The sequence below is a fragment of the Micromys minutus genome, assembly GCF_963924665.1.
Source record: "Micromys minutus genome assembly, chromosome: 6".
NCBI lineage: Eukaryota > Metazoa > Chordata > Mammalia > Rodentia > Muridae > Micromys > Micromys minutus.
In genome coordinates this window covers 34061727-34186693 of record NC_137975.1, presented here as the reverse complement: position 1 = coordinate 34186693, position 124967 = coordinate 34061727, and the positions used below count along the sequence as shown (strand labels likewise).

The 124967-nt window shown below is 36.4% G+C and overlaps 2 protein-coding genes across 2 annotated transcripts; one reads left to right on the top strand and one right to left on the bottom strand.

Annotated features, from left to right (window-relative positions):
• The first annotated feature begins 25841 nt into the window (after positions 1–25841).
• CDC73 (cell division cycle 73) lies at positions 25842–112085 on the top strand. The gene is made up of 17 exons (XM_080918467.1): positions 25842–26115; positions 28773–28878; positions 31162–31231; positions 36294–36356; positions 36439–36491; positions 41362–41450; positions 46979–47195; positions 52956–53054; positions 54335–54413; positions 56616–56680; positions 88838–88895; positions 97742–97777; positions 98051–98138; positions 102342–102503; positions 104376–104476; positions 109589–109730; positions 110508–112085. Exons 1-17 carry the CDS (start codon positions 25985–25987, stop codon positions 110542–110544), a joined length of 1596 nt encoding a protein of 531 aa, XP_080774593.1. The 5' UTR covers positions 25842–25984; the 3' UTR covers positions 110545–112085.
• B3GALT2 (beta-1,3-galactosyltransferase 2) lies at positions 76677–77945 on the bottom strand (the record flags this gene model as incomplete). The annotated part of the gene is made up of 1 exon (XM_080918329.1): positions 76677–77945. One exon carries the CDS (start codon positions 77943–77945, stop codon positions 76677–76679), a length of 1269 nt encoding a protein of 422 aa, XP_080774455.1.
• Positions 112086–124967: the final 12882 nt, after the last annotated feature.

Below are 124967 nucleotides of genomic sequence, written 5' to 3'. Positions count from 1 at the left end.
TCAGAGCCCTTCTGTTTAGCAGCACTGCCTTTTTGAGAAGTTGCTTTGGACCAACAGTGATGATGTCAACAACATAAGGATTTGGTGACCAGGAGGTGGTGGTGCATGGCTTTCATCCCAGACTGGAGAGAGAAAGGCCATCCTATCTCCAAGTGTAAGGCCAGCCTGATCTACAGAGCTAGTTCCAGGGCTAAACAGACAATCCCTGTCTAGGAGGGAAAGGAGGGCAAACACGGACAAAGCACTGTAAGACAAAGAACTTTAGATGGTGCCCACGTGGGGGAATTGTCTTGATTAGGTTCACTGGGGTAGAATATTCACCCTCTCTGGGTGGCAACAATCTCTACACTAGAGTGATAGATCTTACAAAAAAAAAAAAAAAGTAAGCTGAGCACAGCTTTCATTCCCTCTCTGCCTCCTGACTTTGGATATGGTATGACCGACTACATCCTGGACGAACATTGAAATATTGATTCAGATCTGCAATGACTTGATCACGAGGTTCCATCCCATTCTGTTCACAGCCTAAACTAGTCCACTAGCAGTATGTACTTCTTGTGAACTTTCCTCCCAGAAGCCTGTGCTTCCCTCATCCCCCACCCTTTACAGGTAGCCAATATATAGGCTTAGTGCCGACAACTTATGGATACGGTCCCCAAATTTTCATCATAAAAGTGGTCTTGGCTGATAGATCTAAAGGACAAATGTTTGACTCTATATCTCTGATCTTACTACTGGGAGCTGCTGAGACATGTCCCAGGACCCTTTCTTTCATTGTCAACATCTGTATCAGCTCGATAAACACTTATTTCAGAGATCCCTAGGTCTCAGTGGTTTTGGGTACTAATCAGCAGGATTAATGTAAAATAATTTGACATGTCTTCAGTATTTCTTTCAAACTTGTCTTTAATTTTTTATTTTTATTTTATTAAGGCCATTTTATTTTGGGCATACATGTGTTGTGTATGTGTGTTTAAGTATGTGGGCATGTCTGTGCTTTTAGAGATGGGAGTTTGAGCTCATGTGTCTTCTTGAACTGCTCCCTACTTTAAGACAAGGTCTCTGGCTGAACCCGGAGCTGACAGGGTAGTCTGGCTGACCAGCTGACGCTTGAGAGTTTCTTGTCTCCACTTCCAGCCTGAAAGGATTACAAACCCATTTGGCTTTTATGTGAGTCCTGGTGCTTACATTACAAAACATTACTAACTGGGAATCTTTGAGTCACCTCCTCACCCTGTTGGAATAGGAGACCTGTCACTAGTGTCTGTATCTAAACCCCTCTGCCTGAATCCCTAAGGATGAGCTTCCAGGCTCTTCCCACACCCCAACACCTGGCAATCCAGGGGCTCGAAAATAATGTAGACTTGGCTGTCTTCGGTCTGGAGGACCTGCCCAAAGTGTTTATCTCCCCAACCCCCGTCCAAGGAGGCCTTCATTAAGAGACACAGAAGAATTGTGAAGCACCTGGTAGCAACTTGGCCCCCGATGGACAACTTCTATGTTGATACCTTCAAGGCTGTGTTGGAGGGGATTGGCTGAGTGGCCAGAAGGTTCAGCCTAGGAGGTGTAGACTCAAAAAGCTCAGTTTGTTGGATGTCAAACATGACTTCCTGGAAATATGGAACTTCTCAGCATTCCACAGCCCCAATCAGAGGAGGAAGGTTTCACAACTATGCTGAGCCTAAGTGTTAATGCTGACCACGGCTTCCTGTTAGGCATTCTCAATGGGCCCATGAGTACTTCATGGAGTGGGTCAGGCAGAGATTACATAAAATATTCTTCAGTTTTTATAAGTTGGTACCAAAAAGAAATAAAGTTGAGGCAGGACAAGCTGTTGGATCCCTTAAGATATAGGATCTGTGGTTAAGTTCAGGTAGTTTTAATCCACCTGGGCATGGGTGCTCTGAAAGAGTAGTCTGTGCTCTTAACTCTTGGTATCTCTCTAGACTCAAAATAATCATTATTTGACAAGGGCTTGCTTACAACTCACTATATATACCACCACCCTCAGCTTCTACTTTGGTAGTGTTGAAAGTAAAGCAGTTCACAGCCAAAACAAAAAGCAAACAAAAACAAAACAAAAAAAAAGCATTACTATGTCCCTAGACCTTGTTTTCTACCATCTAAAGCAGTCAAGAACCTAGGTGTGGTTGAACATGCCTTTAATCCCAACACTATGGAAAAATTGGCAGGTAGAGCCCTGTGAGTTCTAGGCTAGCCTGGTCTACATGGTTCCAGCACATGTGGGCTATGTAGAGAGACCTTGTTCCAAAACCAAAACAAAAATAGTTGTCAATTAGCCCACACATGTTTGATAATTTCAGTCCCAGACAACCTCTTCCATTATGATGGCAAATATACTACAAGCATCTGTAGGCTTAATATTCTCAGCCATCCTATGAAAAATAAATGTGCAGGTGTGTCTACTGGTGCTCACGTTACATAAAACCTGTTGAAATGTTGCATCTGAATCAGCAATTGCACCTCTGCATTCACTGACACCTCCCACTACAATCCAGCCACAGCATTTCTTTCTTCTTCCCATACACGCATGCTCACTGAGTTAGAAAACAGGCACCCGTTCCTTAGCTGATCTTATTTGTTCTTTATGAGGTTACTTTCTCTGTCTCATCACCGCTGGATTCTCTTCAACATATGGGCATCATTCTGATGTTGGCAGCTCACCCAAGGTCATTTCCTACATGGTTACCCACATCGCGCCTGCACAGATTTTGACACTGTGTCATGTCCTCTTACCCTGCTTGGACTTTGACACCTCTATCCAGGACATACCACTAGAGAAGTTTTCTCTTTAACTGGCTGGGACCCTGGACCATATCCTATATGGCAGGCTACCATGGTTTTTTTCCTAATCACTACTAGGGTGATCAAAAAAAAATTTTTTTTTTTGAGACTGAGGGAACTCTGTATACAAACTCAAGCAACCCCAAGCTCATTTTCTAGAACAAGTCATAAAATGCTAGAAAGTTCTATATTTACCATTAAAGTTTTATTAGGAAAGATACAACTATCTCAAGCCTCTGAGGTGCAAGAGTTTATCCACGAAGGAAACTTGTCATACAAAAGTGTTCAGCAAAGTTTGATAACATAGGCACAAATGATTTTATCAAGAGCCATTAGTGTTTAATGCCAATCTCTAGTATCACACACCCCTAGCAGAGTTGAAATGTCTGACTCACTAAATTGCTTTAAAGGAGGCCAGCTTCTTCCTAGAGGCTCACTAAGGGACATCTCTAAGGACCATTCTTGATCACATTGTTACCATAATTCAGCTGTAATGGAAAGAGGTTCATTAAAAATATCAGAAGTCCCCCTGCCACTCAAGAAATTCTGTGGGTGCTAGGACTCTGTGCCTGGATCAAAACTCAAGATAAAGGCCAAATTTATCCTAAGGTTTTAGAAATCCAGAAAGAAAAGTATATAGCCAGTAGAGTTTGAAGTCTGATTGTTAGAAGTTCTCATATTTGAGAAGGTATATATGCCAAGTCCTTACTTGTGGGGAGCCGAATGCGGACGCCATTACAAGATGGCGCTGGCTCCCTCACGGTTTGAGGTAAACAACTCCATATATAGTAATGCTCTTGCCAGCTAAGGCGCTCCACCCTGCTCATGCGCAGTACATAACCTATCTCCGGCCAATCCCGAGGCCTCTGGTGTCAGCAGACTGGTGACAACCAATCATGGCAAGCCCGTATGCGCTTCTCCCTATATAAGCGGACAGCTAGGGTAGTTCGGGGCCTCTCGCTTCCTGCTCTCCCCTTCAATCAAGAGACTCCTATAAAGCATGGTCGTCTTTCCTCACTGGTGGAGGAGCACACCGCAAGTCTTTTGGCTGCCCCTGGAGCAAGATGCAGAACTCTTGGCTTCCACAGCAGTATGTCTACCTGCATGCTGCCATGCTTCCTGCCATTATGATAATGTAGTAAACCTCTCTAGACTGTAAGCCAACTCCAATTAAACATTTTCACTTATGAGTTGCCTTCATCATGGTGCTTCTTTACAGCAGTAAAACCCAAACTAAGATACTCCCTCTCCCTCTCGTCATACATACCCTTTACTCTTGCAACCATCACCCAAAAAATATACCAAAGAAAAATCTCTTTGTGTAAGCTGTAGTGTGTCACAATGTCACGGTGTGTCCCTTTCGGATTTTTGTTTGCAAATGTTCATTGCAATACTCCTTGGTCTGGTATGAAGCCTCTGGTACTTTACCAATAATGAAACCTTATTATTGAAGCTCCTCTTGGATATCCTGTTGTTGCCCTGTATCATGAAGATCCTGTAGTTTTGGACCTGTCAGACTGGCCCCTTCATGCATTCTAGTAGTTCAAAAGTGGAGTAGACGTTGGGCTGGGTCATTTCAAAGCCCTGGATCTCAGCCTGAGAATTATCTGAGCTGATCTGCCCAATGGCTCTCCATTTCTCATACCCACAGGGCCTACTCAGCAGCAACCCATGTAACCATGGCCAGCTCTACTCCACTGCCCAGGAGAGATGCAGGGACCGCTCTCCTCAATGTTGCAGCCAGTGAGAGACATGGCTAGTTCTCCCACTATCATGACCCCAGGGCCAGTTCTCCTACCTGCCTGGGTGGTGAGGGGTGAGTGATGGGAGAAGGGCATCTCTCCTTTGCCTGTGCCACCTCCCAACAGACAAGAGATGGGCTATATCGAGATTGGAAAATGCAGATCCTGTATTTTTTTGTTGTGTTTCCGTTTCTTTTAGATTTATTTTATTTACTATGTATGTAGTGTTCTGTCTATATGTATGCCTACACATAGAAGAAGGCACCAGATCTTGTTATAGATAGTTATGAGCCTGCAGCATGTGGTTGCTTGAAACTGAGGACCTCAGGAAGAGCAGCCACAGCTCCTAGCCTCTGAACCATCTCTCAGCCCCTATAGGTCCTGCTCTAAGAACACCAACAGAGGATTGTAGAGAAAGTTCAGCAGAAAAGAGCATGTGTTGCTCTTGCTGAGTGTTAGGATTCTGTAACTGCCACCCCACAGTTACCTAGCAACAGCCAGGTATGCTCCACCCACAGTTACTAGGCACTATAAAAGGGGCTGCTTGCCCCCTACCACTCTTTTGCTCTTGCCTCTCTTGCTCTTATCCCTTTGTCCCTTCTCTCCCCATTCCCTCCCCCACCTCTCTCCACATGCTTATGGCCGGCGTCTTCTCCTCTACTACCTCTCTATCTCTCTCTCTCTCTCTCTCTCTCTCTCTCTCTCTCTCTCTCTCTCTCTCTCTCTCTCTGCCTGTACAAACCTCTTAACTCCCCTCCCCACGCCCTGAATAAACTCTATTCTATACTAGACTGTCAGGTGGCTGATCCCTCAGGGGGAAGGGATGCCCAAAATGGGCCTACCAGAAATACCCCTTTCCCCCCATACCTCACCACATCTTCATAAAGCATAACCCCCACACATTTGCTTTATCTTTTTTATAACACAGAGTGCCACGATTTACTTCCAGTACCCACATGGTGACTCAGAACTGTCCATAACTCCAGTTCCAGGAGACTGAAAGCCTTCTTCTAACTTATGTGGACACAACGGCACAAATGGGACATGCATACATCCACATAGGCAAAACATTCATTCCCATACAATAAATGAACATAGAACTAAAACAAAACAAATAAAATTGCTAGTAATTTAATATTATTTGATTACCACTGAAGAGGGACATTTCAGTGGTGTTTTGGTCTTATTCCACTCAACTGTCTATAAAACTTGATATAAACTAAGAGAGAAAAGTGCAGAAAAACTGTAGCTAAGCAAAAATCCCTAAAACTTACTCCTTCCTGCCCAATTTATACAAATAGTCATAGTTTTATTCTTCGGGGCATCCATCACTGACTGACTTGATATATTGGTAGACACATACATACACACACATTCACATATATATGTTTGTTGGCTCTCTTTCTTCCAAGAAGAACAAGAGCAACAAAGTACAGGGGACTTACTTATTACACAAAAATTTACCCAGAAAAATAGATTTATAATACATTCTGGTGGGATCTGGTGGGTGGTACGTGCCTTTTGGATATGAGTTTGAGGCCAACCTTGTCTACAACAGGAGCTGTAACACAGCTAAGCGCCATGTCAAGAAACCCTGCCTCAAAGAACAAGCAACCAAACAATACATTCTTCAGTCTCAACCTAAACTTAAAAGTAATTACAGCTGAAGTAAAAGCAAGCATAAATCTGTGTATTCAAAAACCAACGGCTATAACTGCAGGGTACAAAAATGTTTTCTAATTTTTATAAAAATCTGTGGTAGCGTTAAGATTACACTAGTTTACTCCAAGTGTAATCATTTCTACCATAGAAACATGGGAGAAGTGGGCTAGAGAGGTGTCTCAGCCGTTAAGAGCATTGACTGTTCTTCCAAGGAGTGGGTTTAGTTCCTAGCTCCCACATGGCAGCTCACAACTGTCACTCAAGTTCCAAGGAATCTGGCACACTCCCACCCACACACATGCGGGCAAAATACCAATGCATTGTAACCAAATATATGGGAGAGAAGCGAGCAGAGCAACAGGAAGATAACTAACTAAACCCTTATCCAGAGCCTCTGCCTCTAGAGTGGATGACTTCATTTCTCTGTTTTACAGCACTCAGATGGATCCCCCTGGCCTCCTTTAGTCCCTGCTATAACGTTAACCCCCCATCCCCCATGGCTAGATGATTCAGTGAGTAAAGGTATTTGTCACCAAGCCTGGCGGCCTGATTTCCATCCCCCAACATGCAAATGGTGGAAGGAGCTGCCTGCTGGTCTGCTCATGTGTGGCACATATACCAGATAATAAATGTAATAGTAATTAAAAAAAAAAAGCCTTTCCCCCATTTCATGCCGTTTAAATGCCGAGTACTTCCTGTTTATTCTAGGTTCCAGCACTAGCTATCAAGATTCCTATCTTCACAGTGAGTCATGGATTTTCCCTTTGTCTAAGTTAAAGTCTGGACATGAGGGCTATGACTTCTGCCACATCTGCCTCACTCCCTCCCCCTTCACCCTTGGATTCCTCCCATTGGTCCCAATGTATCCCAAGGACTCATCACCTTAAGCTAACTGTGTGTACTGTGTTTCCTTGCTTCTAGTTGAAGAAGGAAATATTTATGTCACAGATGCAACTAACAAAACCTACTTACTGCTCTGGTTGTGGTGGTCTAGTAGGGCTCTTTGCTTTGAAACTGTAGGGTTAAGTAAAAAGCAGAATGTTAAAGATTTACTCTATTGTGTTGGGTGCTTGTTTAAAGCCCTTGCCTCTTATCTTGGAAAAGGAAATGCTTGCTTGCAAGAAGCTGCCTCGAGAAATGAACGTCACAACTGTCTGGTTGAAGGTCACACTGCCTGTTCCAGATCCTGTTTGCTAAGAAAGGAATTTTTTTTATTACTAAGTGAGAAACATTTTTTCTGCAGTGTCCGTTCCTGTCAACGTGTTTCGTGAGGATGAAAATTCCCCTCAATGGACATGGGGCTCAGAGAATACACTCCGGGGGTTCACACTGTTACCTACAACATCTGCAAGACAAAATTGTAAGGGGCTGTATAAGCTATGGTCTAAGACCACAAGCAACAAAATGGAGTTCCTCCCTCTGTCCAGTTGCCTGCTTGACTCTTTGATGGTCAGAATTCTCATGACAAGGGCTCAGTTCCCAGCACTGGTGTAGGGTATACCATGGACTGTATCTCCAGCTCCAGGAGATCTGGGGCCTTCTTCTGGCCCTCTACACTCACTCACACACACTCTCGTGCACACACAGAATAATTTAACACCTCCATTTCATCCCCCTTTTTAATATTTTCACAGCTAAATCAAAGATCAAATCACAGAATAGGCCCTACAAGTTTGTTTCTCTTGTATTCTCTCTTAACAAAAGCAAATTCTTCCTGTGAAGACCCCTCTGTTTCCATCACATGGCTTATTGTTTACAGAAAACATCATTCAACAGCCTGCTTATGAACCAGTCTCAAACAGTCTTCTCTTAGAAACTGTAAATCATTCTCTAGTTCATGCACTACTTTCCCCGTGTTGCTGTACTTCTTGTGAGACAGACCACATTTATCAACAAGGCATGCTTCCCCATAACATAAAGTGGAAGATGGCTATCCTCAGATTCCCACTAAGGACACTCAACACACAGAATTCTTTAGAGTTGGTTCCAAGACTTACCACCCATTCGAAAGAATACACAGCTGTCACACAACTCCATACCACAGGGGGCAAGTAGCTATATCATAATTGCTTCTGTAGGCACTCTACCATGAGATGGATTATCTTAGTCATATGTCTGATCACCCAATAGGGGTCATGTGATCATTCTTTTCCAGCCTGGACTTGAGCACCTGAGATGTCAAAGTCTGCCCCCACAGTGACAAACTTCCCCTAACAAGGCCATGCCTAGCCCAACAAAACTGTACCCCCTAATACTGCCAATTATTCAAACATATAAGTCTATGGGTGCCATTCCTAGTCAGACCACAGTAACAATGCCCCAAAATAATAAATACTTTTGTCTGGAATTAAAGCTTTATATGACACAGCATTTGCTTGGCATGCATCAGCCCTGGGTCCAATTTCCCACTCTGCAAAATGAATAAACAAAAGCAATTTTAGCTTATATCAACTTCCCTTATATAGGATAATAACTAAATAGTTATTAGCTAGTGTGAAACCTTCATTCTACAGTACCCATCTGACAAGCAAGATGTGTCACTGGTACAATAATGGTATAAAGGTTATAGAGGCAACCAAGTATTTACAGATTAGATTTGAGGTTTGCTCCACTGGGAGGGAGGATTTCATACTTGGCATTGTAAATCCAGTCAAAATCCCACTGCCTGGGAGGTCATGTCCCTTAAGGAGGAACCTTATACTATTATTGGTCTTGCTAAACACATGCCATCAAATGCCTTCCAGACCTAGATTAGTATGCCCTCAGCCTTGGTCAGAAAAAACTTCTCTCTGAAGTAGTCATCAGTTAGTGGGGAGATGCACAACTAGCCAAACTAGTCAAAGTGCTAAGCGTAAGTGACATATTTAATGTTCAACACTAAATGGAGCATCTCTATAAACCCCTGACTCAAGACTCAGAAGAGTGGATGAAAAGAACAAAAAGAAGTCAGAGGGTGGGGAGGAATGCTGTGCTATGGTCTGAGCATGGAATATACTCCTGCATTTATAAACTCAGCTCAGCTATGGTTACCTACACTGTAACAAGTTACCTATTTTGTAGCTATGGTTACCTACACTGTAACACGTTACCTATGTTGTAGCTATGGTTACCTACATTGTATCAATAGTTATGTATACTGTAGCTATGGCTACCTACACTGTTGCAACAGTTACCTATAGTATGCTTATGGTTACTTTGCACAATATCAAGCCAGCAAGATAAATCAGTTTTCCAATAGGTAGTAGGAATTGCACACAGTGGGTTAGGAAAACAAAGGAGAGAACATGGAGGGTGGAGAAGATGTGTTGGGAGTGTCTGAGGAGAATGTGAAGGTATGTTCAAGATACATTGTTCACATGCATAAAATTATCAAGGAATAAATAAATTATATTGATTTAAGATACAATATATATGGTTTTTAAGAACATATTTGTAATCATAAAAGAGTCTGTGCTCAGAAGATAATTTCTCATCAGTGGAGGAACCTTTATAAGCAGTGAGGAAAATAGGCCCATGGTGAAACCTGCAACTTGCTCACAGATATTGTAGTAAGGCTGGGGTTAAAAGGAAGATTAGGACAAGCCAGGCATGACAGTTCATAGCTTTAAACCCAGTACTTGGGAGACAAAGGCAGGCAGATCTCTGTGAATTTGAGGCCAGTCAGATCTAGAGTGAGTTTTAGGCCAGCCAGAGTTAAATAGAGAAGAGAAAACAAAAAAACAAGGCAAAAGCAATCAATCAAACAAACAACAAAGAGTCGACACAGTGAAGTGAGAAAGATGAATAAGGTAAGGGCTTATAGTAGAGTATGAATAACCAAGGTAGACAGATATGAGGAAAGGCAGGACTCTGGGCCAGGGGCTACACAGTTCCTTTTTTCTTCACAGGACCTCCCAAGACCTTGAGGAACATATGTAAGTCACTGTTACCCTTTTATACCCTTCTAATTTGACTCTCCTGCGGGGATAAAGCATTCCGACCAAAAGGAACATGGAGGTAGAAAGGGTTTACTTCAAGATCACAGTCTTTGTGGGAAGCTGAAGCAGAAACCATGAAGGAAATGCTTCATGAGGCTCAACCTGGTTCAAACAGGTTATGCTTTTTTTTTTTTCTTTTTTAACGCAGCCCAGGATCACCTGTCCAAAGGATGGGCTTCCCCGGAGTAGGCAGAGCCCTTTTACATTACAATAATCCCACACAGAATTGTCAAAAATCAACCTGATCTAGCCAGTCGTCAGTTGTGTCCTCTCAGATGACTCTGTCTGTGTCGAGTTGACAATGAATGCTAATCAGGGCATGTGTGGTCTTGTTTCTGATGTAACTGGCCACAATAAACTAAACTGCTAATAAATAAATAAAGCTGCTAATCAGATGCTTCTCCCTAGGAGACCACCTAGACCATCCTAAAGACAAGGGGTTAAGTAAGAGGTAACAAAAAGAGGCTGCATGTACTCTTGGGCTGAGATGAAAGTTAACCCCCTGATATGATGAAGCTGCAAGCTGGTCATGTGAATGTGAGAACAAACTGAACGTCGTCATTCCTACCCAGAGAGATACGTGCAAGGTCAGAAGTAGCAACGTTAGCTGACAGGCAAGGTCAGTAACAAAATCCATGAGGAATGACAGAGGAGTGGACTGGATGAGCAGCTCGTGAACATCTTATGATCGTCTCCCTGGTTGGGCCAGGAAGTCACGCATAGGGGACATGTGGGCCCTCCCTTGCCTCAGCTTATGATAGCCTGGATGATTAACTGATGTCAACAAAGATTACTTTGACTTTCTTCCATCACCCTATAGAAACCCTAAACAAAGAAATCCAGCGTTTTCTTTCTTTCTTTCTTTCTTTCTTTCTTTCTTTCTTTCTTTCCTTCTTTCTTTCCTTCTTTCCTTCCTTCCTTCCTTCCTTCCTTCCTTCCTTCTTTCTCTTCTAGAAATCCCTCCCAACTCTCAGGAGTTTCTTCCACTTTTCCTACCTCTGTCACTTTTCTGTAATAATTCTCAACAGAGCCTGTTTCTTCTTTGCACACCCCTGTGTGAGTCCGAGTGTGTAATTCTCACTATCCTAAGACAGCAAACTTGAACTCGGAGCCACTGCCTCAGCTTGACCTTTTGAATGACTATGAGAGCCTGGCATATTAGATCCCTGGTTCAAACTCAACTGGAGCAAGGAAAAGCTGACCTCTCTCAAAACCTGCATCACCACTGTGAAATCAAATGAAGGCTATCTATTTAATACTATGGATAGCATGGAAATCAGCGACTGTGGCTTGTGTTTTGAAACAGACTTCAAGGCAGACAAGGAAAAAGGACAGCCTTTTCATGAAGAAGATAAAGAGAGGACCTGGGTATTTATGATTTTAAGTTGTATGCATGGAGGTGGAGGGCAGACTAACCACTGACTCACTGGAGGATCACGGTTGGGGACTGGAAATCCTCACCAAGTCCTTACCTTTCCCAGGTGTCTGTTTAAGTGGTTGTGGGATAGTGGCTCTGTAACCAAGTTCTAGAGTAATATATAGTCTGGGCATTAGTAGCTTGAATATTCTGTCCCTCGACACTAAATAATGACATTCCATATAGGTCAAAATTCAGCAAGTTTTATGTGCATAGTACCTCAAAGCACTGTGATGCAAATGGAAAACTTCGGGTGACATTCATAGGCTGCAAAGACCTCATAGTTTGGACTGATTTTGAGAACTTGAGAAGACAGACTCTAGTATATCTTCTTTTAATTATATTATTTTTTTAGTTAATTAATTTGGTATCTTTGCAACAGGGTGTCTCTGTGTGGCTCTGCATGTCCTCGAATTGTCTCTGTAAACCAGGCTGGCCTCAGACTCAGCAATCTGCCTGCTTCTGCCTCCTGGGCACGGTGTGCCACCGTGCCTGGTTAGAGGAAGTAACTTCCAGGCTGAATGTTAAGAAGACTGTTATCCAGATAAGGTAGGAACAGGGGGAAATGGGCAGAGAAGTGGGCTCCCAATCATTCATACAGAATAATTTTGATTTAATCTGAGTTGAAATAAAACCTACCCATATTCTTCCTTTTAATAAGCTAGTTTTCGAAAACAAACATAAATTGCCCATGCTTTCTTATTTAAAAAATCTACTTTGAAGAATAAATAAGCTAATAAACTGAGTTATGCTGTGTTCACTTTTTTCTCCTCTCTTAACTTGGGTAGATAATCTTTACTTGGTTAGTAACCTTTAAGACTTTAATTGATTTGCCTGAACTTCTTCAACAACTAGTCATTCCAGTAGAAATCAAGCTGCCTTCCTTGATCCATAGAAGTTTCTACTGCTAGGAAATGAACGCTGAGTTATACAACACTTCAGTTTAAAAAGAAAAACAGCAAAAGTTAAGTGAAACAAGCAAAACAACAGGCTAACACACACACACACACACACACACACACTGTTCTTTCTTTGAAGGACATTGACAAATAAAGTAGCAATTGTAATTTCTCAAAGACATGAAAAAATTTCAATTCCCCCTCTTAACCTGTTTTCTGTTGCTAAAACAAAATATCTGAGGCTGGAAAGTTCATAGTAAATACAAGTTTGTCTCACAAGGATGGTACTGGCCAACATCTGAAGAGGAGCTCCGTAAGTGTTTTCACATCCTCAAGCCTATCAAACATCCTGAGCATCCTTGGGCCAGGTCAAGTGTTGGTTTCTGTTCTTATATCATGATGCTGGGACAGCATGACCTACTCTGAAGATCTTACAAATCCCAAAACCGTTACCTCCAAATACCACAAATATACAAATATTCATTTGGAATAACAAAAAAACTTAGGATAGTGAAAACTATTCTCAACCTTGAAAGAACTTCTGGGGAAATCGCCACCCCTGACCTCAAGCTGTATTACAAATTTGTTTTTGATTAAAAAAAAAACAAAACAAAACCGCATGGTATTGGTACAGAGACAGACAGGTAGATCAAAGGAACAGAACTGAAGGCCCAGAAATGAACTCACACACCTATGGTCACTTTATCTTTAACAAAAGAGCTAAAAACATTCAATAGAAAAAGGACAACATCTTCAGCAAATGGTGCTGGTTCAACTGGCAGTCAGCATCCAGAAAAATGCAAATTGATCTGTTCTTATCTCCTTCTACAAAGCTCCAGTCCAAGTGAAACAAAGACCTCCACATAAAATCAGGTACACTGAAACTAATAGAAGAGAAAGTGGAGAAGAGCTTAGAACATATAGGGCTCAGGGAAAATTTTCCTGAACAGAATACCAATCAATGGCTGATGCTTTCAGATCAAGAATCGACAAATGGGACCTCATGAAATTGCAAAGCTTCTGTAAAACAAAGGACACTGTCAAAAGGACAAAATGACAACCAACAGTTTGGGAAAAGATCTTTACCAGTCCTACATCTGATAGAGGGCTAATATCCAGTTTATACAAAGAACTCAAGAAGTCAGACTCCAGAGAATCAAATAATCCTATTTAAAAATGGGGTACAGAGCTAAACAAGAAAATTCTCAACTGAGGAATATCAAATGGCTGAGAAACACCTAAAGAGATTTTCAACATTCTTAGTCATTAGGGAAATGGAAATCAAAACAACCCTGAGATTCCACTTCACATCTGTGAGAATGGCTAAGATCAAAATCTCAGATGACATCAGATTCTGGTGAGGATGTGGAGAAAGTGGAACACTTCTCCACTGTTGCTGGGGCTATAAGCTGGTAGAACCACTCTGGAAATCAGTCTGGCAGTTTCTCAGAAAATTGGACATAGTACTACCTGAAAACCCAGCTATACCACTCCTGGGCATATACCCCAAAGATGCTCCAACCTATAACAAGGACACATGCTCCACCATGTTTATAGCAGCCTTATTTGTAATAGCCAGAAGCTGGAAAGAACCCAGATATCCTTCAACAGAGGAATGAATACAGAAATTGTGGTACAATTATACAATGGAGTACTGCTCAGCTATTAAAAACAATGACTCCATGAAATTCTTAGGCAAATGAATGGGTCTAGAAGCAATCATCTTGAGTGAGGTAACCCAGTCACAAAAGAACACACATGGTATAAACTCACTGATAAGTGGATACTAGCCCAAAAAGCTCCAAATACCCAAGATACAATTCTCAGATCTTATGAAACTCAAAAAGTAGGAAGGCTAGAATGTGGATGCCTCAGCTTTTCCAAGAAGGGAGAACAAAACACTCACAGGAGGAAATACAGGGACAAATAGAGGAGCAGGGATTGAAGAAAAGACCATTTAGAGACTACCTCACCTGGGGATCCACCTCATATGCATCCACCAAACCCAAGCACTATTGCTAAAATACATGCACTTAAAATACATGCAGAACTATAGCATTTTTCATATTGCTTTCTTTCAAAGTATTTACATACAAAGTCTATAGTTACCTTCACTACAAATTTGTCCTAACATTCCAAACACAATCACAATTTCATCCTAATAAATGAGACTGGTGAAATTAACTTGGAGACGCTCATCTACGAAAGACTATACAATGGGTTGGAGAGGTGCTCATTTTGTGAAGTGTTTGCTTCCTGGTCTGGCCTTGCTTAGGTAGGGGTGGGATGACATAGTCCCGATTATGGAACAGGGCCAACAGGGCGTGGCCCTACATGAACGTGGATGACAGCTGTGGGCTTAAAGGCCTGTTTGTGTAATAATGTACATACTTTTAAGTTTTGCCTTCAAGGAATGTCCTCCCTGTTAGTGTTAAAGACTCCATGATAATCAGAGACAGCATGAATGTGTGGGGTGTGCATGAGTGGCTGATGTTTTAGCATAATGACACCCCAGCCAGTGTATAAGGCCAGGTGTGGAGAAGCATACCTGTAGTCACACTGGGAGAGCAGAGACAGGAAGCTCTGCAGAGCTCACTGTCAGCAGGTCTTGTTGAATCAGAGCTCCAGATTGAGTAAGAGACTCTCAGAAGCTAAGGTAAAAGGTAAAAGCGGAAGGCATCCCCACTTATCTCTGGCCTACACCCATACACACCCAGACCCACACTCACACTGATGAATGCTCACACACATGGATACACACCCAGACCCACACCCACACTGATGAATGCTCACACACATGGATACACACACAGGCACACTCATGGGTACATACAAGGCACACCTTCCAAAGGCATATAAAAAGCATACATTATGCACTGACAGAATACACTGCTCTCTTCATTTAGAGTGCAATCTCCCAACCTGCCCACGACTGCTCCTGTCCCTTCCTCTTTCCTTCCCTTCCCCCGTTCCGTCCCTACCTTTTCTGTGTTACAACATTGACGGGTGGGATTTTTAACTAAAGTAGAACATTTCTTGGGCAATTGAGTAGAACATTTCTTGGACACGTCAGGTGACTCAGCAGGTGAAGCCACTTGCTATGTAAACCTGACAAGCAGAGTTCAGCCTCTAGGACATGTCATGGGAGGACAGAAACCAACGCCTGAAAATGTTCTTCTGATTCGCACAAGTGCCATGACATACACATTCTCCCCCAACACACACATCATGCACATTTATAATACACACACTAGTAATAAATAGGAACCTTAAATTTTTTTTTTTCTATTTAAATTGACCCTATTTTGGGACTCCTCATAGGAGAACATAGGTTAAACTATGGAAAGAAAACATTTTTTGAAGAGAAAGGCACCTGCTTGTACTGAAAGAGAAAGAGAATTTTTATTTAATGATATAGGAGATGCTACATTTGAATGGTGTACATATAAAAAGCTTGTTTAGCAGACACTAGTGTTTTAGACTATTTTGTATTACTATAGCCTGTTTATATTAGGATCAGTTATGAAGAACATAAATTCATTTCTTTACAGTTTTGAAGGCTATGTACATTACCGAGGTGCTGGCATTTGACAATGACCTTGCTGTATCACCTGCTGCACAAGGCAAGAAACAAGAACGGACGTGTGGGACAATGGGGATGTGGACAAATGAGAATTAACTCCCAGCATATCGTCTTTTGGGAACAAACACATTTACATACTTTTTTTTTTTGAAACACAGACACAGGTTTTTATGTCTGTCTATGACTGTCCTAGAACTCACTTTGTAGACCAGGCTGGCTGGAAACTCATAGAGATCTCTCCCTGTCTCTGCCTTCCCAGTACTGGAATTTAAGACCTTTACCACCACCCAGCTCAAGTACTTTTTCCACTTAACTTCCCTAGTGCTCCTATGAAGCAAGAGTGTTCTTATCCTCATTTTATGTACAGAGAATAGGAAGTAGCAGAGGGCTAGGAGGCTTGTTGATTCATTTGCTAGACTACCTTTAATTGATGTGTTTCCCCGAGGCCATGGTTGCAATAGCCACACTGTTCTGGTTTTCCAAAAGAAACGTGTCTCTAAAGAATGATGAACAATTTGCCATTTGAGAAGAATGGAATTTCTGTGCTCTCTTCTGGCCTGTACTGGGACCAGGCACACATGCGTGCACAGACATATGTAAACACACACACTCGAACACACGCACACACCACTCTTTAAAAAGGATAATGAAACTGTTGAGTGTAAGTCCCTGTCATTCCAATGTTATCCACTCACCACTGTCTTACAAGGGTTAGACACGAGCGAAACACCTGTCCAGCTGTTTTCTGCCGAGGGTAAATTGAATAGGGATTCTGAGGTCCTCTACCTCCTCTCCTGTGAGCATCTGAACTGGCAAAAGCAGCCTGACCATGATGTTCTCCGATTAAATAATTTCACACCATCAACAGTCAGCTCAAAACCCACGTTAGTTTTATGGAACAAGGGAAAACAAGACAGTTCAAACACATCTAAATATGGCCACTGTAACTCCCCCTTCTTGTCTAATCACAGTTTTAGCCTCATGGATTTCGCTATCCATTCATACCTTCTAGATACAGAAAACGATAACTCTGTGGCCCAAATCTACCCTTACTTTTTTCTTTTTCGAAATTATGTTTGGTGTTGACAACTGAACCGTTATTATGTGCATATTCTAACACTTAGGTATGCTAGTCATAACCTCTTTTTTGTACATTATTTAGGAAAATAATAGCTTAACACTTGAAGATAATCTAAAAAACAAGCGAGATGTGAAAGAGCATAGGCAGTCCACAAATCTTCTTAAATGTTCTATTATTTCTTAACATAACCTCGCTGGGACCATACCACTAACAAAGGAATTTTTAGGGAACACACTCAGACCATATCTGAAATATAATCTTCCCCCAAATAATGTAGCATATGTCCCAAATTGTATTGATTCGTACATTGGTCAATAAAGACAGGGTCCCATGCTGGCCTCAAAGATGTCCTTAACCTTGTGATCTTCATACGTCTACTTCCTAGGTACTGGAGTTACATGTTGTATGCTACTGGTCTGGTCCCTGCTTATGTTGGACTGAGGATACAACCCAGGTTCACTCTAGGAGAGGACTCTACTTTCTGAGTTATATTCTTAGCTCATAAACCCAAACTAAGCAAGTCTAAGCTAACATCCTCTTATGGAAATGTTAATAGGTATATACAGTGTATGGTCTTCCTTTTGCCATAGGTCCATAGTAGGCTCATGGCCTGTGATAGATAGCACACAGTAACTGGACCCAGCATATTCTACTGATGCATCAAAAACAAGAGTCAAAATCCCATTTTGGCCAAATACCATTTGTGGCACGTTCTATATGGCCTGAAAGCTAAGAATGCCACCCCCCTCACCACCAGCAGCACATATATATTTTTAGGGTGTTGTTTCAAAACAAATGAAAAAAGGAAGAAAGGAAGGACGGAAAGAAGGAAAGAAAGAGTTAAGAGACCATCTGTAGACCACGAACCGTCTAACATTACAAGTTAAACATCTACAAAAAACATATTGCCACATCTTAGTTCAGAACTATGAGAGGTCTGCAAGTTTTCATTGTGTTTGCAAGCTGGCAAGTTAGTCCACTAGTTGCCCGGGTGATAACAAAACCAGCATTCCCAGATAAGAGATAAAGGCTGTCACAAGTGGAATCACTTTCCAGAGTGTCAGCAGTAATTCCTTCTAAAGAACAAACTCTCTTCTCAAGGTCTTGCTACTGCTTACCACTGACACACCATGGGCTGGATTTCAACATGCTTTTCAAGGGGAACAACTGTGTTTCTTTCTCACATCTAGCAAGGTTTCAGAGATAGATCTGACTGAGGCATCAGGGTAATGAAAAAGAGACAGACACAAACACACAGACAGGTAGAAAAGCTAGGAGGGGCCATCCAATATGGAAACAAAGCACCCAACTGCAGCATGTTTGTTATATTCGGTGGGACAGGGAAGCTGGTTATTGCACGAAGCTGAACAAGGAGACAGAGCTATCACATACCGACAAACAAGGAGGCGGGGTAATTACATACAGCTGAACCAGGAGGTACACTGTAGAGGAGCCGCCTTCAGGCCATAATCATAGTGTGGGGGAGGGGTGGAAGTGATGGTGGACAATTTCTGCATACACATCAACATCTGCTCCTGGACCAGAGGAAGGCTTTGCTATCCCTTTGAACCTCACCTGGGGAGGGGATGAGATGGGGTATGGTGTTACTATTTTCCTATAGGTCTGGGGCACAGGAGTCTTTGACAGGCCTGTGCCTCTGTCAACAGCATCCATTCACGTCGAGTGTCCCTTGCTATCACACAGACTCAAAACATAGAGTCATGTGGCTGGTTACAACAACTATTCTGATCAGTGGATGAGAAATATTGCAGCCTGGCCCCCTCATCACAATGGATAGGTTCATGGCCTATAATAGATTGCTTCTTCCTGTTGTATGTTCCTGATGGTCTTTGTAAGCCACTGGAGCTCGTGCAAGCACACACACACACACACACACACACACACACACACAGAGAGAGAGAGAGAGAGAGAGAGAGAGAGAGAGAGAGAGAGAGAGAGAGAGAGAGAGAGACGGAGACAGAGATAGAGAGACAGGGAAACAGAGAGAGAAAGAGAGAGAGAGAGAGAGAGAGAGAGAGAGAGAATCAAGCAGCTGATGTGGAAACTCTATTTCCTAGTTCAGCCATCTGAAATCTGTGCGTCCTCTTGACTGAGAGGCCTTCTAGCTCAAAGCAGAGAACATTTACATAGAATTAAGTTGCAAATTAAACTCCAGTATTCTGTCAAGGCTGTGCATAGAAAGGGTTCATTTTATATTCCTTGGAATAAGGTCTCTTAGGATCTTGCTGTTAGCTAATCGAATTTCCACTGTTTCTCTTCGAAACCGGTTAGCTTCCCAATGGTTTGTTTGCTTGTCCTGTTACCTATTACATGAAGGATGTGTAGGGAGAGGCCAGGCCGAGGTTTTTATCTTTGAGCTTGAACTAAGAGGGTCAGAAAGCCTTCTTAGGCCAATGTCATTGGATCAAATATGCCTTGAGTCTTTCTTAAGACTTATTCAAATGCATGCCTTTAATTCCAGTGCTCAGAGGCAGACAAACAAATCTCTGTGAGTTTGAGGCCAGCAGGGTCTACAGAGCTAGTTCTAGGACAATTCCAAGGTTACGCAAAGCTCTCACAGTGTCTCAAAAAGATGTTTTTTAAAAAAGAGTTACTTAAAGATGTTGTCACTAGTTTTGTCTTTTGTTTATGCTGTGTTTAATCTCATCTGTTCAGAACAGGGTTTGTCTGACTTGGGTTTGGTGACAGGTATACTTTCAAATATTTAAGGGATCTATGCTACACAAGGGCCATCTTTAGGAAATGTGTTCTCAAGTTAGTTTCAATTGAAAACTGCCTATTTGTCAAAACCCACTTTCCCCCAATTTTCACATTATAATGTTCATTCATCTGTTCTGCTGTCTGCGTAACAGTTTTACCAAGGCTCAGCATGAACTACAATAGTCATTTTCCTACTTTCAACAAGATTGTCCCTTCCAGAAATGCTTTAGAACAAAACAAGGGGCAACTCCTTTCATGTGGAGATTATACACTTTGGTCTAAAAGAAAGACCTAGAGAACACTAGGGTTGGAGGTGGAGCTAGGTGGTAACTTGCTGCTCTGGCAGGCATGGAGTCCAGGGTTCAGTCTTCAGGAGTAATCAAACTAGGTAAGCTGTCACATGCCTGAAGTCCCACTCAGCACTCAGGAAGTTGGGAAACTTGTGTGTGTGAGGTCATTCTCAGCTCCAGAGCTAGTTTATAGGCAACCCGAGTAATATTACAACCTTGCCTCAAAGCAGCAGCAACAAAAACAAATAGAAAAGCATCTTATTGAGGCATGAGACACCCTTCTTAATATACCTTAATTTTTGAAAGTTAATAAAATGCTGATTTCCCTCCATGGCATAGTTAGGCAAAGTTGGGAGAGCCCAAGAATATATTCTTTAAATTCGCTCTAATAAAATTCTATAGACAGCCTAGACTGCCTAGTAAGTTTCAGGACAGCCAGGCCTTCACAGTGAGAACTCATCTCAAAGAACTGAAGGACCAATAATGAAACACAAGGACACTCTCGTGTGCGTGTTTATCATGGGCGTTTTTCGTCAAACTTGCTTTTCCTTTGCAGAGAAAGCATAACTGACCTTGCACACTGACCTTTTATACTGGCCTTGCACACTGACCTTTTACACTGGCCTTGCACACTGGCCTTTCACACTGCTAGTCATTTTATATTTGCTTGAAGCTCTTTTCTTCTGCTGTGTTCCTCTGTTTCATTTTTCTTGGAGAGTTATAAAGAGTAACTGATGAGCCAGCAGTTGTGCCCTCATTCTGGGATGTGCAGTCCAAATGAAGACAGAAGAGCTAACTGATAAAAGTGCTGGTAAACTATGGTGTTTATTTTGTAGCCTTGAATAGTTCCTTTATTTTTTTTTTCCTTTTTAAAATCGAATATATTTTATTTACATTTCAAATGTTATTTTTTTTTCAGGTTTCTCTTCCATCAGTCCTGATTCCATTCCCCCTCCTCCTGCTTCTATGAGGGTGCTCCCCCACCCACAACCAACCCTCTTTCACCTCCCCACCCTGGCATTCCCCTACCCTGGGCATCAAACCTCCACAGGACCAAAGGCCTCTCCTCCCATTGATGCCCAACAAGGCCATCCTCTGCTACATATGGGTCCATCCATCTGTTCTCTTTGGATAGTGGTTAGTCCCTGGGAGCTCTGTTTGGTTGATACTGTTGTTCTAATGGGGTTGCAAATCCCTTCAGCTCCCTCAGTCCTTTCTCTAACTCCTCTACTGGGGACTCCATTCTCAGTCCAATGGTTGGCTGTGAGCATCCAGTTCTGTATTTGTCAGGCTCTGGCAGAGCCTCTCAGGAGACAGCTATATCAAGCATGTACTTCTTGGCAGCAGCAACACTGTCTGGGTTTGGTGGCTGTATATGGGTTGGATTCCCCAGGTGGGGCAGTTTCTGGATGCTCTTTGCTTTAGTCTCTGCTTTAAACTTTGTCTCCATATTTCCTCCTGTGAATGAAAAGTGCATTTACTGAATAGCCTTTGTTACCATTATTACAAGAAAACATGGCCTTAATTTCAAGGTGAAAAGGAAACTTCTGGTATGATTTATTTTTTAAATTTTATAACATGTAAAAATTCTATCAACAGAAAGTCGTGTTTTAAATGGGGTCAATGTAAATTTATTTCAATTTCAGTTCCTAAGTTGGTTTTCTGAGTCATTATTATTTATTTCTGTATTATTTTTAAATTCTAGGCTGGAATGGTAGTACATGCCTTTAATCTCAGCACTCAGAAGGCAGAGGCACATGGTCTATGGAATGAATTCAAATACATTTAGGGCTATACAGAGAAACTTTACCTCAAAAAACAAAACAAAAATTCCATATATGAATATGGATACATGTCCCCATATTTTTGATATGTATATAAATAAAATATATAACTATAGTTGGCAAATGAAGTGGTAAAATAGATATTATTTTTAAAGTAGTTCATTTTTGTTTGCTTTAGTTTTTTTTTTTTTTTTTTTTTTTTCACGACTGAGTTTCTCTGGGTATGTAGCCCTGGCCACTCTGAAGGGGCAGAGAAAAGATAATTTTGAAACATAATAGAGAACTCTGTTCTTAACAAGGCTTCTCCCCTCAAAAATAATGCAACAGTTCTTTTAACTGGTACATCACGTCCAGCTATCAAGAAAAAACTTATAAGGCTTATCAAACAGAATAAAAACATGATAAAGTCAGAACAAAGTATCAGAAAGACCTAGGGGATTATCAGAGTAGGAATGGAAACAAATTTATGTGCTGGGAGCTCTAATGGACAGAGAAGGCAGCAGGCAGGGACAGACTGCTCTGTGTCAGTGGGATGTGAAGGACATAGGGAAGCAGGGCTATACAGAGAAATACACACACACACACACACACACACACACACACACACACACACAGAGAGAGAGAGAGAGAGAGAGAGAGAGAGAGAGAGAGAGAGAGAGGCAGGCAGGCAGACAATATTCCACACTGACATAGATATAGACCAGCAGAAACTTTCACTCATTGTTGGTTACAATAAAAACAATGATATGCTCACATTGAGAGATAATTTGTCAGTTTTTACCAAATTAAGCATTCTTTTATTGTTTGACGTAGCAATCTGACTTCTTGGTATTTACATAAGGTGTTTAAAGTTTGAACCCAAACTAAAATCTGGACAAAAATATTGATATGAAGTTGTCTCAACCTCAAAGTTGACAAAACTTGGAAGTCACCAAGACATCTTCTGGTTTACACATGATTGACTCCTAGTACATCTAGAGAATGGAATATTACCTTGTGTTAAAAAATAAGTGAGCTGTTAACCATGAGAAACACAGATGTTTCTGTGGTCACTAACAAGCAAAGAAAGGTACCGTGTGAAGACATTGTGGGGTCCAAGCTTGATAGCATGTGGAAAGAGGAGATAGTGGGAAAGAGCAAGCAAAAAGATCTACCAGGTTGCAATTACTACAGATCTACAGATGTGTACATGTATTTATTGCACCCATAACTTTCAGTTTAAAGCCCACGGGATATTCTCAGATTGCTGGTCAACTTAAAATTGCTGGGAATTCTGGTATTTATGATTACAGATGTGTACAGTTTATTTTTTTAGTTTTGAGATTATATTATTTCCCAATTCCCTTTCCTAGATCCCTCTCCTCTGCTCTTTCAAATTTATGAAACTTTTTCTTAAACTGTTGTCACATATACACAATTCTAATCTTCTCAGTATCACACAGTACACACCACACACACACACACACACACACACACACACACACACACACACACACACACACACACACACACACGTATATATGAATCTGTATGCTCTCAGGACTGACCGTTTGGTTTGGATAACCAGTTGTACTTCTCCATGGGGAAGACTATCTCACCCTCTCTCAGCATTCCTTGCTGCCCAAGTTCTTTGTCTAGGGCTGAGGTCCCATGAATACTCCCCCACCTATGTTAACATGTCAGTTAGTGTCTTCTTGTTCATGTCATATTTAGGCAGTCATGTTAGTGAGACTTTATGGGTGTAGCTTCTCAGAGGTTGCTAGGAGACACAATCTCCCAGCAACTTTCCTATTCTTCGGAGTCCTTTGATCTTTCCACCCTCTCTTTGGAAATGATTCCTGAGCCTTATGTGCAGGCATTGTGTTGTAGAAGTATCCACTAGGGCTCAGCTCCATAACTCTGCATTTGATCAGTTGTGGTTTCCTGCAATGGTCTTTACTTGTTGTAAAGAGAAAAATTTTTGAAGAGGGGTGAGAATTACACTTTTTGTGGGCATGAGGGTAGATATTTAGCATGTAGTCAGGGAGTATGCTGATTTAGTAAAGTGGTGGTCGTATGTTCTCCTTCATGATTCATGACTACTAACAAGGAAGTTAGCTAGGTCTTCTATAACAGGCACGGTTTCCCTCTTGTTGAGTAGGTCTTAAGTCCCAGTAGAGAGAGCTCTTGGGCACTACCGATGTATATGTGTCACTATGAAGTGCACAGCTCTTGCTCACGATAAAACTATTTGGAATATAATTTTTAGTTACTTTCCCAAGTTTTCAGTTCTATGGCTACTATGATCTTTTATTAGATTTTGACTTCTTGACTTAACTAACATTAGAGGGGCAATTTAAGGGAATTTATGTAACAAAAATGATGTAAAAATTTCAGTGCTTTAATTTATACACAAAAAAATTACTAACCACATAGCTTACAACATTGAGTTGAGGGGTCATTAACCTTAAAAACATAAATTAATCAAAAAGAGGAATTGATTAAAACTCATTTGTATATGAAATAAAATTTATAAAAAAAATCGCTGAATCTTTAAGTTGTCATGAAACCTCTCCATGCATTTATGACATCATACTTTACTAGGAGCCTTTACTTTATCTTTTCACTTATGAATTCAACATTGTTTTAGGAGTTGTTACTGTATCAATACATTGGTTACATGGGACCAAGATACATGTCATACTGTGGTTTCATTTTCTAGGAGGTAGGCAAGCAAATAAAGGGGACAAGGAAATACTGGGTACTGTGATAAAGCTACAAATACAGAGATGGGAAAGGAATAGTCAAGCATAGTCAGTTCTTTATAACCCTCATTGCTGTGAGGTTCTGAGACACATTGAAGGGAGAAAACGTTTGTGGAGCAGACATTTTTTTTTAACCGCATACTTCCATACCCAAAGTACTCTTTGCCACACATAGCAGAAGTTCATTTTCCCCCCTCTCCAGAACAGGTCAAAAGTATTTAGTTTTCTAAGTAACAAAGTGTGCCTCCTTCTCACAGAAAGCGAAAAATAAACGCTAGGCTTGAAGTATATGCTTAAGGTACAGGCCATGTATAGTATGCAGAATTGTTTTCTAGGTTCCCATAACACAAAGTCACCGGTAAGCCTTTTGAGTGCCGCTTCAAAATTTGAGGCTTTTTTTTTTTTTTTTTTTTTTTGGTGATTATTTTGGGAGAAGTTGCCGGTATGGGAAAAAAAGTTTCCAAGGAACGGAGGGGGAAAGAGTCAACAATGAACTGTATTTCGTCCACGCGTTGGGATGCTTTCAGCTTATTCTCGTATTCACTTTAGTCTGTTCGCCAATCAACCAATGTTAGGAGGCCAGCGACTAACAAAGGGTGCCAGAACTGTCCTCCACCTAACTCTTCTTTTCCTCTTGGCAAACCCACCCCTAATTAAAACCCGGTCTAAACCTGCAAACGTCCACACTCCGAGGCTGAAAGGCAGCTCGGATGCAGACCGAAAGGCAGTTCTAAGAGAGGGGAGCGAAGCCTGGCGCCGGGAAAGTAAAACCACCCAGTGCGCGCTCCGGGATCCGAAGTGCGGAAGCGCCCGGCAGGTGCGCGCGCACCTGTCGCTCTGCTCGCCCGGTGCGAGCCTTGGAGCCTGCGCCGGGCCCGATTCCGCTCAGGCGCTGCACGCGGGGAGCACAGAGGCTGGCTCCCTGTTTCCCCAGAGTCGGCGGCGTGCCCCGCGGGCGTCTGGGAGACACGTCTGCTCGGACGGCCGCGGCGCCCCCTGGCGGCGGCCTCGGCGGAGCGCGGGTCAGTCAGGCGTTCTCCGCGGGCAGCCCGCGGCGGGGCCTTGCCTTATATAGCGCGGGGTCCTTGGCGGCCTGGGTGGCTTCTGCCCGTGCTGCTGTCGTAGACGCGGGCGGCTGTTAGTGTGGCGGCTGTTGGTTCGCGGCAGCGGCGGCGGGGGAAGAGGGCGAGGCGACGGGGGAAGGAGGCGGCGGGCGCGGCGGCGACGGCGGTGCCCGGGGCCCGCGGCGGCGGCGGCGGCAGCAGCGAGGGGGGCGAAGATGGCGGACGTGCTCAGCGTCCTGCGACAGTACAACATCCAGAAGAAGGAGATTGTGGTCAAGGGGGATGAAGTGATCTTCGGGGAGTTCTCCTGGCCCAAGAATGTGAAGACCAACTATGTAGTTTGGGGGTAAGTGCGGCATGGTTTTGGCCTAGTGGTTCTCGGGGCAGCATCGGGCACCCCGGGCGACCTCTTTCCCTTAAGCCCTCCTCCCTCCGGGTCCCTAGGGGATGAGAGGGAGGAAAATGGGTGCTCTGGGAAAAAGTTTTATTCTCTGGAACAGAAGTTGTACTTTTAGGGTGAGGAGGGAAGGAGTGGAGCGGATTCTAGAGCGGTCGAGTCTTTTCTGTGCTGGAGAAGCTAAAGGGAAAGGTACGATGGGAGTTTTCCGACTTGCCAGTCGGTGTTCGGTACGTACAGGTTGTTCGCGCTGGGTAGGGCTGCTGCACGTCTACCTGAACCGAGGTCTAGAAGCAGATCGATCGCGGCCACCGAGTCGCTTTTTGTTCTTAGCTTTTTTTTTTTTTTTTTTTTTTTTTTGGGTAATCTCTCAGAAGCTGCCATGTGTTGCAACTGTCTCCTCTAGCTCTTTGAGTCCCGGTAATTTTCTTTTCTTTTTTCTTTTTCATAATAGGGCAGGTTGATGTTATTCCTCAAGAAAAAGAAAGGGTGGGGGTAGGGGGGCGTCAGTGGGAATAGACAACTACTATTTACAGTTAAGGAAAGATTGGGAGAGTTTGGAAGACCGCAAAAAATCAATATTGGAGATGAAAGCAGGACTTTGTTGGGGAGAAAGTTACTGGTGAAATGCAGCGAGTTTTACGTACGGGCTGAGAAATTGATCCTATGTGCTTTTCAGAAAGCGCTTTCAAAGAAAAAAAAGTTTGGGAATGTTGTTTCGTGGATGCCATGAACTTAAGTCGTTCAGGAAACCACAGAGGATCAAGTTGAATAACCCTTTGGGGCCTCTTTAAATCATGTTACTGCCATTGATGCTTCTCTTTGATAATTAGAATCATGAACCAGACTTTTGGTACCCATAACGACTTTATGAATGATCAATTAAAAACGAGAAAATATTAAAATTTCTTTGGACTTACTGATTTCCTTTTTGAAATACTGATTAAGTGACATTTTGAGTTTCCCTGTTTTATTGTTTAAAATAAATTACACAAAACTATTTTATTGGATTTTAATGAATATATTTTTCTTTAAAAACTCAAGGGATAAAGGAAGTTTAACTTGGAAAAAAAAAAGCCTAAAACTCTGGTTTCTTCCTTAAGCTATTTTGGCTAGAAAATATTAAGTTGATCTGAAATGTTTTTTTAGCTGATAGGAAGAGAACAGTTGTTTACTTGTAGGTGGGGCCATATTTAGAGAAGTGTGTTTCATTCATTCTACAAAGTCTGGAATAAATGAACAGTTGAGTAAACTTCAAAGAACAGCTAAGAATTTGAAAAATATGGTGGGATTGCCTTCCAGAGTGGGGTAGCTAGAGACTTAAGACATGAACCCTGGAAAGAACATGCTTTGACAAGAGCATACAAAGGAGTGAAGAAGCAAAACTTAGACGTTATGTCTCTCTGTGTATGCACATCTAAATGTGAACATCTATAGATTAGTCAGTACCCTTAATGCATTCAGTGCTTTCTGCTATCTTTATGATAATTACTTTGTATTAATTAACAGTGAGTGATTTGACATGTATCTTTAGAGCAGCCTTTCTCAACCTTCTGGAGGTGTGGAAAGACCCTTTCACAAATCACCTAAGAGCATCAGATAACATAGTTACATTTATAACAAATGACAAAGTTACAGTTATAAAGTAGCAACAAAAATTTACTTTTTAGTTGAAAGTCACCACAGCAGTGTAATTGTAGTAAATCATTGTAGCATCAGGAGGGCTGAGAACCACTTGATTAGAGAAAAAGTGATAATAGAGGCTAGTAAAGAAGAGTTAGAACATATTTCAGTGAGCTCTACTTACATGGACTCATACAGTTGAACCTTCACAAGTAGAGGAGAGAGGAAGTGTTTGCAAAGTGGTATATGTGTTGGCATAGAGCTTGTATCCCCAAGACTACTTGTTCCTTCACAGAGTTATACTTTAGTTTTGTTTTATTGGTCTAGTTTGAAAGATGTTAAAAAGATCATCTCTTTGAAGTCCATCCTTTTAACTTTGAGAATGTTGAGGATGTTGTACAGCAGTATCTTGTTAAGAAAGAATTATAAAATGGGCATCTTGTAAGTACATCCCTAGTAATACCTTCATCTAAGTAGTATGTTTTCTATGGATAAACCTTTCCATTGTGCAGCTGGTTGGACTTTTTTTTTTTTTCTCTGTTGATAGAGTCCAGAACTCAAGTCTTATTTTAAAATATGTTTACATATTAGAAGTTGGGCTTGAGGATGTAGCTCAGTTGGTGCTTGCCTAGTACATATGAGATTTGCACTTGCTCTCCAGCACCCCGTACAAGGAGATGGTGGAGAGGACATGTCCTCAGCTGGGTAGCAGATTTGAGACCAGCTGGGGTGAGACCTTGCCTATCTTAAATAAAGAAAAGAAAAGGTATATGTAGTATTTTAAAGTATAAATTCACATGCTCTCTGTTTTTTTTTTTTCCAATGACAACTCATTTACTATGTAAGTTTATATTGCATGCATATTGTTGCTATGCTACATACATTGTTATATAGCCAACGAGGTCTAGATAATAAATGCAAGTAACTAAGGTCAAATATTTAACTTAAGAATCTTAATGAAAGTCACGTCTTTATCATTTTAGGACTGGAAAGGAAGGTCAACCCAGAGAGTACTATACGCTGGATTCTATCTTATTTCTCCTTAATAATGTGCACCTTTCGCATCCTGTTTACGTCCGACGTGCAGCTGTAAGTAGAAGTCATTTTCAAACTTCACCAATCATACAGTTATAGATAACTACACTTCTGCGTTTCAAATGTCTGAAATTGCCATGGAGAGTAAAAATTAAACTGCTATGTGATTTATTCAAATATTTTTTGTTGGCAGTTCATTATTCATGTAAAATATGGGTAATATTTATAACAACTTTTAAAAGCACCTACATAGATGTTTCAAAAAATATTTGGAAGAACTCTGATAATTTAGAATTACAGTTTAATTTCAAGAAAACTTTTCTTAGTATAAACGTATTACAGGGGAAGAAAACATAAAAATCATATAAATTTAGTACTAAAGTATGAAACTCTCAATAAATAAATCCAATGTAAACAGATACTTCTTTAAAATTTTAACCAAACTAATTCTTTTTGTACTTTATTGACAAATGTATTGTTTTTCAGTTTTATCTGCTTTCTCAGTGTTTGAAAATTCATTGTTGAGAGGAAATTGTTAGGAATAACTAAAAATATCTCACAGAGATTGTTATGATGAGGTTCTTCCACTTTTAAAAAACTGTTAAATAGGATTCTGAGTTATTGGAGTTAGGAGGCAAAGGCAGAGGTTCTGGGTTGTGTGGTGACTCTTCCTGTAATAGGTGCTCTGATCCCTGGGGCCTTTTAGCGTCAGCAGACCTGCAGCTTCTCTGGTGGTTCATAATGTGGATGTAAACCATACTTCAAATGATTCTGAAATACATGAGCAGGCTTTGAGATAGTAATTTAAAGAATTCAAACTGGGTGGTGATTGTGCACACTTTAATCTCAGTACTTGGGAGGCAGAGGCAGGTGGATGGATCTCTTTGAGATCAAGACCTGTCGTCTCTGGAGTGAGTTCTTAGACAGCTAGGTCTGCATAGAGAAAACCTGTCTTGAAAAACAGCAAAACCAAACCAAAAGAGCATTTAATTGAGATATATGTAATGTTTCAGGTATGCTGGCTAAAAAATGACAAGGAAAGAAATACATTTAGATTTTCAACTTGTGTGTGTTTTTGTGTGTTTATACATTTATTTAAGGAATATGTATATATATGTATTCTTTATATAAATTTTAGTTTTTTCATATATCAGCTGAAGAAAAGAAAAGTGATTTATTTGTACAGCTAAGTCAGAAAAAAGTATGTGCAAATAATGGGTGTAGTGACACAGTGGTCATTGTGATGTAATTGGCTAGTGATCCTAAGGGTTCTCATCACTTCATTGTTGTTTATAATAGTTGACAAAGGTTTTAATCTATGCAATCCCTGGGCAACAAGTTTTGCTTGCACTCTGTTTTTCTATTAGAAAGATGATGAGGAAAATTGTGGTAATGGCAAAAATCAGTGGCTCAAAATAACTTGATGCCTGCAGTGTACATATCATTTGTTACAATCAAGGTTTGCTGTTTTTTAACTTAAGGTGTCTATGTGTGTCTCTAAGTACACATGACTTCAGGGACCAGAGAAGGCCAGAGGCAGTTAACCCTGGAGTTACAGGTGGTTGTGAGCCATCTGCAGCTGGGAATACTAGGAACCAAACTTTGGTCCTCTGGAAGAGCAGCAAGTGCTCTAATTGCTGAGCCATTTCCCCAGCCCCAGTTATAATTGTATTTTTTACAAGTGATGATTATAGGTGGATTAAAGAAAAACCACTCAGTTTTCTAAATTGATAACATGCTCCCACACAAGAACTTTTCAAATCTTTTTTTCTCTCTGCTATTTGAATTTACACACATTCCAGTATTAAAAGAAATGTAGAATGTTAAATACTACAGTTAATGTTCTTACAGTCTTTTTTTTTTCTCTTATCGATTATCAAAATATTTAGTGGTTTATATAACATTGGGAAGAATTTCAGTTGAATAGTTTTGAAGAGGTTTGTCTGTGGGGAAAAAGTACTACAGGTTCTGTATAAAGGGAATCAGCATTGGGACTGAGAAGATGTGGCCTGCTAAGTGCATAGCATCCTGAGTACAGTTAAAAAGGGACAGTAAAGCTAAGGGTCGAGAGTCTGGGATTGGTACTTTACAAAAAGGTAAAAGTTATTTCTAACAATTGTCTTGAATATATCTTTTTGAAATTTCAGAAGTAAGTTACTGGAAATTAACATTTGAGAAATTTTCAAAATTTTTAGATTCTTTTTAGCATTTTTAAAAACAAATGTAACTTTAAATACATATTGCCAAGGTATGTTAGATAAATTCAGAGATTACATGGTATTTATCAAGTTTCATACTTGCTCCTATTCAGTATCTAATTTAAAATTTTGGATTTAGACTGAAAATATTCCTGTGGTTAGAAGACCTGACCGAAAAGATCTACTTGGATATCTCAATGGGGAAGCATGTGAGTACTAAACTTGCTCTCACTCTTAAGAGTTTTTTTAAAGCCTTCCTATGAAAGTAGATGTAGTGGGAAATTTTGTATTTCACTGAATACCTCACCAGGAGCTGTGTCTTTGTGCTTCTCCCTGAAGTGGCACAAAGTGTCTCTTTTGTGTGAGTGTTCTTTCTGTACTGTCAGCAACTTGTTTGTACATTATTTGTCTCTGTTGTTTTCTCTGTCTCAATCAGTACCTTGTAGAAGAGATGTAGAAGACATTCATGCTTTAAAAATCATTGTTGCTTCCACATTTCTGAGTTTCCTTTTTATTCCATAAAAGGGAAGAGGTGAGAGACGGTCACTGCTCATTTGTCACCTCTTTGTTGAAGTTCCTTCTGCCTCGCTTTCATCCACTTTTCTCTTTTTGTTTGTTTTCCTTCACTCACTTTACCTATGAACATTTGATAGTGTTGGACACTCTTTGAAGTTATTCACTTGACATTTGGGACACTAGACCTTGGACCTTGGGTTTTCTTTCCACTTGTTCATCTTTCAATGTGTTTCCTGTCACTTCTTTGTCTTGTTGTCTTAGGGTTCTATTGCTGTGATGAAGCACTGTGACCATGAGCAAAGTCAGTTTGAGAATGAATGGATTTACTTCATCCTACAGCTCATAGTTCATCACCTAGGGAAGCCAGAGCTGGAACTTGAGGCAGGAACTGATGCAGAGGCTGTGGAGGAGCGCTGCTTATTGGCTCCTTCTTCATTGTTTGCTCAGCCTGCTTTCTATGGCCTCCAGGTACCCAGGGTTGTTACCACCTGCAGTGACCTTGGCCCTCCCACATCAGTCACCAATATAGAAAATGCACTATACACTTTGCCTACAGATGATCGTACTAAACATTTTCTCAACTGAGGCTTTCTCTTCCCTAACCCTTGTGCTAAATTGACATAAAACTAGCCAGGATGTTTTTTATGGCTTGAGTTTTCTTTTTTTCTTGAAACTCTAAAATCTCTAGATTACATCTTCTAAGTTTTTTGCTGTAAATATCCTGCCCTATTCATATTCCTGAATTCCAAATTTAGTTGGCTTTTGAACAGTTTGGATTTAGTAAGTATAGATTCATTTATATGTGGTGAGGATTTTTGTTTTGGTTTTTAGATTTGTATCAGTGTTGAAAAACAGTACCCATCAAAAAGTAATTATGAAAAAGGAGTGTTATGTTGTAGCTTAACATAAAAGTAAAGGACAAAAAGAAGTTATTTCATAAATGTATAAATGATTTTTATCCCTTTATAATACAAAAATTTATTAGACACACTCAAAACTTATCAAAACTTAGGCACATGGATATACCCCTGCTATATGATACCATTTGAAATGTAAAGAAACATAAGATGTAGTATTAAGTCATAACTCTAAAATCAAGGGTAGTATGTTACAGGTTTACAGTCATTTATTACAGTTGTAGTGAGCTGAGTCAGCATAGTTGTCTGCTTAAAATGCCATGTGATGTGATCTTGTAATGTGATTACCTCTTTAGGCTATTACTTATTATTGTACAAAGTAATTTCTGGCAGTTCTTAGATATTTTTTTCACCATATATCATGTGTACAATATTCTAAAATATGGGTTATTGACTATGTTATTGTTAAGTACTTCTGGTAAACAGCAGTGTATTTTTTTTTTTTTTTTTTGAGAATTCAAATTTATGCATGAGTTTTCAATTAATTGAGGACATCACTGCCCCAACTCTGTTTAAGTGTCAGCTGCATTTTTTTCTCTCACTGACTTTTCTTCATATTTATAAATTTACTGTTGTCATCATTCTTTAAATGTTTTACAGGCATCTGAAATTTAACATGTTCAAAATAAGAGTGTCCAATTTACATCTCCACCCACATAAAACAAAACTGCGTCTGTTCTCATCTTAGGAGTGGTGGTACCTTACATAACAGTGTAGTGATTTAGTCCTAAAACCTTGGTGGGAAATAATTTCTGCATATCTGCAACATTTGTAAGTCCTTTCTCTGCTGTGAAAACCATGACAGTTTTTCCTCTATGTAGTCCTGTCTCATTTGTCTTCCTTCATCTCTTCTAAAACCTCCTCACATATTCCTACTCTTTATTTGCTACAATTTATCTAATAAGATTTGTTTTTGAAAAAGTATTTAAATTTAATTGTGCCATTTGCCTATTCAAGGCCCTTTGTGGTTTTCATCACACTTTTTATGAGGATAAAGCTCATATGACTTGCTGTGTGGACTCATGGTCTTGTTCTGCCTAAGTCTCTGTGACTTCATCGTCAACCAGGCTTCTTTTATCACAGCAGTCAGTACTGATTTTTCAGCTGGTCTAGTGACTCTCAAGGCCTCTCCGTTTGTACTTCTGTCTTCAATTGTCTGTATTGTCTTTAGGCTCTCATCTTCCATCAGTGATCAAATATTCCTCCACGTATTGTTCTGTCAGTGAACACAAAATGACATCCACCTGGGTTCACACCTTTCTTTATGTAATAAAATCCTATTTATTTTCCAAAAAATTCCGTATTTTTTTCTGAAATTATATTTATTGCTTTCTTGGATATGTCTATGTTGTCTCTTAGAGAATGAACATTACAGGGCAGTTGTTTCAGTTGTCTTAGTACTCAGGGAAGTTCAGAACAATAGCGTATAGTAGTTATTTAACTGAATGCATGACTATTTTCTTATAGAATATATAAATTGGTATTATGGAAATAAACCTCATCCTTCCTGGGATGGAATTTATTACCAGTAAGCCAGGGTAGTCCACTCTCGTTTGTAAGCGGTAATGTGCTGTGTAGAGAATCCTGTGGATAATAGGAAGACCTCCAGGACTGTTTTTTTTTTTTTTTTTTTGCTATTTTTCATTTAGCAAATGCCCACCTCTTTACAGCACTCCCCAACCCAAATTGTATGTAGGTGTGTATGTGGTTGCATGTACCACAGCTTGAATGCTGAGGTCAGAGAATAACTTGGTGGAATCAGTCCACCTTTACGTAACTTCCAGGAATCAAACTCATATTGCTAGGTTTATGTGTCAGGTGCTTTACTACTGGCCTTTCATACTTACTCCTAAAATTATATTTGGGCACTGTGCAGAATGCAAAATCTTGTTACTTTTATACGAGGTAAACCATTCCTGTAAATGCAATTGTGATGGAAAGATTGAAAAAAGCCTTCTCATTAATTTTGTCTGTTTTGATTCAAGGCAAATCTAATTATTCAGAATATGAGATTCATATACCTGATTAAAAATATATACATATATATTTAGGATTGCTCTTTAGTTTCTCTCCCATTACAAAGTGTATTGAAGGGAGTATAGGATTCTTCAGTTTTACTAAGTGTCTCAGATGCATTTGGTAAACAGGGTCACTGTGAGAGAGCCTCAATGGGCTGTTTATCTGCATCATTTCTTGTGTTTTTCTTAGGACAAATTTAGTTTTCAGATGTATTGTTTTGTTATTTCGTAAAACATGTTACTAGGTCAGTGAAAAAGAGAACAGCTGTTAATATCACGTTTGTAGGCATACTATAATTAATTCAAAGTTATTAACTATTAATATTAATTAAAAGCATGATCTCAAAAGTCTAGACAATTTTTTTGAACAGTAGAAGTACAGAATAATTTTAAATTATTTAGTAAAGTTGAATGTCATAACAATGTGAGGAAAATAATGAGCAAAGGCTAATAATCATTGTGGAGTGGAGAACTTAAGACTTATAACTGAGAAAGTGAATCAGTAGATATGTTAATAAAAAAACTTCCATTTGTTAAATGAGAAATACAGATGTGAGGCTGGCCAGCCTTATAGTGTGATGACCATTTATCTGACTCTAGAAGTACACATATCAGTTTAATATTGAAATGAAGACATATCACATCAATGGGAGAAGGTGTAGGATTTTCAATTAATACTTTGATAAAAGTAAAACAGGTTTTATATCATTAAAAAAAGCCCTGATAAGCTGGAAAATGTTTTTTATATATGTTTGTCTAAGAGAAGAGGGGAAAGGGTCAGTAGTACTAGTTAACACATGAACCTTGGAAATGGATGTACAAAAGACTGCCAACTTGACTAGTTACAGACTTAACAGAAAAGGTGATAAGTCTCTTGTATTTATGGTTATTGTATAATTACAAATTTAAAAGATACAGAAATCAGGTTTTATGTGTTGCTGTTTGTCAGGGCACCCTGGTCAGGCTGTCAGGAAGCATTGGACATTGTTGACTGTGTCACTTTGTCCCGTTCCTGAGGATGTGGACAGCCCATCACAAACAATATAGACACTCTACATTTGAAAGTGGCCTAGAGCTAAACTTGAAAATGTAAAAAGTGACATATAAAGACTTAGAGTGGAACTGCCTACTCATAGGGAAGCAGTCTAGTAATTACAGTCTACACAATAGGAATAGCTCTGGTGTGGAAGGGGCGTCTGAGCTGATACTCTTGTAAATGGGAATCAAGTTTCAGAATATTCTGCATATTATGCTGCCTTTGTGGGAAATGGTACAAATAAAGTGTAATTGTATTTCTCATGTTTGTAGAAGAATATACAAGACAATAGCTATTTATATAGGGAGTAGGAACTTGCAGGAAGGGACACGAACTCTCTTTTTTATAGTTTTATTTTGGCCGTTCAGCAGTAAAATAATTTGAAGGTTAGTTGGAAGTTTCCTACCAATTGTGAATAAGTACAGTTTGCATGCTCTATGATGTGTGAGTATTTAAGTATTTGGAGGAAGCATACTTTTTAAATGTGTTTGCTATACCAGAGTATAATTTGAAGTGACCAGTTAAGTTCAATAATTAGCATTTCAGTAGTTTGTATGCCAAATTTTTAAAAATAGTTATTCTTTCAAAGACTTTCTAATTCTAATTCTGAGTCATCTTGTTAATAAAATACTGTTACGGAGCTGCTTTTGATATCACTTTACCTGGGAAATCCTCCTTTCCCCAGGAGAATAAAACACAGCTTGAGCGTTTCCCTTAGAATAACATCCAAAATGTATATAATGAAATACTAATCTGCTTATGTGATTTTCTTTTCCATTTTCAGCAACATCAGCAAGCATAGACAGGAGTGCCCCCCTGGAAATAGGTCTTCAGCGGTCTACTCAAGGTATACCTGTCACATCATTATCTGAACATTAAATAAAACCCCCCTTCCATAAAATACATACTTACGTTAATTTTTGTTGTAGTCAAAAGAGCTGCAGATGAAGTTTTAGCAGAAGCAAAGAAACCACGAATTGAGGTAATAGAACTCTATTTTTAAAATAATTTGTTAATGAAAGTGGAATTGTGTAGAAATAAGAATTCTTCATTGGCTGGGCAGTGGAGGCTCATGCCTTTAATCCCAGCACTGAGGTGGGGGAGGAAGCAGAGGCAGGTAGATGTCTGTCAGGATAAGCCTGTTCTATAGAGCGAGTTCTAGGAAATCCAGGGCTACACAGAAAAATCCTATGTTGGACCCCCCATCCCCCACTTTCCTAAAAAGGCTTTATTAATAATTGTAACAGCTTTTTTTCTTCCTGAAAAGAAAAATAGATTAATAGGGTGCTTGTGTTACTGACTTAGCCCTCAGATCTAAGCTCTGTGATGAATATGCCATTTCATTTGCTTTGCTATTCTTTGCCTTATTGACGAATACCGTATCCTACATCTAAGGTGAGAAACTATTATCTGATCAAAGTTCTGTGGTCTTGATTGCTGCACCCCCATCTTGCTGTTGTATTACTATCATGGGGAAGCCCTCAAAAATGACACATAAAAGGATAGGTATTCATTCTGACAGACTGCATGATGGTGGAGGCCAGAACTGGTCCTGGGGCTCTGCTTTGCCACCTTTGCCAATAAGGTAGTATGGAGACAGGCCTTACGGGGCTGTGCATGTGAAGTACTTACTGATACTCCATTAAAATACTACTGACACAGGTTCTAGATGTCTCGTGTTTTAGTGAGTACAACTGGGTTAGGATAGTGTGCTGGTAACTCTGTCACTGTGACAAAATAGCCCAGGAAAACAGCTTAAAGAAAGGCTTGGGTTTGGTTCATGGTTTTAGCTCTCAGTTGCCTGGCCACACTGTTTTTGGGCCTGTGCAAGAAGGAATACGGCACAAAAGCATAGTGGATGGAAATTGCCCACCTTACTGTCAAGAGAAACAAAGAATATGTGGAACAAGATATTTCAAAGCACAGCCTGAGCTCCTTTCAGGCAGGCTCCATTCTCCGTGGAGTTCATCAGCACATTAGAGCTGTAAGGGAGAACCCCTAGACTCCAGCTGTTCTTCAGAAACCCATTAGATAGCAACCATCTCTTTAATGTCTCAGTCTTCTGAAGTTACTTTTAGGCTCTGCCTAAAACATTTACTTGAAGTAGAGGACAGTAATTACCTTTAGAGTATTTGTTGTATAGTAGTGGTAACAAATAATCTATATATTGTATTTTGAAAAACATTAAGGAAGTTTTTTCAGCACAAAAAAGTGGCAATATGTAAGGTAATGACAATATTAATTAACTAGATTAAGCTATGCCATACAGTATGTGTGTTTTAGAAGATAGTATTATTCATAATGAGTAATTTGAACAATTAAAATGCTGTTACCAGTAGGTGACCAGTTATTGTTATGAGCAAGATATACTTTGGAGTTTTAATTACATATAGAAATACATATTAATGACTTAATTAACAAACTCCTTATTTGTGTGCATAGGAAACCTCTGGATGTAGAGAATAATTTACTAGGAAATTAAAATCTGGCAGTTTTATGAATCTGCATCAGTTTATAGCAAAGAAATGTCAATCAAGTGTTAATATTAGAAGCCATATGTAGTATATACATACATATTTTTAAGTTTAGGCTAATTTATACATTCTTTTTTTTTTTCTTGGCTATGTAAACAGCAAAGCTTCTACAAGTAAGGGTGAGGGAGGTAACCAGGGGTAATGTTGGTTGGCAGGTAATGCAGTGGAGTTAGTAATAATGTGATTGTGAAACAATGTGATTTTAGTCAAGTATATTTTGAGATGAATCAGGAGCCTGACATTTTTTAAGTCATGATAACTAACTCATTGTTCTGGGTCTATAGAAGATACTATTTTAAATGTTTTTGGCACATTACGTAGTGTACTCTTTACCTTTGACATTGGTAGCCCTATACTCAACATCTATGAGGTATAAATGTAACTTATTCTTCTGTAATAAGAGTTGTCTCGGAGGCTTACTCTGACCTAGGCTTAATCGTGGAAGCTTCTAGCTGCCCTACAATGTAGTCTGGCCTAGAATATTTTCTGCCTCTAAGACACACTGCTGAATAAGATCACCCTTTCTACTTCTTTCTGAACTCTATTGGCTGGTTTAACTCAGCTGTTCTGGTGCAAATTCGTCTCCAAGCTGGCTGATTGATTCAGTCTGGCTTCTCTCAGTTTCTGACTGAATTGCTCTTTCTGGCCTCATACTAACTTTGGCAATATGTTCTGAATTTCTGTCTCCATCTCATTCTCTGGCTCGTTCTGTCTTTACTTGTGTCTAGCTTGTTCTCTCTTCAACCTGTCTCTGTAAAACTCTCCTGGTAAAAACTGCCTCTGAATTCCATGAGCTGAGTGAACTGAACTGACTAGAAGTCAGATATCTGCATGCCTCTGTCTCCTGAGTGCTGGAATTAAAGGTGTGTACCACCACGCCTAGACTTGAACTTTTCTTTACCTGAAACTTGCTATACCACCGGGCTGTCCTTGAATTCAGAGCTCTACTTGCCTCCTTCTCCTGGGATTAAAGGTGTGTCTGTATTCCAGCCAGATCACATAGAGCTAGAAGGTCTTTGGATTCGATCTTTTACCGGAGCAACCATGTTCTAAATTAAAATTACTCTATGCTGAGTAAAAAGACTTCACAGAAAAGCGACTTGCTGAGGTTGTACAACCAGAATTAAAATCAAGACAATGGCTGCTGAGCCATTCTGCCCTACTGAGTATGAATTTTGTGGCAGGAAAACAAAGTTTCCCCATTTCCAAATAGGAAAGAAAACTCTGGCCACTATTAAAAGAGTGAATACATTTAAGGCCACCATTCACTTGGAAATACGAAAGCATCACAATGTAATCTTTTTAAAACAAATTCAACATCCAAGAAAAGTTAAGTACCAAAGCTACCAGTAACTTGAAACATCAGTGGGAAGGAGGAAAAGAAAACATAAGGTCAGGATTTCTGATTTGATGAAAATTTAGGTTGTATTTTTAAAATTACTAGTTCCTTGAAGACTTTGACCATTGTGGATTATAACTTCCTTACAAATGGTAAAAATAAAAATGTGTGTGCTAAAATAACTTTGTATTTACTTCAGCTGATGTATTTGTTTTAACATTTTTACATGGTAGAAAACTAATAGGGCATGAGTTGAAGCCCAGCATATTTTCTCTTTCGAAGTCTTAAGTATGCTAGTGCGTTGTATATAGTTTCATATACTCTTATTCATTAACCCTGACTTTACTCATTATTTGTTGAATATAGACATTGACCTAAATAGGATTTTTTTCTTGATTAGCAGTTTGCTTTTCAAACTAAATTTCACTTGGCTTTCTAAGTTATAAATAATTCTCAAGTTGACCTCAAGCTGCGAATTGTTTTTAAACTCTTGATCTTTGTCTGGGATCATAGGCATGAGCCACACATCCTTGTCAGATAAGATTTGAAATAGTCTATTGGGAATTTTGTAGGAAGATTTTTATGTTCCAAGGAACTTGTTCTGGCAGCTATTAAAATTTTGTTTCTAGTGTTTTGACTTCTGTTTGGTAGATTTGAGGACCTGTGGTATTAGACTAAAGAAAGATTGACATCCAAAATGAAAAATTTAACTTTGATGAAGACTTCCTTTAAAAGTTAGATATTTTTTCATTAGGAATGGATTTCTAGGGGCTGGTGAGATGGCTCAGCTGTTAATATTTATTCTAGCAGAAAACCTAGGTTTAGTTCTCAGTACCCAGTAGTTCACAACCACCCATAACTCCAGCTCCTATGTAAGCACCAGGCATGCATGTGATGTACTTACATACATGCAGGCAAAATTTACAATACACAAAAGTCTAAAGAACATTTTTTAGAAGTATGAATTATACACACACACACATATACATACAAAAACACATTTTTTAAATGAGAATAGTAATGGTTGGGATAATACATAGATGATGGAACAGCAGTGCATATATGTTTAGAAGAACTATTTTATTTTTAGCACAATATTAAAAAAGTATGAGTTGACCAACACTTTATAATAAAACAGGCTTTGTATTATACAGAGGCAAGTGTATATGCTCAAGTAAACAACACTAAGCCATGATATTTAGTAGATAAATGTGTAAAATACATTTTCGGTTTATGTTTGAAATTTACTGTGATATTTTGAGTTCCTGTTGCTGTGATGAAACACCATAACCAAAAGCAGTTGGGGAGGAGAGGGTTTATTTGGCTTGCACTTCCACATCCATAGTCGATGACTGAGGGAAGTCAAGGCAGGAACTCAATCAGGACAGTAACCTGGGAATCAGGACCTGAAGCAGAGGTTATGGAAGAGTACTGTTTACTGGCTTGCTCCCCATGGCTTATTGAGCTTGCTTTATCATAGAACCCAGGATCACCAGCCCAGGGATGGCACCAACCAAAATAGCCTGACCCTCCCATCAATCACTAATTAAGAAAATGTTCCATAGGCTTACCTACAGGCCACTCTTATGAGGCATTTTCTCATTTAGGGTTCTCTCCTCTCAGATGACTCAAGCCTATGTCAAGTTGATATAAAAGTAGCCAGAACATGTGATTTATTAGAACCTAAAACTATTCTAAGTAAGGGAACATCAGAAATCTGTTCCATACTTAAATGATACAAAATATACTTCCCTCTGTGTAAGTAGTCCTAAAGGTGACTTGAGTAAACTACTGCATGCAGCTGTACTGTGGTAATTTTGGGAAGAAGTTCTGTGTAATGATTTTTCCATATAAAAGGTAAGTAAAACATAAAATGTAACTAAATCATTGATTATTTTTAGGATGAAGTAAAATGTAACTAAATCATTGATTATTATTAGGATGAAGTAAAATGTAACTAAATCATTGATTATTCTTAGGATGAAGAGTGTGTGCGCCTTGATAAAGAAAGATTGGCAGCCCGATTGGAAGGCCATAAAGAAGGGATTGTGCAGACTGAACAGATTAGGTAAGGGTTTCTTAAATAGGTAGTATAGATTTTATGTAAAGGGATGTAGAAGATGGGGATTTACAATTTCATCTTTATGCACTATATGCCCTGTTCCCTAAGTTCCCTAAGAATGCATCTCAATAGAAAGTAATACCCAGAGTTGCTCAACTCCCTTGAGTAAACTGGCATGGTATTTGCTTATAACCTATAGTATAAGAATCTACTCCAGATTACTAATTGTGTTAGACATCAGCATATCGATATGAGAACAGTCGTAGAAGAGAATATTTATTTTGGCTTATTTTTAGTTTAGAGGTACATGGTTCTAACTTTCAGACTCGTGTGGTAAGGCAGAACATAGTGGGATAGAATGGAATATGTAGTAGGGACCATTGTCATTCACCTCAAATGGCATGTAGGAGACAAGTGGTGGGTGGCGGGCAGAGAGTGAGCTGTGTTTCTGGAAAATAGAAAGACCGGGGAATTGATAACCTCAAGGACTTAACCTCAGCGAACCACTTCTTTGCTAAGTACAACCTCCTAAAGTTTTTAGAAACTTCCAAAGTGGCATCAGCAGTTGGGGACCATGCCTTTAATAAATCATCTATTCAAATGCTACATTATCTCTGTGGCTCCCAAGGACTCATATTTGTCTCATAATCTAAAATGCATTTAGTCCATCTTTTATAGTCTTGTGAGTCCCTGAAGTTTCAACAGTTCCCACATTATTCAGAAGGTTATGCTATGAATCCCTATAAGTTGTAGTGATATGTTTCATTCTTGTAACATACAATATTGCAGAATAAGCATTCTTATTTCAAAATGGAGAGAGGAAAAATAGAAAAGAAGGGGAACAAAGAAACCCTTAGAGGGCGAATTTTAAGTCCTATAAATTCATGTGTACCAATAGTGGCATGCCTGTGCTAATTAATACACATTTGCTTCAGTGGGCTCGAGTGGCCCCATCCCTGTGGCCTGCCTTGCTGCAGTCCACATGGTCTCTGCCCTAGGTCAGCTCTATGTTTTGCCTTTAACTTGATGTGGCTTATGTTTTATGCTCTTTTGACACCTGTAACTTTCTAAGGTTTGTATTGTGTCTCTAGGGTCATTAGCAAAGAGCTTCATATATTGTCTCAGGCCCTGCCATGTACTGTTTGGCCTCTTAGGCCTCTTAGGTTTTTCATTAGAATCTGGTGGAAATATCCATGACCTTGTAACCTTTGCATTCATAATGACTGCAAAACTGGCATAATATGATCTGCTACTAGTTGCTAGGGCTTAGAATTATGGCTGTTGTGTTCTTTGAATTCCTAAATGGCCAAAGCTGGGGAAAGATTTTCATATGAGGCTCCAACTTAGAGGGACATGGTGATTTCCATAACTTTGTTGCTTCTGGGCTTGTATGTCTATATGTCTAGTGAGGAAGGAACAGTGTGATGACTTTACCTTGTGGCAGGTAAGTGTACACACATGAGCACTGACCAGTCCACACAGCTGCTTTGCTTGTTCGTTTTCCTCTTGGCCCTTTAGAGTCTCCTCTTTCCTGTCCCACAATTTCTTTGTTTTTGTTTTTTGAGATGACAGGCTTTCTCTGTGTAAGAATAGCCCTGGCTGTCCTGAAACTTACTTTGATGGCCAGCCTGTCGTTGAACTCAGATCTGCCTTCTGCGTGTTGAGATTAAAGGCATGGATCACCACCATGGGGCCTGTCCCATAATTTGACTATGGATTTGTAACATTCTGACTCTCCAGAAATTCCTGATTACTCAGCCAGCCATCCTTGTAGAATCTTTAGGTGTGATGACTTTCTTTGTTTTCTGGGGACTTTACATTGGTCAAAGATTAATTAGAGTAATTGTCCCAACTTAAGAGGCAACACTGTTTTAAGTAGACTTCTCATGAATCTTTTCCATTTTATGTGGTGGAATACCAACTTTGTATTACCAAATTAAACCTTGTGGGTGGTGGCTCTTTCCAGGGTTAGGTAGTTCCTTCGTTAAGCCCGTCTATTACCATTCTATAGCAGTATCTTTATGCAGCTTGTTCTTAAGTATTCCTAAGCATGTAAACACTTCGGTCTTACTAAATTTTGCCTGGGTTCATCTTATGACCTATTTTGGAAATTTATAAGGCAGTAAGCAGGGAAATAATAGGAGTTACCATGTTTGTTTATTTATCAGAGAATCACTGTCATTTGTTTAATACATACTATCTGATAAACCATTATGTTGTTTATTTTAGCAAATAATTTTCTGGTAGATGAGTTAATCTAATCGCTGGCACTTCATTTATGTTGGCTGGAAGTAGAAGTCTACTAATTGAAAGTCTAGTGCCAGCTTGAGAGCAAGCCAGATTACTCAGTGGGTAAAGGCTATGCTTCCCAGCTCAGCCAGTAACACAGTTTGATATCCATATCCACATGGTAGAGAGAGAGAGCCAGCTCGTGCAACTTGTCCTTTGATTTTCTCCCACAGGCATGTGTTGTGTTGCATGTATGTGTGCACACTAAAAGAAATGTAATAAAACCAATTTGAATTTGTCTAAAACCATGCTTACATGCTTTAGATTTTAGGGGATTGTTGTAGTGTATAATTAAGTGAGGTGGGTGTTGGATGCATATTGAATATTGCTATAAAATGATTTTATGCTTATCAGATAAAAATTAGCTTAATGTTTTTCAACCTCCAGGGATTCTGTAAAAGAGTTTCAGGGTTCTCATTTTGTAACTGAAGTAATACTTTTATCTACAGGTTTTAAGGTACTTGGGACCAAAATGTTTAATTGTTAAAATACATTAATAAAGCAAGTAATTTACATGGTAGCAATAAATATGTATGGATCTTACTAGCTTTTAAAGAGCTGTATAGATATGTAACTAATTATAATCACAAGTCCTTGAAAACACAAATTAATATCTTACAATACTAAGATTACATGCAGGTAAAATAAGATTAAGTGGCTATGAAGTATATGTAGTCATAGATTTGATTGAAGAAAATGAGACTTTTAGTCAACATGTTCATGCAGCATACAAATTAGAATAGCTTATTTCTAAATACTGTGATACATTTTTCTTAATAAAAGCAATTCTTGGACATTCAAATAAAGTTAGGAAAACAAATAGTAAAAAAAAAAAAAATTAAAAAAAACCAGTCAGCCAAACAACAACAACAATAACAACAACAAAAACCCAGTGAGATAGAAGTAAGGATCCACTTAGTAATTTCACAGCCAGAAATCAATGCAAAGTAGAAGAAGCAAAAGATAGCAAATATATTACCTTTGGTAATTCATTTATAGTATCCTGTAACATCACAAATCAAGTGAGAATTTTATTTTTAAAATACCATTGAGAAGACAGGGCTTCTGTAAACTGTAAACCTGCGTTTTGTAGGCGTACTGAAGACAGTCCACTAAACAAGCACATGTCTAATCTTTTTTTTTTAAATTACAACATTTAATCTGCGCCCATGGTATACTAATTAAGATCTAAGTAGGAGAACAGGATGTAGGAGAGACCATATCTAGAATTTCTTTGGAAATATTTGTGCTTTTACAGTGCTACTGGAGCCAGATTCCCTCAATGTTGATGATTAAGTACATAATTTCGTTTTGTACTGCCCTTGCTTGGTTGGAAAGCAGATTGACATTTCAGATGGCAGACCAGCATATATTCTTCCATCGTTTTGCCTTTTGTCACCCTGTGTTAGTGATTCTTCTATTATGTGGTTAGCTGTTGCTGCAAGGTCTTGACCCTTACCTGTGCTGGTGGAGTTCCTATGATCCACTATATTGCTGGCCTGTGTTCTGAATTTTTATGGGTCTCAGTTAAAGATATAGTCTCCTTTATGCTACGCAAAGACAGTACTATTGAGCTGGGTTACCAGTTCTCACCTACTGTTGAATAATTTTTCTCATTTCATGTAACAAAAACATATGGCACGTTTTCAGTGCTGATTAAGTCCTTAGCTGGGTGGTTTCCTCATGTGGTTCCATAAGAGGTTCTTTCTTTACTATGGGACCAGAATTTTAAATTAATTTTTCATCAAATTTTCTTTTATTTTTCTTTATACTTTGTAGTTTTTTTTTGTAAGTACTTTATTCTTTTTTTTTTTGTATTCTTTAGATAAGAATTTTTGCTACTCCTGTTAGAGAGTTATTATGAAGATTGTTATGAATATATTTAAAATAATATAATTTTTAAAACTGATAATTCCTGGGCTGCTGTTTTTCTTTTTTTAAGTTTTAGATTGGTTTATTTTACTTTTTATGTGTACAGTTATTTTGCCTACATGTATTTCTGTGTACCACCTGCCTAGTGTTCACAGGTCAGAAGGCATCATAATCCCCTGGAAATTGATTTATGGATGGTTGAGAGCTACCAAGTTGGTGCTGGGAAATGAACCAGGGATCTTGCAAAAGCAGCCAATTCTCTTAATCTCTGAACCATCTCTCCAGTCTCTGGAATGCTGATTTATTGTCTCTGAGTCCTAAAGAGAAACACACCAGGAAATTAAAAGCACTAAGAAGTGTACTTTTCTGCACTGCATACTGTAATTTTTATTTGTGTCATTCTTGTTAAACAAAGGTGTTTTAAAAATAAGACTGTACCTATGATGATCATTTCATGAAATTACTTTTAATATTCAAAGTCTTTTATTATTGTGAAAGCATAGCTTCTCTGTGCTTTTTGCCTGTTTGAGAATCAAGTAAATCAAGACATAAAAGTTGTTCAAATACATTTATTTCAGTATGTGGTTTTTTTTTAACTTGGAATTTTCTTATAATGAAATTTTAATCATGTTTTTGTTTTCTAGAAAAGGATGATTGTGGCATATAAAGTTTCTTTTGATAGTTTGTTATTTATATAGCTTATAGCTTTAAAACCTTGAAATAGATTTAATGGAAAAAAACCTAAATTTTGAGTTTTTTAGCAGAATGATTTTTTCATACCATCCCAGGTTGAGCTATGTGCTTGTGTATAATTATCTATAGAGAAGTATAGGTGTAGATACAGTGGTAAAGACTCAGGGCACATAAGCAGAAACCCTCACTATTTAGTTCTCTACCTGGGAGATTTAAAAATAAAGCAAGGTATCTTATAATTGTTTTTAATTTTAAAGAAGTGACCAATTCAAGGCTGGGGAGATGGTTTAGTGGTTGAGGGTACTGGCCATTTTTCCAGAGGATTCTGGTTAGATTGTCAGCGTGAACATGGTTGCCTACAACTGCCTGTAGGTTCAGTTTCAGGGAATTTGATGCTTTCTTTTGACTTTCTGAACACCAGGAATAGAAATGATACACAGTTGTACATGTAGGAAAAGTATTCATACTCAAAATAAAAATTAAATTGTTAACTTGGTTTTAAGAGTATTATTTGTATGATTTGTTACATGTAAAAGTTCAGTGTGACTATAAAATAACAAATGCACTATTTTATAGAAAAGCTTATTGCCAGGTGCAGTGGTTTTATTTTTTCTCCCACAGTGTATATGTTGTACCAAAGGAATCTTTGCTGTGAAATTTAAAAAATAAATTACTTTTAGGTCTTTGTCTGAAGCCATGTCAGTGGAAAAAATTGCTGCAATCAAAGCGAAAATTATGGCTAAGAAAAGATCTACTATCAAGACTGATCTAGATGATGATATAACTGCCCTTAAACAGAGGAGTTTTGTGGATGCTGAGGTAGATGTGACCAGAGACATTGTCAGCAGAGAGAGAGTGTGGAGGACAAGAACAACTATCTTACAGAGCACAGGGAAGGTAATGAAATATGACTCATTCTTTAAAGTGGCATAGGCATATTTAAAATTTATGAATACTTTCAAGTTTTATTTTAAGTCTTACTTATCTATATTTGTGCAGCTACAGACTAATTCTTTAACACTCTCCTTCTGAGCAAATGCACACACTTTAAATTTTGAAATATAAGAATTTGGATGGGGTCCTGGCAATCTGAGGCTCATTGAAACCATGTAAAGGTGGAAGGAGAGCATTCTCTCTCGGAAGTTTTCCTCTAATCTCCGTGCACATGCTATAGGCCTGTGACACATGCGCACGCACACACACATACATGCACATGCACACACACATTATGCACGTTAGTTTAAAATTAAAAAAATTTAAAACTAGATGCTCTATTATGTTAGCAGATCTCTTAAAGATGAATCGGTTCTGTTATGTGAACATATTTTTTCCCTGTGTGGGCTTTTCCTCTTAGATGTTGATTTTTCCACTGATGCATAGTTGCTAACAATGTGGTTTGATAGAGACATTTGAAAGTGTGTAAGATTACTGTGAAACTGACCCTAATTTTGGAAAGACTTTGTTTAGAGACCCTCTGGGCTTTTTTGAGGTAGGGTCTTTGTTCAGTGGCTTGGGCCTTCCTTTGCCTACTAAGTACAGTGGTTTTGATTGTAGAATACTCTTGGGACTTTAGTTTCTAACTTACTGTGCCATTTTGCTAGGAATAAGATTACTAGTAAAGGGGTGTAAGGAAAAAAGTTATTTCTATTCACTTTGTACTTTGACTATCTTACATTTTAAGAAGCACTCTCCAATAGTACAAGAATAAAGGGACTAGTCATAAAAGTCTCTTGACTTGCCTTTGCTTCCCAGAACCTGTGCAAAGATGAAAGGACATAACTGACCCACGGTGTTTTTCTCTTAGTCCTACACTTACACTGTGGTGCATGTGCCCTCTACATATTGGGAAAAAAGACCATTTTCCAGAGCTTAAAATATACAAAGAAATGTGAGGTTATGAATAAATATTAATTTTTCTTTTTTTGTTATTTGCAGTTATATTCTTCTCATTTTCATTGTCTAATACTTGATTACCACTGACTTATTAGTTCCTTTTTTTTTTTTTTTTTTTTTGTGTTGTTTTTTGAGACAGGATCGCACTGCGCAGTACTAGCTGTTCTGGAACTTGCTTTGTAGACTAGGCTGGCCTCAAACTCAGAAAAATCTACCTGCCTCTCTGCCTCTGCCTCTGCCTCTTGGGTGCTGGGTCACCATGCCTGGCTTTTTTTTTTTTTTTTTTTTTTTTTTTTAAAGTTTATTTTAACTTAGTCTTAAACTTACAGTTTTTAAATTCTAAAACATTAACATTTTAAATTGTTGATATGAGCTTTTTTCTGTCAACTCTAGGTGGCAGGATTGTACCAGTTTAAGAGTGTTATAGTTTAATGATGGTACCACTGAATCTTAAAAAAGCAAACTATTAACATTGTTTAGAAGCAAGGTTTGCTTTTATAAATATTAACATTTAAAAATAAAGTTAACATTTTAAAGGTAAAAATTAAACATTTTGATTGCTTATCTCTAGGTGTATATATAGTTTTCATCTGCTAAACTAAAAATATCTATAGATACTTAAAAGGAGTATGGAGTTTGAAGTCTGGAATTTGTTTCTGTGTGCATGTACATTTGTCACAGTGTACATGTGGAGGTCAGAAGGCAGCTTGTGAGAGTCACTTCTTTTCCCCAAATGGATTCCTGAGATTGAACTCAGGTTGTTAGGCTTGGCAGCGTTGGCCTAGTGTAGACTTGAGACTCACCTTCATTATTATCTAGAATCAGAATTTTATTTTCTAAATTTTAGGGAAAAAGAAAGTTCCAACTTCTTATTCTTCTTATACAGCTAGTATACTCTAGTTAAAGCAACCTGATTTTATAATACCATTAAATTATATTAAATGTCTTACTCTGTTTTGAGCTGCTGTAACAGAATATCACAGTCTAATTTGTAACAAGCAGAACTTTCTGTGCCACTAAATTATTATGTCTTATTCTGTTTTGAGCTGCTGTAACAGAGTATCACAGACTGAGTAATTTATAATGAATAGACATTTCTGTGGTTCACCATTCTAGAGGCTGGAAAGTCCAAGATCAAGGAACTGCATCTGATGAGGGCTTTGTTACTGCATCAAAAATGGCGGAAGGTATCACATGGGTGAGAGAGAGGGAATAAAAAAAGAGGGCTGAATTTATTATTTTATCAGAAAATGACTCTTAATCACTAAGCCATTCAGTCTGCACTTAATCCATTTTTTTAATGTCACTTCCTTAAAATCTCAACTTTCAGTAATACTGTATTGAGAATAAATTTTGTAACATACAGCTTGAGGATATTTTTAGATCAAAGTAATTTATTATTGAATCATTGATGTAAAGAGATCTGTACAAAGCAGATAATCACATGTGATTCTTGCACACAAAATTTGCTGATGCTGTTTGGATCGATTCTTCTAGAGTTTATGTCTCTCATTTAGTTTTATCACTTTAAAAGTGATCTGATTTTCTTGTTTAAGCAGTAGGACTGAGATTTCATCTGTGTTTGGCCCAGTTCTGATGTTTGCAGTAAAATGGTGTGGAAGCCATGGCTGCTAAAACTGCTGTTAGTTGGCATGAGTCAAAGCAGGGGCACCCAACATTACTGGGTGCCCTCTGTTCACCAGGTTTAACCTTAATCAAAGGGTGGTCCTTGACGATACCTAATGGAATTTAGATGGAACAGTAGTCCTGCACACTTAAAAAAAAAGAGTGAAAATAACTAGGATAATAAATATAAGCATCAAGGCTAGTTATTTTATTCTGTGGATCCTGTTCTTACATTAAAAACTGTCCAGTGGCAGTCATAGATCATAAAAAAAAAGGGTGGAACAATATTTGTATTGTGGTTTGGAGAAATTCAAAAAAGAGGAAACCATTGCATTTTATTTGAATGTCTGTTTTTTAGACTTTTGTATTTATAGACTTTCTCTTGAAAGAGTTAGGAAAAGCAGCTGGCCATATTTGTTTCCAGTGATAAAACATGAGTTTTCCTGAGAAAATTAAAATTTTGAAAGTTTCTTTCTGCTACAATTTTTCCAGTTTTCTAATTCATAGACAGTTTTGATGAGATTCTTGTAAATAATATTAACTGATTTAATACACATAAAAGCATTAGCAAATGACATTTTAAAATGTTGAATAATACAGTGTGTTAGTGTGGAGTGTATGCATAACTGCATATCCAGTGATGGATATTTTACTGAGGATCAGTGGATGAATGGAAAATTTCATATAAAGTACAGATAGAATGATAAACTTTAAAATAGTAATGCAGAGTATTTATGGATGTGGTTTCCACCTGCAGTATCTTTTAGGAAGCATTTATTTTGGTATGATAGCAAAAAGGAATATATTCAGCTATCTAAAAAGTTATCTTAATGCTTCTACTGATACTGTCTGGAGCTAGATTTTCTTCATATCTTTCACCAAACACACTAGCACGGTAGATATGTAGAAGTGGATATCAGAATACAGCTGTCATTTAGGAAGCAGATAGTAAAATACTTAATAAAACGGCAAGCTTTAGTTTTATTACTTTTTGGGTATATTTTAGAAATTTTCATAAGATGTATTATGTTTACATAGAATCTTGTTTCTTGTTTTTTAAAGAAATTCCTAATTTAAAAAATTGTGTCAGTTTTAATATTTAGTATGATAAATTTTCATTTTAACTTAAGCCTTATGGCAAAGTAGTTCTGAGATCTGTATTTGCTGCTGTAAAGAATAGGAACTAGTTAGTGTCATAGGTAGTATAATAGTAATTATACTAGTGGTATATAGTTAATGTTTAAACTAACTTTCTGTACATACTTTTTGCATAATATTTAATATGCACAAAGTAGGCAGTGATTGTTGAGGTCCTTAGCCTCGCAGAGATGATACTCTAGTACAGGGAGTAATGGCATGCAGAGTAAGGTAGGTTTTTAGCAAGGGGAGCTAACTTATCCAAGTAAAGAGGAAACTGTATTTCAGCGCAGTGCAGTGAGGCGGTGAGGTTGATGCTAGGACTAGGAAGGAAGAAAACAGGAGCAAAGGTGAGAGAGATTTACATAGTAAAAACCAGTAAGGTAGAATGATAAAGCAGGACAAGTAAGCACATTTTTTTTCTTTAAAAAGACTTATTTTTACTTTATGTGTATAAGTGTTTTATTTTCACGTATGTTAGTATATATGCACACACCTGGTGTCCTAGATGGTCAGAAGAGGGCTCCTCTACCTCCTGGAACTGGCGTTTTGGATGGTTGTAAGCTGCTGTGTGGGTGCTGGCCACTGAACCTGGGATGACAAACCATACTCGTAACTGAGCCATCATTCCAGCCCCCAGATTTTTCTTTCTTTCAAAATACACACACACACACACACACACACACACACACACACACACACACACACACAAACACACACACACACCACACCACACCACACCAAACACATGCATGTGCACAATTTTACAATTTTACAATAGACAAATGGGGAGGTCAAAGAAGAATAATGTGGAGTTTTTTCTGCCTTTACATAGGTTCTAATGATTGAACTCAGGGAGGAAGGCTTGTGTTCCAAATGCTTTACCTGTTGAGTTACCTTGCTGACCCTAGAATGCTTCATTTCTAGAGAAGAGAATTGTATTATATTTGAAGGGAGCAGGAACTATGTGTTCATTGATTATCATTGGATTTTCATGTCAGTTAAGGTAATTTACAGTAGATACTCACATATTAAATCATTGGATGATTGATAGAGTCCTAGAATATTCCTAGTTATTGGGGATACTGTTAGTCATTAGGTGAAAACTCGGGAGAACAATGTATCAGGGGTCAAAGAAGGTTATTTCTTAAAGGAAGGAGCAGTAATTACTTAAGTCGATAGTGTTAGATATTCATAGACAAGCTTATATGTGATTACTTTCTACCTTTCCAGATTTGAAAAATGTACAGTGGCTCCTACTGATGTCTGTAACCTTTGATTTTAGGAAGTCTGTGGCAATCTGATTATAGCACAGGAATTTGAATTTGTTACACTTTGAGGATTTAGTAGTCCCTTTTGAAACAAATCTGTTACATTTAAATGCTACTTTTTTCTTGGTTATATAGTTAAGTAGATGCAGAATAATATAAATTGAATTTAATTGTTTTAAGTATGATTTGTAATAGCTACACTCACAGTAGTTGACTTTTTTTTTTTTAAATGTGTAATTGTGTATCACCTTGTTTTCTTTTGACTCAAATACCCAAGGTAGGAGCTTCATAGATGGTTAGGGCTTGGGATATAGGCTAATGTAGAACACCTGCTTGTGCGGACCTAGCATCAGGAGTGAGGAGGAAAAATACTTATTTAGCTCGTTTGGAGATAGCTACTTGAAGATTGGACAGCTCCATCTGTTGGTAACAGCACAGAGAAATTAAGTACTCATGTCCAGCATCAATCTTTTCTGGTAGCAGTTACCAAATGGCATAATTATTTGTCATTGGGTCACACTTTTTAAAGGTCCTCTTCCTCCACATTCCCATGCTTAGGAATAGCTATCTAGCATAGGAATGTTTGGGAGACAGACCATTTCCAAATCATAGCAACTACAGTACCTTATGAATTAGGAAAACTTAGGAAGAAAGTTTCAATATAAATCAGTGAATGGATAAGCCTTTGCACATGTATGCTGGGTGTAATTAGAATCTTTTCACGTTTTAGAATTTTTCAAAGAATATTTTTGCAATTCTTCAATCTGTAAAAGCCAGAGAAGAAGGGCGTGCCCCTGAACAACGGCCAGCTCCAAATGCAGCCCCTGTGGTAAGAATCTGCTTATATTGTTTTAAGAAAGTGCCAGTTGTGTTTGTATTTTAGTGTTGTAATGTTTATATCTTAAACATTTTACATCAGTCTGTTGTAAAGTTTTGTTACTTCAGTATACTTGAAGGATATAAAGACCCTCTCCACTTTTAACAGTTATTTCTGCAGTAATTTTGGGTGTCTTGAGAAATACATGGGCAAGAGTATAAAAAAGAGTTAATTAGGAAAAGCTTTCTAAGTAATTATTTTAGGTTAACCATAGCTGGCCTATTTATTAGTTGAGAAAATTGTAAAAATTCTTAAAAATAGAAGTCATGTGACCTTCCAGTTTGGGCCTCTTGTTTGATGTCTTTGTTGACCATTCATCTTGGTCTGTCTGTTTTTCCTTTGTATCTGATGTGTGGTCCTTTGATTGTACCTCAGCTTTAGCTCCTCTGATGGCTGACTGACTCACTATGTGAGGTGTCCTTTGGAACACTTCAAACCCTACATTCATCATGACATATAGTCTTCATTGAAATACAGAAATACCCTCTGGTTTGCTGTCTTTCTCAAGACTTAAGAAAGGCAAAAAGTACAATTCAAATTGATTCAGTTTTATATATACAATTTGGAAAAATAATTGAGAGTGCTAAACATAGCTTTTAAAGTTATTAGCAATTTTATTTGTGAGGTCATTCGCACCTAATGTTTAATGATGCTAAATTATTGGTAATACTTAGATATATTTCTAGTTGGCTTATTACAATTTTTTTCTTCTTTCTCTGAGTCCCGGCTAGTCTATAAGTCACTTTGTTCAGATACCATTAGGGAGAGAATATTATTTCACGAAGTTATTTAAGCAATTAAAATGCATCAGCTTACCATATTATTTCTGCAGTTTTGATAGAAGCATACTTGAAATTGTTTTTATTCCAGGTGTAGGGATGGCCATTTTCATTTTGGAGACAAGATTTTTCTCTAGCCCTGGCTGTCCTAGATCCATTTTGTAGACCAGACTGGCCTTGAACTCACAGAGATCCACCTGCCTCTGCCTTCTGAGTGCTGAGATCGAAGGTGTGTGCCACCTTGCTTGGTGGAATGGTCAGGCAGCAAATATAATATTGAATATTGATTTGTAGTCATCAAATGTAAGTAGTCTACTTACTATATTCTGTCTTCTGTGCAGTATTTATAGTTACAATTATTTTATAAATGTCCCTATCAGGCTTTAATTATGAGTGTTAAATAAATAATACTTAAAAATATTAACTGGCAACTCTTTTTTTTTTCCCCCCTAGGATCCTACATTGCGTACAAAACAGCCTATTCCAGCTGCCTACAACAGATATGACCAAGAAAGATTCAAAGGAAAAGAAGGTAAGTTGCTTATCCTGTATCTTCTAATCATGGTCATACTTAAATAGTCTAATCATAGTGGCAGTAAAGTGCAATATTTAAGAATAAGGCTTTTCAGGGCTGGGTAGATGGCTCACATGGGTAGTGGTTAAGAGCATTGACTGCTCAACCATCTGTAGTGTGTTCAGATGCCCTCTTCTGGTGTGTCTGAAGTATACTCATATTTAAAAAAAAAAAAAAAGAATGAATAAGGCTTGCCAGGTAACTTCTGTAGTACAAATCTAGTTCAGTCATCTGTTTTTGTAATAAGCTTTCTTTTTTTATTGTTGTTGCTTAACCTAGTCATATTTATTCATGTGTTATCTATAGCTGACAATTCAGATGAGTAGTTTTGACAGAGGTCATCCCGCAACACCAAAAAATCGTGTTTGGACTTTGTAGAACAAAATTGGTTAAACATTTGTTAGTATCTTTGATTCTGGATCCAGATGGTTTGTGTGTGTCTCAGTTAATTTTTGTGTAGATTTTATTGTTATTTTGACTGTATTCTGTTACCTCGTATCTAATTAAATATTTATAATTATACTTTGGGGATAAACTTGGTGCTAAAGATGAAGTTCCTAGTGTAATATTTGATAATATAATAAACAACTGTTTGCTAGTATTGATGCTAGTTTTGGATATAAAAAAAGTGGAATGCAATGTCATGTGTTAAATTTCCCTAACTGTGAAATGTGTGCATTCATAGTTACGCTCCAGGCATAGACTGGCAGCAAAGTGAGAGCTCATTTTATGACAGCCTCATTGGCTGTGGACCTAGTAGAATTTCAAGCCATTTCTTTATTAGGATGTTAGTGAGGTAAACTTTTACTCTTTCTCCTGAGCTCTTCACTCAACTTGTCTGCCCTCAGGAAGATTTGAGATAGAAACAACTGAACATTCGCTTTTTTTCTGTATAATTTGAAGTCTCTGGGCAACTCTTTAAAAGGATGTATTGTTTTGCTGCAGTAAATTGTAAGTGCTGACTTTATGTACCAGATAAGGTAGATGGGTGTCACAGAAAGACAGTGGTTTGTTCTTGCATTCACCTTGGTGTTCTGGATGAATACAAAGGCTTTGAATTACATAAGGCTATTTGTAGCATATCTAATCCTGTAAGGACCAACTTCAGATTCTCCAAGTATACACATAGATTCTTCTTGTTTCTACACCACAACTACAAAATCTTACAGATGACAGAAAGGCATCTGGTCTGTAGTTTGCAAAAATACTTGCTACATGATCTTTCATAAGATTATAACATAAACTATGAAAACAATTGTTCAATTAAAAAATTTTAACTAATAGCCACATAACCTTGATGAAATTTAAGGAGTGCATGTTTTTATTTCAGTAACACATAGTATGTTTATATCATTCATTCATTGGTAAAATACTATCAAACACTCAAATTGACTGCCATTGCTTGACCATAACAAGGTCAAACACAGCAGTGAAAAATAAATTGCTATGTATGTGTAGAATTAAATGTTTACTTTTGAGAGAGAGGGTGGGGGAGAGAGGGAGAGAGGGAGAGAGGGAGCAGGAGCAGCACCAGTTTCTGCAGTGTTTAACAATACATTCCTTAGGTTAAACATTGGAACAAAAGTTTTTGTAATTTATAAACTTCCTACTTTACAAGCTTTTAAAGGTACAGCTAGTAGTAAAAATCAGGGCACTATAAGTATTTTATTTAGCATTTATGTTTTTTATTTTATTTCATTTTTATGTATATAGATACTTTGCTTATATGTGTGTCTGTGCACCACATATGTGCCTGGTGTTCATGGAGCCTGAAGAGGGGATCAGATCCCCTGACACTGAAGTTAAAGTACTTGTGGGCTGATTGTGGGGCTTGGGAATTTTACATATTTACTATTTTTTTTCCAATCATAGCTACTGCTTAGAACTGCTGAGCCTTCTTTCTAGGTCTTTGGTGTGGTTTTTTTTTTTTTTTTTTTTTTTTTTCCTTAGAAACAAAATTTGAAAGATAATCTGAACTAGATTCTGTGCAATAAGTGCTTTGAAATTTATTGAATATGTTTTTGCAAGTGTCTTAAAATTTTTAATTTTAGAAATACTTGATAAGCTGTATAGTATTATGTTAGGTGTAATGTAAATTGTGATAGACATTTTAATCTGTCTTGAAATACACAAATCATAGTAGACTCTTTGTCTTTGTAGAAACGGAAGGCTTTAAGATCGATACTATGGGCACCTACCATGGCATGACACTGAAATCTGTAACGGTAAGTTATGACTGTGGACATTGTTTGTTCCAGGTGTTTTATGTCAGTAGCAAATGGTAAATTTTTATTCTTTAGTGTTTTTTCGTTGAAACATTTATTTTTAATGACCACTGTAGTGCTAGTAGATCTGTGTGATATTATTTCATTCACAAGTGTTCTCTTTTTTTCTTTCTAATCTGAGCAGAATTTATACATGTCTTGATTAATTTACAACTATAATTACTATGTGTCATTGGGATGCTTAAAGTCACTGAGGAGTTGAAGAGTATACTGGTCATTTTTTAAAAAATCTACTATCTTATGTTCTTTAAAATGTAATTCTTTTTGGAAAAATTAGAATGGAACTAGACATTTAGACTGCTCAATGACATAGGATCAGTCTCTAGACTAGCTAAATAAGTACATACATGTAGTATTTGATGGAATGCTTATAAAACTCTTGCTGGAACCAAATACATAGTCATGAATGTAAGTCTTTGATTCAGAGACATTTAGTTAGCCCATTTGTTTTCATTCTTTTTTTTTTTTTTTGTTTCCCCTCTTTTTCTTCCTAACCCTTTCTCTTTTCTTTTTTGATCTTGTGTCTACTTGCCCCACACACTATCTTTATCACTCATTCTATATTGTTTTTAGTTTGGACTTAGAATGATTGTGCTCCAACTTCCTGACCTGAGTAGCTGAACAATAGGCTGGCTCTCTTATTGTTTATTTATTTTAGCTATTCTGAAATAGCTTGGCCAACTTCTTAACACTTCTAATTATGTAGTGATTGATAGTATTTGATGATATAAGTCGTGTACTTTTAATTTCATTTTGCATTTTTATTCTGATGCATACCCCTTATACTTTAAAAAAAACTATGCATATTCATTGTCTATATACTTCAGAACTAAGAGTGTTACTTATTTTTGTTCTTGCTTGTGAATCATCAGAGACTTAATAGACTTCACATGACAGGAAATAACAGTTAAGATTTAATCTTTATAGTAAGAATTTGTTACAAAAAAATCTATGCAAAAGTTTGAGTTTTTTTAACTTCAAATTGGATTCTATAAAATATTAGTATTTTGCTAATTTACTTGTTTTTAAAGTACCAGATTTGTTTTGTATTGTATTATTGAAATTGTGTATAGGCTTACAATTTCATTCAACAGTTTATTGAGTATTTGTGTCAGGTGTTTAATTTTGAATACTGCAGGTGAAACTGCTTCAAAAAGGTCACTCTCTGAGGTCCAAGTTGAGTAAGACCTACCAGGAGAACATTCCCCGAAGGAGCAATAGGGCTAAAAACTTTTTAGTAGACAAAAATAAGCCCAGTGTTTTCAGATTAGGGAGCAAGAACAAAAGTAATAAAACATTTAAATAGGCATCTTATGTCATTTGGTCTTTAGTGATTTCAGGATGTAATTAATAGTAGTAAGGTCTAACTTAAATTTTTTATTTGTTTCCTTATTTCTTTGTTTGCTTATATTTTTAAAAGCGGTCTTCCTTTGTGGTTTTGGCTGGTCTGGAACTCAGTTTGTAGGCTGCTAGCCTTGAATTCACAGAGATCCACAGCTTCCCAAGTGCTGGTACTATAAAGGCAATTGCCATTGTCTCTGGCTTGAATGAAATTCTGATGTGATTGAGTTAATTGCTTTCTTTGAGACAGTATTTGTTCTATTGCTGATTCCTAAAGTGAATTGCCAGGGAACTGAAGTTACTCTTAGGTAACCATTAGTAGTTAAGGTTTCTTTCTTTCTTTCTAAAAAATGTTTCATAGCTCTCAGTGACATGTTACTTATTTTATTATGAGCTTCTAAATTTAAAAGTGAATTTAAGTAAATTTATGCTGTATGAGTTTGAAAAATAATTTACACACATACACATACACATGAATCATAAAAAGGGATTGCTTTGGAATGTACCAAAAAGACTAAACGTGGTTAAATGGAGATAGTTTTATTACTTTAGTAAATATTTTCAATCTGCTACTTTTTGTTGTTATTTGTTGTTGTTTTTGAGACAGGATTTCTCTGTCTTGCTTCTTTAAAGTCAGGCTCTCAATATGTAGCCCTTTCTGTCCTGGAACTTGCTTTGTAGACCAGGCTAGCCTTGAACTCAGAGACCTGCCTGCCTGTGCCTCCCAAGTACTGTGCTTAAAGATGTTTGTCACCATTCCTGACTTTGAGTCTTTTTTTTTTTAGTTGCTGATTAAGTATTTACTAGAAAGAAAATACATAGACAAATAATGTTTAGATAAGTGTTGTTTTTAAAGTTATTTCTCAAACTTATCCTTTCAGTTTACTATTTCCTTTTTTTTTTTTCTGTTTTAAAGTTAACATTTGTGAGGAGCAACAACTTCTTACCTTGTTTCATTCAGAAAATTTCTTTTATACTATTGAGACAGACAGTGTTTATGTAAAAGGATTCATTGCTCACATACGACTTCCTTTCTGTTATGTGTATGATTCATATTTGTTAGTATTACTCTTAAAAGTTTTGGTACTCTTAGTTCATGTAATTCCTGAGGTTAGGATTGACCTACATTAGAATTATCTTTGTAATTTTGAACTTTAATATCAGAGTTCTCTTGACACACACTTAGTACATTAATAATTTTTATGCAGTATTTTTTTCTGTATATGGTAGACAGGCTTGTGTTTTAGTAGTCATAGCTCTAAATTACTAAAACATTTTATATAAATAAAAATTATGGCAAATGTTTTGATAATAAATACTAGAGAGATGGTTTGGTGGTTAAGAGCACTTGTTGCCTTTTCTGAGGACCCCAGTTTGGTTCCTATCACCCAAGTTTAGCAGATCACACCAACTTGAACCTACATCTTCAGGAGATCCAAGGTCTCTGTGCTCTTGCATTCAGGTGCACATGTGTGTGTATTCCTTTAAGGTACAAATATGTGTAGTAAATTCTGTTTAACTTTTTTTTTTCCCCTGAGGTGTGGAATCTCATTTTTTTTTTTTTTTTAAAAAATGTGTTTTGTGTTTTGGTATTTCTTTTTTAAGACATGGTTTCATTTTCTATATAGCCTTGGCTGGCTAGAATGTTATATGGACCAGGATAGCCTCCAACCCTTAAATTATTCACCTGCCTCTGCCTCATGACTAAGATTAAAGACATGAGCCACTTCTCTCTAAAGGAAACTTACATTTCCTTGTTAAGGATCTTCTGTCTCAGCCTCCCACATAGCTTGTGTTCAGGTACATGTTGTTTCACTTAGCTTCTGGTTAACCTTTGACTAAGATACGTCAAGGTGTGTACTTTTGGTTTGACATTAATAGTACCAGAGCCCAAGGTACACAAATGTCCTCAGAGATTTTAGATGGCGCTTTCTCCCCAAGTAGGTTTTTGGAACTCATTAATGTCATTAGATCAAATAGTTTTTTTTTTTTTTTTTTTTTTTTTTTTTTTTTTTTTTTTTTTGTGGTAGGGAATGCATAAATATTTTCCATTAATTATTTAGTTTGCATCCCAATTGATGTCCCCTGCTTCTCCTGGTTCCTACCTCACATAGTCCCTTTCCCATCTCCCCTCTCATTCTCCTTTTAGGGTAGAGCCCACCCACCCTGGCACATGACAGTCTCTGCAGAGCTAGACACATCTCCTTCCACTGAGACCTGATGATGCAACTTAGGGAAACGGAATTCACAGATAGGCAACAGTTTTAGGGATAGCCTTGCTCCAGTTGTTGAGGGACCTACATATGTGCATGGTTGTGGGGAGAGTTGTTGAGGGACCTACATATGTGCAGCCTTGTAGGATGATGTCATTATACAGCAAGGTGGGTCTATCACTGGATGAGAAGGAAATGTAGGCAGGGGGAAAAGTCTAGGAGGAGGAAGAGGAGGAGGAGCAGGAGCAGGAGAGAATCAAGGTGGAGATGACAGAGGAGGCTGGCTCAGATCTAAGTGAACTGGATCAATTTTATCTTGTCTAGGTGGGCGGTTTATATCTTTATTAATTGGCAGTGAATTTATTGCGTGGGTGTATTGTGGATTAAGAACTTAACATAAATCTAATTGCTAAATTACAAGTTTCTGGAACTTTGATTTTACTGGGCTAAAGGGGACAGTGTGTGAAAGCAAATGCAGAGAGACAGTGGGGAGAGGGCCGTTCTCAGACCGTGTGGCTCAGTGGCTCACAGATCCACTCAGATATATGTGGAGTGAGAATGTGGGGGAATTGGTGGATGATCCATTTAATATTTACCGCAACACAGCCTGTGTATGTATGCTCTTTGGCTGGCTGGTCAGTCTCTGAGAGTTCCTAAGGAAGGGTCCAGGTTATTTGACACTATAGGTTTTTCTGTGGAGTTCCTATCTTTTCTGGGGCCATGGATCTTTCTCCACTTCTTCCACAAGACTCCCTGAGCTCTGTCCAGTGTTTGGCTGTGGGCCTGTGCATCTGTTTCTGTCAGCTACTGGGTGGAGCCTCTCAAAAGTTATGTTGACTCTTGTCTTCAGGCATAATAGACTAAACAGTGATGGTGTCAGGAATTGGTGCTTGCCCTTAGGATGTTTCTCAAGTTGGGCTGGTTATTGGTTAGCTATTCCCTCAGTCTCTGCTCCATCTTTGACCCTGCATTTCTTATAGGACGCATTTTGGGTCGAAAGTTTTTGTGAGTGGGTTGGTATCCTTATCCCTTCATTTGTGTGTGTGTGTGTGTGTGTGTGTGTGTGTGTGTGTGTGTGTGTGTGTATGTGTGTTTCTCCGCCTGGCTACAGGAGGTAGCCACTTGGGATTCAATTTCTCCATTGCTAGAGCGTCATATAAAGTCATCCCCCTTAGTTGTATTTAGTCATCAGGGAAATACAAGTCAAAATGACCCTGAGATTCCATCTTATATTATATACATCAGAATGTCTAAGTTTAAAAACTCAAGCAACAGCACATACTGGTGAGGATACAGAGCAAGGGGAACAGTTCTCCATTGCTGTTGGGAATGAAATCCTGTACAAGCATTCTGGAAATCAATCTGGAGGCTTCTCAGACAATTTAGAATAGTTCTAACCCAGGATCCAACTATACCACTCCTGGGCAAATACTCAAAAGTTGTTAGGACACATGCTTAACTATGTTTATAGCAGCTTTATTCATAAATGTTTTTAATATCAGTTATTGGAAGAAAAGTGTTTTTTTTTCTCTTTACTCAGTTTTGATGGGAATACTCCTTAGAAAGAACTGATGTTACACAGAATTTAGTTACATAAAGCTAGTCTAAAGTTATGGGTTCAAAGTAGAGACATGTTGAGGAGAATTCTTCCTGTAGTCTTATATTAGTGTTGTGCTTTAGTAGTGGTGAGAATCTATGAAGTTTAAGTTTGAAACCTCTTTAGTTATTGTTTCATACATTTTTATATTATATGTAATTTGTGAATAAGCTCTCGTTAATTAGAAAAATATTATTCGTGTGTGTAGCTCTGTATATCTGTATTCCTTATGCTTGGGATGCAGAAGCAAGGATTACTGTAAACTTGAGCTTAGCCTGGTGTGTCTAGCAATTTCCAGGCCAGCTGGAGCTGTGTAGTGAAACTCCTGCCCAGCACCACTCTAACCCCAAACACAGAAAAGGCCACGTGTGAATGCTTTTCACTAAGCAATTAAGATACAGTAAGGTTCATTTTTCTTTTTCTTTTTTTTTTTCTTTTTTAAATATCGTGTACTGAGAGTTTATTCTTGTTCATAGGGATTTGGTAACTTCATTTTGAATCACTTCTTTGCCTCTGGTCTAGCCTATGTGAAGTTATGTAGAAAGGTTAGAAACTCTGGCAACTATTTGTTTCTTTCTTGGTTATGAGACAGTTTCTCTCTACATAGCATTGGATGTCCTGGAACTTGATTATGTAAATCAGGTTATCCTCAAACTCACAAAGACCCTGTCTCTGCCTCCCTAGTGTTAGGATTAAAGGCATGTCCTAGCATGGTGACAGGCACTGTGCATATATTTGAGGAAACGTTTTATACCGTGACACTGTAAAAAATAGAAAACTTTTAACATATTTATTTAGATTAACTCTAGTAGGTATACTAAATAGTTTTTAAACATTTTATTGTGAGCCACTTTCAGATAATAAATATAAAATCGAGGTTGAATAATAGTACTAATATTTTTCAGGATAATACAAAACTCAATATCTCAACCAGATTGTGATTCTAAAAAGCCGATAGACATACATAGCTTCTATGTTTTAATAAAATTCCCTTTATTATTCTTTGTTGACTAATTGGCTCTTCTCTACTTATATTGTTTCGATAATACTATATAGTAGCAGTAATGTTCTGGATTTGAGTCTAGTTCTTAGACCAGCCAATGTAGAGAAGTTACTCAAAGATTTCTTCCTTTTGGGCTATCTGAACCCAGGGCAGGCTGACTTCCTTTTTTTCTTAAATAACCTTTTGGATGCCTCCTATATATTATGTACTCTGATGGATCCTGAGACAAAAACAGATGAATTAGAGTTTTTGGAAAAGGATTAATGAATGACTTGAAAACTCAATTTGAAAGAACAAGTGTGTAGAAGTATATTGAGGAGGTATTACTTGAAGATGAATCTTCATTTGATTAGGTGTGAGAAAAGCATGAAAACATAAATTGGGTAAACAAAAATTAAGAAAAAAAGGTTCTCGATGAAAGGAAAAACATTGAAAACAGAAATGTTTAAAAGATTGAGTTAATTGGTTTGTGATTTGTCTGTAGTACAGTTTCTTTGAATTAGAGTGGCCTGGTGTTCTCAAATGCCAGCACATTGCTACACATCTTGTTAGCCATATGCCCAAGAATTATTTTTTTGTTGATCTAAAATTTGCCCCAAATATATGTTATTAAGAATATGTTGTAACTTCCAACTTTCAATTCTTATTTTAAAAGAGTATCATACGCAATCTATACATTAGGTTTCTTTTATGATACTAGGTACAAAGTCTGATGAGAGAATAGCCAGTGGGCTGAGTGAGCCATTGCTACTTTGTTTCTTTTAGGTTGTCAAGAAGACTCAGCAGTCTTCTAACATTGTGTCAACTATGGTAGCACCAGTTGCTTTTAAACCCTGATGTAAATAAAGCTTGTGCCAGGTGCCTAAGGAGAAGCCAAGTACTTTGGGAACACTAAAAATGTAAGGCCTTTGCAGTCAGTCCTGTCATTGAGCCAAAAAATTTTGTTTTTATTTGGTAGTAGAGGTAACAATTTATATCTCAGTTCTGTTAAGGATGTAAGAAACTGTTGAGTTGTATCTTGCTAAGGAGTATATTGCTGAGCATTCCCAGTTTGACTTACATACAGATACAGCTTTGTTGATGTATTTACTATTATTTGTTCAATGATAGCTTTTATTTAGTGTTACCAAGAGTAGCTTATTTAAGTATTAAGAGAATGCATTTCACCTCCAAATCCTCGAGGTATTTTTGATATAGTTGTGGCTGCTTATAGTATAGCAGAGAAGGTAATTGCAGAGAAGTTTTCATATAATTTGATAACTTAGGGTATATTGTGGTAAATATTAAATGGATCAGTGGCTGCCACACTAGCTGCTCTCCCGACTGTCTCTGCATTTACTTCCACACACTGTTCCCTAGGTGGGTTATTACCACGCCTGACACACACATCACATTCTGCAGGCCCTGTGCATTCTCACTTCATATGGGCAACAGCTGTTTGCTTTCACACACTGTCCTCTTTAGCTCAATAAAAATCAAAGTTCCAGAAACTTGTAATTTAGCAATTAGATTTATATGTTAAGTTCTTAATCCACAATACACCCACGCAATAAATTCACTGCCAATTAATAAAGATATAAACCGCCCACCTAGACAAGATAAAATCGATCTAGTTCACCTAGATCTGAGCCAGCCTCCTCTGTCGTCTCCACCTTGATTCTCTCCTGCTCCTGCTCCTCCTCCTCTTCCTCCTCCTAGACTTTTCCCCCTGCCTACCTTTCCTTCTCATCCAGTGATAGACTGGACCCACCTTGCTGTATAATGACATCATCCTACAAGGGTACCTTTTAGTATTCACCTATTAGGACCTAGATGTATAGGAAGAAATGACATTCATATGTGCTTATTTTTTCTCTTGAAAAATTATATTTAGGATTTTCAATATGTTATAAAAATTATACTTTTACATAACAAGATTTTATGTGCCATATTTTCAGGCTGATCTGTATTATATTGCTTGTGAATATTACACTTGAACTAATTATTTTTTATTAGATATTTTTATTTACACTTCATATGTTATCTTTTTTCCCAGTTTCCCCTCCATAAGCCCCTATTCCATCCCCTCTGTCCCTGCTTCTTTGAGGGTGTTCCCCCACACACCTATTCACTCTTTTCCGCCTCTCCACCCTGACATTCCCCTACTCTAGTGCATTGAGCTTTCATATGACCAAGGGCCTCTCCTCCCATTGATGCCTAATAAAGCCATCCTCTGCTATATACACAGCTGGAGCCATGGGTCTGTCCATGTGTACTCTTTGGATGGTGGTTTAGTCCCTGGGAGCATTGGTTGGTTGGTATTGTTATTCTTATGGGGTTGAACTAATTTTTACAACTTGATTATATATTTCCAGATCGTTGTGAACCACCTGTGGATGTTAAAAATGAAACCAGGTCCTCTATAAGAGCAGTACAGATCTTAACTGTTAAGCAATTCCTTTAACCCCCATATCTCTTAAGCTTTTGAAAGTTAACTTTACATTTTCTGGCTATTGCATGAATATTAACTCATTAGTATTTAATATTAAATATTACCATACTAATATTTTATACATGAATTTTAAAATTAGACTTGCATTTTCACAGATTGTTCTAAGAAGCCATCAGCAGTTTTTTTCTTTGTATTCAAAACATGCTTCTGCATAGCTGTCTCTCCTCAGTTTTTCCAGCAGCAACAGCTTTGTAGATCTTTCTCCATCCCCTTAAATTTATTTTGTTTTACCCTTGCTTTATTTTACCTTTTTTTTTTTTTTTTTTTTTTTTAATATTGTGGCACTGACTATAGATTTGGCTCATATCTTGATAAGAACTTTATGATTTACTGACCTGTTTGTTTCAGCATATTAAGCATTGGGGGTTTTGTTTTTGTTTTTTATTCATGTAAAAAGAGCTGTTAACTTCCTTAGGTTTTTGTTTTGAGGTTCAAATATATACATTAATACTTTGAATTGTATTGTCCTCATGGAGTTGGATTTAGGGCAGAATTTAATTTTACTTATTGCAAAATTTGTTTCATTATGCATACATAACACCTTATATTTCCTCTTCTAGTGCATAGCTTGCTTTTTCTCTTATTGGCTGTTATTTAGAGTGAACACATACATGGTAAATGGGAACTAATTTTATTCTATGAAACCTTCCTTATGGTAGAGAGCTTAAGATCATATGTATCATTGCATATTTTTTCAACATAATCACCCTTTAGGTGGTAATATACTTAAAGGAAATGGGCTATAGTATACAACAGGTACTAGGCAATTTCAATGCATAGAAAAGTTTTATAATGTTTTTTTAGATTATGTATCTTCCTGGATTTTATCGAAAACCCACTTGTTCTTTTATTAATAAAATTGTCTAGTTAAATTCAATAGTCAATATTTCTTTACTCAAAACCACCTCTAAATTTTAGAGACATCACTAACATGTACAGCATATTATTTAAATTAATTTAGGGGCTAGAGAGATGGTTTGGCATTTAAGAGCACTTGATGCTCTTTCAGAGGATCTGGGTACATTTCTGAGCATCCACATGATGGTTTGCTGTCCATTTATAACTCTAGTTCCAGGGTATTCAATGCCTGCAGCCACCAGGTATGTATGTGTATGGGACACAAACATTCAAACATTCATACATGCTATAGCTACATATGATTCCAGGAACTGTACAAAAATAGTCTTTAGTTTTCTTGTAATTTAATATTCTCCTTTTATTATATTATCACTGAACTTTTAATTTTGTTTTCAGTTTCTTGGCATTGACACAGCTTTAATTATTTTCTTTGAGTAAATTTGATGTCAATATTAAATAAATTTTTCAGTGTTAAATTCTTATCCATAAACCTACACTTAGGCTACTATTTTATTTTAAATAATATGGAACTTTTTTACTATTTAGAAGAATAGATATTAATGCTTAGTATTTCTCTATTTTTATGATTGAAAATATGAACTATTTTGTTCATGTGGCAAAATTTAGTATATTTAATGGTGTGCAGCCTTATATTTTATAAGGCTGTTAGTTTTTGATATTTTGATGGCTGTTGGCTGAGTTTTTATATGATGTATCAGCTTCCTAGTGTTTGTAAATTAATTTAAATCATCAATAAATTTTGTCTTTTGTACAAGTCTTACATTCAACTTATTTTCATATTAATATTTTATCTTAGAATTCATTGGGTTATGCTTAATTCATCTCTTCTCCCCTTCCCCATCTTGCCCAACTTCATTTGATCTTTAATTCTAAGTTTTGATTTTTTTTTCCAGGTCTTTTTCTTGATGGATGTTTCTTTTAGTGTTGTTCTTCTTGTCTTTCCTGCTTCTCATGTTCCTCTGTGAGTGACTGCTCTCATGATTATTTTAGGTATCTGGTTTAAAATTCTTGTTGCTTCTGTTTTGAACAGATCTTACTTACAATTAGAAGCTAAATTCTTGGAAGTTTGGAATATGGTTTGTTTTATTTTTATTTTTTGTGAACAGATTGAAATTTATTTGAAGTATTTGTAAATAGAAACTATTTAAGATCCTACTTTTGCTTTAGTTGTAGAAAATATTGTTATAGAACTGGATATTTTTGTGGTTGAGCTTGTCTTTTAGTGACCTAGAGATAACTTGTTTTTTGTATTTAGATTTTTCCAGTAGTATGTTAGATGAAACAGACAAACAAACCAGAGTTTGAAACAAATTAATCATATCTTTTGTTGTTGTCAACAAATAGTAAATTCTGGAAATCATTGATCTTATAATCATTTATTTTTCCAGATTTGATACTTTTAGATAGAAGGTTCTGTTGTCTTGCTTATGTTTCTGTTATTATGTTGTGTATTTCTTGTGAATACTCTGGAATTAATTTAACTAATCAAGTTTTAGAACTAAAGTTCAGCAGGTTTTTGATCTTAGAAGTCACTGGTTCTTATCTTGTTATTGTTACTAAACAAAACCTCTCCAGTTCAGCTTTAGATGTGATTTTTATGATTTCAACAATACATCCTATAAATCCACAAAATATTATATAGTATCCTTAGGGGTTAGATGGAGTGGTAAAGTTACCTATTCTGATAATAAATCTGTGAATTCATTATAATGTGTCATTAACTGCTACATAATATAAAAGTTCCTGTAGCATTAACACAAGAAACTTTAAGAACTTAACTGTAGACTGAGCGTAGTGAGTGGTTCCTGCCTGTAATAGCAACACAGGAACTTGAGAGAGGATCATTAATATGAGGCCAGTTTGAGTCACATGACACCTTATTTATCTTTTTTAAAGATAAAAGGAGAATTAAAGCTTTATAAAGTGAGGATCGAGAAGTTCATAAAGTGCTTTACTAGCATATGAGACTCTGGGTTCAAACCTTAGCACCACATAGCCAAAACCTCCCCAGAAAGCTAAACTAGAAATACCTTTTCTTTAGCTGCACTGTACTGGAAAAGATGATCTTCAAATAATTGTGTCAAATTTGGAGACATCTATGATACATAAAATTATGTTTTCATATTCTACTTGATCTGTACAAGAACTGTTCCTTAGGTAACTATAATTTATAATGTAGATATCCCAGAGGTCTGACTTAACCAGGAGAGATGAGAAGTTGTAGAATGTCTTTGCTTTAATCTTTGTGCTTATCACATTAAATTGTGTTAATTTCTAAGGATCTTTTTCTGGATTCTATGTTTTCATCCTTCATACCTGCTCAATAAATGAATGGGTTAGCTTAAGTACTGCCTCTTTCTTCAACTTAGGTTCAGTGTTACAAAGCACTGCAATTTGTCTTTTATGTCATGGTATAAAAGATATATAATACACTCAGAATGAATACAAAAGCCATATATAAATCACAAATTGAATATTACTAAACGTATCACTGTAGAAAATTATGAGTAAAGACATATGTAGTTATATGTGTGTTGGTGCAACACACACCTACTACACAGCTTCATGATAGCAGCATTAAAAATACTTAAACCTTGGTCCTCTGAAGGCTTGATGCCCCAGCATAGGGGAGTGCTAGGACGGTAAGGATGGAGTGGGTGGGTGGGAGAGCACCGACATAGAAGCAGGGGAAAGGAGATTGGGTCAGAGGGGAAACCAGGAGGAGGGATAACATTTGAAATGTAAATAAACAAAACCAATAAAATTAAAAAATGAAATAAAAAATAAAATAATTAAGGATATAGTATAAAAATGAAAAAAATTAAACTTGAAATATTTATTTGAAATGTGAAGCTTTATCATAGAATAGTGGTAGTGTATAAAAGATTTATTTCTAAGAATAATTGGATTAGACAAAGTTTTATTCACATTTTACTCAGCTTGTGGTATTTCACAAATAAATTTTATTTTATGAACTATTTTTAGTAATGTAATGTCTTCTCTTCCTCCTATCTCTCTTCTTCCTTTCCCACATGCATAAAAATAATGTTGATATAAGTGTGGTAGAGGTTGCCTCATAATTCAATTAAATATACTGACACGTATTTCCTGTAGGAAAATATGTTCTGTAACAGGCACCTTGACTGCTTCCCTACTCCAGCATGGTAACTAAAACAAAATGAGAGCCTGGTATTTCTGAATCTAGTTTTCATTTGTCTTCTTTATTTTCTGTCACTTGTTTACTGGGCAAGTAGGCACATTAATGATTCAAGAAGTGTCTGTTTATAAGCAAGTGATACCTCAGGTACTGGGATGAAGTGTTTGATAAACCTTCAGTCACTTTGAACACAAGGTCGAGAGATGAGACAGACTGTTTTCCAGATGAGAGCAGGATCTGTGATGGGAAGACTGTACCCTGGGACAGAATGTCTTCTAGGAACCAGATTTGTCTCCTTGGGAATGACAGTGACCATTAATAGATTAACAGCTTCTTGTGAGGTAGGAGTTTATATAACATTTATATCTCTTAAGCCTCCCCAAGTCTTCTTTTATTTAAATATACAGCTATGTCAGAATGAGACCCAAATTTGGGGATGAACTCCTTTCTCAGTTAGTATTCCCAGTCCTCATTGAAATTTTAAGAACAGAGAACTAGGTGGAGCTTGTTGTGGCTGCTTTAGCTGGGATTTCTGTACTAAAATCCTGGTCACCCTACTGTTTGTATTGGTCTCTTAACTACATTATATTAGTTCTCGTCCACAGAAATATGCAAATCATCTGCATAGTATGAATTTTACATATAGGTTTTTGTCTCTGTAATTTAATTTATTTTACTAAGAAACAGTTAATGAAGTCTGTAGGAAAAGTAATCTCCTAAACCACTTACTGTCTTAGCTACTCTTTCAGAAGTGTTATCATTGCTGACTTGTTTTTAGTGATGTGTGTGCTAGACGCGTCAGATGAAGAAAGGTGGATGGTTTTAATCAGTGATCCAAGTTGTTGGCATGTGACCACAACAACAGAACTTATTATTATTAGTAAGGATTATTTCTGGTGTTTCCATGTGGTCAGTAGCTATGTATTGAGAGTGGCTTTAGTGGCACACGACTTTAACTCAAGAGGCAGCCTAAGCTGCACGACAATTTTGAGGACAAGAAACTAGACAAAGGGTTTAAATATATTCCTAAGTGTTCATATAGTTATAGACACTCAACTGTTTAAGATTTTACTTTGAACTTGAAGAATTTTACTTTTTTCTAAGTAAGTTTATTTGTCCTCTTTTCCCTTTTCAGTGTGTTGTAGTTGTTTGCACTGATAGATGAAAGCATGTGTTGTCTGTGTCTGTGCACGCTTTATCTTTCTTTTTCTTTTATTTTTTAACGTTGTGTAGGGATGAGTATATCTCTGATAATAGAAAGGTGTTTTAAACAAAAACTTAAAACCAAACTTTAAGAAAAAGAGGAGTAGATCATTCTTCTTTGTTCATTAATTCTGAGCTCATACATTTTACATTGTATTGTTAGTTAAGTTGGCTCTGACTCAAACAGATATCCTTATTGCAACATCTCAGCTCTGTTAAATTGCAAGGAGTAACAAAACTTAGTTATTTTGAGGTTTGGCTGAAGATGAAAATGGCTAAACAACTTTGCATCTTAATTTTATTTATCTATCTACTTATTTATTTTCCCAGTCAATACCTTGTTACCAATGCAGGCTAGCTTTGATTTCCTAGTTCTCCTGCCTCTTCTGCTTCCTGATGTTGGGGTTAAAGTCATGAGCCCCTGTGCCTGTTTTCAACTTCTGTTCTTTAACAGATAAATTGTTCCTTTTTATTCCCGTTTGTTCATGTGATAGAGCAGCTGTGGGCATGGTCTTAAATTTTGTGAAACCCCACAGATGTTAAAAAATGGTTTTATTACTGCAGAGTCTGTTAGTACTGTGTCTTTCATCAGTTAGGTTTTGACTGCTATCAAGAAGTAAGCAAGCAAACCAAAAACTTGGAGAATTTGATACAATTAAAGAATATAGTGGCTGAAAATACAGAACCTGTAATAGTCTAAGGATTTGTTTGCAGGAACTGAATACATTCACATATGCATGTATTTGTATGTACACACATATTTGTGTACATATTTTACATTTTTAATTTTCCGCCCAACTATAATGTTAGCCAAAGTAGTAACTGCTTCATTCTTTTTCATTGTAAGTTTTTTAAATCCAGTTTTGATTGCTTTGTATTATGTGGACAGAATTCTCATTAACAATGATTGTATTCTCAGAGTTGTACATGTTTCTGAGTTTTATTAATTTGTTGCTGAAACCCATTTTATTTTAAAATAAATTTTATTTTTATTGTCTATTAAACACAGTTATGACACATTTATAGTATATCTGTTACTGTAATGAGATAAACTTACACATCAATCATTTCAAGTAGTTACTCAGATATCTCATCGTAGCTCAGTAGGGGACCTCTTGAAGTTGAGATCTAAACTATTTTGACATCATTAATTTTTCCTTCCCTTGATTTTCTGGCATACTGCTATTTTTTTTTACTCCAGATCTGGAATAATTTATTGTTTCTTCAAAGATAAGAGGTTGCTTTTTAAGGCAATGGTATCTAGAAACTTTAACCTGAGCATTGGAAGTATTCACTGGGCTGAGGACTAGCCTGATGACCTGAGGTCTGTTTTGGAAATCATATGGTTGTAGGAAAAGCCCAGCTCCTACAAGGTCTCTTCTACTTGCTATGCCATGTGCTCAAACACATGTAAACACACAGAGTAAATACTCCATTAAAGTTGTTTTGAGATAGAGTGTGTCTGTTACATAGACATGGCTATTGTGGACCATCCTATGTAGACCAGCCTGGCCTTGAATACCTAGAGATCTGCCCAGCTTTGTCTCCCAGATGTCGGAATTAAAAGAAGTTAAAAAAATGTTTTACACCATTGAGGCTCCATTGTCTTTCAATATTTTAATAGACAGAGATTTTCTTTGAAATAGTAGATAATATTTTTATATTGCTATTTCTGATATAATCCTGAAATTGAAAATTTCACTCAATTTCTTTGTATCATACAAGAAAGAGTTCCTTTGATATTAAAAGGAGGGATTGTGCACCTAAGCCCATACCTCAAGTGCTTCCTTCATACAAGTACACTTACATCATTAAAAGCACTGGCTGCTTCTCTAGAGAACTCAGGTTCAACACCCAGCACCCACATGGAAGCTCAGGACTTTCTGTAAGCCCAGTTCCAGGAGATCCATGGCACCAGGCAGGCACGTGACGCACGTACATGTGAATGCAGGCAGAATACTCACACACATAAAGTAAAATAAATCTTTAAGGAAAGATACAGAAAAGTTCAAATGATTCTCATTGACTCCAAATAGACAAAAACATGAATAAAAATAGTCAATTTTTATTTAAGATGATGCTTCTTCTGTGTGATTGTAGAATACGAGCTGTAAATCATTCAAAATATATTTTTGTATCCTGATTGACAGGGAAGTTTCATAAGGCTATGTTTCACTTATTTCTCAAGCTTGCTTTTTACCTGTTTTGTCTTAATTTTGAAGTAAATATTACTATTTTGCTTTGGCAAATCTGGAAGTGCTAGGCTCATGTAATTGACCTGTCCCTTATCTTATCAAGTAGCCAAAAGTATAGTATAGGCAGGCTTTACTATATCCCACTTGCCTTTAATTTTGGTACAAATTATTTTTGCTTAGTTATAAATAATTCTTTTATTAATCTTCATTTTGGATTCTCTTTCTGACTACAATGTCATGAATTAAAGTAGTCATTAAAATGTTAATTGAGTAGGTACTTGAGTAATTAATACTGAATTTTGTATCATCTGGGAATTATTTTTTTTAAAATTTTTTTGTATTTCATTTACTTACTTGGTGTATGTGTGTGTGTCTGTGTGTGTGTTGGGGTCTGGGTTCAAGTGCCATGACACACACATGTAGTGGTCAGAGGACAACTGTGTTTGTGAATCAATTCTCTTTTCCACATGGTAGTGTCTTCGCTTTGTTTGTTCTGGAGACACAGTCTCTCTATTATGTAGCCCTGGCTGTCCTTGAACTTGATATGTAGACCAGGCTGGCTGGAACACTGAGATCTATCTGCTTCTGCCTGGGATTAGAGCTGTGTGCCACCACACCTGGCTAGACTTAATCAGGTGAGTTGGTTTTGACCCTACAAAGATCAGTAGTTGAGAACTGGTCCAGTGGGTAAATATATTCACTGCCATATTTGTCTGCTACAATTATCAGTTGTGAAATTTCTAATTGTCACTTGCTTACTGTTATCAGAGGTAACCCAGGGCCTAAAACAGCAGTGCATAAGTTTTTCCAAATTAAAGTTACTATTCACCCATATTTGCAAAGGGGAAGGGAAAACAACCAGGGGACCAAATGTCTTTTTCTTTCCCTTTTCTTATATATACCTAACACCTGATGCCATAAATGAGAGAAAAATGGCTGTGAAGTCTGTGGGCCTAGCCAAAGAGAATACCAGAGAATGATAGTGGGATAAGCCAGTTTTGCTTGGTTTTGTGGATCTGTTAGCTTCTGCCATAAGTGAAATACGTGTGGCAGAACAGCATAATAGTGGATGAGAGCGTGGCCTCTGAGGTGGAAGCCTTTCTGACTAGACTATCCTTGTGACTTAATGTATTTAACCCCTTGCAGGGGTCTTTTATCTTTTAGTGCTACAAGTATTGTATGAAGTAATAAGTGTATGGTACTTTTAACAGTACCAGGTATACTGCTTTCGCAGTCAGTAAATAGTGTGTGGAGTTGTTATTGTATTTTTTACTAATTATTATTATTATTATTATTATTATTATTATTATTGGCTTTTTGGGAATCAGGTAATTAAGAAGTTCCAGTTAGGTGTATGTGCTTTATGCTTATATGCATGAAAGACATTAAGGAAAATGCAAATTATTTAGTCGTTGAAAAATCTTATTACCTCTAATTTTATTCTAAAGGAATTAATGTTCGAAATACTGAAATTTGTCTTTTCCTTCCGAAATGTCTATAAACACTTTGAGTATAATGTTACCCAGCTGATTCTGTAATCTTTCCTTTGATCAAATCAATACAGTCATTTTCAAAAGTTTCTTATATACAGACATTTTATAGCACAGAGGTAAATAAGCAATTAATTTGCTATTTACCATATTACCAAATAATATGCTATGAGGCATATAGCAGCTTGTATAAAGTAGCATTTATATTGTTGAGAATTAAATGTAAAAATAAGTTAATAATAGAATTTTTATTTTAAATAAGCTTTGGTTGTTTTCTTTGTCAGAATTTTATTGTTCAACCTAAATTTGCCTTGAACTCTCATTTTTCCTGCCTTATTTTCTAAGTGCTGAAGCTGTCTTAGTTGTGCTACACCAAAGGCAAAAGTGCAGACTTTCAACTGCTTTAATGCCCTCTGGGGACTCAGAACATCATTAGCTATTATAGTTTTTGAAATCAATGGAAATGGTTTTAAATTGATACCTGACAGTAAGCATGTATTTTTAAGAATTCTGTGTTTTATAAGTCAGTGTTTTAAACCCAGTAATCCTGTACTATTACAGTTTTTAAATATTACGTAGGGGGTTCTTTTTTAATTTATATACCTGTGCAGGAATGCTCACAAACAGTTCTCATTTTTATTTTAAACTTCTGTGGTATAGATCAGAGAGACTCAGTCCACTGATAGGGCCCTGTCTTTGCTCACTGGTGTGGTTTGGTACTGTACTCTGTGTGTATCTTCTTGTGAAATAATACTGGTCACTACAATACATAGAATACATTAAGTGAAAAATAATCATTAGCCAAGAACTGGTGGGTATTTCATAGCTGATTGTTCATAATCATTTGGTATGGAATAAAATACTTAGGCTTCTTATTTAAAAAATGGGGTATACATTGAATTGAAGTAGAACTCTGTATTACTAACAAATAAAGCTTTTTGTGTTTCAGGTAATTTATCCTTTTATACTACATTCAGTGATAAACATGTTTATTAGAATTCTGATAAGAGATATTCTGACTTCATTAAAATTTATAAATTTACATACGATACACTATTTTAAAGTTAGTGGGATTGTGTTTATTGATGTTAAAATTCATGATAGGGCCAAACAATATATGAGAACAGTTGTATAACATTCAGTTCAGGGCTTTGTTGTTTACTTTTTAAATACTAATAGGACCTTGATAAAAGTGCATTAAGTATATTGTTCACTCTAAAAGCAAACCGTTATCAAGCATACGTAGCTTTCTTTCACTACTCCCTAAATGTTTTTTAATTGGTGATGCAAATATTTGTCATCTACCAAATTAAAAACTGAAGGTGTGTAAACTGGCACTGTGAGAGAGAAATAAGTGCTATAAAATGATTAAATGTTGCCTTATGTACACCTGCTCTCAGAAAATAAACTTTTCCCATATGTTGCTGTACACCTTAGAAATACACTGAATGAAATGACTACCTGTAATCCTTTTTGAAGACAGCACACCATTGTTACTACTTGCATTTCAGCTAGAAGAACACAATTCTGTTTTACAGACATACTTGAAGTCAGGTATAGTTGAAGATAATAATACTCCCCAAGAGTGTAATATTTTATCTAAATGCAAAATTCATTGAAATATGGGCTTGACCCTTAATACCAATGAAGAAACAAATTATCTATTTTGATACCTTTAATCATTTTATAAAAACTTGAGCCTGAGACACATTAATTTTCACATCACATCATGTCAAATTAGTTTCCCCAGTATAGATGAGTATTAATAAAAGAAATCAAAATACTTGTAAATTATTTTTAAAAGTATATTCTTGAATGAGAATTGCATTGCTCAAACCTGAATGTGATAAATGAGTTTATGGAATAATGTAACTAAATCTTATTGCATGTAGTATAAAGTTTTAGAACTCTAGAATCAGGTCAGAAAATTTGTTCTTTGCACAATTACAAAGTTTCCTTAAGATCACCAGTACTGTCTTATTTACATTTAGTCATATGGTGAAATCAAAAGTAAATCTAGGCATCTTTTTACTGTCTTCATTTCTTAAGATTTATATAGAAAATGTATGCAGATAGATTTTATCGGCCCCTAATGTAAGACTTGAACCATATGTATGCATGCTTATTATTGCATGTTAATACAGAGAATCTCCTCATACAGTTACTTAAATAGACTCTTTTGGGATACCTTTTGTTGTAATTTGTAATTGTATGAATTAGCTTACTCAAAAATTAAAAAAATAGCTTTGAATTTCTTTATGTGATGAGTTGAACTAAAACTTGTCCTATGTATGTAATCAAGTTTCTTTTTAACTATACATGCTTTAAGCAATATTTACAATTTCACATTTGAACAAAAATAGTTTTTTAGTGTAGTTTGCGGTGCCGATACCTGCCTGCCTTTTCCTTTGCTGCGTTGGCACAGGCGTTGTGCTTATTTTGTTGTAAGTGGTTCCAGTATTTGATCAGTTCACTAGGCTGGAACTGATGAGAGGTAATTAGGTGGCTGTATTTACAGCTTGAATAAGAAACTCGCCAGTGATTGAACACAAACTCATTGGGAGGGGGCACAGGATCAACTCTCAACTTGGCAAGACAGATCCCTACATATACATCTTCCAAGTGCAAACGACGAATACCCAAAGAAACCTTAAATATCTTTTCTGCCAGATCCCCAGAAAAAACATAACCAGTTCCTGAGCAGAAGACAGGGTAGCGCTCACTTGGGTAAAGCTCTGGTGGCATGTACCACTTGCTGTCTTTGTTTCTGTTAGGTGCATATCCTCTCATTAGATAACCAGTAAAATAGTTATGTCTGGGAGGCAGGTCTGGCTTTAGTAACTTGTGTATTAAGTATTCTGTGTTGACAAACATATCACTGTCTGTTTTCATAACATATGGAGTATGTGGACAGTATGTTGCAACCCAGTTCATACCCATTAATGTTTTAATGGTCAGATTGTAGTAGGTATCTAAGTATTCCTGCTGAATTATATCATGATACTGTCTGCTTTCTTCTTGAATTGCATGTTGAAGGTAGCCATTTAGCTTAATACTTATGCCCAACAAAAAAACCCGTGTGATTTGGATGCCAGGTGCTAAAGTTTCATTGCCCCAAGTTTGCCGTATAGCTCTTCTCGCTTCTATTTGTCCAGGTTCTGCAGCTATTAATAGTATTAAAAATGGACTTTTCTCTTGACATTTTTCAGGCTCATTGATGATATATTTGAAATGATAAGAGTTTGGATGTCCAGTACCTTTTTCTTTATAAATGCTTCCATTGGCACTGAGCGTGTTCTCTAGTCCTGTAACTCCTTGTGGCGATAGCTCTGTGTTATTGGGGTTAGTTGCTGTCTGAGGCCTCAAAGTCTGAGGAACTACTTCTTTCCAGATGTTTCGAAGGGAGCTATGATTAGTCTCACTTTTTGTAGAACGAAATCCTCGGAAACTGTATGTCACAGGATTTTCTTTGAATCCTGGTCTACCTGGTAACCAGTCATGGTGATTGAAAAACAAAAACATAGCAAAAAGAAACACTAGAGAAACTACACCCATGAGGTGAGTACGGAACAGAGACCTTTTAGCATTCCAGGTCATTTTTGCAAAGCAACAGTGTCTTCTCCTCCACTGAAGCATGTTGTAAATATCCAGTAATAGTAACAGATGGATGTGGCCAGAAACACGCTTGTTGGTTCCTGAATCAATACTGTTCTTGACTCATCATTTTCTGGTTCAGTTACATGTCCCTTGATGTCATTCTATAAAAACAAAGCATAATGGTTTACAAAATGCAAAATAAAAGGACCTTTTTTAAGCTGAGAAAAAAAAACAGAATCAGGTAAAATAAAATCATTCACACTATTTATGTCTTTAAAAATATTCTCACAGTGCAAAAGATAAGTGATAGATTAATTTTGTTTTCCTCACTTGATGATCTTGGTAGCTCTGCTTGTCTACTCCTTTGACCTAAAGAGTTTTAATGTTGTCCTATGTCGACAGGAAAAATGCTTTTAGATTTCTGACAAAGGCTCTGTAAGAGGGCCTTCAGGACAGATGGAAAATTTATTGACATTAATTAAAATGGATTTGACATACCATGGCAGTATGGTGCACAGTCAGTGGCCTTTTTTGGAAAATGGACATGTATTGGTTTTGGAACAGACGGTGCAGGTTTAATTGTGGCAGAGTTCAGTTAGTTACAGTACACTGCTTGGCATGTTTCCAGCGGGCCTCCTTGTTTTGAAAAGTCAGTGAGAAGATACACCTGTCAAATTTAATTTTTAGAGCCCAATGATTTTAGTGTGAGATTTTAGACAACAGTAAATATTTAACATTTTACAGTACTTTGCTAAGTTTAACCGTCTGCCCTAAGTAGGATGTATCCAGTATATCAGTCTTATTTATCAATGGTCTTAGCAAAGGGTTTATTTATTTATTTTTTTATTTTGCAGTTTTTCTGGACTTGAAAAATATAGGCAGTAGCTCCAACTATTGGGATCTGCTTTAAATTTTACCTTCCACAAAAAAATTTAAAATATTCTTAAATTACTTTTTTGTATTATCTCCAACAGCAGAAATTATTTTAGTTTTAAGCCCTTATGGTAGCATAACACTTACAATCCTAGATTTGTCAGAAGTTTTTTTTTTTTTTTCAGAAGTTTTAAGTGACTCAAAAGAAATTAGTGATGCCTCTTAATGAAAACTGGCTGTTGTGCAAGAGGCGTTTCAGCACAGCATAAACTTACTTGTATCTTGTTATTTTTCCCTTTTGTTTCCTGTTCATAGATGTTTCTAGATAAAAAAGTGTGGCGGTCATAAAAGTAGTCTAAATTCCAACAATGTTTTGAGAACTAGAGACACATATCTAGTTTTGACTTTTCAGTTCTTTAAAAAAAAAAAAAACCAAACTAGAAGTCATTTATATAACCATTAATTTTGAGAATGTCATTATTGAATTCTTTTGATCAAGAAGTAACTTTTCTATTATTCACTGAGATAGTTTCTTTAAACAAAGGAAATAAAATTTAACATAGCCACTTATAAATAAATGCTTGTGCTTATTTATCTTACAGTAATGATCTACTTATGATTGATAGCAGTTTGGCTTACCATTGAAACAAATGCATTTGAAAAGTAATAGAATTTACAAGAAAGTTCTCAAAAACATAGAGTGATTGTAGTGTAAAATTTATACACATGCCTTTCAGTTCCTGCTTGAAAGTGTTTGGCTATGAATGAAGTACTATTCTAGTAAAAACCACTAGGAGGAGCAAGTAGGTGGGAATTTGAACAGATTTCTAATGTGTAACAGGCACTAAGCTTTGATCTTGTTTCTGAAAATGAATGGTGCTTTTAATGATTAGGCAATATCTCAAACCTAAAGTATTTAATCACACACACACACACACACACACACACACACACACACACACACACAGTGGTTTTTACATAATCTAATGTGCTCTTAGTTTTATTTATACAAATTTAAATCTTACAGTACCATATAAAGACCAAAGCTGTTACATTCTTTGCAACATGGTTTCTACATGTTGCAACATGGTTTCTACATGACATAAGCTTGAAATTATGGAGTTTCATGGTCTGATTTAGAAACAGTTTTTTTCTGTCTACACTTATAACTAGTTGCCATTCTATTTAAAGCAGAAAACCATTTTTAAAAGTGTATATGAAAATTACATTATGTGTGGTAGATACTAATGGCATACTCCCACCTCATAATGAGGCTAGTGGGTATTAAAGGGTTTTGTATATAAATTTTAAAAAAGAAGTTACTTTGTAAAGTTCATTTGATCTGTTTCAAGTATTATAAATATAAGCATATCAGCTTTGAGTTGATAAAACAATGCTCAGAACATGGCTGAGGTCCAGTCATTCAGATACTTTTAAATGTGTAAACTTTGTTAACAAAAAACAGTTCAAAGTGAATTAAATTCAAGGTCAGATATTTCAATGAATGGGTAGAAGAACTTAAGGGGATGAAGTATTACAGTAAGAGATGTTGTTTGCAAGGAAACAAGTATCCCTGAAGTGATATTCCAAAGTTTTTAATATCACAGAAATATTACAAATTTTAATCTATAAGACATAAAAACATTTAAATTATCAATTTTAAAACAGAAAAGATCTATTAAAAACTATTTTAAAGATACGGTGAAGTTTTAACTAGGTTTTGTTATTGTTAAGAGCTAATATTCAACAATTTTATTGTAAATTACCATATGTTCATAAGTGGTTCTATTATGATTTTATATGGTGGAGGTATATCTTTTAAATTTCATTAGAATTGTATATTTGTAAGTATTAATCTAGGAGGGCTTGGAATCCTTATACAAATATACCTATTTGATAAACTTCCAGTGATAAATGGAACTCATGTATCTAGCTTCAAATTCCTTTTTTCTAAAGTTTCTAGTATAGGGATTTGTTTCTGTTTCTCTGTGTCTATGTCTGTCAGTCATTCTCCCTATCCCCCCCCCCCCCAGTGTGTGTGTGAACTGTTAAAAAGAAAGTAAAATTGTAACTATTTCTCCTTTTGTTAGATTAAAAAACTATTTACAGGTTAATGCCTGTTGAATATAAGTTCTTGAAAATAAAAACAAAACTAAGAGTTAAAATTTTGCCATGTCTTTTAATAGATTTTTTAAAAAAATAGATATTTTCTGTTTTAATTATAATAATCTGAGTGTGTATTTATATCTTATAGATTGAAATTTGTGAGGATGTTACTATTAAATGTTTCCTCCTGTAGAGTTCCTGTCTTTTGACTTTTAAAAGTTGATATAAATATATTAGTTTCTTTTAAAACAGTTCCATATTTAAATGATGTTTTGATAAGACAAATGTGTATACTTTTCTTTTGAAATATTTAGTTTATAAAGCTCCTTAATTTCTCATAAAGCTACCAAGATAGGCTAGATTTTTTAAAAGCATGTTTGATTTAATTTAGTTCCTGATTTTAATCTTTATCAGAATAAAGATACTTAGTTATGATTGGAAATCGATATTGATACACAACTAGGTCTAATACACTCATTCACTCTTAATTTTACAACACAGTGCTTCCATAGATTTACAATATTTTTGCTTTTGTGATTGTTTGTAGGGTAGTAAGCTTTTTGCAAGTGAGAGGAATAATCAAAATACTTAAAAGGTTTGTAAAATTTTAGGAATATTTTTGAGTCCTTGAACCCCGAGTTATTCCACTAAAATTGATTGTTTCCTGAATAGTTTATTTTTGTCCTACAGACACATGTAGAGGTAGCAGGCAGGTTATTATTACATGTAAATGAAAGCTAGAAACCCACTATTGATATTATTTGACCTTGCACTTGACCATTATTAATGGGCATTTCATATTAAACTATTTTATGCTAGATTTTTAATTTTACTTTTATAATTACCTCCAGGAACAGTCTTACACTTGATTTAGAATCACCGTGTTGCTTAAAAGCTCTCTATTCCACTACTGTATTTAGAGCAACTATCGATACCTCTTTGTTTAAAGTTGTATTCATTGATACTGTGATAACGTAACTGACTACTGTGGTGGTGTTATGCTTTGCATAAACTCACTAATGTTTTAATCTGATGGCTAATGTTGTAGCTTGTAGTATCTTCTAGTAGCTCAGTAACACTAAAATTTATTGATGTACTCCTGAATTGTTTGCTATCTCTGTCTGAAGAGGTAGATATTAGAGAGATATTACTATGAACTGTTAAGATTTTGTTTTAAAAGGATTTCCCCAGAAAGACCTCAAGATATTAAGATCATATTTTATGCTATTTAATATAATTTTACTCCACTATCTCTTGATAACCATAATAAAGAATGTGCTTTAATTTATTAGATAAGGAATCAATTTGACCTAATTTGCTAGAGAATTGCTTTTTTTTTTTTTTTTTAAAGGGCTAAGGAGCTCTCCTTTTTCTTTTTGGTTTAATTTCTCAGAGAACCTTTTCAGTAAATCTAGTTACTAGTTGATTTTCCCTTTAATGTTACAATCTTGCAGAGTTACTCCCAGCTACATATTTAATTGAATAAAGCAATGACAGCTGTCTAGTAGAAAAGGCAAATTTAAAATCATGTATTGAGAAACCCTTTCATAGTTTCAAGGGCAGTGAACTGTATGAACTTGTTTATCAAGTGTATTAGTGCCCGTAGGGCTATGAAATTAACACACATTTAATGAACATCGTACACAAGACAGCAACATACCTTTCTTTCTTGGTCAGACCATTTAGATGGAGAGGATTATGTCTACTGAAAATACTTTTGGCACGCCATCACTTCAGCAAAAAACGATGCTATCGAACATGCGCACATCCCCCAACAGTCTGCCTCCGGTGATTGCTTTTCACAGTATCCAAAGTGTCCATCTGTCGGGGTGTCTTCAAGTTACCCTTCTTGTTCATATGTTTGTATCCTATTTGTCAGAGATTTTTCCTTTCTTTCATTTTCTCTCTTTCATTAACAAAAGAGCTGTAGTTGTCTGTTGTATTTGGTGCACAGTTGACTCGTTCCGACAGTTGATGCATTGAAGCTTTTACATCTGCTGTATTCCCGGCTGGACAATGCAGTGCTGTCTTCTCTTCTCAGTATCCATATTTCTAGTAAGAACGCTGAGCTGCAATGTAAAGCAGCAGAACTGGGTTTAGTGCTTCAGTGGCATTGGGGAAAAAAGGCTTTGCCTCTCTCCGTTGTGGTTGCCTGGCAGCTGCAGGAAGGTTTTTTTTTTTGAGCAGTTTTCCTGGGGTTTTAGTCTGTAATGTGAAATGCACGGTTCCTCTGTGCTGCTCGGGCAGGCAGCAGTTTAAATGTGGGCTTGACAGATGCCGTCTCTGACAGAGCAGAATTTAACGTCACTGCTTGGCTGAGTCCCACGTGATTGTTTGCGTTCATTTTGACTAGAAACCCAAGATAGGGAAAAGCTTAGAGATCTTCCTTCTGTGTGATACATTATATTTATTCAGAACAAATACAAGTATTATGATGAAATGGATGTTTATTTTTTTAATCTTTATTTGAACTTGGGCTTTCTAAATATTTTCTGTGTTGGATGGTGGCTTTCATGTTTCTTACAAGCTTTTGTAGAGCAGAAGTAATAAAAGCTTTTACATGTAAGTTGGTATAAATTAACTCTTTCAGTGCATTCCTGCTCTTAAAGTTTTTGTCTAATTGTTCTGATTTTCTAGTCTAGTTAAAACTCATTCATTATCTATTGTCTATAACTTAGATTTCCTCTCCTATTTTCTACAGCCTACCTAAATCAGTTGTCTCGGATTACTTGATGTTGTGATACTTTTTTTGCTCTGTACAGTTTTTAGTGTTCTCGAAAGTGGTAAATTTAATTTTAAATCACTTTCTTGTTATCAGCATTAAATCTTTTTCATGTAAAATTGTGTATCACAGAATTAAAAATGATATAGTTTATATAAGAAACAAATTTTCTTGATGATTGGTAAATAGTTCTGTAGGATTGATTGCATTTTGACTAGAAACATTAGGTAGAGACAACCTTGGAACTTGTGCTTCTTGTATAGAAAATAGTTACATATACTTGTATGCACTGCAGGTGAGCTGGAGTCCATTGCTTCTAATAATGTTTAATACTTTAAAAAATGGCTTAGTAAAATGGCATCAAACAGGTTTTTTAGGCATTAGAGACTGAAATCTTTTTCTGGTATACGGATCTAAGTACCTGGGTACTTGGGCATCTTTTTTTAAGTAGAGCACTGAGGCAGGTATTTTTGTTACTTGTTTTTATGGCTATAACTAATATTTCCCCTCAGGTATTCTAGAGACAGTGGTAACTATATAGTTTTAGAGCTTATGGGTTATATTTAGGGTTACAGACTCCATCCATTTTCACAGACCATATTATTTCAGGTGAATACAAATTACATTTCCTATAAGAGTATTCACTTATTTGTCTCCACGTGTTACAGTGTGCTTTGTTGGTTTAGGTATAGCCTATGACTATCTTAGTTTGTGTCTTATCTCCTAGAAATGATAAAACAGTAAAAAAAGAAGGAAGAAAGAGAACTATGAGGAGAAACTTAAGCTTAGAACTTTGACTTTCCTCAGTTAGAAGAGGAATGAAACATGTGTTTCTTCATCTTTATATTTGGTTCTTAAAGCTCTATACTGTATTCTTCACTGCCCTTTTTTCTTGCTTTCATAGACAATTTATTGACTCTGCTTAAATTATTTCTCCAAAGTAGAAGTAGCTTTTTTAATGTCAGTGATTCCTAATATTGGGGCTTCAGTGAGGTTAGAGGTTCGAATAATTATTGCCTATTTCAAATTAGACTGAGTGATAAGTACCTGAATTGGTTGAAAATGATATTCCCTTATGACAGTTTTATTATTCTCATATCTATTTTTCAGATGAGGAACTGGTAACCAGAGTTCTGTAATAATTAACCTAAACATCAGATACTTATTGATGGGAAAGAGGGTTAGCTCAGAATTTTGCAACAGGATTATTTAAAATTTTAAGATCCACATTTCTATAATCTATTCTTTAACATATTATATGGCTGCTGAAGAAATTGTGATGTTCCTACCTAGATATTGACATAGTACCCCTGGAATCATTAATGGAATACTGAATGTATTTTGATTTTTATCATTAAATGTTAACACTACACTGCTATATGCTAACATGTACATTAAGGCACAGCTTATTGGTAATATGAGGATGACTGAATAAATTTTCCATCATTTTTTTTAGGGAAGGAGAAAATAACTTCTGCATTATTTTTAAATATATTTTAAATCCAACTTTTGGTGATACTGAGAGCAGGAGAGTGCTAAATAAATTCTTTACTTCCGATCCGTAGCCCCTGCAACGTGTTTCTCTCATTTTTATTGAATGATATTTTAAATTTATGGTAGTTACACATATTGGTGAGGTACATTTTATACAGTGTGTAGTGATCATCCCAGAACAATTGGCATATACATCACCTCTGAGATGGCCTTTTTTGGACTGAATTGGATTTATTTCGCTAAGGGCTTTATGGATATAACTCAGTAATGATTCCTGTCTTTGTTGGGTTCAAGCCTCAATTATCTACCAGTGTGGTTTTTTTTTTTTTTTTTTTTTTTCTTCCTCCTTTCTACTGCTTGCTGTGGAGCAAGTGTTTATATGACAAGATTTCTAAGATTGGTAACCAGGCATAGTGTGTATCAAGCCTAGTATTCACATACACAGTAAGCAAGAATTTAAATCAAATTAAAATTAATATCTGTTCTCTTTTCTTAAAAATTTAAGTTGATTAACAGCTTACAGTATAGAAAAATAGTAGCAATGAGATAAATTTCCTCTAGTGATGTTTTCTGAGAAATTTAGGTTTCTAGGTGAGAGAAATGGTAAAAATCTGTTATTTTGCAACCTTGTAAGAATTCTTTCTTTAGTCTAGTTTCTTTTAAATCTGAATTCTGTGTTTAAACTAACTCCATAAATGTGGCAGGTTTGTCATAGTCTGCAAACTGACAGTTGTTAGGTTTTATACTTATAAGTGGTGTAGAAGTATTGCTTGCATAAGTCTGTTTTTATTTTTAATAACACAGGTCTGAAGGGGGTGGTGGTAAAAGGTATTCATTACTTTGGATATTTTAACCCAAGCTATCCAACTAGTGCTTTATATTGTTTGTTTGTTTTTTAAAGTTTTTCTAGACATGTCTATAGTTAGCCCTTAAGGAACTGAAATTTATAGAAGGGGTTTGTTTATAATGCAACTTAAGTTCTCATTTATACTAAATACACAAAAAGTGTTTCTTTATTTACAGAGTTACTGGTTCTGAGTGGTTTGCATGATATAAAATAGCAGTAACTTTGGGAACCATCTGTTTATTATTATGTGTAAGTTTTATCATGTATCCTTGATTTTAAAAAGATTGACAAGAAATGGGGGCAGAACATTTTAAATATTGAGCTGTTGGAGTTGAGGAGCCATAAATCCAGTCTTGCCTACATTGGTCTCCTTTCCATTTGTGTTTTTGAGTGGCTCCTATATTTGTCACTTATTTCAGCCAAATACTTTTTCAGTACTATTTTTTGAAACAGGTCTGATTTTCATCATGTTTACTTAAAAATCACTATTTGACATAGTTATCTAGGGACTAGAAATTAATCCCCACTAGTTTCTTAGCTCCAGCTAACTAGCACTAGTTGTTCTAGTAGTCCCTTCTATTCTGGTCTTTAAAGCCAGCGCTACATGGCCAAAGCTTCCCAGTTCTGTTGCTTGCTGGAGCTAGAATATGGCCCATCTTGTTCTATTACATTATCACCAGCTTTCTATTTTCTAAGTCCTTCACTGCCTAAGCTTGGCTGTCCTGGAACTTGCTCTGTAGACTGACCCTGAAGTCATAGATCACTTGAATGCTGGGATTAAAAATGTGTACTATCAATCAAGTACTAACTAAAAAATATATTCATATAGTTTTATGTAAAAATTATTTTAAAATATGAAAAAAGAGTACTGAAAAAATGTATAATTTTAAGCAAAAAATGTTTAAAATCTGTACATTTATCTTTGTTTTGTAAAATAAAGTTGTTTAAAAAAAAGGAAGTGAGTGTTCATTCTGTAAAATTGTGAAATTTTCTATTTTCTTTCCAACATTAAATATTTATGAATAATAGAGATATATAGACCATTAAAAAAAAGTGTGTACTATCATACCTGGACCTAAGCTTTTCTCTACTTAGAACTTGCTTTGTACCAGGCTGGCCTTGAACTCCTTGCCTCTTCTATATCTCCCAGAATTAAAGGCTTATACCACTATGCTCGGACCTAAGCTTTTCACAGCTACTATTCCTCAAGATCTGGATCTAAAACTTGTGTCCTCCATTTCTGGATTGTAGTTCATTCCAGATTAAAAGTCCAAATGAAAGCAATTAACTAGATAATAATGCCTAGATATAACGATTCCTTGGACATAGTATTCAGCTCCATTCTACTTCATGGCATGGTGTCCCTTTATATTTTGAACCATACATTTTGTACTTTTATTTTTGAAGCTTGCTTTTTTTTTTTTTTTTTTTTTTTTTAACCAAAGGCTCTTCATAAAAGCTAACTTTAGCAGCCACATAACAGAATTTATACCAGGCTGTTTTGAGACTTCCTTTGTCCAAACAGTTAATCTAAAAATCTCTTCACCTTAGCTTCAGGCAGAATCTTTTTGGACAATGGCAGAAACCAGCTACATTCTTCACCAAAATACCATAAAAACAGTCTCTTGACTATGTTTAAAATCCTTGTCCTCTGAAACCTTTGGAGCCAGGCTTCTACAGTTCAGAGCATTCTCAGCAACAAAAACCCCACTGCTTTCCAAATCCAAAAGGCTCCAAATCCACATTCTTCCAAACAGAAGCATGGTCAGGCCTATCACAGCAATCTCCCACTCCTGGTTCCAACTTCTGTCTTTGTTAGGGTTTCATTGCTGTGAAGAGACACTGTGACCATGGTAACTCATAAAAAGGACAACATTTAATTGGGTCTTGCTTACAGATTCAGAGGTTCAGTTCATTATTGTATCAGGAAGCAAGGCAGGGGCCAGGCAGGTAAGGATGGCACTGGAGGAACAGAGTTCTACCTCTTGTTCCAAAGGTGACTAGAAGACACACCCTGGGCCAACCATTTTCAAACTACATCTCTTAAAGTTGAGATTATGTATTATTTATTCATTTTGGCACTTTTAGAGGAAAAAGGTTAGGGTTGATTTTTTTATAATAGATTAGGGTGTGTCTAATGTGTACATGGCCTTGATGCCCTGCCCTTCATTGAAAATATGTTCTTAATAAATAATGTTACATATAAATATAAATGTGTATAAATAAAAGAAAACAGGCTTCTAATTTATAAAAATCAAATAGTACCATTTTTGAAAATACTGTTTTTCTTTAGTAGTTAAACAAGTCATTAAAAATATTACTTCTTTTTAGAAGTTTTTCATTGGTAGCACTATTCATTTTCATTAGTTACATTCTTTTAAAATAGTATAAAAGATAATGAAGACTTTTGATTGCTTGTTTGTCTTGTTCAATAGTTTTAGAGACTATTTTGTCAAGATAGACCGCCACCACCAGCTGCTCTGGCTATGGCACTGGTACACTTTTTAGGGGTGAGGACTTTTCCAGACAAGATTTTTTTTTCAGAGAAACTATTTTAATTATTATGATCATACAAAAGACTTGCCAAAGGAGAGGAACTGCTAAAAACATTGTATCAGAGTGAAAGTGATCAGACAAGGTTTCATATGTTGCTCAGAATGGCTTACAACTCACTATATAGCACCAGCTGTTCTCAGACACATAGCAGTCTTTCTGTCTCAGCCTCTGATTTAAATATTGTATTTATTGAAGTTTATTTTTTAAACTTACAGGCCTTTGCCAAATGTGAAATTAACTTAATGAGACCTTTATGAGATTTCTTTAAAGTGTTTTATTGTTATTTAAATGAATTTTGATGTGATTTCATACATCAATTTTTATCTTTTAAAGGAAGGTGCATCTGCCCGTAAGACACAAACTCCTGCAGCCCAGCCTGTACCTAGACCAGGTAAAAAAAATGTATCTTTGACTTTTCTTTTTCTTAGATGGACATGTTTTTGATATGTAGTTATTTGAAGAATACATTGTTTTGCTTAAAATATACCAAAAGGCCATTTCTCGTCAGTGCTGATTTTAGTCATCAGCATTCCGTAAGCAGGTCTTAAACTATGGTGATATACACAAAATGCTTATGAAAGTTTGGCCAGCATCATTAATCTTTTTATTATAGCAGAAAAACATAAAGGAGTTAAAATGAATAGTTTTACAGAATCTTTAAAATCTATATTTTTAACATTATTTACTGGATTGTCTTCAATTTGAGTTAAAAACTTGTTTATTTATTTATGTCACAAAATATCTAACAAAAGCAACTTATAGAAGGAAGGGTTTATTTTCATTCAAAATTTAAAAGTACAGCTTATTATCAAGAGAAATTACAGAGGCAGGAGCTTGAGGAAGCTGATTATATCCATGGTCAGGAAGCAGAGGGAGATGAATAGTGAGTGCCGTTAGATTTCTCCTGTTCATGTAGTATGGTCCTAGCTCCTGAAGTCGTGCCACCTACATTCAAGATGACTCTTTTTGCCTTGATTAATGTGATTCAGATAATCTGTTACAGACATTCCCAGAGGCTAACCTAAGTCAGGTCAGTCTCAGATATGACTAGAGACTTGTTTCTTAGGTAATCTAGATCTTGTCAGGTTGATAGTCAAGATCATAGAAATCATCAGTAAAATAAGTTATGGGACACTGTAACAATAACAAGTAAACTGACACCATGAAGGACATTTTGAGTAATTGAGTAATTTTATGTAATTGAAGAGTTAAAGGACATTTTTATGATGGTATTTTTGTTTTTCACTAAGATTTGGTTCAAAGGTTATATGTTTTTCTTTTAACAATTCTTTGTTCTATGTTCATGTTGTTCTATGCCAATTTGGATTTTTTTTTTCCTATAGAAGTTCAGCATGTGCTGCTCAGCACTTAGAAGTTCTATAATCACTTTTTACAATAGTTGCTAGACAAGGTTACTATTGAAGTGTTTTAGAGTTTGTCTTTTCTTCTTAGTACCTAAAAAACAATTATTTGCTGATCCATGTAAACACTAATGGTATATTCCTACTGTTTCTATGTAATCTTTGCCAGATTTTAAATTCGCTAAAGAACACTTTTTTTTCTCTTTTTGTTGGACATGTTATTTTATTCTTTTCTTCTCTTTTGTTGTTTTTCTTTTTTCTTTTTAAAATTTATTGGATATTCTCTGTATTTACATTTCAAATGTTATACCCCGCTCTACTCTCCTCCCTCCTCTCCCTCAACTTGATTCTATGAAGGTGCTCCCTCTCCCAATCACCCTCTCCACCTCAGTGCCTTGGCTGGTTGATGACGTTCTTCCCATGAGGTTGCAAATCTTTCAGCTCTTTGAGTCCTTTCTCTAGTTCTTTCATTGGGGTCCCCGTGTTCAGTCTGATAGTTAGCTGCAAGCATCCTCATCTGTATCTGTATGACTCTGGGAGAGCCTCTGAGGAGACATCCATGTCTGGTTCCTGCCAGTAAACACTTCTTGGCATCAGCAATAGTGCTTGGGTTTGGTGGCTGCATATGTGGTGTTTCTCCCGCTGAGGCAGCCTCTGTAGATCTTTTCTTCAATCCCTGCTCCTCTATTTGACCTTGTATTTCCTCCCCTGCTTTGTTCTCCTTTCTAAGAAGGACTGAGGCATCCACGTTCTGGTTTTCCTTCTTTTTGAGCTTCATTAGTTCTGTGGATGGTTTTGTGGGTATTCTGAGCTTGGGGCCGGGGGGGGGGGGGCGATAGTATCCCCATATAAGTGAGTGCATACCATGAGTGCTTAAAGAGCACTTTCTAGAAAGAAGGAAAAAAGAAAAATAGGAGTGACAGATGACAGTGAGTTCAGAGAATAATGTCCAGGGAGTATAGCTACATTAGAGAAGTAGTTATATACAGTTCTTTAGAATGGAAGGATATGAAGTTGTGCTTTGTCAGTCTAATGAAGATCACATAAGAGATATAGAAATGACAAGGTAAAACAAACAAACAAAAACACTTTGAGAATTTCTCAAAATCAGTATACAAGGCAAAGGCATAGATGGAAGTTATCCATACAAGTTATTGATTTGTAGTAAATTGCTTTACTCAAGTAATTTCAAGTGTGTAGAACGGAAAGTTAAGGGATGGGTTGGTATTTGAATGTGAAATTTCTCAATAGGTTCATATGAACCTTATTTCCCAGCCTAGTGATGCTGTTTGGGAAAGTTGTGACAGCTTCACCAGTGGAGGAAAGGCACTGGGGATGGACCTAGAGGTTTTGTGTCCTGGCCCCATGTCGAGTTCACCTCCTGCTTCCTGCTGTCAGGGCTTTCCTGCAATAATGGCCTGTATCTCTTTGGAACTGTAAGCTGGCTGCCTTTGTCAGTTTTTAAGTATGTTTGTGAGCTTGTGTGTGTGCACACTGTGCATTCCACAGAGCACACACATAAGTTAGAGGACAGTTTAGGGGAGCAGTTTCTTTTTACTCTCTGAGTTCTAGGCATTGAGCTTAGGTTGTTAGGTTGGCGGCAGGCACCTTTTTGCCCATCAGTCTTTGTCCAGGATATTTGGCCAGACAACAGGTTAATTATGAAAAGAAGAGGGTTTTCACAATCAAACGTGCAGTATCAGGTTCTGAAATTTCCAATTCTTAGTACCTTACGCTGCTTTTTCATGTGGTATACCCACGTACACCAAAGTTTTAACTAATGGAAGAAATTTAGTCTAAATTAGGCATCTTATAATATAATATCTCAGATCTGCCCCTGCCTGCTTTCCCTTCCTTCCAGCATCAGGGTAATTATTTCTGTGAGCACTTTTTTTAATGCAAATGTTTGTTACATGGTATTTCCCAATTTGAAGGGGTAATTGTTTAATATTTGATATGTTCATTTGCTATTTTTTGTTAGAGGCCAACTCTGGCAGTGTGTTCATCAATCCAGGGAGGAGATGTGGGCTTGGCAACTTTGTATGTAAAGAAGGCACACTCATACGTGTGAAACAAGGCACCAGCAACTTGAGGTTTTCTCCCACAGCTATGTCCCCCCAGAAAAACTTTTTATGCAGCATAAAAACCAAAATGTGGTTACGTTCTGCTTCTCTTTAATCGAGTGATTAAAATAAGTAAAAAAAAAGAAAAAAAAAGGATGTTCTCCAACACCTTTGATTAAACATTTTACAGGCAAAAATCAAATTAATCCTAAGAATTCACTACATTTGTGTCTAAGCAAAGTGTAAGCAAGCAAGGTATTTTTAGGCAGTTCTCTTACTGGCAGGCTGCAATTTGGAGTTACAAGGAAAAGATCAATCATTTTATTATTTATCTTAAAAGGTAATTTTGTAGAAAGTACTAAAAGAATCACAAATCTAAACTTTTATATATATAGAAAAGGCAATCAGTCATTTCTATTTTAAATCTTCAGGATATGTACTTAGGTATTACCAATTTTTATGAAATCATCTCAGGAAGTCGAGGGCAAGAATGAGTACAAGGAACTAATCGTGGCTTTGGTTACCATCCCAGCTTTAGCAAGAGAGACATGCCAGCTAGTACTAGTTGGGCTGCCACTGTTCTTGTTCCCTAACCTCGAAAACCCATCACTCAACTATCAAGAGTGTGCCTTTTAAACTTTAACTTGTTCCTCAAGATTTTCTACATCAAAGCCACAAAAACAACCTAACTTTACTAACAATCTAAGTTTCTAAATTCTTTCCAATGGTGGTGATTGATTAATTAATCTGCTCCAGCAGCAATGCTTAAAAAGATCAATCACTATTATTACTTGGAGTGCCAATGATACTACCCAGTGAGGGGCTAGAACCCTTAGAGTTGTCATACAACTCAGACTAGGAGGAGAGTGGTGACCTTTGAGGGCAACAAGCAGAGTGAACCCTGTAACAGCCTGGTGTCCTCTTTGCCTCTCAGGGGTGCACGTCTGTTATGGTTGTGCTAACTGGTGGTCTGCCCTACCTGAGAGTTCCACAGCTGTTTACTCTTCCTCCTGCACGGCCCCACATCTCCTCTTGGGTTGCTGAACAACACAATGCCAGAGCTGGCCTTCGACAATGTTTGAAGGCTGGGGCAGGGGCAGAGGGACTTGGGAATACACAAAATGCACTCGGAAGTTTAATACATGTATTTATGCAGAATAAAAACCAAAATGTAGTTATGTAATACATGGAACAGTATAGAATTGTATTATTCTTTTAAGTAGAGTTAGAAGCATATGGAAATGTGAAATAAACCACTTAGGTCTCCGCTTAGATTAGGGACCTAAAGGATGGAATTCCATTTATGAACAGTTAAATTTATTTTTTCAACTTACCTTTGTCAAACATGAGTAATATTGTACCAGGAAAATTCCTAGATATATAAATCATTTAACTAAAAGAATTTCAGGTCTTAAAGAAAACTTGAAATTTAACAGTGGTTCCCTATTTGCTTGCTCATCTAGAAATTAAGTCTTAAATAAGTCACAATCCCACTGTCATCTCATTTTTATAGCCTGAGTAAAATCACTTACCTTTCTCTTGCTTTTAAAATGAATCACTGTCCATATTCAGCTTTTCTAGATTAAATTTTTTTTATTATTTTATTTTTTTGAGATAGGGTCTGAACTGTGCAGCTGTAAAACTCACTTGGTGGACCAGGCTGTCCTTGACCTCACAGAAGCTCATCTTCCTCTACTTTCTGACTTGGGATTAAAGATGGATGCCACTGTGCTCAGCCTTCTGGCTTTAAATTGCTTATAATTTGGAATCCTTATGGAAATGGCCTATAGCTCTAGTGTGTCTCGTGTACTCCTGTGAGATTGAGACGGTTACTCTTGTCTGTTTCATCGGAATTTCTCATGGTGTTAGTTACTCAGTTTGTAAGTGATGTGCTGGATGGAGGACTTCTATAACCATCTTCAGTTTAAATGTGTATTCTGACTTGGGCAGTGGTGGCATATGCTTTTAATCCCAGCACCTGGTAGACATAGGCCATCAGGTCTTTTGAGTTTCAGGACAGCCAGGGCTATACAGAGAACCCGCCTTGAACCCTGACCCTCCCCAAGATTGTGTATGTTGATGATTTCCAAACTTTTATCTTCAGTTAGACATCTTTGTCCAACTTTGTGAGTTGATACTAAAAATAGTAGCTCTCACTTCTACATGAAAATAAGTTATGAGCATCTTAAAACAAATTAAACATTTTTCCTGATCTGTACCCCTCCCTCACCGAGTTCTCTCTCTTTATACTTCAGTAAGTGGAACCACTAATAACTTTTTTAAAGCTCCCAAATGTAGTAGGTATTCTTCATATCTCCTTACATATTACCTTTCCTAGTTTCTCAGATCTGTCAAATGAGATATTTTGTATCCTTCCTTCACCTGGTTCACTTCTTAGTGTCTACAATAACCTTAAGACCCACCATTTTCCATAAATTAGAGCATCTTATATTACAGCCAGCAGACCTCATGTTTTTGTTTCTGTTCTGTCCTCCCAAAGATACATGGTAGAAACTGTCATGGACACCCAAATATATATCCATTAAAATGTAAGTCACTGAATTTCATAGTAATTGCTTACACCCTTGCCACCGTACTCTTAGTTTGTAATAACACAGTAAGAAAAAAAAGCCCTTATTTAAATCACACATAAACTGAGGGCATTCATATTAGTTCTAACCGAGCTTTCTTTAGTTCTTCCTGCCCTGAAGCTCACTACATATGCCAGGCAGACTGTAAAACCAGATATTCCTGCCTCTGTCCCTACCCACTGCTGGGATTAAAGCCATGTACTAGGACATTTCCCCTAAGAAACAAGTTCTTTTAATTCCTATCTAAATCTCCCATTTTTCTTTTGCACAAGGTAAAAATCAAATCTTGCCTCTTCTGGCTTAAGAGTTATTGGGCTTGTACTTGGGGAAAAAGAAACAAACATTTCAGTATTCTTTGCATATCACACAACATGTCACCTATGTCAGATTAGTATGTTCTTCAAATGGTTGGTAGCACAAGTCTATAAGTCCCTGCTAGTGAGAAATCGGGAGGAAGATCAGGTGAATCTAAAAATTCTAGCAGGATTGAACTCACTAGGTTGAAAGCTCTTGCGAGGCAGATCTTACTGCTCTTTAATGACTATGTAAAATGCCATACCGAGTAATACTTTAAAAACTGAGTAATACTTAAAAATAAGGTGTCCAAACATATGTAACCAAGCAAATGAACAGTAACAATGTTTCTTTTGGTTTCTATTGGCTGGCATATTGACAGTTGTATTTGCTTTAGTAGTAGAAGTAGTAATGGTAGCAGCAGCAAGGCTCAGTAAATGACATAAATATATTCCGGATCAGTCTAAGGACTTGGAATACACCATTATTTAAAAATTTTTTAGGACATAGAATTGTCTCTATTCTGCAATTAAGGAAACAGACTAGTTAAAGTGAGTCACCTTACCAGTGTAATTTATTTAGGCAGTAGCAAATGTGGGTTATGAGTTAAATCATGAGATCAGACCCTTACTATTGATCACTCCACTACTTTTTATTTATTTAAAAATATACATATTAGTGTGTATTCAGTGCAGAGTAGTTTCATACTGACATTCTTGTTTCAGTTATCGAGTGCATATAGCATTGGAGCCTATTATATCCATCGACTATATATTCTCTGCCTGTCACTTTCTCCTGATTCCCCTTAGCAAATTTCTTATGATGTATAATAGGCATATAAATATATTACATGTGTGTTCATAAAATAAATCTAGGCTCTATATATGAGAGAAAACGTCCTCTTTGTCTTTCTAAATCTTAGCTTATTTTCTTACACATTATGTTATATATGTGCATGTTATATATTTGGAGATAAGAAATTATCCATGTCTTTCTTAATGTCTTTTGAGACAAGTCTTTCATCAAAGCTAGAATGCATAGATGAGCTAGATTGGCTGACCAGTGAGCTCCAGTGACCTACCTAGCTTTTAACCCCACTTCTACCCCACCAAACTGATCATTTGTGTAGGTTCTTGGTATTCAAATACAGGTCTTTGTGTTTGCACATCAGACACTTTACTCACTGAACTTTCTTCCAGCCCATGCTTGTCTGTCAGTTGAGTCTAACTCTGTTGTGTTTAGTGTACACCTAGCAGTGTTATAGCAACATCTTGTATATCTGTTTTTAATCTTTCTAATGGCTACCTTAAATCACATTTTGACATCCGTGTTTGTTTCTTTCCCCCTCAAATCCTTGCCAATATTTGTTACAGTTTTTTTTTTCTTTTCTTTTCTTCTTTTTTTTTAAGATTATACTGAGAGGGAGTGGAACAGAAGGAGGGAGAAAGAGCGTCCCCGTGGCCATTTTTTTCTTAAAGATCTCACATAGGTGATAGAGAATTGCAATGTTGTATTTATTTGAATTTTCCTAATAGCTAAGGGTATTGAACTTTTTTGTTTATTATTTGTTATTTGTACTAAGATCTTTGAGAAGTTTCTTCTTTGTTCCACATACCTATTTATTGATTAGATAATTTTGTGTGTGTGTTTAGTTTCTCAAGCTTTTTATAGACTGACAAAGGTTTCTGAGAACTGACATTGAATTTGAATTTTTCCCTTATTATTCACTATTTACTAGGTTAATTCTGTTACACAAAAGTAGTGGTTTTAGAGTTGCTAAACCACATTTCCAGGTGGAACAACTGTTATTGTGTAGATGTACTTTTTACATAGTTTCTTTTGCATCTAGTTTACAGTTTACTTGTGTTAGCATCTCATTTGGGTGCCTCTCTTCTCCCCGGGTTTTCTTGTGACTGCATTACGTCCTGCTATCACATTCTTCAGTCTATCCCGAGATCTTTCTATTCTCCTAAATGATTTTTTCTTTTTTCCCCCCTGTTGGGAGTGGGGTGGGGTGGAGTGGTAGTTTGAGACACAGTTTCTGTCTAGTTTTAACTGTCCTAGAACTATCTCTCTAGACCAGGCTGGCCTGGAACACACAGAGATGTACCTGCGTCTGCCTCCAGAGTGCTGGGATTAGAGGCTTGCAGGACCACCGCCCAGCTACTGATTTGTTACTTAACTGTTAGTGTTCATTCTTTTCTGTGAAGTGCCATGGTCCTCATAAACTGCTCTTTTTTTTGTGTTCATCATCATATCATGTAAAGTGAATTTTAAAATTAAAACAACTAGATTTTATGTGACATATAAAAAGTTTTTCATAAGATGTTATATAAATATTAAAATTGATGATACAACACTATTTCTCTTAAAGCTATATGCTAACAATAATACAACCAGAAATATTTGTGTTTCATAGTGCAACCATAATTACCATTGAGGTAATTTCCACAGTATAGATTAGATATTCAGATATAGGTGACTCATTGCCCTTTAAGGGTCTTTTTCTGACCAAACCTCACTTAAAAGTTTTAAAGAGAGAAAATAATTTAAAAACTATTTTAGATCTTTATCCCCAATACCTTTTTTTCCCCCATTCCTTGGTTTCTCTGTCGTGAATCTACTGTGGTAGATGTTCTTTCAGTACCCGGGTTTTATGTTTATATTTACAGTTAATCGATGTAATATAAAACTATTTTGTTTACCAGATTCAGACATGCATGAACATACTATATAGCACGGTTATATTGTTTCTTGTAACATGAAGTTGTTGAGTAATGCTAAAGCATCTTAATATTTGCAGAAAGCAGAGACATAAAATGTGAGACTTTTTTGTTTCACTAGACATGTCATCAGTGTTTAGGCTTCCTTTGTAAAAGTATTTTTTTTTTAATAACAATTGTAATTTTGTAATTTTTCTCTTTCTAGTGTCTCAAGCAAGACCCCCTCCAAATCAGAAGAAAGGTATGATTGTGTCTTTGATTTACTTTAAGTGGTAAATATGGATAAATTAGGTTATAAAACCAGTAGTAATATGTGTATCAGGTGTATCTGCTTGCTATTTTTGCTCGGCAGGAAATGAGTTATATGGGTTATTAAATATTTTTGCCATTATTACTATTTTAAAATAGTTTAGTATAAAAAATGAAGGTAATATTTAAAATTGCTTTAATAAGAAAGTAATATTAGTAATAATGATGATTATTTTGTTTTTAACCTTAATTTTTTTATTTACAGGGTCACGAACACCCATTATTATTATTCCTGCAGCTACCACTTCTTTAATAACTATGCTTAATGCAAAAGACCTTCTACAGGATCTGAAGTAAGAAATTTATAGGTTGGTCCATCAGTCCATCCTCCCCTCCCTCCCTCCCTCCCTCCCTCTCCCCATCCCAAGACAGTGTTTCTCTGTGTAGCCTTGGCTGTCCTAACACTTGCTCTGTAGATCAGGCTGGTTTTGCCTCTGCCTCCTGAGTACTGAGGTTTCAGGTGTGTGCCACTATTGCTGTGCTGTTGCCACCACCACTCTTTATAGTTCTTTATTTGTACTCTTATAATACAATCACTATGGAATTTTAATTTTTTTTGCTGTTATAATACAATCATGTCATTTCCTCTTTCCTTTTCTTCCTCTAAAGCCTCTATGGTACTACATTTTCTTCATTGAAATAATAATTGCTTTAAACACTATATTCTGATCATGCCTTTTCTCCCTAAACTCTTCCCAGGTCCTGCCTACCTTCTCACCCAATTTCAGGATTTCTCTCTCCCTCTCCTTCCTCTTTGGGTAACAAACTAACAAACAAACAAAATTTCACACAAAAATGGAAACCAGAATATACAAGCAAAAGACCAATGAGACAAAAATATCTAAATAAAGCAAAATGAGCCAGAAAGTGCAAAATTACCATCGTACTCCTGGCCATGGGACCTACCCTGCTGGGTGCTTGATATGCTCTGGGACACTCCACTGGAAAAAATTAATTTTTCCTATACCAGTAGGTATCATTTGCCTATAGCTTCTTGTTTAACCATGGGAGCCCATATCCACTTCCCACTCTCAGCACTGGGACCCCTTTTTTTCCTGGCTTTCACCTTTCTAGATTTTCAACTAAATTTTGGATTCCTAAGTGACCTGACCTTGTTATACTCTGTAGTTAATACTATATGCTGTTTCAATTTAAAGTATAGTATTAGGTAAATGAGGAAAAAGGGAGGGGAGAATGGAACAAAATGGGAAAAGTAGGGAAAATAGAGACTTGATGTAATATTCAGCATTTGAAAGTGGTGTGTGTGTGTGTGTGTGTGTGTGTGTGTGTGTGTGTATTTTATAAGTCCAAGAGTAACATGTATTTTTCTTAACTTTTAAATTCCTTGTTTAAGGTATAGATTGTAGTTCCTGTGAGGCTGCCTTGTACTTAATCTTGGGATTTCTTTTTTGACTCTTTGTAATTTTGGATTGGTTATTTTAAAAATACCTTCTAATTTTTATGTGGTATTCATCTTAATATGGTCTAATATAATTTGAACAGATAACAAAATATTCACTTTTCTTATTGTCCTTAATACAGAGAAGCCACACAATTAAATGGACCACACTTTTAGAATAGATTGTGTCCATTTTTTTCCTTCCCTATTCAAAACATTTTCCTCATTGCTTAATGACTCATTGCAGTTGATGTCTCTCCTACCGACTGAATCAGCTGGAAGCTTCACCATGCAGTTAATGCCTAATTGAAACCTCCTTGATACAACTATAGTACTGGTTGTAGCCCATAGTTCAAATTGGCATAAATTCTGTTTGGTTTCATGTAAAACTATGGATTCTTCTCTCTTGTAGTTATTTAGTGATAAATAAAACAGAACCTAAAACTCAACTTTATCTTCAGCATCCTAACTAAACACTGCCAACAAAATGAAGCTAATATTATAGAACTGTCACAAACATGTCATCTCTCAACATGTTTGAGAGAAGGATGGTGGGACTACATGGTTATTTAGAGTGCTTAGATGGGAAGTATTGTTCTGGCCATGGGATTCCCCAAAGTTAGAGGTTTTTTTTTTTTTTTTTTGGTTAACCTCAGCACTCAGTACCTTGGTATTCCCCTACACTGGGAGAACAAGCCTTTGCTGGACCAAGGCCTCCCCCACATTGATGCCAGAGAATGCTGTCCTCTGCTGTATATGTACCTGGAGCCGTGGGTCTCTTCATGCAAACTCATTGTTGGTGTTTTAGTGTCTGGGAGCTGTGGTGGGTTTTGTTAGTTGATAATTTTGTTCTTCTTATAGGGTTGTAGACCCTTTCAGCTCCTTCAGTCCCAAAGTTAAAGTTTTAACAGGAAATCTTGCACAAAGAAACACCCCAGAGGCTTATAAGTGTAGAGAGTAAAACTTCTAGTTACTAAATGTTCTTTCACACATACTTGTAAGGAAACTGCTTGACCTGGGCACTAATTTTTGTGAATGAAAATAGTACAATGGTAAATGTTGTTTTCTATAACTGCAGCCAATGTGAAGTGTCTTCAATGTGAAGAAATCCATTTTGTACATCTGAAATAGGAGTTCAAGAGCACAGAGACTCAGCGTTCCCTCCCTCCCTCTCCCTTCCTCCCTCCCTCTCTCCCTCCCTCCCTCCCTCTCTCTCTCTCTCTGTCTGTCTCTCTGTCTCTCTCTGTGTATGTTTGCATATTTATACATATATGTATGTTCTAACATTTAAGATAATGTTTCACACTTGCAAATTTTCTAGATACTTTCTCAGTTCCTTTTTGTTTAGAATTGTTTTCAACATTATATAAGTACAATTATATATGTTATATAAATTGTATTATATAAACACAACATTATTAAATATATTTTAAAATAGTATTTAAAGTATTGCAATTAAATTTGGCATTTTCCGTATAAGTGTGATTAAAAATAAGCAAAAATGCACAGTAGCAAGTGGTTAGCAAATGTTAAATGGATATGAAATCAGTCAGCTTAGATGGTTCAGTTCCATTGCTGGCATACAGTACTAAAACCTTTCATGACCTCAAAATTAGCATTCATTTATGAAAACTTTCAAGGAACCCTACCTGCTATTGACTTCCATAATCCTTTTTAGCCCTGAACCCTTTCACCTTTTCTACCCTTTAGAAGCACATACTCCTTCCACTGTGTGGACCAGGCTTGGTAGCAAATGCTTACTGCTGAGAACTTTATGGCCCTCCATCTACAGTTAGCTTTTCAGAGCAATGGCCACACTTAAGCAAAGCAGCATTTTTAGAAATATTATTACATCATAATTGTAAATAGAAAATGAACCCTAATGTGCACATACACACATACAAGTGTACACCTAAATTGGCCACAAATACAGTTAAAAGGCAAATTGACAACTTTTTTTTTTTTTTTTTAAAGCTCTGTCAAATTACTGGCATTGTCTTTCTCTATTTTATGCCACTGGTTTGTTGATGGATAAATAAATAATATCGAAACTAGGAGGGGAAAAAGTACGTATTCAGTGAGTCCAGGGATTGTATTTCCTAATTTATTTTGAGGGCCTAAGCTATGAAAAATAGATAATATGTTTGAATTATTTTTATTTTAAAAATCAGAGTATTTGGAAATGCTTACATAGTAGTTTTGGCAGTGTTCTGACAGAATACCTGACAGAGGTAACTTGGGCTCTTTTTGAGTAACAATAGAGAGTGTCCTTTGTCATGGTGGGAAGACACAGTGCACAGAGGATGGGATATTGTATCTGCAGGCAGGAAGCAGGGAGAACTAAATTCTGGTGTTCTGCTTACTGTTCCCAGTTTATTCAGTCTGTGCTCCAAGATTTGGGACAGTGGTGTTCATCTTCCTTTGTTCACTGTTTCTGAATTCCTCTCAGACAGATCCCAAGGAGTGCTTTCATAGAGTTCTAAGTTTAGTCAAGTTAATAGTTAACATGCTTTAACCATTATAGCCTGTAAAACGGGTTCTAGAATAGTAGCATCTCTTCACGTGTATCTTCTACTAGGAAGATACAGTAGAAAAATTGAACTACATAGAGCTGAAAATACTATTGTATGATTGTATGTAGGTGGTACTTTCTAGAACAGATTTGGTATATGCTGATTTTTCTACTTTGAAGTCTTAAAAGATACCAGAAGTTTGATGTCACTTTTCTAATTTTTCTGAAACAAAATATAAAAAATTTCAGATAAGTCGAGTCACCAGTGAACAATCCTATTCAACCACATAATCATGTTCCCTTCAAATGATCATTTGATCTGTCGTTATGTCCTCTAATTAGTAGCATTTGTGAAATCAAGTTAGTGTTAGAACTTCTGAGTGCTCACTGACTACTAATTGTTTATGTAGGTACATAGGCCACACATGAAATCTTGGTTCTTCTTCCTATACAAAATACTCTACAGCTATTAAGTTCTACACATAAAAGCAAAAAATATAGATTAAAATATTAAAATTTCAGAAATTATTTGAGAATATGTTTCCTAGTTCTTATATTGTGTACCTTTTCTCTGCTTTCTCTAAGATTTGTCCCATCAGATGAAAAGAAGAAACAGGGATGTCAACGAGAAAATGAAACACTAATACAGAGAAGAAAAGACCAGATGCAACCTGGGGGCACAGCAGTTAGTGTCACAGTACCTTACCGAGTAGTAGACCAGCCCCTAAAACTTATGCCTCAAGACTGGTGAGATATTCCCTTCCTCCCGCTCTCCCCTTTCTTCCCCTGTTCTCTGCATTCTGGTTTTGTTTCCAAGTGGTTTTGAATATTTGTGTTGTATGCATGGGTGTGATATGGTATGATTGCAGGCATCAAAGGACAGCTTGCAGGACTTGCTTTTCTTGATTTGGTAGCAAGCACCTTTACTTGATTAGTCATATTTCCTGCCCATTTTTTAAATGATATAAACAAGTATCAAACTTCATATAATGGGTTTTAAAAAGAGATTATCTTGGAAAATTTATAGATGTAATTTGGATATCAGTAATGCTGACATTTCTAGTAATATCTCTCACAACTATTATAGGGCACAAGTTGCATTTAATTTATTTAATAGTATATTGTACTATTGAAGATTCTTTTGAAAGTTTGGGTATATATTACACAGAAAGAAATATTTTTATTTGTTTAATTTTAAACTCAAAAACTTGCGAGAAGAATAAGAATTTTAAGTTTGCTGTTGTGTGTGTTTTTGTGTGTGTCTGTGTGTCTGTGTGTCTGTGTTTGTCCTCACTCTGATTTAGGTTTGAACTCACAGAAGTCCTTTTGCTTCAAGCTTCCTGAAAACTTACTATTGGCATTAAATTTCACACTTGGCCTTGAACAGCTGGTTAATTGCTTAGTTAGATGTATAAAATTTTTGTCTAAGACTGTGATTATTAATGTGTGATATGAAGATTTTTTAAACATTCCGAAGACTTTAAGAAGGGCAGCCTATCTCCATAGTAATCCTGAGGTGATTACTGTCTTTTATGGACCAGTCCTTAAACAGAACGTTTCTTGCTAGTGCCAAGATTAGTCATTGTTTTCATTCTTCCTTTATTTTCTTTTCTTGCATCTCTTCCTCCCCCTTCTCTTTAATGGACTGTTCTCTTAACCAGCTCATGTATTCTGTTTCTTCACCTAAAAATGGGCTACAGTAGTACTTATCTCACCAGAGTGTTCTGAAAATGAAATGTGTTTATTTGTAAGGTACTTAAAATAGAATTCTCACATAGTAAATGCTTTAGTAATGTTACTAATGGTAAGTAGCCATCATTGTTTTATTTTCTTTCTTTTTTATTAGATACTCTGTATTTACATTTTAGATGTTATGCCTTTATCCTGTCCTGCTCCCATCCCCCTCCTCTTCTTGTATGCTTAAACTGCTTGAGGTAGTACTCAATAAAAATTTTAATTAAATATTGTGAAAAATAATGAAAGATGAGGAGCTAAAACAAGATGTATTCCTTCTTGGAAAACTAGTTTGTATAGCTGTAAAAATGAGTATCTTTAAAAACCAAACTTACATTTAGGGTAAACAGTAGCTATCTAAAGCTTGGAAAAATTAGAAAAGTTGAGATTCTTTTATACTCTGATCCTCCGCCCCCACCCCCCAAGGAAGCAGAAGATAAAAAAAAAAAAAAAACTCTTAGATTTTCATCAAATGGCTAGAGATTTCCTATGTATAAATGTAAATACTGAATATGCATTTGAATTTCCAATAACTTCCATTTCAAACCATTTTGTTCAATTATCTACTGATTCCTATTCTAATCTGTTAGTACATTGGTTACTTAAGGGAAGAAAAAAGATTACAAAGAGAACCTGAAACAATTATGCTTGCAACTCTCTCCAGAAGGCTTAGGTAGAAGTGAGATGCATAAGTGGTGTGTGCGGCATAGGAGGCACTAAGGTTTCTATCATAAAATACACTAAAAAGTCAGCTTAATTATCTTTGTCTTACCAAGAGGACTGTTAGCAAGACTGTCATATGAATAATTCTGAGACCCTTTATTAAGGATTTGAAGTGGTTACAGCTTCTCCTTCTCTCCCCCACTTTCTCCTTTGTGCTGGTAGGGATCGAGTTGTAGCTGTTTTTGTACAAGGTCCTGCTTGGCAGTTCAAAGGTTGGCCTTGGCTTCTACCTGATGGATCACCAGTTGACATATTTGCGAAAAGTAAGATTCTCCATATATTTTTCTGCATATTCAATGTAGAATTGGTTTTTAAGAGAAAAAGCCACATGTAAGTCACCCTGCATAGAACTGTATTAAAGGATTGCCATTAAGTGACATTTTATGCTAACCTTTAACCACCTGTATTTTTAAAGCTCTTTGCACATTAATATTTTCTTTGTGTTTGTATAGAAAAATGAATGACATGTTGCCAATGTTAATAATTTTCACAGAAAAAAACAATCTATGTAAAATTTGGTTAATAAGTGATATATAGTCATAGAAATACTACAGTGAAAATCATTAATTTATACAATGTACATCATATAAGTCTGGTTGCAGTTTGAAAGAAAAGGTACAGGTATATTGAAATATTAGTGATGTAAATAACCTAAAATACTTAGCAATGTATCATAAAGCCCTCCTGACTAAATAATCATTGAAATATTTCTTCTACCTACTAGACTACATATTTTTATCAATTTACACACTTGTATGTTCAGCAGATTTAATGTATATAAAATCATTCATTCATAGGCTATTTATTGAAAGTCTCTGGGTGTGCACCATTCTTTTATTCTGAAAGGACAAAGGCGAATGAATGAATAAAGGGCTGCTCCTACTGTGGTAATTGCATTGTTGCCAAGCGGATTATCTAATAAAGACATAAAAATTAGACGTTCCAAAGAAGCAAGCACTATTAAGGATTCTCAAAAGACAAAGCAATTAACTGAGCTGAGAAAACTGAATGAAGAGGAAAGGCCAGTCTTGGTAACCATCTCAAATTGGTTAGCAGATAAATGTCCTAGTTTTTTAAGTCAGCAAAAGTCAACCTGTATAAAATTTAATTACATGATATATGCAGTTATAGTAATATCACAGTGGAAATATAGAGGGAATAGAAATGTAATGAAAGTGTTAATGAATGTAAGTTCTTGTTTTATTTTTTGTAAAATTTGCCTTGGGGACTATTTTTTAAAATGATTAGACATAAAGACTTCAAGACATAAAGACTGAATTTTCTTAGAAACTTAATGCATGTATTTCAATTGTTGAGACTATTATTCTTTCAAGGTAGATAAGGATGAAGAGTGATCAGTTATTTTCTTCTACATCTTAATTCTTTTTCTTCATTGCTGCTTTCATCCTGGTTCTTTTTTTAAAGAAATCACAAAACCAAACCATGGACTTGAACTCACACCTTCTTCCTTGCAACTAGTCTTTGAAACAATTAAATTATCTCCATGAATGTTGTGCTCAGTCTTTCAACCACTGTCGCGTGACTGTTCCACTAAGTTGTTCTTCCCATCTCCTATTATTGGATATTCTTGACCGCCTATTAGAAGTCTACACTGTTGACTCATTCCTTACTTTTAAAAATGCTTGTAGTCAAGTACTGGGCTTCATTTGACCTTGAGGGGGATTGCTTGTTTTATTTTTTATTTTTATTTTTTTTGTAGGTTTTTTTCCCTAGATGCTAGCTATACATTTTAAATTCTCATTTCTTTTTAAAATTCTGCATATCCTTTTAAGGAAATCGTAGATTTTCAGTTTCCTGTTTATTATTTATTCATTCATTTCTTTTTTTGCCTTTCAAAATCAGATTTTTTTGTGTAGCCTTGGTTGTCCTGTAAGTCATTCTAGGGTTACATTTTCAGTTTTTAATCTCTCCCCATTTTAAAAAATTATGTCTTTTAACTCAATATTGTGGCATTATCTTACTAACTTCCTGATAAATACTTGTAATATTCTGTTTGCATATGACAGTTTATTACAAATGACATCAATAAATTGTCTTAACCTAAATTTTTTATTCCTAGTGTATTTTTTTTTTAGTGATCTACCTAAGCCAGAAACTTAGGACTATATTATCGTTTTGCTCTTAGTGTTTGTCTTTGTGTCATTTGTGTTGAAGAATTAAGATACATTTACAAAAAGCAGCTTAGGAGGAAATATGTTTATTTTACCTTACAACTTCAGGTTCATCATTGTGGGGAGGTTATGGCAGAGCCTTTATTTAACTAGCCATATCATATTACACAGCCAAAAGCAGAGAGAAATAAATGCATTCATGCTTAATTTCCTTGCTTACTTGTACTCACCACAGGTTTTCCACTCCTAGTTTAGCCATGTTGCCTAGGGAATGGTGCTGCCCCTAGTGGGCTGGCTTATGACATCAGTTAACTTAATAATAAAGTCGGTCAATAGACATGTTTACATGCCAGTGCTGTAGAAATCTCTCATTAAGACCCTTCTGAGGTGATTCTAGTTTGCTTCAAGTTGATAAATTATGTATCACAGTGCTTTTCTCAAGTTTTACCAGCTCTACCCTTTTCCACATCATAGTGCACAAAGTAGACAGTTTAATTACTTGTGTAACATAAGAGAAACCTGAGAGGTTTGGCAGGCATTTTCATGGGCTGTAGTAAAGAGTAACTTAACTTACTATTGCATAATTATGATACAATCAAAATTCAGCAAGATACCAGACTTGTTAATATATGAATTGAGTTATATAGTTTCCAAATAAAATGTTTCAAAAGTACAATGAATTTTAATTTGTAGCTGGAAATACATTACATTTGAATAGTTGAGTAGTTACATTTTTGATTAAAATTTTGTCGTCCCCCCCAGTTTTGGAATGCTGGGATTTAATTCTTGATTTTTTGCATTTTAAGATAAACATTATATATTTAGTTCTCAAGATTTTTAAAAGTTTTAATTTTTTTAATGTATATTGGTATTTTGCCTACATTTGTGTATGTGCACCAATGTGTGCTTTCTGCCCTTGGCAGCCAGATGAGGGCAAAGGATTTTCTAGAGGTAGAGTTTACAGATGTTTATGAGTTGCCATTTTGGTTCTGGGAATAGAACCCAGGTCCTTTAGATGAGCAGCCAGTGTCTCCACTCTCTCTCCAGTCCCATTCCTCAAAAAAAAAAAAAAAAAAAAAAAAGATAGTTTCTTCAAATTCTTGCTGGTTACTATTACATTCTTAAAATCTCTATAATATCTCACTGTCACAAACTAGCCACTATTGTGTCTGTTATTTAAAAGGAGGAATATTTTGTTCCATGGTGAAAATGTTGGCAGAATATATGTTTCCCTAAAGATGTGCTGTTTTGATGCATATGAAGCCTTTTCACTCATTGTGTCACTATATAACTTCCTTTGTTTTTACTTGAAGAAGCTTAGGAACCTTTGGTTTTTCTGAGTCACAAATATATCTTATAGAAATATGCTGCCATATTTGCTTTGTATTAATGGTATCTCCAGTAAAATGCTCTGTCTTCTGAAGGAATCATTTTATTTAATATAACTTAATATATATTTAGTGGGAATGTATGTACGTGTTCAGGTGGGTGTACACAGTACATGCAAATGAGTTTATAGGTGGAGGCTAGGTATTTGCTATTAGATATTTTACTCCTTACTTTCATGTTGTTACTGTTGTTGTTTGGGTTGTTTTGTTTTAAATTGTGTATGTGTGTTGGGGTGTGTATATTTTGTATGTATGTGTATGGAGAGACAAAGGATTGGTATGTGTGTATGTTCCCACAAAGTCTTAGACTCAACAAAAGCTCTTCCAGAGTAGAGGTCCTTCCTGTCTCCCACTGAGGCTCTGGGATCAGACTCAGTTGGTAGGCCTGCACAGTAGTGACTCTGACTTCTGAGACTTCAAGGCAGGCCCACTTCTTTCTCAGACACAAGGTTCTCCTTCCAACAACCTAATTTAGTTCATCCTCATCTTTAGACTGGGGCCAGTGACCTTCAGGAATCTGACTGTCTCTGTCCCCCAGCATTGGGGCTGGAGACACAAAGTACTAAGCCTGAATTTTTATCTGACTGTGGACTCTTGTGACAAACACTGTACTAACTCAGCCATCTCAGCAGCCCCTTCATATGTAGTTTAAGTAGCAATTTAGAGCAAAACAGTTAACAGATTAGAAAAACAAAGAATGTAATATGCAGATCGAAAAGTATTTTAAAATGTTAATTTATATTTAATGTAATAATTTTATAATTTTAAAAATCCTCAAAAATTGTTTATTTACATGACACATTTGAATACAGGTGTTTCAAATGTATAACAGAATCCCTTAATGAATTCTTTTAGTTAAGTTTGCATATAATAAATTTATCTTTTAGAGGAAGTAGCTTTAAAATATTATTTATTGTCCTTTCCATCTGCTCATTTGAACTTCCTTTGATGACTTGAACCTTGATTAATCATTAATGTCACAAGCCAGTGTGTGAGCTAGACATGGTGTCTCATGCCTGTATTCCTGGCATTTGAGAGACTGAGGTAGGAAGATTGTTGTGAATTTGGAGTGGGATTGGGCTACATAAATGAGATGCTATGTCAAGAAAAAAAACAATATGCTCACTTTCACTGTTTGGATATTGCCTATATTTATATATGTTCTGTGAGACTGGAGAGTGTATATTGGTCACTGTCATACTCTTTCCATATAGAATAGCTCACCTTATATGTAACTATTGTATTTAACTAGATTTTAGCTATGTTTATCACACTTTTTTTCTTTCTTTTTTTAAAAAACTAAATTGTATTAGTTTGCCTTTTTATTGCTATGACAGAACACCATGGCCACCATGACAGTGGGGAAGAAAGGGTTTATTTAACTTTTATGTTCTCATTGGAGTTCAGTTTAGAGAGGCAGAAACTGAGCTGGAGCAGAGATAGGAACCATGGAGGAAAGCTGTTTCTTGGCTGTGTAGGGATAGCACTGCCCACATTGGACTGGCTCCCCTCATATCAGTCCGTTAATCAAGAGAAAGCTCCCACAGATTTGCCTCTGGGCTAGTCTGATTGATTTTTCAATTAATGTTCCTTCTTCCTGGATTACCTAAGCCCATGTCATGGTAACAAAAAAATCCCATTAGTTTCACTCCCCTAGTAATATCACAAACGTTTTGGCTGTTTCAGAGATCACTGGTTACAATGCTAGTGTAGTTTCAGTTGGTAGTAGAAAAACTGGAATTTTAGTTTGCTTTAGTATTTGTGTTTATATATATTTTCTTTCAATAAGGATTTCCATAATTTTGTCAATAGTTTTAATAAGAATGCTGTTTCCCCCACTCTCTTCCCTATATAGTTAAAGCCTTCCATCTCAAGTATGATGAAGTTCGTCTAGATCCAAATGTTCAAAAATGGGATGTAACAGTATTAGAACTCAGCTATCATAAACGTCATTTGGATAGACCAGTTTTCTTACGTTTCTGGGAAACATTGGATAGGTAATTATGACTCTAAAATATACTCACATGGCTTCATTATAGTGATTTTTTAATTTAAAATCTTTAATGTTATGAGCTATATTCTGTAATTTCTTGCTTTGAACATTATCTGATTTGATGCCAACATAATAACTGATTGACTTTTATATATATGTAAATGTAGAAAAAGTTTAGAACCGGTTAGAAGGCACAGTAAACTCTGAGAGGAAAACGATTGTATGATATTGCTTTCATGAACTGTTTTATCTTCTGAACTTCATATTCTATCTGCTCAGAGAGCCTGGTGTTAGGTGATCCTTGAGCTTTGCAGAATAAAGCTTATGAATGGAATTTAACTTTTATATTTATTTGAATTACTATTACTTTTATTTGAATTACTAGTATAGAGTTCTTTCTAACAACTGTTCTGTAGTTTATAAATAAAAGAACAACAAATTATTATAATTAATATTATGGAGTCAGTTGCTGTGTGTATTGTTCCCTGAGAACTATAGCTTGCTTGATTTCTGAAAGTCATTAGGTAACTTTATACCTGTAAGTGATAGTGTGTAAGGACAAATGTACATTCAGTAAGCTGCTAGGCTATAGAATTTAATGAAAACTATGCTTCTTTTGCTTATTTTCAGAAGTTACAGACTCAAGTTTACAGTTGTTTAATAAAACAGTATTTTTGTTTCTTAGTGATTTTAAGTTATACAAAAGAATCTTCACATGTAATATTTAAAAAAATTTTGAAGTTTGTGTTGTCATCATAACCCATTGTATTTTTTTCCCCAGATACATGGTGAAGCACAAATCCCACTTGAGATTCTGAATCATTTAACTCCTCCTTTTCTGAAAACTTGGATTAAGAAGCATGGATACAGCTTGATCTACAGACTGAAAGCAAGCTTTATGAACTCATCAAGGACTTGTAAATGAAGAAGGACACAGAGTCTTTTATAAGACCTTGTTTGATGCTGTGTGCTTCAAAGGGGCAATGCCTCCCATCCATACAAGCAAACTTTTTTGGCTTACAACTATTTTTTTAATATTAGCCTTCTAGTCTGTAATGGAAATTGTATATTTTGATAGAAGTTTTTTCTCTATTGGTTAAATTAGCATTACTTAAAATTTGTTTCTTTAGAAATAAATACAGGTTATAAATGTGTGTATATTTAGGAGTTATTAGGCTCTTCCAGCCATCTTGCTTCTGATTTTCATTGCTCTATGGTTCCTTTTACTGGAAAATACTGTCATGATGGTATTAAATTTTAGACTCTAGACCTTTAAAACCCTGTCAAAGGGAAGTAACTATTAAATCAGTTGAAAGTCAGCTTGTGTGTATACGATGTCTGTACTAACTCATGTTTAAAAAGGAGTAATGAAAAATCAAGAACAAGTCTTTGGTTTCAGTCAAACTGTTCAGCCTTTTCAAGATTTCTTTTGTAAATGAATACATTTAATGAATGTACATTCTCTTTGTTGACTTTGATGATTTTAAACTTAAAGTGATATATTTCTATCTGGGATATGTTTCCACTTGAAAGAAATCGCACAAAAAAAAAAAAAAAAACCAACAAAGATTAAAGTGAAATCGACTGTAGTGATTTTTACTTGGGAAGCTGAAGTATGATTTGGGGATGAGTATGTGTCAGCGTAGTTACAGTGTAACTTGAACCTCTTCTAAGTGTGACTTTGATTTTTACTTTATATGAGATAAGATTTTGAGTCTTCTATTTGTACACATTTCAACTTGGGACTTCTTATCTTCCATTATCCCTAAATATTGATAAATCCCCAGGCACCAAAGAACACATTTGCTTACGTGTCTGAACAGAAACAAGATAAAAACACTGGTATTTTTATGTGTGTGTGTTCAATGTGGTATAAAATATAAAACCTATATATTTTAACTTAGTAAAATATTTTACTATTCCTCTACTTTAGACAGAGTGTTGCATCCAAGCTGCAGTGAATGGCCATGTTCCTTGAGTCCTGGTTTGTCTTTTACTACTTATGGAATGTTTATTCCTGAAAACTGATTTGTCATTAGAGCTGTTTGACCATCCCACCTTGTATCTTGTTTTCTTCAGTGACTCTTTTAGGTTATCAAATTGGAGGAGCACAGTAAAACATTTAGCTCTTGCTTTAATTCAGGTCAATTTATTTACTTAGTAATTTTATTTACTTAGTAAATAAGTAAATTAGAACTTAGATATGGTAAAGATGAGAAACAATTATTTATTTTATTAACTTGCAACAAAAGTTCATTATGAGTAAAAATGGAAAGTTATTTATTCAATAAAATTTGGGGGGGGGGGCTCTCCAAAAGAAAAGCAGCTAATGTTTTAAAAGACTTCAGTACTTTTGTAGTCCAATAGGTTTTGTCCACAATTTCCCCTTCCTTTTTGATGATAAAAGAAAACTACTTTGTTCACAGAATTTCTCATATAAATCTATTCTTAAATTATGTATTGAATAAACTTTCTCCATAATGAAATAGTCAACGACTCAAACCTGTAATACTTTAATGTAAGATTACTTGGTAGGACTACTGCAGAGGACATGAACTACCACCCTTCCATAAAGATGTTTGGTATTCTTAATAACTGAATTTTAATTGATAGCAGAGTGTGGTTAAAATTAGTATCTACTTTGGACACAGTTTGTTTTAAATTTGCTTTGTGTATTCTAGTCAAAGGCTTCTGGACATAGTCTTTAACATCAGTAAAGCTAGCATCATGTTACATGTATCTTGAAATCAGATCCTTTGTGTGTACTAGCATTTCTTGTTTTATTTTTAATATTTACAATTTTTTTTTCTAGATAGCAAGGTAATGAGTTTCATGGCAGCATTTTGAGAGGCCCATGTCACCTTATTTCATTCTTTTCCTGTCCCCAGTTCTCTTGCCATCACATTTATCTATCTTTTTCTCTTTCTACCTCACCTTTTCTTAGTAGCTCTTTTCCCTTCTGTATCATAGTCTTTGTTTAATTACTTATACACAGATATGGACGTAAATTTAAAAAATTTAATCTGAACATTTTGTTTATTCGGCATAAGTTTGTTAAATGTTTAAAACTGTATTTTGTCTTTATTTGATTCTACAATTTGAGAATACAGAATTATAGGGCATGAGAAGAAATAGATAATATAATGATACACAAGTTTTTTTGTTTGTTTAATAATTTACTAATACACATTAATAAGTTTAGCTTTCCATAAGTTATTAATGGGGGTACTCCTGCCAGGTTTACTTAAAGGAAGGTTCTCTGTTTTATATATAATCTCCTAAGTAACAGTAAGAAAAATCATGTCGTTTTTAAACAGAAGCTCACTATTTGGAGACAGTTAAAAAATATTAATTTTCAAAAGTTTTCCAGCAATCTTTTTTGAGAAAGAGGTAAGCTCCACCTGTTTACATTGTTACTGGAAGCAGTGCCAGCATTATGGTTGTTTTCTCCCCTTTTCGTCTGTGTTTGTTTGTGTGTGTGTGTGTGTGTGTGTGTTGTTTGAGGCCACTCTTTGCACTAGACCATCTCTTACATTGGTGATATTGGCCTATATCCCCAAATGACAAATCTTATTTATTTAAGGAGTATTTCGCTGTTTAATATTTAAACAACATTTAATATATTTCATTATTAATTAGTATTATAGCTTATGGTTTGTTTCCTGTTTGCTTATTGCTTTACTAAATAGTTTTTAGGAGAGGCAGAATGGCAGCTTATACAGAAATAAGTAATTCATGGTGACAAAAGCCTCAAGTCTTTTAAGTTCAAGGAACTATTATTTTCTTTGCTATGCAGAGTAGGATTCAATTTAATTATGAAAAGAAAGGCTTGGTATGAGTTAGTTAACACACAGTTTTTACCTAAAGATGATACGCTACCTAATAAGCATTGAAGAGACTTTTACCAAAATAAAAATTTCTGTGACTCTTTACAAAGTAACGACAGTGTTCTTTTTTTTGGAAAGTGTGCAGGGATTATTTATTACACTGATGAGCTATGCAAGGTTTTTTTTGACATTCTACAGTATCTTACAATATATAATGCAGTAACTACTGAAGCTGCTCAAAATTAGGTTAGAATGTGGCTTTAAACTCTGTTGACTATTGTTTGTTTTATTGTCTTGTTGACTTGAGAATAAACCCAGAGCTGTCTACATTCGAGGCAAGCGCTTGTACCACTGACCTACACTCTGAGTTGTGGAATTATTTAGATGCAGAATCATAACAAAACTATACAAGTTATTTTTTTTTTTTTTTTTTTTTTTTTTTGCTTTTAGTCCCCTACCCCAGGGAAATTTCTTAAAGCATGAGTGTGAATGCTCATACATGTATGCTGTGAGTGTGAACGTTCATGCATATATGGCATGAGTGTGAGTGCTCATGCATGTACACACATACAAATCAGAAAAATTGCCATTCTGTCGAGTTAAATTCTTGTAGAATATTGAGGGGAAAAAAAAAGATAAAAATTGTATAAAATAATTTTAAACTGAAAAACTGATAGTGTTTTTTAAATAAATGAAACTTAAATTATATTCACTGTGAAATTACTGAACTGAATATTCATTATCTACTTGTGTTTTATTTTCACATGGCAATTCTCTAATTTCATAGTAAAATGGATAATTGACTAACCTTGACTTAGAGAATTTGATTAGGGATTTAAATAGATCCTAAATGTTCTGGCATATTCCTGGCTGTGTTTAGAAGTATGCGTTGGTTTTAACATAGTTTCTGCACTAACATGTTGGTAGAACAGCTAATGAAAAATTGAGCATGTACAATAGTTGTGTACATAATTTTTTAATAAGTACACAATAGGTTAATTATGCTTTCAGATCATTGATGTGTTTGGGATTGTGTATTCGGAACTTCATAAGAGTATCTCGGAAGTTATAAATTGCTACATACTGAAATATGGTAAGCATTTTTATATGAATAAAGTTTGTGGACTACAACTAATTTTGTGCCAAAATTAAAAAGATGGGATTATAATATGTCAAAATTAAGCAAACGTTCTTTCTAAGTATTTCGTATGCTGTTAAATTTTGTTTCTTTTTAAATGTAAGTAAAGCTACTTAGCCTCCAACTTGGGTTAGACTTCTGAATAGGTCATCTTATTTCCTTCCATGGTAGTATCCACTGTAACTGCTTAGTCATTAACTAGTGCTGTTTGTGAAGCAGAGCAGTTCCTGAATAGAGCTTACTTTGAGGCCTCTGTTGTCTGATGAAATGTTCTCATTCTCATTTCATTTGGGAGCTTTTTAAATTGTGGGCTTTATTTTACAAACAACAATTCGTAGTTAAAAATCTTGGGAATATATCTACCATCCCTTAATTCCCCCCCAAAAGACTCCAAACAAAAGTGTGTGTGTGTGTGTGTGTGTGTGTGTGTGTGTGTGTGTGTACACCTGTGTGTGCGTGCACGAGTATACACGTGTGTGCACACACCCAATGTAGAAGTATTTGGAGTTTGGGATGTTTATCTTCATGTAAAATGATTCAGTGAGATTTGTCAGGCTTAGTATTTCTGTTCAGAAAATAAAGATGTTTACTTTTTTGGAACCAATGAGTTAAATCCTGTTAGTCTCTTTTTTTTCAGTTCATAAGCTAAGTAATTTCTAGAATTCTTCATAAAGGCAGCAGGTTTTATGGCCTTTATGAAGGCCAAAATTTTATGTCAAATTTCTTATTATTGTAATCAGTATTAAAACTATGTCTCAGTATTTTACATATAAATATCCCGATTTTAACATAAATTTCAAAACTACATTCTCATATAATCAGATAATTAACTTGATGTGACAATTTTCTAATAAAGAGCTTAATGGGCCATATTTTAAATTTAATTTTTGTTTTCTTCATAAATGCTCAATAAATGTGAACTTCTGTTTCCCTTGGTCATCTGCTTTTAGATCTATGTCTTTGTAACTAAAACAAGAAGTGAATGTGGTATTGGGTTATTAATTTTTTAAGGCTCAGAGGTGCACCTATTAATAATAAATAGCATATTGTTAGGTAAGCTTTTGTTCTTTACCATTTTCCAAAATATTTTTTTTATTAACTTAAGTGTATAATGTTTAACCTTTAGGGTGAATTAAAAAGCAAAATAGCATTCTTTTTAAATGACCATAGAAAACTTAGCTCTGAAGTTTGTCTAATGGGTAATTGAAAAACCTTTGCCTCAGAATTTATAGTTTGTATTTCATCGTTATTTGAAGAATACTGAACTTATGTGCATAGAGCTGAGGTCACACACTGAAGCTAACACATTTGAGAGATTCTGTTACAACGTTTTGCTATTTTATTTATTGGACTCTGCTTCCTTTGCCAATGAATTCCTAGGAGAGAACACATGGTTATGTGTTCTTAGAGAACTGCCTTTCTTGAAGTGCCAGTGTGAGGAATAAATGTAATGATGCCTTTTTTTTTTTAAGTTGTTGGACAGTATACATGTTCTTTGTAATGGAGCAGTTTGAAAGTTTTATCAGGACTGATCACTGAAAGATATAAAAGTGAGCCTCATGGCTTTTCAGCACCATATTTCTGGTTTGAAATGCTTTATTTTTAGGTGTATTTTTATTTTATAATGAATAACCCATTACAGAAACAAATGTAGAATCACAGATAAATTGACCTTTAACGTAGTTTAGTAATAAAGCAAGTTGATGTTGCGCTTTGAAGAGAAGTTATTTGAGAATTTTTACTTTAAGGAGAAATATAGTAGGATGAATTTGGGAGCTAGGTAGACTTCTAATACAAATGTAGTGTAAAGAATCAAAGTTAGTTTGATTCTTTCATTCTTGTATTTGGTTGATTGATTTGTGTGGAATTAGAAACAGGCCAAGAAATCAGATTCATTTGCTAGGATGGCATGAGTTGACAGCAGGTAGAATCCAAGTTGTGCAAAGAATGAACCATGGAGAAGAGAAGGTGGCACTTCTCTATGCTCAAAGCTTCTGTAAAGTTGAGCTTGAGAGGAGAAAAGAGGACATTGAATGGAATGTGTAAAATCAAGGTTTTCGTGAAGTGCCAGTTCCAAAGTCATTTTTTAAAGAAGCGCATGAGAGCTGACTGCTGGGTGCTAGACAAAAAAAAAGGCCTCCTTGAAGATACTGACGGTAGGCACAGATTCTGTGTTCTGGAGAACTTCTTGACTTCTCTGAGCTGCATGTTTATTCAATTTGTTCTCGACTTGGAATAAGAACTTAAGATGACCCCAGCCTCCTTCTTTGACAGTGAGGTTAGTTAAATGCTATTCTGCTTCTTACTTAAATCTTCCTGTGTTTCTTTTGTTGTTTGCATGAAGTGGTTGGTGTGTCTTATGTTTTTGGTGGCCAGGTTTTTTTCCTTCATCTTATTTTTCCTCACTTTCCTACCAGTTTCTTGATGATGCAGCTACAGCCCAGCATTATTCCATTTTCTTCCCAGAAGTGACCTTACCTTTTCTTGATAGAGGAAACAGAAGCCATGGACTTTATGATACTGTATTGCTTAAGCCTTGAGTACACATGCGAGCATCTTTTCTCCCTATTGGTCTGGTGTCCAACTCAATAGGGACTTGTATTTGTCTACAACTTTTTGCATTATTGCAAGATTTGCCATCTTTTGTCTCTTGCATATATATCTTTTTTTTTTTTAAAAGATTTATTTATTTATTTATTTTACATATGAGGACACTGTAGCTGTCCTCAGACACCAGAAGAGGGCATCAGATTCCCTTACAGATGGTTGTGAGCCACCATGAAGTTGCTGGGAAGTGAACTCAGGACCTCTGGAAAAGCAGTCAGTGCTTTTAACTGCTGAGCCTTCTCTCTAGCCCCTACGTATTTATCTTGTCACCCTGTAATAATAAACTTTTGCACACATTTGTTGGCATCGTTTGTCTTAAACACCAATGGTGTTCTGGGAGAAGGCTTGACTACTTTCACCCACTTGCCTCTATCTGCCAGTGATCTTTCATCATCACTAGTCAAGTGGCGTTGGCACTAAGCATAAGTTTACAGTCTGTTGGGTCTGTGTCAAGTTGGGGCTCTAAGCTCTTAGGGTTTTTCTTTCAAAGTTCATGGACTTAGAGGAAAACTTGTGGTGTCCACATTGTGCTGCCAAGGTGTACTGGAAATGCTTGGAGAAGGCAAGTTTTTAAATAGTGGGAGAACAGGAGATTTTGTTATGTCATCGGCAACCTTCTGGTTAACCGGCCATCAGCCCACAAAATAGAGGTAATTCACTTCTTGTCCATGATTATTACTGATTAGAATATTTCATGGTATGATATGTGCCAAAGTTGGGAACCAGTAGACAAAGGGAAGTAGACAAAGCCCTTGTTGGTTAAGATGGAGGACAGTTTGAATTTTCAATCATTGTCTGAGAAAATTTATAGGCTTGGCTTTCTATAGAGCAAAATGAAACCACTAAGATGTTAGCCAAGAAAGGAGTGGTTGGTACCAGATTAATAATTTACTAAGAAAGCAAATCTTGAAAGATACATAAAGATTACAACCTCTAGGAGACAAATCCAGAATATTTAGTGAGGCTAAGAACCAGTAAATGCAAGATGTACTGGGCACAACATGTAAATATTAGAGAAAATTTCCTACAGTTGAAAACTTTGTTTCCAGAAAAGATAGGTTTAGGCAAATGCTTCATTTGAATATTTATTGTTTAGTTTTTGCCAGTGACAAGTACTGTGCAAATCAACAAAAACTAGCCACACTCCCTCTGGGAGGGAAGAGATTTTAAACAATTGTTTTCTATGGTCACAAATGATGCATTAAGCAATGAAGCAGAGGAAATACTATTTTGGAATACAATGGTAGTAGAGGCAACCATTATATGGCACTAAGGATCAAACCCAGAGCCTTGTATAGTCAAGGCAAGTGCTTTGCCATTGAGCTATATTGTGCCCAAAGTTAACTTTTATATGGAAAGCCAGAGCAAACTGACATTTGTTCAATAAGTGAAGAAGTTACTCTTGTGAATATATGGGAAGAAAGTACTCCAGATAGTTCCAAAGACATCAGCTAGGATCATATTTGCTATTTTAAGGACAGACAAATAGGCCTCTGGGCTTAGTGAGGCAGCAGTGAGTAAGGTTCTGTCCTGTCTCAGTGGACTAAGCCATTGGCCTTGGCTTTAACACAGGAGCTTTTATGGAGGGTTGGGGGAGGAATGGTATTTAAGTGATTTTTAAGAGTCACTCTGGTTAGAGAATAGGCCATCTTTAGTTAAAAAGGGAAACTCCAGGAAGCCTAGATCTTTACTGCAATATTTTAAGCAAGGAATAAAAATATAGGCTACTGTGATATTGGTGGAAAAGTGAGAAATGGCTAGGTTTTGGAGCAAAATTGAAAGTACAGAGATTAGTTGTAGTATATAAGACAGTACAGTCAGCAACACTCCAACATTCTTGTTTTCTTTTTGTGTGAGGAACTGAAAAAATATTCTTCCTAAATAAAGTGGTCGTGATTATAAAAGTATGGAATTTGGGAATGGTAGCTGAGAGGATCAGTATACTTTTGAAATACTTGAAATGCCCATTAACCGTGCAAAAGAGGTGTAAAAAAGATGTGGGCCTTTGGGTTTTAGGCTAAAGAGAGATGTTGAAAGGAAAAGGAAACCTACGTTCCTAGAACTCTTGTCACAAGGGTATTTGTAGATACCTAGGCAATGCCTATAACTATCTGGAACATTTCCCTAAAACTTTTACAATTAATGAAAATGAATATCCTGTATTTGTGATATGAATATAACATCTCAAGTCAATAAGCCCCTTTCTATGGAAAATGTCACTGTCAGTACTGAGCTGTTTTTTAGCAAAACCCAGAAGCATGAATGAAGAGAGTAAATACTGTGAGGTTTTGTAGCCCCTGAGAACAAAGGTATAACTTCTTGGAAGATTAAGAACATTTGTTTTAGCACCTAGTCTAAAAACCAGTGGTTCTTTAGAAAAGGCAGTCGAACATTTACAGAAGCACTTTGGACTATTTAAAAAATACTTTGTATTGATGTTTTGGAGATTTTAAAAATAGGTCTAGACATTATTTCCAAGTTATTGAATTGCGAAGCTTGAATTTTTTGCTAAGTAGTGAGCTAGGTTTTCAGCCACAAAAGCACAAACCAAAGTATTTTAAGTAAACTTTCTCAAAATATTTTTTTCTCTAGAAAAATAACCTTGCACTTTTTGGTTATCTGTTTTTATAACTTTTACCCTTGTAATTTAGCAAAGAGCATCTTTATGAGAAAGCTCATTTGTGTCATCTTCTTAAATTATTTTTCCCTACAGATCCTCTTGTGCTATTTTACTGTTCTGTGAGATGTCTGTAAATTGTTGGTGAATGAGGGAGTCAGGGCACCACCATCAGGCTTGTTCTTAACTCACCTATATCCAGGTCAAGTAACAGCATCTGTATCAATGTATCTGTTATCTATTAATAAAGCCTAATTTAAATACAAATACCTTGTCCTCCTCCCTCCCCCCAGCACTTGAGTGAATCATCTTGCATGCTCCCTGAAGTATGTTGCTTAGATTTGGAGACATTTAACACTGTATTGATTACTTTTTTGTCAATGTGACACAATATCTGACATGAAATAAAAAGGAATTACTTGAGTTCACCGTTTCAGAGGGCTCATTCCATGATGCTTGTCTCATGTGCCTGATGGAGCAGCTAGTGGAACCCAGTCTTCATGTCTGGGGAACAAGATGCACAGCAGAGGCACAGCACATTGGACTGGCTTTCCCCTTTCCTCCTGCTGCCCACCCATGTTCACAGTGGCTCTTCATCTTCAGTAGTTCTATCTGGAGTTGCTCTTTAATTCTGAGTTGACAATTCTTAGTCAACTTGCCAATGAAGAGTAACTATCTCTAACCATTAGATTAAAAAAAAATCTTCGTTGGGAGCATTAACTTGTAGTGATGGGGTGGTTGTTTGGTAGTTAACATTAATATTCTTTGGTTTTTGTTCTACTACATACTTTTTTCCACAATAGCTATGTGAATACCATATAAACAGTTTAGATGGGTACAACTGTTTGCTGTTACATACCATTGCCACAGTGACATCCCTATATATGCCCACATATCCATGTATGAAATGTACACAGCTGTATGTATGAGTATGTCATAGAGAAATGCCTAAAAGATAAGTACACCACTAGGTCAGAGGCAATTTTTAATACGTGTTTGCTTTGAAAGACAGCTGTGTTAACTAAAGCCTGTAATCTCAGAACTCAGGAGGCTGAGGTGGAAGGATCACCAGGAATTTATGGTTTGCTTTTGCTATGATATATGATATGACACTGTCTTAAAAGAAGGAGGGATAAAAAGATAATTTATATGTAGGTAAAGACCCATGTAGTTTCAGATCTAATTTTCTATACCACACACCCTTCCTTTGAGGATGGATATTACAAATGTTACAAATGTTCACACCACATTTTTGTTTCTTTTTGTTGTTGTTTTTTTTTTCCTGTGTGTCCTCATTTTGAGTGTGTGTAGTTCCTTGGTGTTCTATCTTTTCATTATGAGTAGATTTATGTAAATATCATGCCAGTTGCCATATAGGCATATTATATCAGCACAGAAGCTTCTTGTTGATAAATTCCTATGCCGCTTTATACTAACAAGTCAATTAAAATGGAATTCTCCAGCAAAGATGAAAGGGGGACAATAAAATTTACAAGAGTAAATAAAATTCTAATGAGGCACACATTGTTAGGGTCAAAGAATTGCTGAATGAAGACCCCAGACTCATAGTATGCGAAGGCAACGATCAATATTCTGCATAATTACTAGCATACAGGGGTCAGCCATTCATCAAAAATCAGGTGAAGACCTGAGGGGCTCACAGGCCCCCTTTTATGCAGGGCTAGGGGAACTTTCCAGAAGGGATTGGTAACCTCTAATATGATTGGTAGGGTCAAAGCAGTGGCATTAGTACAATTTTGATTGGCTGCTATATCAGTTCTATTACATTTGTTGAGACCTTGAAGAATCTTGGAAACCAGCTGCATTCTGGCCTTGTTATCTCCTCCAGCTAGGTGTCCCCGCCCCCTTCTCTCTGTGTGTGTGTCTCCATAGAAGCTAGACTGTGTAAGAAGGAAGAAAGCCACCTTAAGCCAGTGGATCTTGATCTTTTTGGAGCTTGAATGACCCTTCACAGAGATTGCCTAAGACACAGATATTTATATTATGATTCATAACAGAAAAATTACAGTTAAGTAGCAATGAAACAATTTTGTGGTTGGGGGCCATCATAACATGAGAAAATTCTGTGGTTAAGATGACATATTGCTCTTTCAGAGGACCCAAGGTAGGATTTCCAGCACCTACCGCAAGAAGCTTTCAACTTCCTATAATTCCAGCTATAGGATATCTGGATATACTACAGTGGCATTCTCTACATCTCTAATCTACAACGGCATTCACACATACGATATACATGCACAGATACATACATACACATAAGTAAAAAAATTTAAAGTTAACTAAAACATATGTAGTATACTTACAATATGCACTTACTAAAGGAGACCAAATATAAATTGTTCATTGGTTAAAACATTTTTGTTTTAGGAACAAGATCTCTGTATATCATAAGGTTGGCTTGCAACTCTAACTTGTGACCCTCCAACTCTATCCTATGTGCTAGGATTATAGGCCTGTGCCACCAAAATATATTTTAAACCGAATTTGATTGAACATAGTCATTTATCTGGTCTTTTCATGAATTTGCACTCAAAGAAAACTCCCAAGTCTAAAAGCCTTGAAAATTAATTTAGGTTCTTTAGATTCCATTTATTTCAGCCATTTGTGTAATGATTTTACTGCAAATGTATAGGACCTTAAGGTGAGATATGTGCTTTTTTAAAAATTTTTACTTGGCAAAATGCTTTGTACATAGTAGCAAGTACTTAATGTATGCATCTTTATTAAGTCTACCAGCCTTAAGAGGCAGGAAAGGGATAAGGAAAGTACGGCACTGAAACTTGCAAGTGTTCACATAGGTAAGAACTGCCAGTTTTCCTGTGCATAGTACAACATCTGAGAATTATGCTGTCATTTCATTAACAGTGCCATCCGATGACGGGGTGGCACTATCCCGAAACACACGTAACTTGTTCCACATCACTTTGCATTTTAGTGTCAGTAAAGATACCACTGAGTTATCTCTCTCAAAGGAAAAAAAAAAAAAAGCAATGAATCTGCCCAAATGAAAGTCTGTGATTAAACCATGTCTTGGAAATAAAATTTATTAAAAGTAGTTTAAGCTATCAAAGGTAGATATTTATAGCTGACTTTGTTTCATATATAAATAAGTTTCAATATGTAGACTATGAGTTTAGTAAAAATAACTTCCTGAGTAATAAATTTGGAAAAACTGTGCTCAAGTTAATGAGCTGACCAGCCTTCTGAATGAGTTGAAGCCCATCTATTGTACTGATTTGTTCCTACAACACTCTGGTTTTAGTTTGGGGAAGCTATACATCTCACAACTAGAAAAAGTTGTTTGCATTTAAGAGTGCTTATAAACTATGTTGTCAATATCAGGATATACGCATTCCTATAATAGCCAGACTTGCTTCTAATTTACTGTGTTAGCTGAAACCAACACAGGAAGATTAGTAATGAAAATACAATCTGGTACTATGTTACACTTAATTTTTCTTATAATTGGCAGAAGGACACACTCGAGTCTGGCTTCTTAAGGGGGTAGCAATAGACTCTGGAGAGCAGTCATTTTAGATGGAAGCCCACCCAATGGGTTTGCATTTGTAATTGCTACAGTTCTGAGAATCTAGAATTTAGTATAGCTAGGAGCAAGCAGAAAAGAGTCTGCTGAACTTTTCATCTGAAGCAAAGGTATGTATAAAAACTTGAACTTTGCTACCCTTCGCATTTGGATTCTACACCCGCGTCGTCACAGCCTTTGCCTGGCGACGGGGACCCAGGAACCCAATGGCCCTTGGAGCATCATGCCTAAGTTTTACTGTGACTACCGTGAGACACATCTTACCCACGATTCTCCGTCTGTGAGGAAGACGCACTGCTGTGCTCGGAAACACAAAGAGAATATAAAAGACAATTACCGGCCTGACTGAAAATGACGGCTGTGTCTCAACAAAGATCCCCACAGCTCTACGCTCTGCTCCTCAGCCTGCAGGGGCCATGATCCCACCCCTACCCTACCCACCGCAGTGTCCTGGGTCCTTCTCGCCCGCCCCCCCCCTCCATGATGCCAATGATGGGCCTTCCTCCTCCTGGGATGATGCCTGTGAGATCAGCTCCGGGATTGAGAAGGTCCATGGGAGGCCCCATGCCCATGATATCCGGGCCTCCAATGATGATGGGCCCCGCCCGCCCTATGATGATGCCCACTCGGCCTGGCAGTACCCGGCCAGACAGATACGAGCAGAAGCGCTCTTGATCTTTGAGTTATTCTTGTTTCACCAGGAGATCTTGGTGCTGAGCCTGAGTGTTCACTAGATGCAGGACAAGGAACTTCCTAACAATGCTTCTGGAGGGAGAAATGAAACAAGTAAAATTTTCACTTTTATTGTGGAATGTGGAAATCGTCAGCAAATGCTCTAAAAAGACCCCTAAGTATTTTTCTGAACAAAACTTGCTACAGTGATTGTAACTAGAATTACTGTGTCTGAGTCTATGTTTTACACTAAAGAAAGAGACAAAGTGAGAGACTGCCTTTGATTAAAGCTAAAGGTCAAAAATGCAATTTAAATGTGTGCAGACCTTATGTATTTTTACTCTGTCTCCCCATCCCATGGTGTTGGCTTGCTATGATCCACATGACCAAAATTACACATCTTATGGCTTAAACAATGAAAATGCATTTTTTTTTTCCTCCTCTTCAGTTTGGAGACTAGAATTTTGAGATCAAGGTGTCTATAGTACTGATTTAGAAGTGACCTTTTTAGGGACGTTCATCTCCCCATCTTCACAAGACTTTTCTTCTGTTTGTTCTTAATCTCCTCTTACCTGGACACTAGTCAGAGTGACATGAGGTCTACCCTTATGACCTAACTTTATATCAACTATAGCTTTAAAACATTCTCTTCACAGTTGTATTCTGATATATCAAGGATGAAAGATTTCAATATATCAAATTTGGGGAATTCCATTGGAGCGGCTGGTCAGGTGAGAACTACTTAGTGTGTAGTTCCTTAGGAACTCTTCAGAACTGAAACTGTGAAAACTGTATTTCCATGAAAACAGTCTACA

Coding starts and splice junctions, on each gene's coding strand:
- CDC73 (XM_080918467.1), top strand. CDS start 25,985: ATGGCGGACGTGCTCAGCGTCCTGCGACAGTACAACATCCAGAAGAAG. Junction 36,492..41,361: donor CAAAGAAACCACGAATTGAG/GTAATAGAACTC, acceptor GATTATTCTTAG/GATGAAGAGTGTGTGCGCCT. Junction 47,196..52,955: donor TCTTACAGAGCACAGGGAAG/GTAATGAAATAT, acceptor TTCACGTTTTAG/AATTTTTCAAAGAATATTTT.